Below are 101,650 nucleotides of genomic sequence, written 5' to 3' on the forward strand. Positions count from 1 at the left end.
ATGTCAGGTTTGTGAGTGTTAGTGTTTAGTTAGTTATTTCCTGTTTTATTTTGATAGCAGAGTTTGCCTGCTGCACAAAAAACCCTCTCAGTGATTGCTTTGGTTGTGAGGTGATTGCCACAGTTACCTGTAGTTTTTTATGTTTGTGTGAAAGTACTTGATTGTAGACAAGCATGATCGATCCAAATATCGACAGTATCCATACAAACATTAGTACTGGTGTCAGATCGATACTAGCACAATAAGATTCATGCTTTGTCTCCATCCTCTAAGTTCAGTGTGTAGCTCACTGAATTGTATTATTGTATTATTTTTATGCAAGTGAAAAATGTACATAAAATATAAAAATTTACAAATATACATCAAACATGCACCATAAAAATGTCTGAACCTTAAAATGTGTTTTGAATTTGGAAATTGATGATGATTCATTTCGTGAATCATGGCACTCTGCCCCACCCTACATAAGCTGCCTTTATAGGTTAAAAGTATCAGTATCAGGATTAGTAGATCAGTATGAGCAAACATGCTTGAAAAGCTGATTTTGTTTTAACAGTTTTCAGAGAACAGGGTGGAAGGTTGTGAGAAGTGTCTCTTGCCAACCTTGAGAAGGAAGTGTGGTGAAACTTGAACTGTTGCTGGAGCACTTACAGTGAGTGGCTTTAATTTTGAAATATCCTCAGTCACATCTAAAACAGTATAGCTGCTTAAATATTGTTGGAGCTCATTTTATCATTGATAACAAGATTTTTTTTTGTCATCCACCACATCCTGGTGTAATTCTCATGACTCTGACACTCTGTCCAATATCATGTCCTATCCGAGTACTGATCTGCAGCACATTTATAAAACTCAAGCTCTGATTGGTAAGTGCATTTGTTCACTTGGCAAAATAGCATGGCTATGTAGAACCCAGTGTTTATAGCTAATAATGATGTCATATAATAAATGAATACAAAGCAGAGGACATGTATTGATGCACATTGGTTTACACTCAGGAGCTGTGTGTAGTTGTTGTGTTTACTGGCATTTTAAAGCCTCCACAGTGTTTGTGTTTTTAACTTCTATTTTAAGCATAATCAGTTTACATATAGTGAAGTGTGCGATGTAGATAAAATTGCAGTTGCTTTCCAGCAGCCATGCACTTGATGCAAGTAGAAGTCCAGTCCAGTATGGGAGTAGATGGGGTATCAAAAACTGACTCCCTGCAGTGCTGATATAATGCAAATCAGCTTTGCAAGAGTTCAATATTGAGTAAAAATGTTTACATCTGCTCTAATGTTAACATAATGGCAACTCCACTTAGTGTTTATAAATGCACACTGATAGAGCTGACTTTGGCTTATTATTATAATGATCTAAATGGTAATGTGTGAGTGCATTGTGTAATCATTTAATAATAATTTATTCTCAGTTTAATTTAAATTGAGAGCCCGAACCATGGAGTCTAAACAGCATAACTTTCCGTGTTAATAATAACAAGAGGCAGAAGACATGAAACCATCCAAATCAAGAGTTTGGTTCCATTCATGCACACTGCAGCTTTCCACAGTGGTGCAAAAACAAAGTTACTGAGTGGCGTCTGCCCCAAACCTGTACAGACGCTCTGTTCACCCAGTCCAGTTTGTTGTTCTGGTAGGATCAAAGATAATGGGGTTTTATACTAATAACCTCTTATGTCTCCTCTCTTTATCCCTTGTTGTTGTGTTTGTTTCATTGGCTAATTATTCGACTGTTCTAACATTTGTTTTGTACGTTAGTGCAGCTACAGCACTCAGATGTTCCCTTTGGGGTTCAACTTCTCCTAATCATGTCTTAATCTTCACTTAATCAAATGTTTCTGTGTGGTTATGGACCAATATGAGCAATTCAACACTGACTGTCATTATAATGAGTTTGAAGAGGATTTGTTTTCTCGGATAACAATGACTGTTCTGGAAACACGCACGCACGCACGCACACACGCACGCACGCACACACAGTTAAATCCTTGCTTTCGGTTTACTTTGTATATTTAATTGTTGCTGCTGTGATTTATTGATCATCCTAAAAGTGCAATTTCTCAAAGGGTAGCTGTCAGTTTTTCTCTGACTGGCAAAACACTGAAAAGCACAGGAAATATAACTGAAAAAACACCATTCCTCCATTTTCATACAGCTTACTCAGATTCTTTTCGTGCAGACTTGCAGAGACCTTCCTTACCCCTAATGTTTGAAGTTTTTATTTTTAAGATTTGCATTTGATTTAATCTGTTTCTTAGCTCTCCTTCATACTGCAATTTGCCATCTACAGGATTACACCCAGGAAGTGCTAATTCACTCCAGGATCTTCTAGACCTGCTTTTATGGTCAGGTGAGGTGGAGTATTATAAAAATAATAATGACTTAAATTTGTATAAGGCCTTTCAAGAAACCCAAGAACACTTTACACATGAATAGCAACGGAAAAAAAGGCTGTACGTTAAGGGTTTTGTTGAAGACAGGTTGATTCTCTTGATACAATTAGACATGGTTGTTTACTGTTAAACACTCTAACCATTAAGGAAACTATCCATCCATCCATCCATCTTCTTCCGATTATCCGGGGCCGGGACTTGGGGGGCAGCAGCCCAAGCAGAGAAGCCCAGTTCTCCCTCTCCCCAGTCACCTCCTCCAGCTTGTCCGGGGGAACATCAAGGAGTTCCCAGGCCAGCCGAGAGATGTAATCTCTCCAGCGTGTCCTGGGTCTGCCCTGGGGCCTCCTCCCAGTGGGACACTGGGTCCTTTCAATGTGAAGGAGCAGCGGCTCTAATCTGACCCCCTCCCAAATAGCCAAACTTCTCACCCTATCTCTAAGGGAGAGGCCAGCCACCCTTCAGAGGAAGCTAATTTCCGCCGCTTATATCCACAATCTCGTTCTTTCCGTCACTACCCACAGCTCGTGACCATAGGTGAGGGTAGAGACGTAGATCAACCGGTAAATTGAGAGCTTGAGACAGAATATATACAATTATACTTATGAAAATAGAGTTAACAGTCCAAAATCTATGCCCTACGTTAAATTTTACAAAGCCATTTAGTGGACCAGATTGGAGCCTTTCCTAGGCCAATTATGGCCCCCAGGCCTTATATTTGACACCTTTGCTGTAAACTTATTAAATATAAACAAAGAGGGGTGCTCTTTTCATATGGGATGTTATGCCTTGGTGGCCCATGAAGTAAAAGGCGGTTACTTCCTTTGTTTTAGACTCTCTTAGCAGTACAAGTCATGTGCTCACTCCTGCTGAATCAGCAATCCCTGATGCAGTTTTATTGGATATCTCACATCACTCTGCAAGAAAATAGGACTAGATACATTAAGTACAGTTTATACTCACGATCTGCCTATTTTCTCTTCTGATGGGAGATTAAAGGACATAGATATGTGCTTCTCTGAGTGAATGAAGACCAAAAAAGACTGCAGCAAATCAGGATTCATGCTTACACTTACCTGCTTTCACAGAGAAATTTGATGAAAAACATAGTTATGGATTGAACATATGATGAATGACTTGTGGGGCGAGTGTCCCTTCCCCTGTTGAAATGGGCTGTTGGACTGGAGGACTCTGGTCTTTTCTTATAGTGAAAATAGCTTATTGTAATTATGCACTGTCGAGTGCAGCAGTTAAATACACTGAAGTATGGCAGGCCTCACAGCCTTTTGTTGAAAAGCTTAAACCAGCCCAGAGTCACAGGCCTTCCTATTTAACAAGCTAATTTCTGAGTGTTTCCAAGTCTAACATTAGCATAAAGACAAGCACATAATTGTTTGCCTTAAAAAGAAATCTAAAGCTTGAATATAATCAAGCTTTAGATTCCTCTAAAGGGACTTTTATCAAACCTGTTATTTACTCAGGCTGTATTTTCCTTAGAGTTTTCATATCTTAAAAAGGTTAACCGTTAATTGCAGTGCTTGGTTGTAATGACAAAGTTATCAACTGAAAGAAAAAATATGAATTCCCAGAAAGCTGATTGTGTTCACCCGAACGTTGCATTTTCAGTTATCTTAGAAAATAATAATGAATTCATTTTAAAAATAACCATTTTCATTCTACATTCTAGGGAATTGCGTACATTTACAATCTTTTCCCATAATGGCATGGAGACCATGGTGGTTGATGAGAAGCCTACAGGAAGTTAACGTTTTTAAATTGTACAACTGTTGTATTCATTTAGAGATAAATAGCTTTCTATTATATTGTATATTATGTTATACTTGTCACGGTCTGCGGAGACAGGCCGTGTGGTGGTGTGTGTGATGGACCCAGGTGCGTACACAAGTGAGTAGACGGGAGTGAACTTAACAGAAAGCGAGCCTTTATTATGGCTGAAGACAAAGTGTACAAACACAACAGGGATAGCGTGACTAAACTAGACTATAACTAAACTGGGAAAACTAGTACTGTGACAAACTAAGAAGACTCAGAGACTATGGTGATAACTGCAAAGACCGACCGTGGGAACACAGACGACGCGACACAGACTGTATGAAACACAGAGACTAAACACACATGAGGGATGATCAGGGGAAGAGGCCACACATGGGATCACAGCTGACACACATGAACCTAAAGACAGGACAGGAGAAGTGAAACTAAATACACTGACATTGAATACAGACTTTCAAAGTAAAACAGGAAACATGGAGATTAGACATGACATGAACTAAACATAACCACGCAGACATGACTCATGACAGGTAGATGCACGAACCAGGGAGACTGAGTACAGGGGAAGATGACAGAAATGACAACATGAACTTGGCAACATAAGACACACAGACATGAAGGGCAAGGGAGACTTAACACAAGGGTAATATAATTACAAACGAGCTAGAATAACTTAATGAACCTAAACAAACAATAAACATCAAAATAGACTAAACACAAATCACTGGGTCGCACGACCCAGGACCATGACAATACTGTGTGATAGACATGTAACCTATCCAGTGTACATCACTGGCAGCTGGGATAGCCAGCACCATCCTGAATATCTCACAGGACTGTTTTCATGGTGTGAAACAGGGATCTCAGTATGATTTTCTGTCATTTATTAAAGATTTGCCAAAAAAAAGAGTTTAAACAGCTGAGAAGAATTCTGTGGCTATACTTGTGAAAGTTCCTCTTTATGTGAAGAAAGTAGAAGCTTTGAGAAAAGCTTAACTGGGATTTGACTGTTGGAGGTGAAAGAGCATCCGAAACTTTTGATTTACATGAACAATGGGAACCGGCAGAAAAATCTTCCCAGAAAAGCAGCTGTGGAGGTGGAGGAGTTAAAGCAGACAGGAGACATCTGACATTAAGCTGAGGGTTTGCTTGAGGCAGTGTAAAGTTGTCTGACTTGCCCTAAAGACAATAAAGATGCCGAGGTGTGAACATGAAAGCAATTTGTAAAATCTGAAAAGATATGTTTTGATGTGACACATTGTCAGAATGGAGCTTTAATTGAATATGTTTTTATTTTAAACGTCTCCCTGGTGTGAGAAAAGCAGGCCTCTATTAATTCTCCAGACTACTGTTTAAAAAGTCATTGTGTGGATTTCAGCAGTGGAATGTTTTTATATTTGAGGGAGGTTTCCAGATTATGCTAAAGAGATAACAACAGATCGCTTGTTGACATATTAACAAGCAACCTGTTGTGTGAATAATGCCGTCAGTAATGGGTCATGGTAGTGATCAGACACCAAAATAAAGCTATGGAAGTGTGAAGGAGGCACTTATTTCTCAGACAGGGATGTTCTCTCTGGCTTAAAATGACTTGATCATCATGGATATGTTTGGCAAATATCTTTTTTTTTCTGTGTGATGTTTTGCTTATGTTGGAAAAAGGACTGAAGTCAACTGGATTTATGAAAAACTACATATGAAGAAATTACCAAGTTTGCAAGTATCTTTATGACTCTGTGTTATTGTACCTAAAGTATATTCAACCAGCCTATGAATATCTTGATAGCACTATTATGTTAAATTCATTGTAATTTCTGCTGCCCACTTGGTCACTCTTAAATAATAAACTTTTAATGTCAGTGAGACTTTCCCCTGGTAAATAAAGGATATATAAAAGTCCATTTACCCCAAACTGATAGCGGCTTCTATGTAACAGGAATGTTCTTTCCTGCTCAAAATTTCTTTTTTTTTCAGTGTGGAAAATACCGGAAGTCCTTTTTGGCACAACACCTGACTCTAATTAAAACCCTCCTGACGCAGGTGTGATCCTCCGCCACGCCAGAGGCCTCTCGCTGTTCTCTTTTACATGGCGCCACGATAAAGAATTAAATCGACCAGGTGGTAGCTTATTTTTATCAAACGGTACTCGTTAAAATGAAGGTACCGGAGGAGGAATCCATGAGTGACATTTTGAAGCGGCTGACGGGCGAGTCCGCGCTCCCTGTCTACTGCAACATCGAGAAGTTCAAACGAGGACGGGACAATTTATACTTCGTGGCCGAGGACTTCAGCCAAACTGTGAAAAAACGAGAGTTGGTCAACGCCAAGGAACGAATGAGAGTGAGTGTTTTAAAAAGTAACCCATAACCACAAATGAAGGACTGGTAGCAAACCCTTAGAAAGAGGGTCCTGGAGCCATTTTTCATCCACTGTGTTTTTTAATTTCAAGCCATTTTCACTGTGTTGAATAGAATATAGCCAAATTTGCCAAACATTTTTTTAAAAAAAAAACATTTTTAGAATTGCGGTCTGAGTTCATTAAATTAGCTTAAAATAAGCTACAAATATGCATCCACCTTTGGTCCTAGAGCCAAAAAACGGCCCATTGAAAACCATTATAAACGCTATTTTCATTTCATTTTTCATAACTAAATGTAGTGCCATCGTCAAAGTGAGGGGGGCACTTTAGAGTCCGGGCCTTAAAATTTAATTTTTTTAGTTGTCCACCAGGTGGCGCCCTTCATATTTCAGCATTGAACGAACTCAAGCCAAAGATTCAGATTTTGAGCATGTCTTTCTGCTTTAAAAAGGGGGGGAGTGGTGTTGTGTCACTATCAATGACCTTTATATTTAAAAAAAAAAAAAGGTCTTTATGTCAAAAAAATAAAATAAATAAATAAAATAATAAAAAGACACTTTTTTTTCAAAAGTATTTTGATGGCCAGACAGGCACACTCCAATGCAAACAAATTGAATATAAAAGCAAGAACTAAAAGCAAATTGGATTTTATTTTCCCCTTAAAAATCATTTTTTTTAAATACAGCTGCGGTTGAATGACCTGGAAGTAGTCATTGATGGAAAGCTAAGATACCGCATTTCTAAATAGACGCGCATTGAGCAGAAAACGGAGATGCTTTCAGCTCACACTGTTAATGGATCACGTAGCGACACCAATTATCTGCAAATTGTGAGCGAAGAGGAGATCGATTGGAACAGCCATTGGAGGATTTCGACAAACTGGCAGACAATGACTAGGCTCCGGACGCTCCAGCGTACAGGTCTGACTCGCCGTGTGCCAAAGTGCGCACAGAAACACTTTCGCTGTCCTGAGTACGAAAAGTGCTGACGTTGTCGTTTGAAAAAGTATTGTTACATTACCATTGAGTTTGGGAGTTACAACAAAAAATGATATTTTTAAGTGTGTGTGTGTGTGTGTGAGAAAACTTTATATGAATATTTCAGGGAGAAGTAGTTTTAAAAGTAATTTAAAGTGGGAAAAAATATAATATTATAGCACTTTTTATGGTGTGGTCGATTTTTGGCTCTAGGACCAAATAAGGATGTTTTTAAGGACCTTCCAAGGGTTAACGGCTCACTCAAGGAGGGAAGCTGTTAGCAACCTCACAGCTAACGATGCTAGCTGGAAAAATAGATGTTATTGTTCATTTTGGGAATAATTTGCTGCTAATTTCTCAAAATAGACTGACGACTTTATTGTCCAAGCAGAATTGCAAGTTTAATGTAAACATTTCGACTCTCAATAAAGTAATTCCCCCCCCCCCTCCTTAATCTGTGCCACTCCGCCCTACAAGGAGTCCTCGGCTAATGTTTTACACAGAGCTGCACTTCACCATTAAGGCACATTGTTTGGCGCTGAAGTTCACTCGAAGGCCTGCATCTTGGGTTTTTTAGCAGCTGTGTATTAAGTGCTAAGCATGACCGCTTTATGAATGCATCCTGGCATTAAATGGTCTGAAATGGACTAATTTTCTTGGAAATGCAGTTCTCCTTCGTTGTTATATTAGAGATGTTGTTTTTGGATGTTTGAACAATATTATTAGAATAAATAATGATGATGATAATAATAGCGCTGATATTTGCATAAGTAGTCCTGCTGGGGTGCTGAAAGTTGCCTTTGTGTTTAATTAAAAACTACCTTTTTGTATTTCAAAATTGACAAGTCTGTATACAACTCAGTGCTGCTTACAATCAAATAAGTATGAATACTTTAGTTTAAACCGGGATTTGCTCCCACAGGGCTTAAATTTCTACAAGAGTATCAAATTGTGACAATCGCTCCTGTTTCAAATCCTACAGTTTTCAGTGTTTGCTAAAGCACTTCAGCCTCTCTTCGTTGCAGATCAGGAACTTGAATACCATGTTCTCTCGCTTGAAAAGGATGGTGCCACTGATGCGACCAGACCGAAAGCCCAGCAAAGTGGACACACTCAAAGCTGCCACAGAATACATTCGACTGCTGCTTGCAGTTTTGCAGGAAACTGAAAGTGTAAGTACTGCGCTCGGCAGGACTCTCTGAAATGACAAGTGTATTGTTTTCCAAGAGCAACACTACCACTTATTGTGAAATGTTGATCTGTGTTTTGTTTTCGTTTATTTTAGGATGATGGCAGTGGGACTGATTTCTTAAAGAATGCAATCGCCTACAGTCAGACTGAAGGCCTTGGTAGTGACTTTTGGCGAGTGGATGATGTAAGTGGTGTCTGTTTCTTCAGTAAAGGGACGCTGTTGTATCAACCTACTAATTGTGCTAATCCACATTCAGAATGTGCATACATCATTAAATGGAGCGTCACATACATACTAGTGCTTTGGCCTAAGTTCCTGCAGTTTAGTTTTGCATTTGCATGTCTGTTGGGTTGATTTCAGGTTAGTGCGTTAGCCATTAACGCCTATCCCCATTCTTTGCATTGAGAAACTCTTTGCTGAAAGTAAGCCTAACAGCTTCCAGATCATTTATTCTGGCCATATGGCAAGAAGGTCATCACTGCTTCAAGCACTGTCTATATGATCTGGTCAGAGAGCAAGGACGGAAAGCAGTGCTCTGCCCTTGAAGAAGAGACATCTGCCCAAGATGAAGAAACTTCCTCTCCAGAAGATGAGGGGACAATCTCCAAAGAGGCTGACTGCATCACCACTGAAGATGAGTACTAGCCAGTGTGTGAATCCTCTTCTTTGGGGGAGGATTGGGGTTTGGGGGCATGGAGGTGGAGGCCGAGCAGCTGATGGAAAAGAACATAGGAGCATTTTCTGAGACCGAGGAGCCGGTGACTGAGTGGATCCCTCATGAAAGGAAAACCATGTGGGTCCCACTACTGAAGAGAGACTGCTCTACAATCCAGTACCCACTGGTATCAAACCAGATGTCACCCTGTATGCAGTTCCCTGCACTAGCAGCCTGAGATCTACTTTTGACTTTTTTTATAACAAAGGAGATCTTTTAGCTGCTGTGCACCCTTACAAACCTGCACGGGAGGCAAAGGTGTGAGGATTGGAGGATTATAGATGAAGTGGAGATGTGAGCCTGAACCAGAATGAAGCAATACGTAGCATGTTGGATGACAACACTGGAAGTTCTCAGGAAGTAAAAAAGGGAAAGGGGTTCAGACATTCAATAATTTCCCCCAGGGATCAATAAAGTATTCTGATTCAGACTCCAACTGACGGAGGAGCTCTGAGGACAACGTCTTTCCTTCGGGCACCTTGGCACTGAGGAACTCCTCAGATAAAAACTGGCACAGGGGAAACAACCCAGAGCTTCCTCCCCAGCTCCTCCAGATGCAACAGAGGAAGATTTTGTTGTCTGTCTTTGGCTTCACCAAAACTACCACATGCCAAAGCAACGGAGGAATGTGCTTCTTTTGACAGCAACACACAAGGAACCAGCAGTCAGTGATGGGGAATAGAGGATGCCTAGAAACAAGAAGCAATCCTGGACTACAATAGACACAAATACAGCTTAGATAACTTGGAGAGGATGTTGGCACCTCAAGTTGTTGAAGGAAAACTAGCTGCTGGCTCTTTTCTCCAATCTCCTGGATGTCTTGGGATATGATGCCTTTGTCCTGCCGGAAACAACTTCACTGAAGTGGGGGAGTGCTCTACAAATGAAGAGCGATCCTGGGAGAGCTGGGGCACATGCTGGTGACCTCAACAGCTGCAAGACACCCTTGTCCCTGATTCTCAGCCACTTCTGCCATTGATCCCAAGATACAGTAGTCTGAACAGGTGTGACCCACACCCCACCAATGAAATGAGAAGAAGGTGCAAAAGGCGCACCTCCAGGATTGGAACAGCAGCCCCTTGCACCAGGTGTACAGGGTGGGCCATTTATATGGATACACTGTAATAAAATGGGAATGGTTGGTGATATTAAAGTCCTGTTTGTGGCACATTAGTATTTGTGAAGGGGGGGGCAAACTCCTCAAGACGGGTGGTGGCCATTTAGAAGTTGGCCGTTGAAACCAAGCACACCATTGTTTTTCTTGTGACATTACCAATAAGTTTGTGTCACATGGCCCTCTTCCTATGGGGGGGGAGTTGTATCCAAGATGGCTGACTTCTAAATGGCCACCAATTTTATAGCCTTTTGTAGACTTAAACAAGGGGTGCCCGTTTTTGGCCACGAGCAAGCTGAGAGGGAGTTTTTGTTTTTGCTTTGAGGTTGTCTTCCAGCTAGTGCAGTGGACAAACTGGTGTTTAAAGGGTTAAAAATGTAAAAAGTAATAACTATCTTATATTTATGAAAAGAACTGAAGTTAGTTAAAAGCTTTATGCAGAAAGAAGGGTTTAAAAAAAAAAAAACCCATGAAAATAATAAAAATTACAGACCTTATCTGTTGGCTGGAAGGTTAGTGATTTTGAACAAACCCGGAGGGTTAATACATAATTTTTTTTTTTCATAAAGCCACAAGCAGCAATAAACCATTCATTCCTGAGCAAAACATAAAACTACATCAGCTCACTGTCAAAACTATATAGATATTTATTACAAAATATTAGCATATTAAATGAAATTATATCTGTTAGTGGAGACTTTTCCAGTGTGTTAGGGTGAGCTATCGTATCCGACATGAAGTGCAGCTTTTCCAGGAAAGTGCTAAATGAACAGTCACACTTTTTACCATCTCATTTGATTGTTGTTCTGGTTTAGTTGGTCTTGCTTTACTACAGTTGACCAGTCACTGTTCCCAGAAATGAATGTTTTATCTAACTGTGCTCTTTCTCCCTGCCAGTTGCTGAGCATGTCAGAGGAACAAATTGATGATGGATTCATTTTACCCCCTGAACCGGTGACAGACGATGGAGAGATGACCAGACTGATGTTGCAGCACTGTGTGATGCCAACATACCAGTTCATCATCCAAGTAGCTCCTGATCAGCCTGCGGTAACTCATCAATGTACTTCATGTTTTCAGGGGTCGGTGTTCAGCCTGTCAGTCAAAAAGAGAGGGAACCTCAGTCTGGATTACTCATCTGATTTGAGGCTTACTACTTATGTTTTTTTGTTTTTGTTTGTTTGTTTGTTTTTAAGTGCAACAGTGCACACATCTGCAGGTCTATAGCTAAGATTAGAATTTTCAGTTGAGTCCCACGAGGCAAAACCAAGAACTCTGCTCATGCTAAAATGCAGCAGTGTGCTTGTTGACATGGTGACTCTGGTCACTTTTGACCCCATAGCCTGTACTCCGTCCTCCCTTGGGACACACAGTAGTGGGGTTAAAATAAAGACTAGTAGATAAGTGACATGAAATCTTGTGTGTGTGTGTGTGTGTGTGTGTGTGTGAGAGACCTAATTTAAAAAAAAAAAATAAAAAAAAAAAAATCTAAAAACGGCACATCTCTAAAATTGGCCAAATAAAAGCTCAACACATTACACTGGCATAATTTAACAACTAAGTCAGAATGCACAAGTGGTGTGTGTGTGTGTGTGGGGGGGGGGGGGGGAACCAAGTACACAAAGTAAATCAGGGGTTTATTGTAATTTTTTTTCATTAATCAAGTTGCATACAGAATTGACCCTGATATATCAGTGACAGCTGGAGTAACCTTTCAGAAGGAAGATGGGCAATGTTTATGCAGTTCTTGGAAGACAAACCCTGCAAACAATAGGCAATCACATGTTTAATTCCACGAATGATCTGGCAGAAACATTCTTCAATTACAGCTGACAATCGGCGCACAGCATTTGATTGTCTTCTGAGTAGTGCCAACATCTGAAAGGTTCAAGCAGTCCTGACAAGTGCCTGAGCATCTGATTGGATAATTTAGGTGAAGAGGTTTAGGTAATGCCAGAGCGAGGGTTTTATCCCCGCACTTATGTCATTATGCTGTACACAGAACTATTGTGACAAGCAGACTTCAGTTTTCAGTGTTTGTGCATCAAATTATGAACATGTAATCCTCCTGGACTGTAAGAGTGAAAAATTGACTTTTATCCAGCAGAGGAAATGCTTAACATTGTAAGGACTTGAACATTAACTTTTTTTTTGTCTTCCAACAGATGTCTCAACCTTGCTAAGCAGTGTTTACAGCAGCTGATGTGGCCTGATATTGGACACCTGCCAGGTTTGCGTTTTGAACACTAATATTAAATCAGTTTACAGAAATGCAAGTGATGAAATGTTGGTGGGATCAGAATTTAATGATCAAGAATGTAATTGACTGCAGATCAAATCAAGTTAGTAAAAGCCCTGAATGATTAAATATCATTCTTGCTTTACTATTCTAAAAATATATGTGAAGTACAAAATTACTCAATGTGTACAAATGTTGCCCTCATGTGGTCTGAATGAGCATCTCAGAATGATTAAGGGTGTGAGTACTACTATATTCTAATTGGGCCTGATTTCATAGAATCTTTGTGTGTAATGATGTAATTGCCCTTAATTTCTTTTTTTTCTTCTCTCAAAGCACTGGATGTGCATCACATAAAGTAGCCTATAGTTGAGTCTTTTTAAAAGTGTTGTTGCACTGCCCTCTGGTGGAGCGTTCCACTGTCTAATCTGTAGTTTCTGTTTCACCTCTGACCAGGGTACTAAAAATACCAGATTAGCTGCCGTTTGCATTGCTGATTTTTAGATTCCTGAATGTGAATTAAGGCTTCCTACAGAAACTTTTATTTAAATGGCTCGTAGTTTTAAGCGGACATTCTAGCCAACGCAACAGCTTCCTTTGAACACTCGTGCTTCTACAAGTGGTGTGACGCAGTGCCACACAGGAGTTATTCTCACATCACTGCTGTGAATAGAACTCCAAAAAGGATGTATTAGAACTGTTTAAGAATAGATGGATAATGTTGAATTAATCACTTTAGTCTACTAGAGAACTTTATTTCGTTGTTAAAACATGAAGATGTAAAGCATGTAGTATGTGCTTGTAGTGTCTTATCCTTCATATAACATAAATGATAAACAACGCTGATTAAACACATACATTTAAAGGGAATTTTAAGATTAAATGAACTAAAACAGTTAAGTGTTTGGGCTTCGTACTCTTTACATGTCCAAAGTTGACTATAACTCGAGTGACCTCGACCTGAAGGTCAGATGTCAACTTGAGAACAAGGTGTAGAGGCTGATGTTCACCACTGGCTGCTGCCAGGATTTTTATACATACTCCTCCATTTTCAGGGGATTAAAAGTAATTGGACTCCTGAAGTTCATAGGAAGGATAATGACATAATTATTTCAATGGTCAAGAGAACCAAATTTTCAAAATCATGAACGCACTCGAACAGGTAGACAGATCATTGTCAATCTACAGTCAAGAGACATGTTTGTGAATGTAAAGTCTCTACGTTCACAAACGATCCTGGTTTCACTCAAGAACAGGAAGCACAGGTTTGACTTTGCTAGGATACAACTGAAAGAGCCTGATCGTTGTACACATGAAACGAAAGTTAACTTGTAACAATTTGAGAGAAACGTGTCAGCATAAAGTCTATAAAACGTGTAGGTAATGTTTTTACATGGCTCATGTGTGGATGCCAGTGAAGCAGTCACTGATGACGTGAATGCTGATAGAAGCAGGGTGAAATGTGAAGCGTACAGACAGGACTCTAGTTTAACTCCCCCCCCCGGCTTAACACCACAGCTTTACATGTTCACTCCATACAGACAATATTGATTTGTAAATGATTAACAATCTCGTCAACAAGTTCCTTATTTGGAGCACATTTCTACAAGACAGATAAGTTACCTTTTTTTTTTTTTTTTTTTTTTTTGGGACCATAAGGCACATTAAGCGAAACAAAACAGTCAGATAAGTCAAACTTTAGTCAACTCATTCGTCTTGCTTCCTCCACTTCCGTGCCATTGATTCATTAATGTCTCGCAGCTGCTCTATTCCCATGTTCTACTGCGTGACTGAGTTTACACACATTATGGTAATATTATGTTGAAGCATGCTATGCATTATTCTGAGGCTCCTGACTACTGTGGCCGTAATGCTCTGACAATCTACAAAGCGGTGCGGCTTTGTAACTTAGCAAAGTCATACTAAAACATTTTGACAGATTTTTGAGCACAGTGTCCCACATAAAACCGGTTTGCAGTCAGTAAGCACAACCAGAATTCATAAGGCGCACTTTTGAGAACATCTTACCTTGGGCATGGGCGTCTGAGAGGTTCTGCCCTTGACTATCTCTGGTGTAGACCATGATATGGGCATAATGTGCCTGTTGTTGACCAGAGACTTTCTGAGTTGCGGAAACTTTTTTTTTTTTTTTCTCTCTCTCCTCTTCGGGGTACTCGAAGGGCTGGTTATGTTAAAAACTGGGGGCTGTGTGAGCTTAATGTGGTGAGGCTTGGTATTCACACTCTGCTCCTAAATGTTGGAAAAAAAAAATGTGGGTGAATTGCTCGTTTACAGCGTTGAAAACAAAAACGTGCACAGAGCCGTGCATGAAATGAAGCCCCAAAGAATTTGTGTTGAATTGGTTATTATTGAATTACTCAAATTGTTGCAGCCTGAATAGGCAAACATGTTTCTAGTGATTGATAAATGGTATGAATACTTTAAGGAAACCAAGTTGTTGAGTGTTGTGATTTTTCTTTTTAGGGTCCTGTTGCTTTGAAGAAAAGGATTGTTTTGAAGAAAGCAGACTTTCATTTGTGGTGTTTTAACCTTTTGGGGTTTTTTTTTTTTTTTTTTTTTTTTTTTTGTTTTGTTGAAGTAAATGTTTTGATTCTCATTTTACAGATTGTATCCTTGGCAGCCTTAAAATGTAAAAGGAATTTTGTTTTTGTAATTTCACTTATGAAATTGTTTTCTGTGTAGGCCTATTAGAAGCCTGTTATATACAACACTTGTTGTAAGAGTCATGTAAATGTTAAACTCGTGTTAGTGTTCAAGAAGGTTTTCTTTGGGGGGGAAAGACTTGTGCTGATTAACAGAATGAATTTGTCACACTGCTGTCACTTGTTAATGTTATTAAATACAAGTGGAAATGTGAAAATGCATGAAAAATTAAAGACTGTAGTTCTTTGTTTCCTTTTGTTTTGATTCAGCTTTAAATATTAAAAAAAAAAAAAACCCTTTGTTCGGATATTTATATTTTATAAACTCAGCAGTAAATTTTAAAGCTTCATACACTTCAGTTCACTTATAAGGACAATTAAGGTTCAAAAGACCTGATGAATTCTGACCAGGTCCCTGCAGTTCAAGAGTAAAGAGGCTTTAAAGGTTTGAAAGCCTGTGTGGAAAGGCAACACCCCCCCCCCCCCCCCCCCCCCCCCCATGATTGCTGCAAAAGATCTTTAGAAATATTTAGAGAAACTGATACTGTTCTGCTTTTCAGGTCTACATGAAGAACATCACTTGAACCCTCATCTGCAGTCTGCAACGCAACATCAGCAGTTTTGTCGGCACAACCTAGCAACTAATTGGAAACTAGGGATTACCAATTGACTATTTTTGTGTAGCTCAGTGTACAGAAAGTTGGTGTGTGTGTGTCTAGTTTGTATTAGATTTTGTCATTTGATGTAATTGTTGTAGCTGGGAGTTCTTCAGCAGCCATATCATCACACTTTCCTTGGGCGGGTTTGAGTAGGTGTATACATTTCGGGTAAGTCATTAATGTACAAACGGAACAACAGAGCCCAAAGTTGAACCTAGAGGTACTCCAACGTTTGATTAATCTATTCCCCCCGTGTGATGTAGATCCTTGAGAAGAGTAAAAAGTCCACACAAATAAGAAGTTAATACAGTCTGTACACCTTAAAACAATCAGATCCATGAGCTCAAGCTACAGTCATCTAGGGTGTTGATACAACTCGTAACCAATCTGAACCTCAGCAGTTTTTTTCTGACTCAAGGCAGCAGCAGGAAACAAGCAGAAGTACCAGCCTCTGCCACCCACCACCTATTATTTACATCTGCTTCCAACCTACAGTAGCCATGTGTTGCCTCCAGCTGCTCATAACACCCACCTGCTCCCTCATGCAGTTTACGGAGCTGGGAAGGAAACCACACACACCTCCCCATTCAGCCTCTCGTCCACTGTTCGATCCCCATCCAACAGTCTCTTACAAAGACCATTAAAACATAACATCCCTCTGCTGGTCTAATCTCCACCCCCACAGAGCTGCAGGCACGTCGCCTACGGCCTCATTTAACCGCAGTCCAGTTGCTACACCACATGAATGTTCTAAGGCCAGACTGGTCTTGGCATATAAGCTTCCCACATGGTGCTGCCAGCTCTTCTAATTTTTTTCCATGCAAAAGTCACACTGCTCTTACATTTGCTGATGAGAGGGGCTTGTAGCAGCACCCTGCAGATTTTAATTGATTAATTGTTTGACTCATAGTGCACGATAATTTCCAGAGCATCCTGCTGTAAAGTCTTGCCATCTCCAAAACAACTGCTCCTGCATTACTGCGCATATTTCTAACTATAGTTGCAGTGCAGTTGCATAACAGGCGTGATAACAAGGCTGCTGAAAGTTTCAAAGAAAAAAGGTTGCCTACCACAACACTGGAAATCCTATTTGTAAAAAGGTAAACATAAAATAAAGTTAATTGTGAATGTTTACACAATCAGGAGTTCTCCATATTATTGACTGTTACATAAAGCGTTATTAAACCTTATTGGCAATTTATTACTCAGTACCATCCTCATAGGTCCTTCATAAAAGGTGATAAAGTTTACTGATACAATGTAACTGTCACATCTGGGCTGTGACTAAATGCATAATTCCCCTGTAATTAAACTGAATTGTTTTCAATTATTTTATTTGAAACTACAATAATTATATTTAGCTATGAACACTTAAAGTTCACACTAATAATAAAGGGGGAACAAGTCACTCCTTGAAAAAGTGTATTTATAATGTAAGATTGGAAAATATTGTTTACCCATAAAATTATGAAGAAGTTATGCAGTACTCCTGTAAGTACTTACAGAATAATTCCCTGTAAAATACCTAAGTTATACAATACTTTTTTAATTACTCATGCGTGACATAACATTGCTTACACATGACTTAAAATTACCTACAGTATCATTATTTCTTTGTTTCCTGTAAAAACGTGACTTGTTACTCCCTTAGTGTATCTGCCTTTAAGTATTTGCATCTAAATATAATTCCATGTCACATTATTGAAAATTCCACACAGTTACAGGGGAATTCACATCCTGGCCATATTAAGTGTTATCATACCTCTATATCCATAATCTTCTCTGGTGATCTGATTAACTTTATTTGAATGGGAAGAAATCAGTTATATAAAATTGCAGGTTGAGCAAATATTGTGTTGGCCCGTAGTGACGTCACGGGAGTCTGTTTTAGTACTTTTTCAAGCTGAGCCTCCTAAAAAACACAAAGGATCAACTGCATAACCTCGTGTAGCAGTGCTTGATTGTGCTGGAGTGGATGTGTCTGCGTGGGGTAAAAACACAGAGTCTTTACATGGTTTCCAGCAGAGTCCAATAAAAGTGGAAGTGACCTGCGGCTCCTTTTTTCCCACCACCTTGTCTTTCTAGTTCAATTACAATCTGACAAACTCATTTCCAAACACCTACAATCTGCATATCCCTGCTTCTCGGGCTGTGCTGTGTTAAAAACAGAAGGTGGCGCCTGTTTGATGTATGATATTTTCTTCACTTGAAGTGGGCCTGAACGACTAAACAAAAAGACAGCGATAATAAAATCCTCCAGGACTGTGCGTCAAAAGGCTTTACGAGCACAATAACCGAGCACACTGCCAGGATCCTCACTGTAGCGAACTGACTGGGAGTGTTTGGGGTGCTAGACTGTGCACAGGCGTGGCAGTGGGCTGGTCCTGGCTCACTGAGCGATGAAAAAAAAACAACACAGCAGGGTCGGTTGACTTGGTATCAGCTGAGGCCCTGAAACACTCTGACAAAGGAGCCAGTGCACACAGATTTGTTGCAATTAACTCCTTCACTCTGAGGACGTCTTCAGGCTGTGGGTGTGCCGCACCCACTCAGCAGACACGCTCCCGAGGATGCGCTGAGGTGAGTAGCCTACACTGCTGATATTTACGTGTAGTTATCCACGGAGAAAAGGCTGGGTGTAGTGCGGGGTCCTCCCTGACGCGTGCATGAGCGTTGTGTGCGCATTTCTCTGACGATGCCTGCCTGAACTACTTCATGTTTAAGCTGCTGGTGTTGCGCGTCCAACTCTGTTTTTGCACAATGAAATTAAGAGGCCCACGCCGCATGCAGCTTTCACGCACATTCTCCCCTCCTGTAAATGATCTCCGCAGCCAGGCTCGGTGGGTGTGAGGCTGTCTGTTAACAGAGCCTGTAATGGCAGCGCCTCTCTGCTACTTTAGCCACACCGCGTCTGCTTGTCGTTGCTTTCCCTGCGCTGTATTTCGCTCGCTAGCTGTGCGCGGCCTTTATTTGGACTGTAGTTGGGTTTAAATGTGCCTTTGCTCGTTTGGCTCACTGAGGGGGGTGGTGTAGTGTTGTGCTACCGTCGCTGGTCTCTGCCTTTTTGCAGGAGGCCATTACCGGAACCTCCGCGCTGCTGGTGCTGATGCTGCAGTGCTTGCGAATGTTGCTAGGCAGCCATGCAGAGCGCACGCGGTTTACTGGCGGAAGAAAGGAGGATGCTAAAGAAGGGAAAAACTCGGAAAACAGTTTTGTACGTTAATCCTCGTTTACAATCCTGTGTTCTGCATGCACTGCTCTGGATCAATTGGCCTGTACGCATCTCCCCCCTCCCCGCCATGTGACACATCTGGGTTCCCCCCCCCCCCTTTTTTTAATCTCCCCCAGCACAATGGCAGGCCGTGACTGTGGGGTAACACAGTAGTCAGACTTCAGCGATACTGAAAAAAGAAATAGCTGTAAAAACAATGGTTTGCACACTGTACCCTGTTCAAGAGAAATCATAGCATTTATGGGGGGATTTTGTTTATCATTTATCCATCTATCGAATAAGACACTGTTGTGGTTATAATGAACCAAAGCACCTTAAAATTTAACTGTATTGTAAGCTGTATGTGAAGATTGTTTGAATTTGGAAAGATAAATAGTTTTTCCTTTTCTTTAATAAAGCAGTGGTCAGGACAAATAGAACGAAATAGATGTGAAATAGTTGTGATGAGGAATTATGATGATGTAATTCACTATGTAAGTTAGAAAAATGTTCAAAAGCATGATTATTTTTTATTTAAAAATGTTTGGTTTTTTTGTGTGTTTTGTGTAGTTATTTGTTCTTGAACTCCAGATGCAGAGGGATAGCTACTTAGCATATGCTATGTAAAAAGGGTAGGTGCAATGAACTTCAGACACCTTTTCAGCCTGTAACTTGTGTTCATCCTGTTTAATTCAATAATTTGTTGACAGTATGTATTTAAAAGAGCAGTTTGGTGGTGGTTGTAATTGAAAAAAACAAAAAAAACTGTTAATCACCAAAACTGGAGTTTATTTTATACGATACTGGCAAGTGGGAATTTTGTTGTTTGAATTTAAATTGAAACAACTTAAAGAGCATATTGTGCTCATGTCCAGCTCCATACTTTTTATTCTTAGACTCAATTAGCATATGCTGAATTCTTTAATTCATGCATTATCATCCGTGCATTATCACACAAGGAATATTCAATAACTGCAGGATTCAGTAATACTGTAATTAACGTAGTTCACTCCATTTCTTGCGTGTGTCTTCAGCTGCTGGTCTCATGTGCTGAAATGCTTTCTGTGTTGATGTTTTGTCAAGTTGGAGCCAAATTTCCCATTAGAGGCTGCAGAGACATAACTGTCCTACAGAGAATTTGCAAAACTTATTATACCTCTACATCAATCTTGCATAAATGCACTTTTATTTACTGCACACTGCATTTCTACAAGACACTCTTGTGTCAAATGTTTAATATTAATGTGTCCAATCTAAAGTGTAAAATCTCACTGCTACATGTTAGCAAATTGGAGTCAACTAAACTCTGTTTATTTGTTTTTACCCAGTACAGCTGGTGTCTTTTTACCAATATTTTTTTGTGTGTGTTTGTGTATACAAAAATTATGTGCACAATATATTTTAACATACGTCAATAATATTAACACTTAGCAGCAAATCAGGACTAAAATATGGACAGGTGTCAATTAAACATTTTGTTTTATCTCAGGCTTTTATCCCTGAGTTACCTCAAATTCATCTGAAGTGCATCTGTAGTAGTCCGCTGTTTACCTCAGCTGCCAATATGCCTCCACCTCTATTTGCTACAGAGGAGGCTGTAAAACCTTGTGACAGGAGTACAAATCGATGAGTCGATGAAGCTCAGCTGTGTCTGATGGCAGTGATACTGAGGTGAGTTGTTGAGGACATGCTTTTCTTTTTGTTGAGGACATGCTCAACTTTTCTGTCAGTAAGTGCTGCTGTTTTGCTGCTGTTAGCTTCTGTTAGCCAGCATTAATGAAACCGTCTTTTGAGGTGGCACTAACGTTGATGGATTTAAAAACTTAGTGGCCAGTTGTCCAGAGACAGGAGAGTTGCATGTCCACACGGCTGACAATAACTGCAACAATATTAGGAAAAAATAAACATGTTTATGCATATTTTTATGTGTTGGAGCCCTGACTCCAGGTTAGGAGATGAGGCTTGAGTTGTGGAGGATGAGGTGGTGAAAGAGAAGTCAGTGGTGGAGAGGGAGAGATGATGAAGAGCTAAATGCACAAAAGTTAAATGGTCATATATGGTTTCTTTAAATTAAAATTATTCATAAGGCGTTTTATGCCTACTCAAATCAGATTGCTATGCGTTGGTATGACCTTAAATCAGCCACTCGTGCTTGGAAATCCTCCAATGTGGCTGAATTACAAGAATCCTGCAAAGAAGAGTGGGCAAGACTTCCTCCACAGTGATGTGAAAGACTCATTATTAGTTATCACAAACGCTTGATAACAGTTCCAAGAATGATACAACCAGTTATTAGGGTTAGGGGGCAATTGCTTTTTCACACAGACAGTTAGGTTTGGATAGCTTTTATCCCTAAATAAATGAAATCATTTAAAAAGTGGATTTTGCATTCGCTTGTGTTTATGTAATTACAAAATTGCTTTAATGATTTGAAAGATATAAATGTGATAAATATGCAAAACCTAAGAAATCAGCAACAGGGCAAGTACTTTTTCACAGCACTGTAAATGCAAATTGTGATGGAGGACATTAAAACTCAGTGACTGACCACAATTATTCAGTTTCACCACCAGAATCTGTTATGATTTATTGAAGGAATGCTGGTTTGGATTTGCTGAAAAGGTATGAAATGAACTAAATGGAAGGGAAGCCAAAGAAAATGGATCCAGCAATGCAAAATGTTGAGTCAGTGCTCTCTGCCTCTGCGCTGCTGGATGTGAATGCTCAGACACAATGACTTAAAACCACTCGATGATAGCTTTGTCTGCTGCAAATCTAACCCTCAAATGTGGAAAATCATGCACTACAAGGTCCGTGTCTTTAAAAGAGAAATGCGTGTTTAGTTTCCGGGGTTTGATTTTAAGGATAAACATTGAAGAAAAAAATCCTTAAAAAAGCAGAACGAGATTCACTTAAAAATGATCGTTTCCTGTCTGATTTCACTGTTTGGTTCGAAAGTACTGATTCAGCTGTAGAACTCAGGAAGTCGTCTTGAGCTTTTGTGAAACAAAAGTGAGGTGATGATGCAGCATGTTCAGCCATCACAGGGAGACTAATGATAGGGGGTGTAGGCAGTGATGGAAGGCCAGCAGCCAGAAGTCCATGTCTCCCTTTTAGTCATTAGGATCCTCCCTGGAGAGAGCAGCTTTCTGTCTGGTGCCTGTCAGCAGCTGGGCCCCCTCTGCCCCCTGAGACAGAGAAACACACACACCATGCTCTGGTAGAGAAAAGAGAGAGCTGCTGCTGTTGGTGAAACACGAGCGCCAAAAGCATTAAAACAAACCCATCTATGTGAATAGATGTAGATTTAAAGCAGCAGTGTAGCTTGCATATAATATAACACAGTCTGTGTGTGTGTTTGGGGGAGGGGCTTAATTCTTCAGGGACTGGCTGATGTTTTTGCACAGCTGATGTTGGGATAAGTGCACAGTTTATTCAGAAACTCCATTAAAGGTTTAGTCGTCTACTGCAGCGAGGTGCAGTAATGCACATGTGTCTGCTGCCACTTTCTCTCGTACCTTCAGAGGATGAGAGTGCATCTCAGCTGAGGTTACACAAACAGTGGCATTGCAGTAATGCACCTAATCGAGTAAGTAAGTAATGAAGACAGTTAGTGAGTGGTAGCATTGGAGGGAGGGTGTGGTGTGTGCGCGACCTTATCTGCTCCCTGCAGCAGAGTGTGTTTGAGTGAGGGAGTGGCCAGCTCTTTTCTGAAGATCCTTACGGTAACTCTTTTACTCTTTCTCCAATTACCGAGCCATATCGCATGCTAACTTCCTCTTAGTGGTTCTGCATGTGAGCGCTTACTGCTAATGCTGCATTTTCTATAGCTCTGCATTTCCACCGTCCAGGGCCCCGAGGAATACGGCATCCTTAATGCGAGGGTAGGTTTTTCATCTTAATGCTCCCATTTGAACGTGCAAGGACGCCGAGGCTTAATGCGCAGGCCGGCTCGTTGTTTATTTATCTGCTCTGAAGCAGGATGCTGAAAAACACAGAGGTATTTAGAGCTGAATTGAATTGTACTTAAATGAGCGTGCTGAATGAAGACACAATTGTACTTTAATGTTCGATCGCGTTTGCTTGATCTCTTCAGTGTCTCTCTGGGCTGGTGTGAGCAGAGCTCCTGCGTGCTTAAGCTTTAAAAGTTTTTCCTCTCATTTGCATATTTACTTACACTTCCTTGGCTAAGCTGTGATAGGGGTGTCTTTTTAAGCTGAAAAGGATTATGGCTGCTGCTTTAGAATGATATGGGTAGAATATTAAGAATAGGTTATTAAACTTATTTTCATATACTTCTTGGAGTGTATTGTAACTGTTTATTATTCTCCTACTTTACTTTTTAAATCACATCTGCACATCCTGATTGGACTGTCCGTTCTTCCTGCTGGGTGTGAACAGAAAGTGAAAGGTGGAAACGTGTTTTCCATTTAAAAATTTTTTTAAAAAACACCACAGCAGAGCAGCACTCCTGCTGTAAGGAAAGGCTTGTCCATGATGTGCCTTCTGATTGTTTTTAAACTAAATTCAGGATATTGTGTTGTCAAATGCTCCTTTTCCCTACATATCATTAAAAATTAAATTGAAAATGGTTTACATAGGCTTAAGAGCGCAAACTCTGAATACATCTGGGCTTAGTTTGAATGTCTGGGGACGTGTATGTGACTTTTGCAAGCATACCTACCGGGCCACGCCTGGATGGAACGTCTGGATGCTCAGTGGTCGTTCCCAGACTGCACACTTAATTACACTTAATTTAAAAAAAAAAAAAAAGAGGAAAAGAAAACAAACACTGATTTTAAGTTTAAATATTTTTTGTATGAACTGTTGTGCTACCTTGTGTCATTATTTACAGCAGATTCACAGGGGAGGCGATCCTTTCACAGATTTTAGCCCTAACATCTGTTGATGATATATGGCTGACTCACAGATTTCCCCATACTCTCCACACACGGTCTATTGGTATCAGCATCGATAAAAATATCAACCAGTGTTATTATTATTAAATATTGGTATTGGTCTTAAAAATCCTATATTTGTCGCTCTCTGCTAATAAGCAGAGTCATGCATGCTTTTGGAGTGAGAGAAGAGAGCAAACCAGTTTTTTTGTTTTGTTTTTGTGGCTACAATTTACAAAGGTCTACTATAGTATTTATTTATTTATTGTCATTGTCAAGAACAATGAAATTGCGTTTGGGGCTTCCATACAACCCAAAAAAAAGAAGAAAATAATAAATACCCCTTAAAACCCAAGTGTACATATTTAACCCAGTGTGACTCCAATGCAATAAGACAATCCTTAGCAATAATGTTCGTAGAAATTCAGACAAAGACCTGAGAAACATGACAAAATACAACAATGCAACCCATTCAATATTATTGTACTGTGAGATATGATATCAGATATGATAGTTGTCTATTTAAGAAAGAGGGGGGGGGGGGGCAGGAGGGGGAAGAGAATAAAGATATGATGCACCAATGCAGACCAGTTCATTGCTATTAAGAAGTTGGATATGGTTATTGTCCGTGAGAGGGGGGCAGAGAGTTCAGGAGCCTCACAGCCTGTGGATACAGGCTGTTGGCCAGTCTGGATGTTCTGGCCTGTATAGACCTGTACCTTCTCCCTGAGGGCAGCAGATGGAAAAGGTGGCGCGCAGGGTGATGTTGGTCCCGCAGGATACTGTGCACCCTCCTCAGACAGCGAGTGGGGAAGATATTACTGATCTCTGGCAGACTTGTTCCAATAATTCTGCCAGCTTCTTTCACCACCCGCTGGAGTGCTTGCTGATCGGCCTTGGTGCAGCTGGGGAACCACACTAGAAATCCATACGTCAGAACGCTGCTGATGGCACAGTTGTAGAAGTTCAACATCAGAGATCTGGGAATGTGTGCGCTCCGCAGTCTCCTCAGGTAGTAGAGGCGCTGTTGGGCCTTCCGTACAACTGAGGTGATATGGTTGCCCCAGGACAGGTCCTCGGTCACAGTTACCCCCAAGAATTTAAAACTGCTCACCCTCTCCACCGCCTCACTGCCAATGAAGAGAGGCAGATGGTTGTTATGGCCCCTCTTCCGGAAATCTACAATGATCTCCTTGGTCTTTTTGGTGTTTAAGACCAAGTTATTGTCGTGGCACCATGACTCTAGTTGTTGCACCTCTGTCCTATAGTTTGTCTCATCATTGTTGGATATAAGTCCGAGCACTGTAGTGTCATCTGCAAACTTAACAATGAGATTGGACGCGCAGGAGGAAATACAGTCATGGGTGAAGAGAGTGTATAGCAGAGGGCTCAGAACACACCCCTGAGGGGCACCGGTGTTGACCACAAGGGTGGAAGAGGTGTTCTTACCCACTCTGACACTCTGTCTACGGTTAGTGAGGAAGTCCACAATCCAGTTGCACAGAGAGGAGTTAAGTCCCAGTTGGTGGAGTTTGGGACGGAGTTTGTATGGCCGGATGGTATTAAAAGCCGAGCTGTAGTCTACAAAGAGGAGCCGTGCATAGGTGTTCCTGTGCTTCAGTAATGTGTGCAGCACTGTGGCGATCGCATCCTCGGTTGACCGGTTCTCCCTGTATGCAAACTGGTGCGAGTCCAGGGATGGTGGAAAAGCAGCTCTGATGTGTTTAATGACCAGTCTCTCCAGGCATTTGGCGGGAATGGGGGTGAGTGCCACAGGTCTGAAATCGTTCAGACATGTGACATTTGACTGTTTTGGGATGGGAACGATGGTTGCTGCTTTGAAACAGGATGGTACCAGTGAACAGGACAACGAGGTGTTATATATAGAGGTGAAGACGTCCGCCAGGTCCGCAGCACAGTCTTTTAGCACCCGGCCCAGCACTCCATCCGGCCCGGCCGCCTTCCTATATACACATCATGTGCAGACAATCTGTAACTGCTGAGCCAAACAGTGGACTCAGCTATGTCAGTTTTTAATGTGCAATGCTTGGGTCAAGCACAGGTAGAGAACAACTGACAAAGATGGAGGCAAGAGGGAGGATCCAAAAAAACAACCCAAAATCCCAACATGCCAGAAAGCGTGACAAAATGCTGAAACATTCAGTGAGAGATCGAAGGGAGGATGTATACATCCTGGGTGTGTCATAAGCTAATGGGAGAGAAAAAAGGAAAGGAATCATGTAGACTTAGCTTAGGTGAGTCATTTCAAAATAAAACAGGAAGTTAATGAACTGAGACCACAATCGCTAAGTTATTGTGTTGAAAACAGACACAATTTAGGGCGATGGTTTCACACTAACTTGTGCTGGTAAAACCTGTGTGTGTGCTTGTCTCCTCCACACAGAGTGGACCAGGGAAAACAGTTTTTACCAAAATATGAGAACTAATCAACCGAACCTTTTCAAACTCTAGAGAGCCTACAAAAACACGTTTTCAGTCAGTGCAAACATGCTGCCATGCAGTCATCACAAATCCTGGCTGCATGTTGATGATGCTGTGCATCAATTAAATGTTCCAGTATGTTATAACTTTGCATTTCTCTGCTATTGGAGCAAGACACTGCCCCCCTCTGACAACAGATGCTCTCTGCTGGTAACTGAGAGTCTACCTTCTGTATTGCCACAGACCTGGGTAATATGTTCACAGCAATACAACTGGATAAGCAGGTGCGAAGAGTTGGTAGGTGAGGGAACAGACATACAGAGATTTCTCAAATTAACTGATGTATCACAACAACAACACAGTTTGTGGCTTCAAGATATGCTAGTTTTTTTATTCCCCATAAATGCTTCACATCCGTACACAGTATACAGATGTGAAGCATTACTATACAGTCATCCTGTCGTCACACCCAACTGGTCACAGCAGCTGCCCCTCCCTCAGCCTGCTTCTGCTGGAGGTTCCTTCCCACTGGTGCAAAGTGCTCGCTCATAGGCGGTCGTTTAATTGTTAGGGTCTTTACCTTAGAATATGAAGCAGCTTGATGTGACTGTTGTTGTGATTTGATGCGATACGAGTAAAATTTAATAGGACTATCATTTACATCAGATTATTTTGCAGACCACATGTGGTGCACTAGAGCTGGTGACATTCACAGTTTGTAAATCAGCAGAAACATTTACATCTCAATGATCAGTGTTACCTGACGGTTTGTAAGCACTTGAAAAGGCCACTGCGATTTACAATTTACAGTTTTTGTAATTAACTGCATTTTTTTCTTTGCAGATCCACCCCTGGTTGTAAGACGCCCACTGCAAAATAGTAAAAGATGAGCAAGTCTCCCACCCCAAAGGGCACCCCGGTGCAGCGCAGTCCCAGTGATGGAGTCTCCGAGGGCCTCCAGTCTCCCCAGCACTCCACCCCCAGCATCGGGCCACAGCATAAGAAACGCATCTCCAGCCTCCTTCAGAGTCCAGTAAGACGTCTGCTCACGTCTGATTTATTCTTTTTCTTTCCCCTCAGCCTCTCTTGCCCTCTCTCTCCTCTCTGGATGTGATTATCTCCTCATAGATGAATAAATCTGGTCTCAAATGCCATGTGACAGCTCGGGTTACAGCCAGTGCTGGACCTCCATGCTGAGTGATTGTGTGTGCTTCTGCATATGGAGTGAGAGTGACTATGAATTACAAGGACGGATGCAATGAGGGTGACTCATTAAATATTTTCACTCACCCTCACCCATGTAACGGACAAGTGTTTATAAAGTTGTGATTGTGCTTAAAGCTCCTGTGAAATTGTTGCAGTTAGACGCTTTTTCAAACACTTGCAGTGAGTTTTAGCTTGTGGGGGAAAAGGAGTCAATCCAGTATTCAAATGTTCAAACTCTGTACAAAAGGAAGTTTAAATAAACATTTTTATGAAGCTGAAAAGATTTTTAAGGCATGATCTGTGTATATGTCTTTGATAATATAGTCATTTATTATCTGTGTTTCTGCAGTCATTTAGAGAGGAGCTGGATGTGCTGATCCAGGAACAGATGAAGAAGGGTGGCAGCTCATCCAATCTATGGGCACTGAGGCAGCTGGCTGATTTCATGGCCTCACATGGCTCTCCGGCTTCCCTGCCCGTCTCCCCCTCAAGTATGTGTTCCACATCTTTTAGTAAATATTTATTCATCCTAGCTTTATGTACATAAACAGACAACATTAAAACTTTTCCGTGTGAAGTGTCTGATATGGATTGTCTCGTTACAGTAAGGCCTGAGTGGTTAGGCTGTTCTTGTAGCGTATACAGTGAATAGTACCTACCAAAAGGAGTCCAAGGAAGGGCAAGGAAAGACTCCTGCAGTGGCCAAGGTTCAGTGATGCATGTGGAGAGTGAAAACCTTAATGGTAGCTATGATAGAAAGGTGTCAACAGAGTAATCCCTGCTCATACCTTCCCATGTCCAGGCTTAAAAGCATCTGATGTGGGAAGGTGAACATTAGAAGAGAACAGTGGAAGAAGGTGGCCTGGTCTGCTGAATCACATTTCTTTCACATCATGTTCACTGATCTGGGAACGAGGTGGAAATAGAACGTCTTGTGGGAAGCAGGTCAGGTCACTGATGAACATCCTATAAGGCGGCTACGTTCTTGATGGCGGTTGCCTTTCTCAGGAGGATCTTGAGAGTTACAGTACTGATTTTGCCCGTGAATTGTAAATTTGCTGGTAAAAGAAGGCAGATCCATGATCTGTTTGCTGCTAACATTTTAATGAGACTGCAGGAGTTTCTTTTTACTAGTCATACTTCATGAAGAACTTTTCCAGAGTCAAAGGTGTAAGGTTACTGTTACATTTAGACCAACGGTCCCCAACCTTTTTGGCGCCACGGACCGGCCCTTAAGGTGTCGCGGATAAATACAACAAAATAAAACTAGTACCGGTACCGAAAAAAAGAAGATTTATTCATAACACACGTGAAAAGACCCAGGAAAACCGAGTTAACGATAAAAACGATAACAAAGTAACGCTGAAAACTGATAAAAACCCTGAAAACCATTCATTTCACACCTGAGCCTCAACTCTCACGGCCTGGTACCAAATGACTCACGGACCGGTACCGGTCCGAGGCCCAGGGGTTGGGGACGACTGATTTAGACTATTGTTCTTTTCCATTGAGCTACTTTTATTTGCTAGTAGCAAGTGCTAGCACTATAAGCTAAGTATGCTATTGAATAGTTAAGTGTGCTATTTATTGTTCTAGGCTTGTCTTTTGTAATTCATTACTAATCAGTTTGTCCTACAAGCTCCCTGGAAAGTGTTTAGTTGATCCAAAATGCTGCAGTGCGAGTACTGACAGGAACTAGAAAGAACGAGCGTATTTCTCCCAGGTTGGTTTAATATGAGCATCCACGATAAGTTGACTTTAAGGAAAAGAGCTAAATGAGATGTTATCTACCTATGTGGTGATGATGTTTTATTGAAACGCTTAGTCTTTTGTGTGCAGACCATGAGCTTTACTTCCTCTTTTCTGTCTCTGTCTGCTTTCTCTCTTCCTCCCACTCGCACAGACATGATGATGGTGACACCCATCAATGACCTGCATGGCTGGGAGCCTGGCAGCATGGTGAAGGGGGAGAGGTTGATGCGCTGCAAGCTGGCCAGCACACATCGCCTGTTCGACCTCTTTGGCTGGGCCCAGATCGGCCGCACCTGTCTCACAGTCAGTTCTGCTGCCTTCTCACATTACATTCCTCACTTTAGCCTTATTTCTTTTAAGAAGCATTAATGGAAGCATGTGAAACATACTTATACACTGCCTTCCGGTAAGTTGAACAGGCTGATTAAGAGATTAGGTTGTAGATGTGCTTCTCATAAGTCGCTGAGTGATTTGACAGCAGTATTAATCCATGGTATGACTTAGTTTCAGATATGAATAAAGGAAAAGCAATTATCTGTAGAGGATATTATCTGTGTGATTAAGTGCAAGTAAAATGAAGGAGATGGGCCATATGAACTTGCAGGATAAACACACGGAGTAGAAAGAGGATCAAGGGAACTGGAATTTACCTGCTATATGTGTGAGTGAGATGATATAAATCTGTCTTTCTGTGCTGCATTTTCTTGATTTTTGATGTGTCAATAAAATCATAGACTGTATTCAAAAGATGGCCACCTACTTTTTAATGAATCTTGTTAATGAAACCTACACCTGAGTACTTTTGTTATCGTCATCTTAGTGGACCTGATGAAAGATTGGTGGACCGGGGTGAGAATCTGAGGGACAAATCGTAAAGCTTACCCTTAAGTCACCTTATTGTACTGCAGACAAAATAAAGTTAATTAAAATCATTACAATAAAGTTGTATTCTAAAAGAAGCTAACGGTTCAAACCACAACCTCAGAAGTAAAGTTTTTACTGAGGTCAGAGAACAAAGGAGCTGAGGGCTATTTTCTTTAAAGGGAACCCCGGCTATTAACACATGTTTGCGCTAAAATATGTACTGTGCTTTCAATAACATATATGTGGTATTAAAATACGCCAAATGTTTTCCTTTTAAGCACATTTTATATAAAACCGATTTACCAGTAGGCCGCCATTGTTATTTACTTCTCAATGCACTCTGGGTAGTGATGTCACACAGTTGCACCGCATCAAGTTCACAGTTAGCAGCGCACTGGAAATGGCTTCTGTTCAACCTTTCCAGTTTGAACCAGAGCAAACCGAGAGAAAGAATGAAAATAGTCAACCAGCACTTAGTTTAGATGAAGATGAAAACAATCCGTCACACGAGGACGCGAGAGTGAGGGAAAACTACTGGTGTCTATGCGGCTACTGCTTGCCAATGGCAGCGGCGACTGAGAGCGTTTGTTGTAAAGAGCTCAGTTTTATGGCAGCAGCTATCCATGGTATCGCATAACCGCATGATGAAAACATTAATAGAATTCAAATTTTCATTATAAAGTGAAATTACGATATCATTATTTTTACAGATTCTCCATGCAACACCAGTGCACCAAACCTTTGAAGCCGTCGTGCCAAACTAGGTATCCCCGACAGAATTTGTTTCCCCTGCGTTGGGAGCATACACTGGGCTTTCAAAATCATGGACTAACAGTATCCCACGTTCGTGATTTTTAGTTCATAAACACTTCTTATAATTACTAACTACTCCTGACATTTTGGAGATGTTAGCTCTTTATACAGTAAAGTTACAGTGGGATACAAATAATATCAGGCTGATTCTACCACAGTTTGTTCCCCCTGTCCAAAGACTTATTGCTCCTGAAATTTTGGAGGTTTTAGCTCAGTACAGTTCTGTACAGTTACAGAAGGATACAAATAATGATCAGTCAAAATGTCATTGGTTTATTTAAATAATCCCATCCGTTGTTGTACCAAGGTCCCAAAGCAGGGGAAACAAATTCTGTTGGGGATACATAATTTGGCACATTGGCAAGCAGTAGCCGCATAGACACCAGTAGTTTTCCCTCACTCTCGCGTCCTCGTGCGACGGATTATTTTCATCTTCATCTAAACTAAGTGCTGGTTAACTATTCTCATTCTCTCTCTCGGATTGCTCTGGTTCAACCTGGAAAGGTTGAACAGAAACCATTTCCAGTGCGCTGCTAACTGTGAACTCGATGCGGTGCAACCGTGTCACGTCACTACCCAGAGTGCATTGAGAAGTAAATAACTATGGCAGCCTACTGGTAAATCGGTTTTATATAAAATGTGCTTAAAAGGAAAACATTTGGCGTATTTTAATACCACATATGTTATTGTACATATTTTAGTGCAAACATGTCTTAATAGCCGGGGTTCCCTTTAAAGCCCAAAGTGTTTTTGCAACCAGGTGTCACCCCCTGGTGGCCATTAGAAAGAAAGCAGGTTATGGCCATCTTTTATATGCAGTCTGTGTATAAAAGACAGTAGTGTAAGTTTTTTTTTCGCTCTCTCTCACTGACAGCTGCGTGTGAGTAAAGAACAGGAACACTTCCTTGTGCTTCCAGATGGACTGGCCTATAGTGAGGTGACTGGATCCAGTTTGGTGAGTCAGCAGCAACACATGTGACTGGGTTCTTCTGGCTCCATTGTTACTGATACAATGCTACTTTTGATTGTACTTCATTTGTTATATAATTAATGAGTGCTACAGTGGATGTCCAACTGATTTCCTTGATCATTTAGTCTTTAAAATTACACTGAGATTAATGACTGAAATATTATTAATGAAAAAGCATACATCAAAGTCAAAATGCCTGTCGATTTCCAGTAAATCTCATGTCTCAATGTTTACATGCCATAGAACAATATGGTGATAATAATATGGGCATCCCAGAAATCTAGGAGATGTAAGATGTTGTGCTACAAATGTCATGTTGGCTGCCCTTTACGACAGTCAGAAATCTAACTGAGTAAAATAAGAGCACTGCAATCTCTCATTTAACTTCATTATCATTTTTACCCTCAGAACTAATATAAGAGTCTTCATGTTAAACAAACAGGCACAATTACATTGTATGTGAAGCCAGTGCTTTCAATGAAACTGAACAAACAACAACTTCCTGTTTTGTTTTATCTGCTCTTTCCTGTTGTTCTCATCTGCCACTTAAACCATTCGGTCAGCATTTTTGATCTGACATCTGACCAAATCTCACATTTTTAAAATACAATTATTAGATTATAAACAGATATATAAATAAGTACAGTATAAGTACAAGTTAAAACGATTTATGCATCACTTGCTTGAAGGGGAAAGTGAGTTTTAGGGTCTGGCCACGAAAAGTTGTGCCTTGTGAAAAAAAAGGCTGTTGGCTAACTGTGGAGAGCCCTCTGCCTCAGCAGCCTGAGCCTGCAGACGAAGCTGTGGCTCAGTCATGACTCATTTGCTGCTACAGGCACAAGAAAATAACTCTTCCTCCTCCTCCTCCACTAATCATTGTTATCACCGCAGCCTTGATTTAAGTTCTGACTTATTGAAGTTGCTACCAACACACACTAACTGAAGAACAGAACCATCACTCATGAGCAAAGGTATAAAAGTAAAAAGTGCACATCATTCATTCCCCTACAGCTACATTTGTTACATATGCAACTTGTGTTATATTTTTGCTCTATATGAATTCCACGTTATAGAAATATCTTAACAGGAAGCCTTACTGCTAAATGTGACCCTGTGATGGCGCTGTGCACTTTTACAGGTAAAGGTGAATATCCTGGGCGAAGTGGTGGAGAAGGGGAGCACCAACCTGGGAGTGGACACTGAAAAGTTCAGCCTGCACTCTGCCATCTACTCGGCCAGGCCAGATGTTCGCTGTCTGTTTCATCTCCACACACCGGCTACAGCAGCAGTGAGGCAGCTTTAGAGGACACATGCAGACACAAAACAACTGAATTTTACTCTGTTTATTCCCTAAAATAAGAAGTTTTTTTTAGCACATTGTGACTTGAGTCTATCTCTAGGTTTCAGCTATGAAGTCTGGCCTTTTGCCACTGTCCCATGAGGCACTGCTGGTTGGGGACGTAGCCTACTATGACTACAATGGAGTTATGGAGGAGGAGGAGGACCGAGTGGAGTTACAGAAGAGCTTAGGACCTACCTGTAAGGTGAGCAGACTAAAAGAGTCAACACTGACAGTAAGACCCACATATCTTTGCTCAGTTCAGCAGCTGCTGCCCTTGTGCCTCCCACATGGGTTTCAGAGTGAGTGGAGAGAAGACGTAGGGTGATGTGGTCGTGCGCTGGATTAATTACTGGAGCTGCAGCCTGTCTCCCAGCTGAGATGATTTCATTCTTGTGGTAATATTTCTATTTTATGATACCTTTCAGGTTCTGGTGCTGAGGAATCATGGCATAGTGGCTCTGGGGGAGTCTGTGGAGGAGGCCTTCTACACCATCTACCACATCCAGGCTGCCTGCCAGATCCAGGTAACACACACACAAGCACACAGTACTGACAAACAGCTGACGCACTGGAGATGGAGTGTGTGGCTATGTGAGTGGGAAAATGAAGTATCATGTATTTCAGCCAGTAGCTCTGCACTGCAGTATAAAACACTACAGGTATGTTAGCATGTGCCAAAGCAATTCTGCAGTAATCCTACAGGAGCAGCAGTGAAGCCTGAAGGGAAGCAGATATGTGACTGTAAGGTGTTCAGTCAGGGTTTTTGTAAAACACTGCTGAGCTTGATTAAATCTAAATCATAGATCATATATAAAATTCAGGGTGTAGCCACCCTTAATATATCTGTGGAGTTATTGTGAGGAACACAAAACAAACTTAACTTACATTTACCTACAACAAGCGCTACCTATGGTCCTGATTTTGCCTCTGCTTTTGCCTCCATTGCCTACTGGATGTCTATTTCTGTTGGCTGTGCAGGCAGTTGTCATAGCACCCAGCCGTCAAAGAGCCAACAGGGACTCCTGAAGTGCATGCTTCGATCACCAGCACAGCTACAGAGCATAATGCATGGTTTAAGTCCCTGCAGCATTTCAGCAGTGGCACAAATACCACAGTTTATTTTCCTGGGTGAAAAAAAGCTTTTTAAGACAGTCAATCAAAGCAAGCAGCCGTGCAGTTTGGGAGTTATTGAGATGCTTTTAGCCTCAAGTGGCCGCTGCAGGAACTGCAGTTCCTGGAACTTTGAATTTGCTTCCTTTTCAACCACTGAAGTTGCTGGGATGTGTGTGCATGTGTGCAGAGCAGACCTATGCTAGAAACATAGAAATTGCACTTTTGTCTTCGACTTTTTATTGTCAGGTGTCGGCGTTGTGTTGTGCTGGCGGAGAACAGAACCTGATTATGCTGGATCGTACCATCCACAAACCCACTCCAGCCGGCACGGTCGGCTGGGCTGGCTCCACCTTCGGACCTCTGCATAAGAGCCGCGTTGGGGAGCATGAGTTTGAAGCCCTCATGAGAACTCTGGATAACCTGGTAAACAAGAATCACCCTGAACAAACACGTGTTTCACAATCAGCTCACTGATATTTTTTATTGAACATCAGAATTAGCTGTACATGTAAAATTCTGCACGCATGTTTTGTGGGTTTTACTGTATATTAGACTGTCTGACTTGTACAGAGCAGAAAAAAAATATATGAACGATCTACGTGCGTGTATGCAAGGATATGCCCAAGTTTCTTAAAGTTAGAAGACTAAAATGTGACATTTCCACTATTATTCAGTCCCTTCTGCACCTTTGAACTTCTTCCTCATGTTATTTTTTCAGGGCTACCGCACTGGCTATGCCTACCGCTTCCCTGTACTTCTAGAGCGAACGCGAACACGGAGGGAGGTGGAGGTACCGGCGACCGTCACGGCCTTCCACCAGTTTGATGACGATGGCGTCCACCCAGCGCTGAGGCAGCATCCTTTTGCCCAGCGCCAGCAGCAGGAGAGGACCCGATGGCTCAACACCCCCAACACGTACCAGAAAGTCAGCCAGGAGCAAGCCAGCCCGGGACACCAGCGCACCACTGTGAGGCTCGTTTTAAGTTACTGCGATTGTCTTTAAAACAATCATCTTTCCTACTAACTGTGCAATACGACATGTCCTATAACTTGCAGCCGGTGCAATCGAAATACTGTGGAGGATAGAAACTGATTTCGGAGCCCTGGATGTAGAGAGATGAGAAATAATATTTACTGGATATACAGTGGGGCAAAAAAGTATTTAGTCAGCCACCGATTGTGCAAGTTCCCCCACCTAAAATGATGACAGAGGTCAGTAATTTGCACCAGAGGTACACTTCAACTGTGAGAGACAGAATATGAAAAAAAAATCCATGAATCCACATGGTAGGATTTGTAAAGAATTTATTCGTAAATCAGGGTGGAAAATAAGTATTTGGTCAATAACAAAAATACAACTCAATACTTTGTAACATAACCTTTGTTGGCAATAACAGAGGTCAAACGTTTACTATAGGTCTTTACCAGGTTTGCACACACAGTAGCTGGTATTTTGGCCCATTCCTCCATGCAGATTTTCTCGAGAGCAGTGATGTTTTGGGGCTGTCGCCGAGCAACACGGACTTTCAACTCCCGCCACAGATTTTCTATGGGGTTGAGGTCTGGAGACTGGCTAGGCCACTCCAGGACTTTCAAATGCTTCTTACGGAGCCACTCCTTTGTTGCCCGGGCGGTGTGTTTTGGATCATTGTCATGTTAGAAGACCCAGCCTCGTTTCATCTTCAAAGTTCTCACTGATGGAAGGAGGTTTTGGCTCAAAATCTCACGATACATGGCCCCATTCATTCTGTCCTTAACACGGATCAGTCGTCCTGTCCCCTTGGCAGAAAAACAGCCCCATAGCATGATGTTTCCACCCCCATGCTTCACAGTAGGTATGGTGTTCTTGGGATGCAACTCAGTATTCTTCTTCCTCCAAACACGACGAGTTGAGTTTATACCAAAAAGTTCTACTTTGGTTTCATCTGACCACATGACATTCTCCCAATCCTCTGCTGTATCATCCATGTGCTCTCTGGCAAACTTCAGACGGGCCTGGACATGCACTGGCTTCAGCAGCGGAACACGTCTGGCACTGCGGGATTTGATTCCCTGCCGTTGTAGTGTGTTACTGATGGTGACCTTTGTTACTTTGGTCCCAGCTCTCTGCAGGTCATTCACCAGGTCCCCCCGTGTGGTTCTGGGATCTTTGCTCACCGTTCTCATGATCATTTTGACCCCACGGGATGAGATCTTGCGTGGAGCCCCAGATCGAGGGAGATTATCAGTGGTCTTGTATGTCTTCCATTTTCTGATGATTGCTCCCACAGTTGATTTTTTCACACCAAGCTGCTTGCCTATTGTAGATTCACTCTTCCCAGTCTGGTGCAGGTCTACAATACTTTTCCTGGTGTCCTTCGAAAGCTCTTTGGTCTTGGCCATGGCGGAGTTTGGAGTCTGACTGTTTGAGGCTGTGGACAGGTGTCTTTTATACAGATGATGAGTTCAAACAGGTGCCATTCATACAGGTAACGAGTGGGGGACAGAAAAGCTTCTTACAGAAGACGTTACAGGTCTGTGAGAGCCAGAGATTTTCCTTGTTTGAGGTGACCAAATACTTATTTTCCACCCTAATTTACGAATAAATTCTTTACAAATCCTACCATGTGAATTCATGGATTTTTTTTTCACATTCTGTCTCTCACAGTTGAAGTGTACCTCTGGTGCAAATTACTGACCTCTGTCATCATTTTAGGTGGGGGCACAATCGGTGGCTGACTAAATACTTTTTTGCCCCACAGTAAGTCTTGGGCATCCCTTCGAGGCTTCACCTCAGCACAGTGACACAGATCTATTTACTTATCCAATCAGAGGCTAGCAGCCTTACCCTGCTGTAATGCTCAGTGATTCCCTTTAAGCAACAGTAAAGCCTGTTAGAGGGCAGAGCATGTGAGATGGTTCAAAGCAGAGGTGGACACAGGAACAGAATAACGCAACTCCCCATCTTTTCTGCTATACATCTTATTTGCATTACACTAGGCAAGCTGAGCATTTTCCTGTGATTCATATGGAGGCGGATGTAGACAGTGGAGCCGCTGTTTGTGTTTCCAGATACCTCAAGGGAAGGATTAAGCAGAGCTGCAAATGACGAGTCCCTTAAAGATAAAAACAATAGGAGAGCGGCTGTCTTACATCAGAGGGAGGAGCTTGGCTGTGCATCTGTGTTTTCTCTCCTCCTCAGCACCTCCCGCCATCCTTGCTCTCTGCATTGCAGGGGGAAACCCACCAACTCATTTATGACGGTGACAGTGCAGAGTCTGCCCTCTGGTGGCAAAATACACACTGTGTCACAGATTGGGTATAAATATTTCAAGAATTTCAAAAATGGTTTAAAATGCCTCAGAAAAAAGAAAAAAAAACGAAAAAAAAACCCCACAATAATAACAAGATGTGAACAACAGGTGAATACTGAATTAGATGATGTTGTGTTGTTGGTTTTCTTCGCCTTAGTGGTTGAAGACAGAAGAGGTGACACAAGCTGGCAGCACAGCCATCAAGATAGAGAACCCAAACCAGTTTGTGCCTCTGTTCACCAATCCCCAAGAGGTGATCGAGACCCGAAATAAGGTAACGCTTCTTTGCTTTTGGCTTGTTCTGTTTCCCCAGTGTCCATATTCCCTTCGGTGTACTGTCACGTGAAACAAAAACAGTTTACAGAACGGCTTTTCTGTCCTCAGATACGACAGCAGAATCGTCAGGACATGAAAACAGCCGGACCGCAGTCGCAAGTCCTCGCCAGTGTTATAACAGAAGATAGTCCTCCGGTAGTTTGCAGTCTCTCTCTCTCTCCATTACAACTCACTTTTATTTCTTACAGGTTAATCTTCTGAGGTAAAAGCTGTAATTTTGTGCTTCTGCTTCTCTATTAGTCCCCTGTCAGTCCACCTAAAGTCCCACCAGAGCCAGAACCTCCAAACCCCTTTAATGAGCTGACGGACCAGGAGCTGGAGGAGTACCGCAAGGAGGTGCAGAGGAAGCAGGATGGAGGAACCAATGGTACTCTGCTTAGCTTCTAACACACAGCATGTCTAATAAGCTAACACTGATTGTCAAATAAGTGTATACTTAAGTAATATTACAGTTAAATATCGTGACAGACCAGAGAGCCAAAAGTATGCAGACATACTATAAGTGATAGCTGAATATCTTATTCCATGTTAACCACAAGTGTTAACGATAAGTAACAGTCAAATATCTTTTCTGAACTGAGTGTTTTTGTCATATTTCAGACCTGCTCTAAATGACTTGGTTTCCATCAGAAGTTAATGAGGGTGGTCTCTGCTTATGCAGCTACCCTTGGAAAAACCCAAAAACTATTCTAATGTCCATCAAACCACATCTTTATTGATATCTACCGAGGTATCAAAACAGAAAAATTAAGAGTAGAGGGGTGGTCGTCAAATATTGTCTTCATTGTAGTGCAACAACTATTTGGGGAAGGCTAGCATGTGTCGCAACGTATCTGCATAGAATTGCTGTCGGTCCACCACCAGAGCGTAAGTGAGGTCGGGTGCTCGGTAGCTTGTGACGATCCATTTTTTGAAGAGAGTTAGCTTGAGCTAGTTAACTAACTTAACAGGCTGGTTCTCGGCCTATCAGCTACCTGTTTAGCATGTTAGCTTGGTTTTGAACTAAACTCACATTTATACTTGGAACAACTGCCCAATGGCAGCCCACTGCTTCACTGAGTGAATGGGTTAAATGCAGAGAGGAATTTCCCTACGGGGATCAATAAAGTATACATTATTATTATTATTATTATTATTGTTATCATTATTATTTATTATACATCACTGTTCATATAAAAGTAGAGGCTGGAATTTGGTTAGGAAAATTAAAAATGTTTCCTATGCAAAATATTAGATGAGCTAAAAACCAAAGCTAGCAGAAACAGAGGAGTAAAATACATTTCATGTTATTCTTTTAATAAAGATCATTTTTCTATTATTTTAGTTTCCTAAACTGACCCAGCACCATTTACTGCTATTGCCATAAAAAATGTCTGCATATGTTTGGGAACATGGTGTAACAAAAATGGCTAATTATGCTACTGCTCACTTTCACACGTTATTCTAACCTTCTCATAGATGCTGTGTGTAACATTTAAAAATTCAAATAAATTGTTGCAGGTGCTTTTTAAAAGCATCTGTCGGCTGCTCCCTCATTCACAATGGGCTCGCCACAGCAGGCAGCTCCACATTTGGCTGATTTTTATGCCGGATCCCTGACGCAACTCCCGACATGCTGCACACAGCAGCTTTAAGCAAACTCACTTGTGACTGTGGTCTAAACTGTGTTCACTACTCTTTGCCTTTAAAAAAAAACTAACCTTCTGCACAGCTGTCCCCTCACTGTCCCTCACTGCTTGTGTTATTCTTGTTTATGTGCGTGCTGTGTAAGTAGAGGAGGAGGTGGCAAATGATAAGGAGTCTTCCCCCACTACGTCCCCCACAAAGGGCGCTCCTCCCAGCCACCCTCCTCTCTCAGGTGAGGCTCGGCAGAGTGCTGCCTGCCTGCCTGGCTCGCCTCACATACTCTCTGACTCACAGCTTTGCTCCAGATCTTACATGTGTGACTGATGATGTGCTGCTTCTGTCCTCTCATGCTTCAGATACTCACTGACAGCCGTGCTACTCCTCCTCTCCTCGTATGCAGCAGACACTAACTGTGTGCGCTTTAAGCACACATTTGGTAGATCTGAGTCAGATCTGCATTCACACAAAGTCTGCCTGTTGATTGTTGTCTTTTATTTTTCTATAAAGATGATATTGAGAGTGACAGTCAGTGGGCTAATCCCAAAAAAGAAAGTTCCATAAAGTTCCTGCATGTTCACCAGCAGATGGCACTTTATCAAAAAGTCAACCCATTGCGCTCTGCTCGGTTCCAACTCAGCATTTTTCATTAAGACTTTACTAAGATAGCTTTGTGTATCCATTTGCACGGTTCAAAATAAACTTTTTTATCTTGTAAATGGGCCGTGCACCTCCTCAGTACATTCTCTGTATAAATAACTATTTTAGCTGTTTTAAAATCTTTATACTAATCAAATAGAAAGATTAAACAGCAGGTGGGTGAGGCTGTGTTCCTGAGATGACCATATTAGGAATATTAGCTCTTAGTTACATCATACAGAGTCAAGAGTAGGAAATCTGACACTGAGGGTTTAGAGGATAACTGGCTGAGAACCAGTACAACCTCATTATCTTAACCCTTGGCCATCTTTAATATGAGCGTCATCCAGTGAAATGATATATGTATGACAGAAAAATAGAAATTAGCTAATAAACTTACCTCAGTGACAAAAAAACAGAACAAAACTCACACATGTATTTGTGAACGTGTGCGTGTGACCTTCCCTAATCCCCTTTTTTTAGTAAGTAGTCTGTTACACTTTCATTTAAAGCTAATATGTATGCAGCATTAGTAAGGATGAGAAAAACATCAACATTAACAGGCAGTGAGGTGATTTATGACGTGAAGATACTTTCACTCCCATCAAAGTCACACGAATCACCAGTTTAAAAGTCAGAACACAGAGTGGTGATGAGAACCTAGATGAGCTCTGAAACCCCAAGTGGCCAAATGCAGGAAGGTCTCCACAACTGTAGGGGTTCCTGTTCAGACCCAAAGCCCAGGAAGGACATTTGCTGGCAAAACTTGGGTCACTCAAAGTGGCACAAGATGGCCCAGCCCCACACCACCCCCACAAAACTACAAGAGGTGCCCACTCCTTCCCTGAGGGACAGTAATGTGTTTCATTTGGAAACATTCTTCCAATTGAAATATATTAATTTCAAGGTTTTACTGTGTGTAACAAAAAGAAGCATGTTTGTGATTCTTTTACGTTTTGTCATGTGTTGTCGACTACAAACATTGTTCACAGTGCGTTCTGTGGATTGATCACTGTGTAGGTCTGTAGGAGTAACACAGGCTGTTGTCGCTGTGTGTCACAGTTCTCTGTCATAAAAGACATTTTGACTTCACTTTAGCAAACTGGTTCAGGTATATTTTGCTACAGTAATTAAAACAGTAATAACGGTGCACTCAGCTGTGTTGTTAATTAAGTCAAAATGTCTGACTCACTCCTAGTTTGATCCACATTTGTCACATTTCAGCCCTTTGTAGTGACATCCATTTGTTTGTGTACCTGTTGTGTCTGCTGTGCTGTCTCCTTCTGTGTCTGTCTGTCCTTTTCTGTGTCACTCTACACTCGCTCACCTCTGGTGCTTTGGTCTTGTCTCGCTAGTAAGTACAGAGCACCCACTTCTCATTAAGCAAGCATGTTCATCTGCAGCAGCATGTCGCTTTGCAGCTCCACCCAGCTTTAAGGTTTTTATCTGGCTGCTGAATATATTTACTTTTGTGTTTGTTTGTTTTTCACCGATACTCGGAGCAGAGGAGACAAAGACTGACTCTCCGGCCATTCAGAACGGAGGCGAGGAGGAGAAGCAGACGACAGAGGAATTAGAGAAAGGGATGAAGGCCCTTTCAACCAACGACACCTCCACGCCCGCCGCCCCGCCCGCCAAACCGCAGGGCGGCACCCCGGAGGGCTCACCCTCAAAGTCTCCGTCCAAGAAGAAAAAGAAGTTCAAGCCTCCGTCGTTCCTCAAAAAGAGCAAGAAGCAGAAAGAGAAGGCAGAGACCTGAGACGTTCGGAGTCGTGTGGCAGAACCTCGGTGAAATACTACAGTGAAATATTTCCTAGTGTATGACGGAGTAGCAGGTGGAGTCGACCACATCAGATGTATTTAAAGAGCCATTTAGGATGTCGTTCACAGATATGGTGTACTCAAACGACACATACTTTACTGTACCACTCACATATGATATATGTGGTGACTCATCTTAAGGAAGTTAAAAAACAAAACACTGGTGATTATTTTCACATAATATTTGACCCAGGTGGGATACTTTGACGCACTTCTCGTCACACGCAGTTTCTGTATTACCCACGTCTTATTTTTTAGCCTCGCTGCGCTATTGCTCCATCACTCCACTCCACTGTACAGGCATTCACATTTTCATTTCTAAAACTGAGGTTACTACTGTGATCAGACTTTTTTTTTTTTAATAAATCCACAATTTTGCAAGACACAAACGCCCCAATGAGTTATGCACTCCTCCTCCATGTATAGGCACAATGACACATAGATTGACATCCTAGCACGTTTGCGTTTGTTCATTATCATAGGCATCTTCTAGTCATCATTTGGTTCTAAGTATCAGATAGATGTTGCAGGTATACTATGTGAGCACAGGTGCAGTACAATGTAGAAATATGCTGATAGCTACTGATCGCGCTCTGCTGAACGCTGGTTTGGTGTTAAAACAGCAGGGACAAGAATGGGAAGACGAAGCTGGGCGAGCACGCGAGGTCTCGCGACGAGCTGCTGTGAACGCTTTGATCGAAGCCAAAGGGATGACGCATAAACAATTTGTTGCTTGTCGGTGCAGTCTGTAAGCCAGTAAACAGAAGGTACTAAACATTCCACTTTTTGTCGTTTTCTTTTTAAATGTGCAGAATACCTCTGAACAGTAACGACTTTCTGTTTGAACTAGTAGCTGACGCTGACGTGTGATGTTTGCTCATGGTCTTAATTTATTTTATATTAGAATGTATAAGTGAGTGTTGCAAGGTTACCATGTATCAGTCATTAAAGGTTGAGTTTGACTTAAAATCACATTTTTTTTGTCTCTGTTTCTTTCTCTGCTTAAATTTTCTTCCTCCTTCCCATACAACCTTGAGGTAAGGATACCTCAAAAGTATGATTGCAAAAGCATTTACATGCTGGATGATGGAACTGAATTCAAAGTCAGCCAAATACCTAAGACAGCCACTGCTATTAATTTAAAAGCTAATGCACACGATCTGTTTAAATGCTGCTGCTGCTTCTTTCAGCTGCTACCTTTGGAGGTCGCCACAGCAGATCATCTGGCTCCATCTCACCCTGTCCCTAGCATCTTCTTCTGTCACACCAGTCCTCTGCATGTACTTCTTAACTAAATCCACAAATCTTCTTTGTGGTCTTCCTCTTTTCCTAGATAACCCTATCTCCAAGATCCTTTGCCCAGTATATCTATCGCTATCCATCTTCGGCACATGCCAAAACCGTTTCAGCCTTGAGAGATGGTCCCTACTCTCACTATAGACCACCATGTGAACCATGTCATAGTCCACAGAGGCTCCTGCCTGACCTCCTACCTGTCAATGACCACTGCAAACAAGAAGGGTCTTAGAGTCGATCCCTGTAATCCCACCCCCACCTGTAACCCATCTGTTGCTCCTAGTGCACACATCACCACTCTCTCACTATCTTCGTATCCATCCTGCACCACTCTGGCATTCTTATGTACCACTCCTGACTCCTTCATGCAGTACTACAGTTGCCATCTTACTTATACCCTCATGGTTTGTCTCTTCAGTTTTTTCTCTCTGAGGTTACTACAGCTCTGCACTTCACATGTGTCATTAAATACTATTCATTTTTTTAAAAAGAAGAAGAAGAAGAATGAACAACAGCTTTTATTCATTACTAGCTGGTCTTGGATGTTTTGGTTAACATCATAAAGGCTATGCCACCAAACAAGAAAACTATCCTCCAGGTTGGTAGAGGGCGCGCTTCTTCCTGTACGTGACCGGAAACTTGCATACGAAGCTCAAGAAAAAAAAAGAGACCGGTTTGGAGTAGCATTTAGTAGCATCCACCAGCGACATACAAATAACTTCCAGCTGATTTGTATTACATTTATTTTCCATTTTTTGTGAGTCTAGTATCTTATCTGTTCGGAGAATGGGTAGGAGCAGGAGTCGAACTCCTCCAAGACGAGGTAAGAAACTGAAGTAGCTAGCTGTTTTTCTGTTAACGTCTCTTCGCCAACACGCCGAGAAGTAAATGTGCTTTATGAAATCGCGTTTTTCTGCCTGATAAAGATAATAACCTATACCTCAAAGGGACTAGAAGCAAAACTGATATTTTAATTGTAACTGTGTGCATCGACTGGGTTGTCGTATTAACAAAAGGTTCTAGATGTGTGGAGAACTCGCAGTAGCTTCGATACGATTCCCGAGCTGCGTTCACGTACTGTGCATAAAATGGGGGATAAACAAAAACACTCTCCAGGGGTCCACGGGAGGAGAAGACGCCATCCTAACCAGCAGTGCATTTTTGGGTCTGATGTAGGGTTTTTGTTTTTTGTTTTGTTTTTTTTGTTTGGTTGGGGGTTTTTTGGAATAAAAAAACTGCATGTTAAAAATATATATTTCTGCGTGATTTATCAGGATAATTAACGTGTGTTTTGCAAAGATACAGCTTTGATTCAAAGATACAGAAAATCTGCTGGACAAATTACAGTTTAATTTCCCGAGATTTTTGTATGATCAGTTTGGGAAATCCAATACACGGTCCTCTATTTTTAGAGGTTAAAAATTGATGCATAGTGGACTAACAAGCAGTTTCAGGGTCAGTCGAGGACTGTATGCTTGTTGTACTCTCACGCATGAAGCGGATATAATATCTCATAGCCTCTCACTGTCATTTCAATTTTTGCTAAATAGTTAATGCAACATTTTTTTTATTAAACCCTATAAATTAAAGGTGAAAGTCTATGCTATGGTCACGTCTGGTGGGTTCCTAAATGGTACAGTACTTTTGACTATAAATGGCAAATGAACTGGTACTAATTTAGCACCTTGTACTCGGTTTGCTTTTTACTACAACCAAGGTAAGTAGCAAGAAATTGTGTGCTGATTATGGTTGGCCCAATTTCAGACATGATACCAGTACCTATGAAAATACATAATACTCCATCCTACAGAAGTAATAGCAAAACAGTTATTTCTAAAAAAAAAGTTGTTAAATTTCAACCAGTTTTTCCCAATTATATGTGAGATTTAGACGTTTTATTTTATATGGTATGGCAGAAATCCAACACAGTACAGAAGAAAATAGCCGACGTTTGGATTTTTAAGACTGCTACAGTATATAGATGCCAGTCTGCTGTTCAAGACGCTTCAGTTAATGCCATGATGTCATTTCGTCCTCCAGAAAGAAGACGTTCCCGCTCAACTTCTAGAGAGCGTGAGCGAAGACGAAGGGAGCGGGATCGCTCTCGAGATCGGGAACGGGACCGTCGCAGGAGTCGCTCACGGTCTCCTCACAGGAGACGCTCAAGGTGAATTTTTGTTTGTTGGTGTATTTGTTTTTGTGTTTAGAGAAACTTTGTTTTCAAGACTAATATTTCCACCTCATTTACTATTTTAGAGACCTTACCCATGCAGAGCTGTGATAGATTTTGGTCACAATGAGTATTGTTAGTATATACTGAATAAACGGCAGTTTCCAGTTTACTATCACAGAGAAGTGTTGTTTCAGATGAGTAGTGGTGCACTTGTGATTTTCTTTGCCCTTTGTTAACAAACTTTTTGTCGAGATTCTTTTAAACAATACAAGAGCACCACAAAGTGCCTTATTTGCTCTGATTAGATGTGATAACCCATCCTGCAGCCATCACTGTGCTCCTTTTGCAGGTCTCCCCGACGTCATCGATCCTCCTCCCTCTCTCCTTCGAGACAAAAGGAGAGACGAGATGATGAGCGCAAAGACTCAAAGGAAAAGACGGCAAAGCCCATTCAGATCTCAGGTATCAGACATTATTTATACACTTGCACATTAAGCAGGAATCTTAGTTTTTCAGGCATTTTGTAGTAACAGAGACTAAATTCAATGTTTTTTTTCTATTTTTTAAATAGCGGAGGACATGCAGGGCAAAACGGAGGAGGAGATTGAGATGATGAAGCTTATGGGATTTGGGAACTTTGATACCAGCAAGGTGAGAGTTGTTCTATGTGTTATGCAGCCACAAGGGGGTGCAGTTTATTTCTAATAAAGTTCACTACACACACACACACACAGTATGTTTGCATTTATTTCAGTGGATTGAAATGGAACTTCCAAAAGCACATTGGCACTGATGAAATTGATTAGAGCAGCTGCTGTAAAAAGCAGGTTGTCCTTGTTTAAATAAAGGGGACATTTTTCACATTTTTCCCTTGACTCTTTCTATTTAGGGGAATACTGTTGTTTTTGAGTTATGGTTCTTTTTTCCCCCCTGCTTATCTGTCAAATTGGAGCGTGCACGCTCCAATTTGCATAACTATTTTCAAATCCCTATTATATTTTCGTTTTTGCTGCAGGTTGTAAAAATGAGTGTATCTCAAAAATGAAATTATAAAGACACTCAAAATAAATTTCCTGTGGCTGGGAACTATTTTGTGAAACTTTGCATTTACAGTTTTGGGGGATGTACCTCTGAAGTTTCTGTAACTAGAAAAATTTGTAAAAAAAAAAAACAATTTTCAGTTTCTTTTTTAGTTTATTGCACATTTTTGGTATTTATGTAGTTACTATGGACATATTGCATTCGTATGATTTAAATTTAGGATATAATGATTTTATTGATGTATAGCAACTGGAAATGCTCCAAAAATGGCACTACAGCATGTAATAATGTAAAGATAAGCTCAGGCGGACTTGGTTCTATGGTGGGCTTAAAACGGTTAAAAATTGACATAATTGACACATACTGAAATGTTTGTACATGAATCTACATTCATGTACAAATAGAGCAGCTTTCACATGACAGCAAGCCCCCCATGGCTAATGTAAGTTTGCAGTACTGTGCAAGAGTCTTGAGCCGCTCTCATTTATTTTGCTTCTATAACGAGCAGTGTTATAACCCTAACCCTTTAGGGACTTTTGTTGCTAATAGCCTGTCACAGTATCTAAAAGTAATATTCTTTTGAAGTAGGAACAAATCCAGCAATGACCTGGCACAGGGAAGCATCTGACCCTTCGGGTGGTCATCTGTTCACTGAAGCCTCATCAAAAATAGTGTTAGTGGAAAGGTGAAACCATTCTTAAGGAAGAATAAAAGGAGAAAAGGCTGAAGTGTTCCAAATTACACAAGAACTGAACTGAAAATCGGTGGTAACAAGTCTTAGACATGATAAATCAAAATGTGAGTTTCTTGGTTCAGTTTTTCATAATATGTATGCAGGAGGTTAAGATAGAGGTACAACACTGAGTGTCTGCAGCAATCTAAAACAGAGGGTGGAGGCTTTTTTGTGGTTTGGGGCTGCACTTCAAGCAGTGCTGTTCAGTATGAACACAGAAAAGTACCATCATTTTAATCAACCATGTAATAGCATCTGGGAAGCATGTGACTGGCAAGGGCTTCATTGTTTAGCATGACCCAGTCACACTGCCAAAGCACACCCGGTTAGATAGCTGAGCATCAACATTATTGAAGCAATGTGGGATCATCTTGACAGAAAACAGAATAACAGGCACATTAAAAATAAAGATTCAATCAAATCAAATTGTTAGCTATAAGAATAGATTAACATTCTAAATGGTATGAAACCTGTCTATTATGAAAATGATCAAAAGGGGAAAATAAGTGGATAGACTTAAAGTAATCACTAAATAAAGAGTAGCAGTTACAAGAAGTGGATGAATAGTTGCAATTATAAGCTAATAGTTGTGGTTGGGCAAACTGTTTATCCAATAAGAGTTGGTAAGCTTAATATAATCACAAAGATCAAACAGTGGGTTGAAAAGGGTCACTTCAAAACTCAGTCCATTGAACACTAGCAGTGTTATTGTTGATAAAGAGGTTCCTCTGGCAGGCCACTGGGTTTGTGTCCTATTAACAAAAAATAACAAAAAATAATTTCCCCCAGGGATCAATAAAGTATTCTGATTCTGATTCTGATAACAAAACTGTTTTCCACTGATCAAAATCCTTCAGTTCCGTGAAATGCATATTTAGAGAATTCCAACTGCTATCATGAGCTTGACCCAATTCAGCTTCATCTGTACACTGTCATGTTTAGCTAAGAATGTTTTTTAAAAGTTTGTTTCGTGATATGTCATGCAGTAACATTGTTTTTACACAGGGGAAGAAGACTGATGGCTCAAGTAACGCGTATGCCGTCAATGTGACCATGAAGAGAAAATACAGGTAGGTCATTGAACAGAAACAAGCATTTGTAGTTGTTTGGTTGTGCCGTGTCTGTACAGTGCAGCACGTCTCTTTGGATATTTCATAAGCTTTCCTTTGTTAGTGACAGATCCTTTTTAAAGTTTCTTTTGGAGCCCCAGCTGTTAGTCGTGTTGCTGAGTTACGTCAATTTTTCTGCCCCCCTCTTCACAGTGTGCACTCTCAGCATCTATCACTGTTAAAGTAGCCAATCACCTCCGCAGGTGTTTCTATGCAGAGATGCCAACGCTCCCATTGGTGCTCGATGATGTAATCTGTGTGTGTTGGGAGGGAAACAGTGATATAATGTTTTCTTATATATTTATTTTACAGGCAGTACATGAACAGAAAGGGTGGATTTAACAGGCCGCTGGACTTCATTGCTTGAAAGTATCATCAACTCCAATGTTCCCCAATAAGTTTACCTGTGTGTACCCTCCCTTCCCCCCACCCTTATGAAAATAGATGGCATGTTCAATATCTTACGTGTTTTGTGTGATTTAACAGTCGTGTATATACCTTTTTATAAGCAAATGCATACATGTAAATAGAAGTACCTGCAAGATGTACTCACAGCTGGGTGAGACTGAGCTTAATATTGCTGACATGGATGATTTATTTGAAATAAAAGCATTAAAAAAAAAACATGCTTTCTGTCCTGATTATGAAAATTAATTTATTAAAATGCTTATGCACTGATTAAATATCCATCCGCTAGGTTGTGCAGGAACACAGTTTCTTTTGAAATAATGGCTAAATATGACATTATTCATTGTCCCTTTTAAGGATTGAATAGGATCAGATTGGTTATTCCTGTGAATGCTTGCGTTTCTTTCTAGTTTAAATATAGCATAATCTCATTTGGTGTTCTCTGAGAAATGTATCCTATAGGATTGTTTCAAATCCAGGTTTAAATTCAGTCCTACGTAAAGGCTGCTAAGAAACCTTTCCTGGGGTGGTATTTGTTCAAGTCCAGGGTTTATCGTGCTCTAAAATAATGATCCCTCTCATTTTGAAGCAAGCGTTTAAATGTTTCATACTAGATTGGATCAGCTGTGCTGTCTGACAGAACCGACCCACCAAAATAACCAATCCCTGTACTTGTCCTTACCCCAACTACCAATCATAACCGAGCATCCCTCCGGCAGATCCAATCTAGCGCCGAGCCTTTTAAAGCCATTATGGATCAGAAAGCAACAAGCGGGCGCATGCGTGCAGATAGTTTGTGACGGAGAAGAAAGAGACCAATGATAAGAGGTCATGTGAATTGGACCAATCATGTATCACAAAATTTATTAAATGACACAACGGGAGCCAATCGCTGCCATACACCGAGAAACAGCATGGCAGAGAGGCGTGTTGATTGTCAAAAGCGGGCGTTGTCAGATAGGCTCGTGCCCACTAGGGCCAATAGCTGTCAAGTTCATAGAAAAAAACAACCAATTACTGTGTAGGAGTGTATAGCGCAGAAACTGTCTCCATTGTGGCTGTACACAGTGTGTTTCAGCCGATGTTAATTAGAACCAAAATGGCTGCTTAAGGTCCACAGTTGAAGTAAGCGCTGAACCCTCTCTGCAATTGACGGTTTTAACGCCGAATAGGAGCTTGAGAGGTTATACTCAGTATCCAATCACATTGCAGCACCCAGAATCTTTGTACAGTACAGTAGAGAGCTGGTGTCCAGATCAACAAGCCACTATTTTGGAAGCTGTTTGACAAACAGTCACTCTTCTTCAGTTGATGTCAGTCGCTATCTGCGTTTCCAGCGAGACTTATCGCGCGTTAAACCGGCGCAAAACTAACCAGCCATAGCTCTGAACCGATAAGGTTGGATGACATCGTCGGCTGAACTTTAAAACAGCTAGCTCTTTTATATATATATATATATAATTTTCACAAGGCAAGTGTCTAGCAACTGTACATGCTAACGTTCTTTTTTCACTGGCCGAAGCTTTTCCAAATACAACCGAGATAGCAAGAACTTTCCATATTTAATTTGACAGCTTAACATTGGCGCTAACGTTAGCCAGCCTTTTTTTCACCAAATAGAGCAATTCGGGGATTATTTTTGTATGTCACACAGCCTTTCGTTTTGTTTTTGTCAACAAGCCGTCTTTTCTCGAAGAGCCAACTATAAAGCTGACGATATTTAGCTGGCATTTTGACTTAAAAGGGAACAAAGTAACCTTAGCTCCTGAAGAAGTGTTATTAGTGTCAGCCCTTACTAGCCAGCTAACACCATATCCTTAATTTAACAACCACAGAGGAAGTTTGGCTTTTCGAACTGACTGGTGCTGCATTCAAGGCCTTTAACAGTGAAGGACCAACTCTGTAACGCGCTCTCTCTGGCTCTTTAAAAATAATAACTGACAGAACAGCGAGCTACCCAAGTGTGAAAAAGAAGCAGGACCCTGAAGCAGCCTGTGTACAGCCACGGAATTCCTTTTAGGATTGTTAAATTATCAGTGTTATTGTTTAAAATGGCGGCGATCGGAATGGTGCAGATGTTGATCGAAGCAGCCGAGTACCTTGATCGCAGGGAACGAGGTAAAGTATCATTGTATTCTTTTCTACTCTTTTCTTATTCACTCTGTGCAATGTAACATTAACACCCCTCCCCCTCCGAATCACTCGGATTTAAGCACACGTCGTTTGATGCGTTCCTAAATCCTGTTGCTTCCCATTATTATTCTTATTACATCAAACAATCAGGCCATGAAATAAATTCATAAATGTCGAATTTCACGCATCGATTCAGCAGGCTGCATCACCTGCCCCAAACAGGTGCTAATAAATATGTGATTGCAGGCGCATAATGCATACGTGTAAAGACAAACGGGCATTTGCATTCGCGATAATGAAAGAATGAATGCATATGTGGCAGATGTGCAGGGAGACATTGTTTTCGTGGACGCCCCTCCTTTCCTTCTGTTGTGGTTTGCTAGTGGGGTTTATTCCAGTTCAAGATGACATCATTGTCCATCCCGAGGAAGGGGGAAAGGGCTAAAAGATACTACTTGAGACCCATTCCCCGCATGCCTGCTAAAAAGCATAAGACATTGCTGCGGGATGCCAAAAGCTAAAGCTGAAATGTGACACATTGTGCAGTCTCTCCTTCTGTTCACTGTGGGTATATTTTCCATTGCAGGATTTCAGGACATGTGACCACTATGTTGTTTACTTGCTTGCAGAAGCTGAACATGGCTATGCCTCCATGCCGCCATTCATCAGCAGCCGGGAGAGGGAAAGTTTGAAAAGGAAAAGCAAAAGCAAGAAAAACACAAGTAGCAGGTAAAGGCAAAACTGTACATGCCTGATTGGTTTCCTGCTCTGCAACAAGTCGCCCATCACATCCCCACTTCAGGGGTCCCCCGCACCCCCCCCCCCCCCTTCTCTTCCCCTCCTCACTTCTTGGAGGATTAAGCCATTCTTCATCACACTAGTGTTTGTGTTTCAAGTCAAAATCCTTATTTGGTGCTTGTGATGTGAGGCTTGCTTTTTCATTTTTAAAAATTTTTTTTTTATGCATTTCTGTACTGTGCTTCCAGGTGGACACGCTAACTGCCCAAATTTAAAATGGCAGGAAGTGCAGTGAGTTCAGAGATAGCAGCCTCATTCCTATTTGCATAATTTGTTATATTCACAGCAACGCTGTTGAAACAGCGACTTTGTGCTCTTGGCCAAACATGGTCACAATCAAACATCCAAAGCTTTGAAAAGGGTTATGACTGCGAGACACTACCTTGTTGTTTTGACATCAAATAGTGACCGGGTCAGACACACTGTTACAAACACCAATCTAACTGCAAAGAAAAGACAGACAGGCTAGGCCAATTTTATAATCAAAATAACATGTTAATGCCTTTTACGTAATATATCTGCAAAAAAAATTGTATTTGTATGTATCTGATCATGTATTTTGCTGAGAGCTTATCCGTAGAAGCTTTCGGATTGTTACAGAAAATAAGTCAGCTCTCTGATCTTCCACTGTAAGCTATAGATACGGTTAGTGTCTGATCACCATATCTGCATTTCAGTCATTCCTGCACACTTTATGATGTTGATGAAGAATAGAACATAGGATTATGAATTATCTATTATCTTTTTTATCACTGACTGCCACAGTGAGAGCACAGCTGATGTCAGCTAATGTTTTAACTGTTAGAATTACCGCCTGCCTGTTGCATCTTTGTTTCTTCAACCAACACAAAATACCACAATACTTATAATAGTATTTTTCACGTATGTGTTTTACGTGTTCAGTTTTTAGTATACCTAATATAGTGAAAATATCAGCATTTATTTTCTTATTTTCTCATAGAATAACACTATCTGCAGTCAGTTTACTAATGGACAGTGTTCTTATCATGAATGTTTAGTCATTGGTAACCAGGTGACCCTTACTGCCTCATGTTGGTTTACCAGCTAGCTTTCAAGTTATGTTGCAGTTTTAGTGATCCCCATGCTTCCCCAGAGAGGATCTCTCCCAGGGTTGGACAGGCTCCAACTCCACCGTGTACAGCGAGTGACTACAGTTGTCCCTCTACCCTGAAGTTTCACTTGGAGATGGAAGACCTCTCTAAGCAGAATCTGCAGCACATAGAGAACTGGTTCAGCTCACTGACGCTGCATAGAAGAGCAAGAGCTAGTCTCACTAGCTGCATACTGAGTCGGTGGAGGTTGAGTTGGTACAAAGGATTAAAGACTTACTGGAGTAGCAGCTGATTGCATTGTTTAGTTATTTATTTGATTCGAAATATTTGCAGAGAAGAAAATTCTGATAAACAGTATTATATAATAAATAACCTATTATATGAGGTTGCCATGGGGTGCCTGTGCCATGCACCCCATGGCACAGGGTGCATGCGTACATGTTCAATCCATAGCTTGTATGAAAAAGATTTACTGTACGTAGGCTGAGTTAACATTTACATGATGTGCAGACTATGCCTTATCTGTCAGTGAATTATTGATGGAAAAGCATCTACCAATGGTGGTAAAGGATTGTGTTGACTGACATATGACAGGGTGGCACATGTGCAAGAGGATAACCTATGCAACCAGAACCTGAAATATCTGCTGGTGTCCACCCATCAGCTCACCTTATATGTGGACAGGGCTTTAGAAGCGCTCCATAATCTGTCAACAGCACTGACATGCTGTATGCATAGGCCACTTTAGGTGTTGCTACCAAGTAATATTTTGTAATTCAGAGTCTAATGGCTAATTCATATATAACACTGCAGAAAAGGTCCTCTGATGTCACACGTATGTGTGAGTCTGTTAGGTTAAGATTACGTTTAGTCTTCCCCATGTGTTCTTTAAAGTATATGAGTGACAGATACAAACGTCATCCTGGCTTAAAGTCAATGACCCCACAGTAAGGAAAAGTGGGTCAGTCAAGGTGATGCAGAAGACATTTAAGTGAGTCCGGTGGTGGTGAGTCCGGGCTGCGCTTGTCTTCTAAGTGGACACTAGTCAATTTAGAGTCTCTAACCTGAATTCCGTAAATCAATGGTATGAGGACAGATTTGTGTTGCCTCCGCAATCCGTAGATCAATTTGCACTCTGCGATTGGACTCCAGTTCGCTGTCATGATCCTGTGTAGGAAGTTATCTCCTGTGTGTACAAACTTGACCAAAGAAAAGGCAGGTTTAAACTACTGCAGGTGATTGTTTCAACAGAGAGGATGAAGTAAATTAAAGGCTGTTGGAAACTGATCTTTGAGATAAAACAGTGACATCTAGGCACCTGCTTCTGTCCTTCAGTAAACACAAAACTGACATATTGTTGATCCCAACCTTTATGTGCCTTCTTTTCATTCAAACATTTTAAAAAAGCAGCAGATCAAAGAAGCAACTGATGAGAGCACCACCAGCTGTTTGCACAGATCCAGTAATTAATATAAATATTTTAAAGTGCTTGATGGTTCATATTGCATGAAGCTGCAATAAAAAGTTTCGATGCTACAGTTACAGAAGAGTTTCATAATACCTCTAAAAATATTTCAGAGACATGCTTTGTTGGTGAAACTGGTGTATCAGGTGTATTGCCATGAGGGTACACTGTTCATCCATTGTTCATCCGTCAGTGCAGAAAATATATGCTGGGGTGCATAATCTGCTTTGTGTAGGACTCATCTGATGTAGGATTGTAGGTATATTTTCTGGACTATCAACACTCTTTTCTACTCCTGTATTTGTATGGTTTTTGTAGCAGTTACATCTGCCTCTGATTTGATAGAAATCTAGACATTTTCCTGTTATTCCTGATCACTGGTATACTTTAAAAAAAAACAAAAAACATTGTGTGGTTTTCTGTAAGTGGCTGACGTAACTAAAAGTAAACAATAAAAGAGGGAAAACTAAATGTGCAATGGAGGAAATGAATTTGGAAGAAGTTGAGGTGCATCTTGTGACTCATAAAGCTGACCAGCCTGACTCTGGATGGTTAATCTAATAACTTTGTGGCCAAGAATTCAAGTGTAGTCAAAAGAAAACAGTTTAGCCAACTTATAGAAACCAGCATCATGTCTGAAATATACATTTCCTGTCTTATCTATACAGTTATGATGTTCATACTAAATATGGTCAAAGGTTTAAATAATGACATCTGAGTATGTCCCAGTAATCCCAGAAAGCCAATTACTCAGGCTTCAGACAGTTTTTTTCTACTCTGGGATCTTTATCATGTCAGAGAGTGTATGCAGCTCTGGTTGTGAGCATAGAAGCTTCACCAATCTGCTGATCAGTCAATGTCTTTATGAGGGACAGTTAATCGGAGGAAAGCTTAGTTCAGAAAATTGTGGTGTTAAAGGAGAAGAGCTAAAAACGGCTTGTTTCACAGTTAATGAAGTGATGGAGCTGCACTAAGGCCTGCTATAAGATAAATATGAATTTAGGACATTTTTTTTATATTCACAGCTGTGTATGATGTCAATGAGAGTGTTAATGTTTGTCTCTGACACAATCAAGTTTGATTGTGATCTCAGAAGCCCCACCCATCTCCTCTGCAAACCTTCTCTTCATGTGGGGCAATCACAAGAAAGTTGTGGGGTAGGGGAGCTAAAGCAGCTTCTTTCGCGTGGATTGTGAACTGAACGGCGGCACAAAGGCCCATTAGGAGAGATATGTGACCATTATTTTGAACTGTAAATTATGCAAAGCTCCTCTGGTCTAGAAATAAATATATGAAGCTGAAAATATACAGCATTGGTCCTCTTTATTAAAGGAAACAACTGCTTATTCATTACATCGAGCAGTATATCAGTTGATTTCGACAAAAGTGACTGGGACAAATTTGGAGTGTGCTACCATTTCTGCTGTGATTTCAAAAACACAGGGTGTAGAGTATTGAAAAGACGTGCTTCTAACTCAGATTATGTCCTAGCATGTGTAGACTTACTTGGTTTGTTGCTATTTCTGGTAAAAAAAACCCCAAAACAACCAAAAAACAACTTTTCGTTCACCAGCCTTTCCTTTTTCCATTTCCAGTTCTGAAGCATTTTTTTTCAGCTATTACTCATTGCTATTTAAGGGCAGCAGAATCACACGGCATTAATAAGGGTATCTCTGCAACGATGATTTGATGTAGTCGGATCTGACATTGTCTCTTGGTGATTAACAGTACAGAATAACCTGGGTTGATCTCTGCTGGAAAAGATCAAATCAATTAATTGGTGTTATTTGATCAGTTTTATGTTGTTTCTGCTGCTGATTCTGGTCAAATATAGGGCAGGCATTTATATTTGAATTTATACATATGCCCCTCCGGTTTCTGCCATTTCCCCCGAAGCGTAGATGTGTGAGTAGTAGTAGTGGGGGAGGGGACTCGCCATGTTTCTGGCATGGACGTGTGCATGTGTGTCAGTAGTAAGGAGTCCACCCTCCCCCTCATTTCTCTCTCTGTCTCCCTCTCGCATTTCTCTCTCCTCACCTCCTCCATCCTTCTGTGTCTTTCCTGCTCTGCTCTCACTTTTGGCCGTCAGTGGAGAACAGCAGCGCCTCCATTACAGACAAGGAGAAAGAGTCCTCCCCCTCCTCACTCACAAACACACACATTCATACAATACGCAACTACAGTGCACTGTGGAAATTACACGAGGAGCTTGCCATAATCATTCTGCAGTCAACTGGTGCCTTTCGGTGGTCATCACGCCGTGTTGTTCAGGCTGATGCAGCTGAAAGAAAAGTGCGCTGGTGAATCGTTTGGCAGCAACTCTGTGATCCAGTATTTAACCTTCTGAGGACCTCTGAGGTGACAGTAGCTCATTTAGTGAGACTTGTTTGTTGTGTGTTTTCTCTATTTTTGGTCAGTGATTTCCTCTCCAAAAACAAATGTTGAGGTTGACCCACAAGCCTGTCTGTCACAAGGCTCTGTATAGTTCTGTGACAAAAAAGTACTTTCCCAAGATTCAGAAGCTTGTAGAACCACCTTTAAGCAATACCTCGAAGTAGCTGTCTCCTTATGACTTTATCTGTCTCTCACATCATTGTTGAGGAATTTTGACCTACTCGTCTTGACAGCATTGGTTCAGTTCATTGGGTTTGCAGGTATTTTTGATGCACTTCTCACTTAAGATTGCACCACAGCATTTCAGTAAGGTTGAGATCTGAACTTTGACACTGCAGAATCTTAATTATTTTCTTTTTAGTCGTTCTGTTTGAGCCAAGCTTTATCTGTCAGACAGATGGCCTCACATTATAATTCACAATACTTTATTATACAGAGAAATTCATGGTTGACTGAGTGATTGTAAGGTGTCCAAATCCTGTGCCTGCAACATAAGTCCAAGTCAGCACCCCTCTATAAGTTAATATGTGGTCTTTGGGCTGGCACTGTGTAGTATAGCCAAACATCTCCAATTTGGTCTCATCTGTCTAAAGGACATTGTTTCAAAATTGTTTGGGTTTGTTCAGGTGCAACTTTGGGACCCTAAACTGTGCTCCTATGTTCTTTTAGGGGAGAGAAGAGACTTTCTCCTGTCAGTCTTTCCAAATCAACCATATGTTCATTCTTTTTTGAACTGTACTGTTATGAACTTTAATATTTAACATACTAACTGAGGCCAGTAGTTTCTCTGAGCACTGCACAGAGGGAATTTGCTGGGCCATCTACTCTTCGAAAGATTGTGGCCCTGTGTTAACACACACCTGAGTGCTCCAGCCCAGCAAACTGCAAAAACCTCAGCTTTTATAGAGGTGCTCACACTTGGAGATGATCAGTTAAACAAATGCATTTAATTAGCAGCACCTGGCTGCTGTTTAAGATCTTAGTTCCTATGCAAGCAGAAAATGTGTGTATTTAGTTTTGTCCTGTGGAAACCTTCTTTTTCATATGACTGTACTTTAAGTAACTAGAACAGTGATGGAGTTGGAAATTAGCATAGCATGTCATCTTAAATATTGCTTCTGCATTGTGGTGGCATAGGTGTGTTTGGTAAAGTAGCAGAGAGCTATGAGGTGTCTCAGAGCCTGAAATCTAGCCTCAGTGAGTGGGATCACTTCCCTGCCAGCTCTGTTATGTCACTAGCGGCTGTCTGCCCCATACAGGAATGTACACTGGCTAGAGGGGGCCAAGTGACAGAGAGAACACCCAAAGCAAGTGGCAGAAAGACAGCCACACACATGCTGCAGTGACACGCTGCGACACAGTGAAAATATGGTCAACCCCGAGCTTTAAACCCAGGTTTGGCCCAGCAACTGAGATTACACACGAGGGGGCACCTTTGAGGTTGTGTTTGTGTGTATGTGTGTAGGCAGGACAGTGCATTAGTTTGCAGAGCTGGAAAAATGCAGAGGCTATTTTGGGATTCAGCATGGGGGTGGATGGTGGGGTTCAGGTGGAGGTTGAGTAGCGTTCAAGAATGTAGAGGGGATCTTCTTCTCTGCTCGTGACCTGCTCTCCTGTTTATCCTTTCTCTCACAGGTCAGACACATTTCTACCAAACCCTACACTTGACCCCATTTCTGTGTGTGTGTGTGTGTACGTGTGTGTGTTACAGATAGAGAGATGTTTTAATACTGCAATGACAGAGTCATGCTGGCCGCGAGCACACCTCTATCTCTCATTTTACCTTCACTGTGTTCCCCCCACCCCCACTCTGCTCAGGCTTGCATGTACAATGGATAATCAGGCAATATGAAGGGACAGAGTCCCATCTACTCCTGTTTCTGGTTACTGTTACTATGTTTACCGTCGGGCCTCCTCATCACGTATCTGTGTACGAGTGTGGTCCTTAAAAAAAGCTTCCACCATGAAACAGGCCTCAGGCATAAGAACACCCAGGCTTTTCTTCATTTTTTTTCTGTCTTTTTTTCCCTCTTTGAATCTTATTTTGTAAGCAGCTCCGGCTGTTCACAGACTCCCACACAACCCTTTCTCTCGTGCTCCCTCCTCTGCCTGGATTGCGGTGCATGTGGAGAAGGGGAAGCCTTAGCTTTTTTCATTTTAATCAGTGGCTTTTTTATTATGTCTGATTTTTCATATGTGTTTTGTTTTATCTCTGCAGGTCTACACACAACGAAATGGAAAAGAACAGGTAAAAAAAAAGAAATCAAATCTCTCTGTGTGTTTGTGTTCTTCAATCCATGAAAATATCAATTCACGCCACCCCATGCCCTCCCACACTGAGGAAGTCTTTAAATTAGTTCAGTGCCAGTTCAGGTCCTGTAACCTGTAACATAATCTGAAACCTTTTTGAAAGAAGGTACATTTTTTAAAGTTCCAGATCTAAGGTGAATGCTCTCAGAGTGACTATCAGGATTTTAAAATTGTAGTAGGCGAATCTCTGGTGATGTGGTGTGACGTGTTCGTTGGTCCTCTTTTATGAGCCTGCTTACATGCATGAGTGGGCGATCAAAAGAAAAGCAGCGCGTATGTAGACAGGTGAAGCTGGACCTCAACTTTTTATCAGGTGAATTATTGAGCGCGATTCAGTGGAATCCTCGGGTTTATCGGTGAAGCCGCACAGCAGACCCGTGAGAAGCAGGATCCCTTCTGCATATGGATGGGCCCGACGTAGGTCAGATGCACATTAAACAGGCTCACATCACGCGCCTTTCTGGTGGATTAAGAAACCTACAGTTACGAACTAAGGCTGACGGCTCGCCTGTTGCATGAATGCACAAATTGCAGAGAAACTAGTTGAGCTAGATTACAGTCCTGAATAAACCTTACCTTTTCTCTTTTGGCGCGTTGCCATCGTGAAACAAAAGCACAAGTTTTATTTGTGTACTGCCCTGTTAGCTTATGTAAGAGGTAAGCTGTATAACCCGTGATAAGCAGAAGGGAGACGTGGCATATCTAGACATGGTGGACGTGTTGTTTTTTGTAAACTCGTAACTAATCAAGTTTGAATTTAGGTGATAAGGGGGTAATGAGAATAAAATGAGCTTTATGGTGTAGTTAAGTAATTTCTTTTGAGGGGGGTGGAAGTTATGATGAACAAAAGGAACTAAGGAGAGAATCGTTTCATGCTTGAACAGAGCCACTGTTTTGTCACGGTGCCCTCCTGACGCTGATGAGATGAACGACGGGGTCACGGTTGTATCAGGTGGCTCACTGTGCTCTCTGGCTCCTGAGAGCAGCCGATCTAGTTTCAGTGCTGCACAACTTGGTTGTCTTGACAACATTTTGGAGAGCATTCATTCATGATAATTTGGTTATGTAATGGAAATAAATGTAAAAGTTATCAGAGGAGATGGTTTACTAGCAAAAGGGTGGAGGTGAAAACATTGAACGGTTAGAGTTAGGTACTGTTGAAACTGTCATGACGCTCGTTAATCAATTCTGCTTCCTGAATTTGCTGATTTTCTTTTAGCTTATGTGAACATAAACTGTCCCAACAATTGATAAAAGCCATTTTTGGATGATTGTAAAGTCCTCAGTTTACATATGTAAAGCAATAGGAGTCATATTTTGATACAGTCTCTGTCACTCTCTGAGCTAGATGATCCAAACCAGCCGCTCAGTGGACAGGCTGAGCCCTCTGTATGTGTTTGTGGACACACCTCATACCCTGCAGTAAAACACAATTATGACCACTAGAGAACCTACTTAGTTAGTTTCTCCCACCACTAACGTGATGATGGAAAGCCATCAGTGGCGAGTAGTAAATTAGTCACAGCAGCCCACTGCTAGGAAAGCCTCAGGAGTGCAATGAGACCCAACCTCCCTTCCATCAGTATTGGCTTGGTTAAATTACTCACTGTTAGAGGTCAGAGGGCAAGAGCCCTGAAAGCGAGGTGATTTACTGCTAATCAGGCAAAGTGCACCAGCTGACCTAGTTGGGAGAAACCATTTTGGGTCAAAGGGGTGACGACAGCTGCAACTGCTTTGAGTATAACAAACTGAGGCGGCGCATTCACCTCATTTTGGACCAGACACATGCATTCAGGTCAGTCGTATGCAAGTGTGAAACAAGGCCAGAGAAATGTAGGCTGTGGCCTGAGGCTGCAGCTCCACATTTACTGTATAGTTACCTATTGACACAGTGAACCAGAATAACCTGTCACTGGAATAGCTGTGTGTTAGGACCACGCCGTAGTGTTTCTCTGAATCGCCATGTGACTCGTGCTGTTTGAGTCTGCTCTCTGTCAGTGTTTAACAAACATTAGCCAGCCCTTATTATGTCAGAACAACACAGGCCGGACCATTTCCATGTTATGTAATGACAGTCTGCATGTCCTTTGGACTGAGTCAGCTGAGAAGCAGGCACTTGGCTTCAGCTGTTTTGTATGTGCGTGCAAAAGCTCTGCTCGCCGATTGTGTGTTTATCTTTTTAAAGGGCAAGGGGTTGAGAATATATTTGTGCGCTTCCACTGCCCAGAGTCAAATCAGCCTCGTAGCTCTCCATGCGCACCATTTGAATAAACTCTTTCCGGCAGTGACGCTCACGTTAGGATTATTTGCAGCAGACAATAAGTGAGCGGCTCAGCCGGCCAGCCCTTCAGCTGCACAGTCAAAAAAAAAGAATAAAAAGAAAGAAAGAAAACAATTTTTACACTCATTCTCAGGAAGAGTCTGACGTACACACGCCCACTCGCTCAGGCAAACACAAGCGCACAGACACGTACACACTGTGACGAGGCTGGAGCTGGAGGTGTGTGTTGTGTAACAGCGGGGTCAAGTGGTCACCAACACCCACCAGACCTTAGAAATTGCCAAGGCTGCCAGCATAGAGGGGCTGAGGGGCATACAGGTGGAAACAGAGGCTGTGAACTGTGTATAGGTGTGTGTGACTGGGGTATAAAGGGCAAGTGACATCAATCATCAGTTGCAGTTCTGAATATATGGTGCAGATGGCTTTCTGGTTTTCTTCTTGTTTAAGAGGACCGTTGGCGCACATCCTGTCGAGCTCTATTATGTAATAGTTAACACACTGCTGACTTCCTGAAACATACAGGGCGCCTCTTTCCGTTTGCTCCTACCTTTATACTCTTTGATCCCAAAGGTTGCATTAAAGAGGAGAAAGTGTTTAGTGGCTCCAGTCTGACAAATACTTGCAGTAATGACACCTGGTTGATGAGGCCTGAAGAGTACAAAGGCAGTTCACTGCAGCTTGTTCCTCATATTTGCTTTGATGCTAGGAACTTATCAGCTGGTATTGCTTCAGCACACGCAAATCTCCTCTTTGAACTAACTCAATTTGTGTGAAGTGGACAAAAAATTCCACCCTGACTATGACAGTTACTGTCACAATAAGGAAGTATTCCCACTCTATTTAATGCTTTAACTTCCTGCTGAAACAGAAAGGATCCACTGCTGCTTGTAATCACCTGCAACAAGTAGAGACAAGACATACCACAGATGAGGGAAAAAAAAAAAAAAGAGTCCTGTCCTCACAGCAGTCTGGCGCAGAAATGCTAATTGGTCCTAATTATCTGGCCATGTCACTGTGCAGTAGTCATGGATACATATTACATCACTTTAGGATTTGGTTTGTTGTGTTTTTTAAGACTGCCGTTAAACTTGTCTAAATGTGAGCATTCAGAATATGCGTGCTACCAATGAAGTAAAAGTATACCTGGATAGAAAAACTCAATGGAACTCCATCAGTCATGGATTGGCCAGTACTTCAATAATAAGTCCAACATTGTTAAAGCAGTGTGGGATTGTGTTGGCAGAGAACAAGAGGCAGCCAACATCCAAAGAGCTTTGAATGTCATTCAGGAAGCCTGGAGAACTATTCCTGAAGAGTACTTGAAGAAAGACAGGAAGCCGTGCCTAAGGCAGTTCAGGCTGTGTAGAGGAATAAAGGAAGGTGTATTGGCTTTCAGACTCATTAGAATTGTCCAACACTGATTTTGCCTAATATACTGTATTTCCATGTGTGTTTGCACGTTTGCATAAGTCATTTCACCTATTTCCCATGTTCCTAGAAAAGTATAATGACACAAGACTGATTCGAGGCTTGTCAGAGTAAAAGATGGCAAAAAACGCTGCCGTTATAATTCACCTGTTCATTTGTCAGTATTTGGAGAAATGTAAACACAGTCCTTTCAGGGCTCTTAGTATGAAGACAAAATCTCCCCTGGATGTATTTTAAGAGGTTGCTTGTTTCCCCTCAGTGAAAAATCTGAGGTCCTTGAAGCCCAATCATCCAAGTGAATTTTAAGTAAAAGGTCAATTTCAATACAAGAGTAGAACTTCTTGTAGAGAGAAAAAAACAGGATAGTTTAAGATATTTGCATTCAGCTTTTCAAAGCTCAGGTAAAGACTAGTTTTTATCAGGGATTTTCAGATTTCAGTGGCCTACCTTCTTGTTTTGTTTTTGCTTTTTGTTTTTCTGTACATTTAATAGCATCTTCCACCTTCATTTTTATCTTTCCTCTTCAGACGGGCACATCTACGACTGTGTTTGGAGCGCTTGAAATCCCTCGTTCCCTTGGGACCAGATGCTAACAGGCACACCACCCTCAGCCTGCTGATGAAGGCCAAAGATCACATCAAGGTGCGTGGATGTGCGCATGCACCACTCACCTAATCGGTGTGAAGAGGGCAATTTGTTGACCGCTGCGGTTGCTGAGTGTGTTAGTAATTGCGTGTTTCAGTAGCTGATAAGCTGCTGTGGACACGTACACAGGAGCAGATTAGGAGCTGTTCATGAAGCGCGCCGTTTTCTCTCCTTCTTCCTTGCAGAGGTTGGAGGAGGGCGAGAGGAAAGCTCAGCACACTTTGGAGCAGCTACAACGGGAGCGGAGACACCTGAGGAGGCGTCTAGAGCAGCTGGGAGTGGAGAGGACCCGCATGGACAGCACCGGCTCCACTCAGTCCTCTGATAAGTCCGACTCTGACCAGGGTGAGGCTGCACACAGGCAGAGCTGTGGCCAGCTCAGACGACTTTGTTACCACCACATGCTTTTATTCATGTCACTCTTCACATGTTTCATGTCTGGAACCTCCGGGCAAATATTCAGATGGTTTAACATCTTCTCTCAAAGCACATGAAAAAAATATGGAGGTGAACCGTTGTGCAGGAAGTTCAGAATAGGCATCATTTTATTGTTCTTGTGTCAGGTATTGTCTTCATCATCATCACTAAACACAATCTTCCACAGTGCAAAGTAAAGCGTCTTAGTAAATACACTGCTTATAAAAACACACTCATCAGATCTTAATGTGAAAAAAACATTCTGGATATCTATACTGATGTGGACGAGGTAAAGTGTTAGGAATGAAAGGATGCTACATTTCTTGATACAAACAAAAGTGATCAACCTACAGAGCGCTCAATTTAATAATACCCCAAAAATCCAAGTGAAAAAAAATTATGCATCAAACGCCTCCGTTCTGACAAATGTCATTGCAGCAACTCCAAATGATACTCAGCAGTTTATACTGAGTGCCATTTATGTGGCATTCATTGTTGTTTAGTCATATGGTTAATGTCCTCCCTCCAAAGCAAATGATGTAAAAGAGGAAAGAAGAAACATGGAGAAGTAATAGTTTGTGGATCATATGCATGCTTGATGATATCAGGGCATGCTTCTAATGAGACAACAGATGATGTCCTGTACATTTCCTCCCAGGTCTGGACCAGGACGTCCCTGATCTCCTGCTCTCATCTGTAAAAACACACAGGGCGACAGTGGTGGACATGCCAAATCTGCTACTCTATGGCAAATGCCAATCAGCTCCACAGTGCTGTGTAGTTAGCACCAGGCCCAGTGGGAAACCTCAGTCCGCGCTCAATGAAGTCTGATTGTTTGGTCAGACACATTCACTCCAGCGGCCTGTTTGGAAGTCATTTGTAGCTCTGACAGTGCTCCTAGCACAAATGAGCACTGTCAGTGTTCACTTTTTCTTTTCTTTTTTTGTCTATTTGGACCGGGTTACAGGGACATGACATCAAACAACCTGAATGCATTAAGTCACTCAATAAAAGAGTAAAATCAAAAACCTTTAAATGGTTAAAATGAAAACAGATCTGTGCATGTGTCACCCTTATGCTGTGTAGCTTTGTCCCTGTTGTTTAAAGGGGATTTTAAATACAGGAAAAAAGAGCTTTTGCAGGATGTGCAGAGCAGGGAGTTACCTGCTGCTGCTGCTGCTGCTGCTGGCTGTACAGGTTCCACCATTAACTCGCACTAGTTGTTTAATTAGTGTTACTAGTAATAATAACATCCTCTCTATAAGCGGAGAAACTTGAGTAGATGAATAATATGACATAGTTGTCATTCAGCTCTTTAATGGTGTCGTGTTTGTGTTCTTGTTGTTCAAACAGAGGACCTGGATGTGGACGTGGAGGGGATGGACTACCTGCTGGGTGACTTGGAGTGGAGCACCAGCAGCGTGAGCGACTCAGGGGACGAGCGAGGCAGCCTGCGCAGCAGCTGTAGCGATGAGGGCTACTCCAGCGCCAGCCTGCAGCACGTGCAGGACACTCAGGAGAAGGCTAAGCAGCTGGGCTGCAGCCTATAAACAGCACTCGTCACTGACCCAGCACCCACCTCTTTCCCTCAGCCCCCTCACCACTCCTTGGTCCCGCTCCGACCTCACCTCCCCTTCCTGCCCTTCTTCCTCCCTCTTTACCAGGACTGACCAAGTCTGAGGCCCCTCCTCCAGCTGGGCCTCCGCGGACTTCCTGTCTGCACACCGACTTCCATTCAGACTGCAACACCTCCAAGACATCCAGCCCATCATCAGCGGTCAGTCTTTAGGGTGTCCCCCGCTCTGCTCCGCACCGATAATACGAGCAGGACGTCAAAGACACTCCACCCCCCCCCCAACCACCCCTACCCCCATCCGACACAAAAAAACACAAAAACAGAACACAACTTTCAGCCAGAGAATGTTACCACACAATGTCCCACTGCCTCTTTTTCTATGCCTCAAGAGCCATGGGAAGCACTTATGAGATTTCACCCATACTTCACACACATAACATCAACTCGCACGTACACACACATACACACACAGACCGCTCCATCTCTCCCAAAGGTGTGATGCTGACATGGTGCGGGGCTTTTTTTGTTTATTTTTTTGCTTTTGCGCCCCGCTCACCGGTCGACCGTATGTGCATGGTACTTTGCACTTAAAATAGCTTTTTTGTAAACAAAACTATCACCTTTTTCAAACACTGTCCCTTAGCAAAGCCCCACCCAACCCTCCCGCTGCAGCCATGGCAGCAATGCCACCAGATGAACTGAGTGTTTGAAAAACATGTCAGTCGGCAGACTTTGTGGACACTAAACTAGAGCGCGTGTGTGTGTGTGTGTGTGTGTGTGTGTGTGTGTGTGTGTGTGTGTGTGTGTGTGTGTGTGTGTGTGTGTGTGTGAGTGATGTTAAACTGTCGACAGCAATACGTCCCTCAGTACTCGGGCTTTGGCAGGCAGGCTCGCAACTGCCCTGTAATCTTTTGTCCACGCCTGCCCTTTAGAGCAAAAAGTAACAGAAAAACCGACAAAAAAGAAAAAAACAAACAAAAAAAATTGTGCAGCATGAGATTGTGACTGGGGAGGGTTTTCAGGGGTGGGTTTGATTGTTTTTATGCCGCTCTCTGATGACGGGGCATTTATTTTATTTTTTTCAAACATCATCCCTTTCTTATGTGTGCTTGTCATGGATATTATGAACACCAGCCACTGGGCCCAATACTGGTACGCTCTGGCGGGTGTTGGTACGTTTTTGTACACTACTTCTTCACTGCCCCATTCACCAGGTATTAAACAGGAAGGGAATCTACTGAGAGCACATTCCACTTATGTAAAGAAGACAGGCAGGTGAGGCTGAGAGCATTATTTCATTATTTTTTGTTGCTTTGGTTTGCGAGTGGATGTTCCTACCAGTTATTTATGAAGAGAGTCCAGTTTGAGATGAAGTGAATCACTCGGAAATACAAATGGTCGGCTTTGACTTTTCAACGGGAGCACACACACACACACACACACACACACACACACACACACACACACACACACACACACACACACACAGGATCTCTCTTTCTCTCTGCTCACAGCTAAACTAAATCAGTTTTCTCTCCCTCGCCTTGCCTTCATAGCTATTTATTGTTTTAGCAGAAATATATACCTTTTAATGTAAATAATTTACAGAAAGAAGTGTCTATCAGCAGATGTATTTATTAGATAAATCTATAGATGAATATACAAAAACAATCTATTTAATTAGTTATAGCTTATGTTCTTCTTGTGAGGTTTATTGAGAGTTTCCTATATGTAGTTTGTTTGCACAGCCTAGTCAATCCATAAAATATTGAGAAATGTCTCTTTGTGCCTCGAGGCTTTAGTGTCTGTCTGAATTCAGCACGGTGCTCCTAGGAAGTGATTTCTTTGTGGCTGATTCTGATTTTTCTTTTAGCCATTTTCGAAGCCCATAAGAGAAGGATAATGGGACAAAAAAACTGAAGAACTTAAAAAAGAAAATGATTAGAAAGTAGAAAAAGCGAGAGGAGCCGGTGTCCGGGTCAAGCGCAGTGGCGCTGCCGGTTCACCTCCCAACACCCCTTTCCCTCCCCCACGCCCGTGCCTCAGACAAAATGGCTCTTGAGCCTTGTGAGATTTTTTTTCTTCTTCTTTTTCTTTTTACCCCACCTCTTCCTCCTCCTCTTCGCGTGTGGTTCCCAGTCATCACGGGCAGGGACAGGAGCGCAGATCTGTTGTCGTTTCTTCTGAATGTACGTGTTATCAACCCCTGCAGTCGTAGCAGCACGGTGCCAAAAGAAGCTCCCTGCGTGTTGTGCATGCGCCACTTGCAGATCTCAGTTTAAAGCATGATGATGGTACGCCAAAAAACACAAAAACACAAAAAAAAGGAGGAAAAAAAAGGAAAGCAGAAAAATAGATATGAGATTGTTTAGTCGTTGAGTGTCGAACGCTGCTTATTTTTGTCCAAACGGAGAGGGACTGTGCAGCCACGCTAACCAGGTGGGGGTTGGGGGGGTGGGGGTGTTGAAAAGTAGGTGTGAGTGGGCAGGTGTGTTCACTGTAATGCCATCTGTCGGTGCATACGTGTGTGTACAGTATGTGAGCGTGTGTGTGTGTGTGAGTTTACTGCATTATTGTCTTCAGAGATGTATTTTTTTGGTAGTAGAGGGTGGGTGATTTTAAAAACATTGTAAATCCATGTTTCTGTTTATTTGTTTTATTTGAAGAAGAGCATTAATGTCTTTCTGTGGTAGCCACCAATTTTTTTTTTCTCTCCTCCCCATCCATCGTCTCATTTCTGTCTTCCACTAATCTCTGTGTGTGTGTGCGTGTGTGTGTGTTTGTGCCATGCAACCATGTGTGAGCAATACACCCTCCTCCACATGCTGCGTTGGCATCAGTGGTTCAGGCAAAGTGTGTGTGTGTGTGTGTGTGTGTGTGTGTGTGTGTGTGTGTGTGGCTGGGCAGTGTACTGTATGTGTCAGTGATCACATCGCACCCCTCTCACTTCCAGTACAAAGACCCTGGTGCTCTCAGCATCTGCCTTAAGAAGCAGGTGTGGAATCTCTCAAAGAACAAGACTACAGTCAGACCAGTTGTTTAAGCTACAGCTTTCCACATCAGGGGAAAACTCACGTTCATGTGTATATTTGGCTTTTCTTTTCTTTTTTTGCACACTTTTATCCCTGCATACAAAGCGGCTCAAAACGGACACACCTGTTACGGCCTAACAGACGCATACAGTGTGTTTACGACAACAGCGACGTGCATCACAAAGGTCATTCCCTTCTTTTCTTCTTCGTGACGGGTCTCAGGCGTGGTGCTCTCATCGCATTAGACACAAAACACACAAGACAACACCCCCTCGTCACGGCTCCATCGAACATCGTCGTCACCTCCTGCCTTTCTTCTCAGAAAGGTCAAACGTCTGTTTGCTGAATAATAACATTAAGGTTTGTGCACTTAACTTTTTAAGAAATTGGAGAATTTGGACACTGTCTTCTAAAGAAATCTCTTCAAATGTAAGAGAGGGGAGAAACAGCCCCCCTTTGATAATGAATCGTTGAGCAGCAATTTATATTTGCCAGTGATATTAAAATGAATTAAACATTTGAAACCCTTGTTTACCTACCTATCTCCTTGTCGTGGTCTTTGTTCATGGTTTGTGATTATTAAGCATACGGGACGAGGACAAATGGAGGCTGTCAGGGGAAATCCAGCCCACCGGTTTCTCATACAATGGGTAATTTTCACGTAGAGGTTGAGTAGACGGTAATGAGGAGCATTTTTTTTGTGTGTGTGTGTGAAGATAATATAAAAAGAAAGCCTTAGCAGGGGCTTGATCCTCGCCAGCCATCCATTGTGTTCCAGAGTAATCTGTTGGCCAAATCCCATGTTTGTGTGATCACCGCCATCTGACTGCTGCTCTACAGGCAACACACACGAAGCTAGAATGGAAAAAGAAAGAGGGGGATGGGTTTCCTGAAAAGGCTGCATCCCTTCATGCTGCATCTAATGCAAGTCCTCTCCACCCTTTGTATCCACAAACAATCACAGTTCATGTTGTAACTGACCAACAAGTACCTTGACCTATCATGGCAGGAAAAGCATGGTAAATGTCGAATTGTTCAACAGTAACTCAACCTCTTTGAACACACAACATGTCGACTCTTAAGCCAGCCAGAAGACCACATCAGGGGCCACTCCTGTCAACTAAGAACACAAAACACTGGCTACAGTTCACACGGGCTTACCGAAGTTGGATACTTCTCTGCGCACCAACTGAACATCATGGAAAGGCCTGCCTGAGTGTTGTTAGTGACCACATCCATCCCTATATGGCTGGCTGCTTCCAGCAATATAACCAGCCACAGTGGAAATGCTATCATATCATGTCAACACAGACCAAAACGTCTGAGGAATGTTTCCAGCACCTTGTTGAGTCTATGCCACTATTAATGCAGTTCTGAAGGCAAAGGGGGGTCCAACACATTACTAGCAATGTGTAACTAATTAAGTATGTTATGCTGACACAGATCTTTTAGTGACAAATCCCATCTACACCAGGCATCCCAAACTTTATGTGATGTACTAATATATCAAAATGCTAATGACTGAGCTGAATACCAATGTTAACATTTGAAATCCTTAGGTCATTTTTTTTTTATAAATGAACACAATACTTTTAACAGGAAATTTGGTAAACTCTGGCAATTTCTGTGAATGTACAACAAAAACCAATTCTGAGCAATAAGCTAACATAGGCCAGCAGACTGACTTGGATAATTTACTCACCTTATGTGGATACGGTTTTTCTTGTCAGGCCTATAACTACACTTCAGTAGAGAACTGAAAAAAAACCCCTCTGTGTTTGAGAACTGTGGATTTGTGAATTTCTGTGGTTTTGAAATACATTTTCCATGTACCATTCTTGCTTCTTATAGAATCCCTGCTGTTTTATGCATATGTTTTTCCTATAACAAGTCTGGACTGCAGGTATGCCAGTTTAGCATCCAGGCTCTTTGGAGTCAGGCTGCTGGAATGCATGCAAAATGTGGCTTGACATGGTTTCACTGAAATTAAGCCCTTCCTTAAAAAAATGCAATTTGAATGGTGCTCCAAACCGTGCCATTACCAGTGACTGTGTGTTAATGCATCCTCATTGGTATATATGATTAAGATATAATAACCAACTACTGTATTTGTGCCATTTATTGGGGTCTCTGAACAAAAAAGAAATACATTCATGTTATTTATCTTAATAAATCATTTGGTTGAATCAATGAGGCTTTCATCTTGTTCACCTCTTCCAAGTGATGCAAAATGATTCAGTCCACCTGCACTCTGGCTGCTTTTACAGCACAGCTAATTTATTATAAATAGAGAACTGCTAATGTGAATCCTGAGTCATGTCTTTCCCCAAGAAAGCAAAATCGAGGAATCAAAAAGAAGAAATGAGAGGTGGAGAAGCAGTAACTGAAATTTAAAGAAACGTGACCAGAGTAAAACCTTTACTGCTCTCAGCATTCATTAGGTATGATAAGTAATTTTCTGAGGCTATGTAATATAAATAACAATATTGTAATGATAAATAAATATACATTGATGAGCATGTAATTACTCCAACAAGCTGATATAGCCTCATAAACATATAAATAATCCATTAAAAATACAAAGCAGTGGGCACCAGTTTGTGTAAGCCACCATGTTGAATCACCATCTGGAATACAGTGGTCGAGATGGACATCTCAGGCACTGTAGCTTGCCTCCACCAGTGTATGAATGTGAGAGTGAATGAATAGTGGTATTGTAAAGCGCTTTGGGTGCCTAGAAAAGCGCTATATAAATCCAATCCATTATTATGCAATACGTCACAGATGGAGGAGAAAAGAACTTGCAGACGTTCATGTGCTGTGGAGACAAATGTTAAGTTGTTTCTGCACCTTTAGACTCAAGATATGAAGGATAATACCTTTGTTTTTTTTTTCATCTAAGAAGGGGTCCTCTTCCCCAAAGAAGCATAAATGCGAAGGACGATGCAACAGGGCGATCCTCTTTCTCCTCACTTCAGGCCTCATGTCTTAAACTGAAGTCAGAGCTTCAACACACAAAAACGTGTATAAACACAGTTATTTATTCCTGATATTGTTGCTTATTATCAGTAGATTATATTCACAACAACAACAGCTGATTATAAGCTAACATTAGGCTAGTTAGGCATAATGTTAGGCTTGAGTATCCTTTAAAAAAAAATCGGTTTTCCTTATGATAAAAAGTTTGATTACATTATCACATCCTATGAGATTTTATTATTAAGTATCCTAGTCCAACAATGTAAGACCAACTTCAAAGAAAGTTTAATTAACACTGGCTCACAGCAGCTAACAGAGCCTAACAGCAACTATCGGAGGTTAACAGGAGCTAACAGCAGCAAAAACAGCTGCACTTGTCAAAAGAAAAGTTCAGGGTTTCCCCCTAAGTGTTTATATTAAAAGAATATGTTAAAATACAGTGCATACAAAATGGTTTTCTACACTAACTGATAGAAAAAAGTCATGTTTTTCATCTCTCTCGGCCGACTTAAACATGTTAGTCTTACAGTGGCCGCCGCAGCTAGGACTATGCACTGCAATTGGGAGAGGCAAGAAAACAGAATTTAGCTGAAATAACCTGGAGTCAGTGAGAATGTACACACTATAACTATAAGGATGTGACATTATATGGCAAAAGCAGTACATCCCTCTTTACAAGATGAGCTCATATAGTAATAAGTAAAAGTTATTCCAAGAAATCATTTGTATTGATAACAGCTTCAGCTTCAGCTTACCAACACTGATATCAAGTAACATTAAGCTTTATTGTATGTTAGTCAAGGATTCACTAGCGGCAGGCAGAGGTAGGACCCAAATGAAAAGGTCAACTTAAAGAGGCCGCTTTACTGCCTGTGCAAAAAAAACAATCGCTAAATACATGAACACAAAAATCTAATATGGAAACTGGAAACAGGGAACTAATTAGGAATAACAAGGGAATAGCAGACGACAGAGGATAAAGAGCGGATGGGAAACAGCAGGAAACACAGCTGGAAGTAATCAGACACAATAAGACAGGGAGGAAGCAAAACTAATCACACTAAACAAAGGACAGGAAACTGTCAAAATAAACCTTAGACACAGATTAAGACTTGACACTGGAACTGTGGAAGAAACAGACTTGGGAACAAGACAGACTGAGGAGACAGAGAGGGCGAGAGAGTGGGGGACACAGAAAGGGAGAGAGACATGATGGGTTTGGGAGAACACACCAAGACTACCAGAGCATGACAGGGAACAGACTAAATGAGCAAGAATCAAAGGCCTGGAAATACTAATGACTAAACTAAGAAGAACAAGGAAACGAAACAATACCAAGAGGGAACAAAGAAACGCTGGATTATAGATCGAGAACCATGACAATTCTGGCTGCCAGGCTGTGAGGTATGCAAGGCATTTTAAGGAAGCCAGTGCTTTTCAGGCTGATGAAAGAGCTGTTTAAATACCACAGTGACTTCTTAATTAGAAAATGAAAAAACTTAATTTTGCTAGCTCTAATGAAACACCATCAGGCAGCACACCAACACACCTGCTCTTAAGGGTTTTCATGTTTTACTAAATCACTGAGATATCTGCAAGACCATTAGACCGCTGTGTTTGACATGTCTAACCTTTGTATTGGATGAGATCAAAGAAGCACTTACAGAAAACAGTTAGCATATGTCATGTAACCAACAAACACAACCAAGCTACTTTAGTAAACACAAATAACTTTGCACTTATTCAAACATCACACTTTATGAAGACATTATATCCAATAGATGGAGAACAGTATGAGGCTGAAAGCAGGTTAAGAGGCGAATCGTAGTCCTGTACACTTCATTCTTATAGAGGGTGTGTCTGTGCAGCAGATAGTGAGCATGAAGATATGATCGAGGACGGTGGAACGATAGTGAAGAGAGCATGGGAAACATGATGAGAGGATATAAGTGAACCATTACGCTGAATCAGGACAGCAGTGTCATTTTTCCCATTTCTGCAAATAAAACACATTTCTAGGGTATCGGCATTAAATTAGCATTTTACTGTTTTGTTTTTTTTATACCATAAAGAAAACAGAAGGAAAGTGATTTTTCCACAAAGTAACTGTAGACTACAGTACGTTGTGAAATGTGTGGAAACTGTGCAGACTTATGGACATATCACAGATTTTTAAAAATCAAACTGGTATAGGAACGGTCATAACTGGCTATCCTCATCACCACTGTGGTTTACTGTACTGTTGTCAGTGCAATTATTTGTTGAAAAATTTTGTGAGAGGTATGGATCATGAAAGCAAGAGGGCTCACAGAGACTGCTTATTTAAATGGCCACAGTCTGGTGCTCCAGCCCTGCTTGTTGATAACTGAGCTGTGTGTCCTAGCTGTCAAAGGCTTGACACAGGCTCAGCACAGTTGAATGATCAGGACAGTCCACATCTGCCTGACGGAAACAGTGTGCACACTCTGAAATGGGTTTCTAGCTAGCTAGCTAGCTAGCTATTGCTAGTTCAAGACCTAAGGCTGAGCCAAGTACACTCTCCAGCTAAGTGTACTGACATAACTCAGTTGCTGGTGTGTTTATAGCAATGGTATTGACTTGTGTGTAAATGTTTGTTTGTGGGTGTGTATCAGGGTCAGAGGTTTACTGGCTAACCTGTCCACGTCCTAATTTGCCAAATAAGTCAAATCCAGCATCTTATCCAGGACCTGGATAAGATGGACCTGAACTTAAGTGGACCAATCATACGCAACCTCACACAGACCTGGATGGAGACATCTAATACAGGCACACACCTACATGACACACACACACACCCAAGGATCACAATCAAACAACAAATGACGTGCGCCATGGAAACATAACAACAAAAACCTCACGAACAAAGAGAGAGGCAACTTCAGGGATTTGATCATTTGTGGGCGACAAGTCACTAATGGAGTGTACATAATGAGTCGCTCCACCCCACTCACTCTGCCCACAGACGTGGTGGCTGTCTGATGGTGATCATTAAGCACTTACGTATGATCTGTATGTTTACTGTTATCGGCAATGTCTGACGTTTCCCATTGCCAACATGAAGCTATAAGACACAAATGGCACACGGCTCACACAAGCTATACTGCAAACAAACACACTTCTTTACAATTTTTACTCAACTGATGTCTTTGAATCTAGTTTTTCTGCAGCTGCTTTGCCATATTTCACTTAACAGCTTTCACACAGCATACAAACATATAGTTAACCTTCAGGAGACTGAAGTCAAGTCGCAGGAGACAAGACCTTTGAATTTTGTGTCGAAATCAAGTTTTTGTATCAATGAACAAGTCACTGTCGCCGACACTGTGCGAGCCAGGACGGTTAAATTGCTTAGATACTTTGTCAAAATGAGTGCGCGTTGGAAGTGTGCTCCTCTGATTTCCTGACAGGCTTGTCATACTTGTTTCTCTCCCACTGAATACCTACTGCACCAGTCAATTATTCTTCCACGGATGACTGACTGCTATTGTCTGTCACAGTGAATCCTCATTGGATACTCACTTCATGGGCTCAAGGTTTTACGTTCCACTTGGTAATAAAAAAGTGTAAATGTGCGCTAAAAACAGCACTTTTTCTGCAATGTTCGCACAATTCGGTACGATACGTACTCAAACATGTTCTATAATACTTTTAAAACAGAAAAGTATGGGCAGTGGAAAAAAGTCATCCTCTGTGCAGCGGTAACAAATTACTGCTGGGTATCACCGGACATCCTGACACTGTCTGTTTTCCTGAAAGTCCCGTCATGCTCGTTTTTGTGGTATGACTACTCACTGTAGCAGTCTATTAGTCGTCTAGTCATTTATGTCACACGTCTTATCTCCATTGTAATGTAACAATGCTCTTCCTATGTTCTGCTGTCCTTGCTTATCTTCCTCCTTCAGGAAAATGTTTATCTGTGTCGGTTTCCTACACATTTAACATTTTCTGCAGTTTGACGGAGCATTTCGCAACTTGTGACAACTCCAACCTTTTGGCAATAAGAACTATTACAGAGTGAGGAACCATAATCGGCACTGTTCACAAAGTCACCAAAGGACCAGTACTGGTCTGAATCGCACTGGCTAACCTGCATTATTTGACAGATTCAAATTTATTTGAAGAATTGTTAGTTTTCACAAAGTACTATGCACAGTAAACACTGACCGTCAAGATTTACAGTATCTTTATGAAATATAGCACGACTAATTATAGAAAATATATATAAAGAAAAGAAAACTGAATGAGAGGCATCAGCAGACTGTGGCTGGATTGCACCATTTAATCAGTCTGTCAGGTGGTGTTATCATGGTGCTAGCATTTTTGTTCTTGTGGGGTTTTGAATTCTTCCATCCAACCATTCGCTTCTGCTTATCCTTTTCAGGGTCGCGGGGGGAGCTGGAGCCTATCCCAGCTGTCATAGGGCAAGAGGCGGGGTACACCCTGGACAGGTCGCCAGTCTGTCACTGTTTGCGCTCACATTCACACCTATGGGCAATTTGGATAAATCAATTAACCTGTCCCCACTAACTGCATGTCTTTGGACGGAGTACGCGGAGGGAACCCACGAAAACACGGGGAGAACATGCAAACTCCACACAGAAAGACCCCGGCCTGATGGTGGAATTGAGGACCTTTTTGCTGTGCAGCAACAGTGCTAACCACCGTGCCACCGTGCCGTTCTTTCAGAATATATTTCAATTGTTATTGTTTAAACTGTGGAAGTTTTATTGTTACTCTCAAGTTTTTTGATGTCTTGGTTTCTGTAGTTCTTGGATTTCTGGGTCCCTCAAAAAATCCACGGACTCTTCCGAGGAATCTGCCCTCTTTCCGTTGTTTTTCTTTCTCTTTGTAACAATAAAATGATGTGAAAGGTGAAGAATAGGAAAAATGGGGTTGGCATTAGGGCTTTATTTTCTGTGATATCTTTGAGTTTTTGTTTCCTGTTTTACCTCATATTTTTTTAATAATAAGTTTCACTTTTGTGTTCCGGGTTTTGGTTCATGAATTGGTTTCTATTAGTAGTTTCAATTATTTGGGTGTTTTGGTATCTGTTCCTCCTTCTGTTTCATTATTCTGTGTTCATGTCTTTGTCCTGTGTTGCTCTCTCCATGTTTAGTTTAGTGTTTTGGTTATTTTCACAATTTGTACCTGTTAAGTGCAAGTGGGGGAATCAACACTCATGTCTGTATCAGTCTTCTTTTGTTAGTCCCTCTTTTATTTTGAAGGGTTGCTTCCCCTGTCATGTGTTAGCTTTGCTTCCTGGACTATCACAGTCTCTCCATAATTATATTCACCTGTGTGTGATTGCTTTGTCTGTGTGCACATGTACACATCACATGTACATGTGTAAGTTCTCAGTCAGGTCATGGTAGGGTTAGGTTGGCGAAGACGTTTCACCTCACCAACTTCTTCACTTCTAAAAACAAATGGTGAAGAGTCCCAGGTATTTAACCTATAGTGGGTGTTGTTCCCTTAAGAGGTGGTCGTGAGGGTCGCTGACCCACTGTTGATCATGTGAGTCATCACATTGAACCAAGGTGTGAAAAAAGGCACAAGTCTTTACCGTCACAGTGAGATCTTGTCGTAACCCATCATGTGACCTGTCAAGGTCATCCAAAGCAAGGAGTGAGTGGGGGTGACATTGCTGAAATGTCAACAATCGAACCACCTTTCTGAGCAAGCACTTGGTGACAGGAGAAGGAAAAACTCTTTTTTAATAGGAAAAAGCAGGCATAACCAGTCTCAGGGAGAGGCATCTATCTGCGACTGGTTAGGGGTGAGAAGGGGAAGACAGGACAAAAGACACACTGTGGAAAAGAGGCAGAGTTTAGTTATAACTAATGATTAAATGGTGCATAAAGGCACAGAGAGTGAACGATGAGTGAACGAGAAAACACTCAAGGGAGGATTCAGAGACAGCTGATCCAGCTTATATGTAAGCTTTATCAAAAAGGAAAGTTTTAACCCTAATGTTAAAGAGCACATCAAGTCACATAGGCCCCTCTACAATCACTCGTAGGTAAGAACAATTCTGTGCAAACTGCACAAATGTACTGAAGCGTCAGAGTATTTCATGCCCTGAATAGAAATTCTGCAGCAGCCAGATACAGCATGGCTCTGTGGCAGAGTGACAAGAACTCTGCGTGATCATCTTCCATAATACCTGACAGCGTAGGTTGAGGTAAAGGGGTTTCAATGAGTGTATATGTGCGGTTTGTGTCCCTGTGTGTGTGTGTGTGTGTGTGCAAACAGATGGAGGAGATCGTCTGCATGCGGGAAACAGGGATCTCAGTGGACCAGAGCGAAGAGTGCACATCAGACAAGATCAGTGCATCCAAGATAGAACAAAGGCGAGGGAGCTGAGTGGCCTGTACGTGACATGTAGTGAAGCGCTTCACAGAGAGCCTTGCTCAGTGCTTCTGAGAAACACCTGGCATATCAAAGCGCCAAAGGGAAACGAGTTTCAAAGGAGCAGGGCTGCCAGAGACTGTTTTGTGCCCAGGTCTCCACGGAGATGTGTGTTTTCTGAGTTATTAGATGCCATTATATACACGCATGTGGAGAATAACACCACTGAATGAGTAAGTGTTGAACTAACCCGCAATGTAAATGGCAACTGTTTTGTTTCCTGTGTTCCAAAGCTGCAGCAAATCATAATGAAGGAGCTACATCTATTCAATTATATATGTGCCTAAGCCTTGTGTATAAGTGTTAACATTGTTCACACTTTTTATGAGTCAATTACGAGACCACAGCGAAGATGGAGGGACTTTGCTGGCAGCGACTGTAGCTGGACTGCAGAGAGAGGAAGACCGAGTAGCTGGCTGCTGAAAGGTAAGTCATAACGTTGGTGTCCTGCCAGGGTAGGAGTGGGCACTGGACAAAGAACGAATCTTTTCTTTTCTTCTCTAAAAATACAAATACATTTAAACACAGTTCACTTGTGTACATTTATAACCACCGTCACCAAGACTGGAATGGCTCTACCTCCATAACCCTCCAGTCTGCTTTTGGGCTGAAGCTTTTATCCATGACGGTGTCATGATTTATTTCAGATCATTTGAAAATCCTCCTCTTGCCAGATTCAGAAGCATCCACAGTCTTTTCATTTAGGCCTGAGGAAGCTACATTACATGTTATAACTGAGGTGTCAAACATGTACAGCCCACAGGCCAAAAGCAGCAAGCTCAAGACTCAAATCCAGCCCACTGAAGTGGAAGGTGTAAAAACTGAAGAGAAGGACTGGCAAGTGAATCGTGTCAAGAAACATGGTTTTCCCACATGCTAATTTAATCCTAGCCTGAGGTCTAAATCATTGTGATTTTTACATCGCTCTGGCAACTAACACATACTCTCTGTTTCTAAATTTAGAGATGTAAATCTGTGTGTGTACTTACATTTCCACTGTGACTTTTATGTTGCTTTTAATATATTTAAATTATGAAAAGAAATGTCATTTGTACTTGAAGTATGTTCTTTAAGTATGTCATATTAAAAACAGGTAGTACTTCAAAGAGAAGCAAATATTTTCTTCTTCTTCAAATAGGTGAAAATCACCATCTATTACAGTTTACAAACAGTTTCTGAGTGACACTTATTTTTACTTGTCCTGTTAAAAGCAAATAGAAATAGTCAAAAAGTCACCATCCCAATATTGTCAAAGCTAGCAGAGCTACATTGGAAAAAGTTAATATTAGTTAAAGTTAATATTTGGATATTTATGTGGCACTTTGAAAGACATTTGTTGGATTCAGCTAGCTAGCCTTACACACTGAGTTTCATTGATAAATAACAACAGGTAGCTGCGATAATGCTAACCAGGTATCAAAGAAGAAGAAGAAAGAACTACAAAAGATTTACAGTACTGTGCAAAAGTCTTGAACCTGTATCAGGTCTTTGCTGGATTTTTTCCTGTTTCTTAAGGAAATGATTCAATTCAATTCATTTTTATTTATATAGCGCCAAATCACAACAACAGTCGCCTCAAGGCACTTTATATTGCAAGGTAGACCCTACAATAATACATACAGAGGAAAACCCAACAATCATATGACTCCCTATGAGCAAGCACTTTGGCGACAGTGGGAAGGAAAAACTTTTGTCCTCCACACATGCAGTTTCTTCATTTGTTTTTTAAAGACACGCAGCACACCATACTAAGACATGCCAAGTTTTCAGCAAACAGATCTTCTGGAATCTCCTTGTTGGTGCAAAAATGCTGTTTTTATGCCTGTCGAACTGTGTGCACTTTTCATAGAGAAAACTAACAAAGGCGAACAAAGTGTGTGTTTTTGCATCAGACTGTGACAAAGTGCTTAAAAATAGAGTTTCAATTCTTTGCTACATTGTCTGTTACCATGTCTAGACACGACACTGGTTCCTCGAGTTGAGTTAAATGCCTTTTTATGCATAAAAGCTTCATAGGTTGAGTGGCTTAACAGACAAAAGTATTCCTTTAACCTTTATTTAACAGGGGGCCCTTGGGATTAACATCTCATTTTAAAAGGAGAGTTAGCCAAGAATGCACACCATTACCATGCTACGAGGTAAACATCACATGTAACATCAAAACACATAAAACAGAATAAAACAAGTCAGAATCAAAATAACACAAATACAAAGTCCAGCTCATGATTCGCAGTTATTCTCTTCAGTTACAGAAGTCTTTATGAGAGCACTGGTACAGGGATTGGCTCAAAACTTTTGCACAGTCCTGAGCCACCTCTCAAACTGTCACGTCACATGTGTTTTCATAGTGCAAAGCTGTATGTAATATTGTGTGGTCTATAGCCTACAGGTGAACTTCTAAGCCTGAACAACTGTTTCACTGTATGCTACACTCTTGTACTTGAGCATTTGATAAGATTAGATATGTGTATTTTTTTACCAGCTATAAAAACACAGCAACAGTAGCTCTTCAATCTTTAATCAGACATTTATTCCTCACCAGCGTCTGCGCTAACCTATCCATCACATCATTAAAATGCTAATAGCTAGTAATCACTCTGGGCTGCGAGACATAAAGGTTTCCCAGTTGGCATGCAGAACATTTTCCCCACATTACAGCTGCCCAGATATTGCCTGTTTGTGATTTTTATAATAAGCTATTAGACACAGCGGCTTATTTTCAAACAGCCAACTGCAGTGTACCAGCAATGTTGCTAAGAAACCTAAGAGGGGGCCTTCATAATGGCAGATATTGTGACTGGTCAAAGCGTGGCCAGCACAAGTGTAACTAATAAAATGAATGATGGCTTGGTTCCATTAACTGCCCCAGTAAGCAATGCCAGTGAACCAGCATGCATAATAAATCAGGGTAAGTAAAATGGAACGCAGTCATTATTAACACGAGCTGTTTCCTCAAGTAACGTGTCGGAGAGATTTATTACCTGGCATCTCCTGCTTGTTTGCCTTTTCATACCTAACATGTTATTTTTTTTATTATCCCTCCAACCTCTCACTTGTTCCACCATTTGCTACAAACCCTGGAAGCTTCATTCCTGCTTTTGCTGGAAGAACAGCGCCCTCTTTCTGTTATTTTGCCATAAAACACCCCAGTGCATCTCCAGCATAGAAGAAAATCCACCTGGCGGCACTGACTGCAGGCAAAGAACATCCTCCCCACTGGTCTTGCTTGCACTTCATTGCACTGACGCCTCAGAATGAATGCGTCCCTGTTTTTATATTAAAAAAGCACTGCACATTTCACCTGCACGTTGAACTGAAGGTTTTTGAAGCTGCAGTAAATGCAGACAGAAAATCAGGAATTGATATCAAAGATTATGATGCTTTTAACAAAGCTTATTTAAATACAGCTGGTGTACGTGCTGTTACTGTGCTGAATGGCAACTACAAAAGTGGGCAGGGAGGAGACACAAGCACAGAATTCAGATATTCGTGGGTACCTGATATTTCCTGCTGAGTCACCAGTCCCCTGCATCAATAGGCCCTTTTGTTGCCACTGATGGTCACAATGATGGAAGAGCCAAGGTCCCTCACTGTCACACACACACACACACACACACACACACACACACACACACACACACACACACACACACACACACACACACACACACACACACACACACACACACAGATGCCCACTATGTTGAAGTTTTACATCCCAGCTCAGTGACTTTGAACCTTCACCAGATCATCACTGCCTTCTATCAAAGGCCCGGGCATCTTCCCAGGAGAGCTCAAAAGCACGATCCACATTAGAGCTGCAGTCATGAACATGAGGGAATTAAAGGATACTATAATAAGGAAGTTTTTGTTTACACGTGCTCAGCATCAGTTCAGACTGTGAGCTCAGGAGTGTAACGTTGGTGCTTTGTTGCCCCCTAGTGATTAAAATGTCTCTCTCTGTCTGTGTTCATGCATTCATCAAATAAAATACGAAAGTTAAAGTGAAAAACATCATCTTTATTCTGATTTTTGATAATATTATTATTATTTATTTAAACTACATGATTTGTGGAAAGGCCTGGATCAAAATCAACATCAAAATGATCTGAAAAGTGGCTCGGCCGGTCTCTCAGTTCAGCTGTATCTTTGCTCCACTTCTTTAAAATATAACATTTTGTTATATTTAGACTATAAACTTTATTTTCTCAATTTTCTTTAAGACCTGTTTGTCTCATTAGAAACTACAGGGGCAAATGGACACAGATTTTCAAGATTTTTGTTCTTTTTTCAGCTATGAGCTTATTTCAAAATTAGTTGTTTTCAAAAATCTTCATCTCCTTATTAAAACTGTGACACATCTGCTTCAGCCCTGAGACATTTTCCCACAGTGTTCAGGTGTGTTTAGCTACACATTCAAGCATATTCAAGCAAAAGGTTTAGATTTTATAGTGAACGTGGTCACATAAAATTCAATTTTGAGCACAGTCTGTATATAAAAGATAGAGGTATGTGTCATGGAATTCCTTTTTTGATTGTTGGCTGGTATTTTGAAGAGTTGAGGTGAGCTCTTTGAACCATCATTCTCACAACTATACAACTTAAAAGTAAGGCAAGATAAAGCATCCCTGCTTTAATGTTTATTCCACTACGAAGCTTCTTTGGGCTGCTGCTTTACTCACATCACTCAATCAACATGTTTGGTTTGGCCCAGTGTTTACATGGGAAGCTATAGGTGGGCTATAATTTACAAAATAAGTATCATGTTATATTTAATAAGACCGAAAACTAGCATTTGTGGACATCAATCGAGGTAATAGAGTGTACTTCAGGGTCATTTTCTCATATACATCTATACAATCTGCCTAGCCTTTACAGCCAGAGTGGGCGCCCCCTGCTGCCCCCAGGAAAAAACTGCATTCGAGAAGTTTCGTCACTCATGACGTGTGATTAATTCAGTGCATCAACTCTGGAAATGTTTGACTGAAATCAGTGTGACTTATTAAAAAGGAATTTTGCATTCCAAACAACAAGTCCGATGATATGTGACAATAATTTGCTACAGTGCAAATAGTTCTATTTAAAAGTCACTGTTTTCCAAATTTGCAGATAAATAAATAAATCCAATCAAATTCATAAAGCTAAATAAAATATCAATTTCTGCTCACAGTTACCATTGTTCGGTAACTTTAGACAATGGCAACTCTTCACTGACCCCTGTTTGATAATAATTTGTGGGGGAAACGAGACCAATGGAAAGTAGTTTAAGGTGATTTAAGATGACCCGGCGATGTCTGCACTTGGGATCTGTTCCAGACAGGCAGCTTGAGCAGCAGCACTGGAGGCGCCTCCTGTGGTGTTCGGAGCTGTTGAGGCTGCGGTCCCGCGGGTGGGTGTCCTGTACTTTGCAGGGGCGTGGTCCTTCGCCTCTGTCTCCAGCCTAGATCAGGACCAAGGCTAGAGACCGCTCTGCACAGCACTGAAACATAGGAGCCCCCCCCCCCCGTAAAGTGCGTAAAAAATACACACTTTACGCATATTTTTGCCACTAATATGATATTATCCCGTCTTCCCACACTGCGGTGGCCGGGGGGGGGGGGGGGGGGGGTGACTGCAGACTGCAGCACCACCAAAACACACTCTGGGAAAAGCTCTATACATCGATCCCATTTCCCATTCTGCTGCGACAGCGCAGGAAAAAAAAATACTGCAGTGAACGCCACAGATAAGTGCATAATGAATGTGCTGTAATTCAGATTACACCTGTGTCTGTGTTTGTGTTACGATGTGTTTATCCGGGTGGCACTAAGTGCGATCAGTAGTTGGTAACTTGAAAAGAAAAAGTTAGATTTTAATGATCTCAGTTCGGGCACGGACAGCAAAGACCGTGCAGAAACCTGCTCGTCGTTGAGTGTGATTTTGTTGAGCTGGAGCTGCAGGGCGGAAAGGAGGAGATGCATGAGTGACTTCGTGTCTCCCCAGAGGGTGGAGGCTTTCTGCAAAAGCTTGCAGGTTTCCCCTTGTCTTCTGTTGTTGCTGCGTCAAATGATGCGCCGGCGCCTTCCCTATAAAAGCACCTGTCCCGGGCAGACATCACTCGCATCTCACTTTCTCTCTCTCACACACACACTCATCCTGTCACACTCGTGAACTCCACACACACACACACTTCCCTGTGCAAAGCAAAGGCATCGGCCCAATTCAACCGAGGTGAAGGAACCATGAGTTACTCCAGCGAGATTTACAGCAGCTCCTATCGGAAGATCTTTGGAGATGCCCCCCGCTCCGGTCGCGTCAGCCTGGGTAGCAGCAGCCCGTCCCGCCTGCACTCCGCGGGATACCGCAGCAGCCACCGCACCTATGGTTCCCCCTCAGCGATCTCCTCCACCACCACCTACCGCCGGACAGCGGCCCCCGGCCGGGTCTTCTCCTCCATGCCGGACCACGCGGTGGACCTGACCCAGTCCACCGCGGTCACCAACGAGCTCAAGATCATCCGCACCAACGAGAAGGAGCAGCTGCAGGGCCTCAACGACCGCTTCGTGTCCTTCATCGAGAAGGTGCACAACCTGGAGCAGCAAAACAAAATCCTGGAGGCCGAGGTCACACTGCTGCGCCAGCGCAACAGTGAGCCTTCTCGCCTGCACGAGCTCTACGAGCAGGAGATCCGCGAGCTGCGAGCGCGCGTGGAGGAGCTGACTCACGAGAAGAGCCAGATGCACCTGGACTGCGTGCAGATGAACGACACCCTGGAGCGCATGAAGGAGAAGTTCGAGGAAGAAAGCAGGCTGCGAGAGGAGGCGGAGAACACCCTGAAGGGCTACCGGAAGGACGTCGACGACGCCACCCTGGCGCGCCTGGAGTTGGAGAAGAAAGTGGAGTCGCTCCTGGATGAGATCGCCTTCCTGAGGAAAGTCCACGAGGAGGAGCTGCAGGAGCTCCAGGCTTCACTGCAGGCCACACAGGTACACGTCCCACGGGGGTCTGACGGCCTGCCCATAGACACGCAAGGATTACACCCGCCGACGGTCAACTGGTCAGAAATGCGATTAACCACTAGTTTTAAAGCCACAGAATATCACCAGAAACACAGTGTTACCCACGAACACAGGTGGTCTCCAGGCTTGAGTGTTTTTACACTTCATAATCACCTTAGTGGCCACAAACAAACTACAACAGAGGAAGTTGTTGATTTGTTGCACTCAACACAACAACAACCCCTTTTTTCTTTCTTATTTTTGTGAGTAGTTCGGGAAAGCAGTGACCTACAGATGTGTTAGGATGTAAAAGTCTGTCGGCAGCCGTCTTTTCTACGTCGCTTCGACGTGCTGAACGGCGCGCACATGAAAATTAATGGCACTGCAGTTCCGTTTCAGCACCACGCGCTGTCCTCCCTCCCGCTCTGAAAGCAGGAGAGTCGCGAGCGTCCCTGCGATGTCCCGCGCGCTCCTGTGCTCACGCCCCCTCGTGCCAACTTAAAGCTGTTTTTGAAGTGTCTGTTTTTCGGTCGTTTCGTGTAGAGAATTGCCCAGAAAACTGACTGACAATATGAAAGTGCGACAGCGGAGAGATAAGCTACCTGCTTTGCACCAAGGTCAACTATAAAGTTCATGTAAACTACTGTAAGGCCCGCCGTTAGCTTGCTACCATTTCCTAAAAGAGAGGGGGGGAGAGGGGGCAGAGGGGGGAGAAAATGCGGAGAAATAGCGCAGGGGTGTGGTCGTCCCAGGCAGGACAAACTCTAGCGCTTGTTTCGTGTAGGTTACATATTAACGTGATAAACTGCCTTCATGGGGCAGTATGGCGGTTCAAACCATTTCCCACTTTGTTCTAACCACGTGTGACGCGCATAGCTCGAGTTTATGCGCAAGAGTGAGTTATTTTCATGTTTATTGGGATGTTATTTATGTCCCGCTGTCGACAGAGCAAGATAAAAAGAAGAAAATTTGCGTGAAACTTGTCTTTATGTGAAGCGACGTCCTTTGCGAGCTTGTGCTTATTAAGTTAGTCACGAACTGGTGGTTGCTAGGTAGATTTCTCCAGGGGTTCTCATTTCCCCCCCTATGGGGAATTTGAGTACCATAAAAGCCATTGACAGCACAGCTTTCTGCAGCAGAGATGTCTGAGTCAGCAGTCCATTCATCAGCGCCGCAGTCCACCACCTCAGCTCATCAGCACACCGCTCACCTTAAACATTTATGTTGCGGCGCTAGAGAAGAGGGTAGTTTAGCTGCAGCACAAGCGCATTAACATGCATTAACAGTATTCAGTATTTAAAAGAAATTCACAATGACACGCTGATATTTTCATCAGGTTAATAGCTACAGATAAGCCAGAGTTAGAATGGCTTTGTTTGTCATCCATGGTGACAGTGATTTCAGCAGTTTGTTGTTACAGTCACCACTTTTCAAAGAACAGACATCCAATCAGAGAAACACTAAGATTTACCCACTGAGAATTAAAAGCATAGACTTTTCCAGCAAACAAACAAGCTGTGTTTGTGGAAAATGATGGTTCCACATTATATAATAATATGGTTGATCGGGATCAAAATGAACTTATAATTCTTAATCAGTGAGCTAAAATAGTTCTTGAAATGTACACAGCTTATAATTGTGCATCTCTTAAATATAAGGATGAGTGATTTAAAAAAAAAATGCTACATTTTATTTACAGTTGTAAACTCAACATATACAGTAAACACAAACAATTTTTACTTTCTACTTTTTTCAATCAAGGTGTCAGTGGAGATGGATGTCAGCAAACCTGACCTGGCTGCAGCCCTGAAGGACATCAGAGCCCAGTATGAGAGCCTGTCAGCTAGGAACCAATCCCAGGCAGAGGAATGGTACCGCTCCAAGTTTGCCAGTGTGACTGAGGCGGCTGCCCGCAACCAAGATGCCATCAAGCACTCCAAGGAGGAGCTGAGCGAATACCGCAGACAGGTGCAGGCCCGGACCCTGGAGATTGAGGCCCTCAGGGGCCACAATGAAGCTCTGGAGAGGCAGATTGCAGAGATGGAAGATCGCCATAACAATGAAATTGGTGAGATGCAGGTATGTAAATAATTGTATTTTTTATACCTTTATTAAGCTAATTGTTAGAAACCTTAAAAAAGACTTTACCGTATTATTTACAGACAAAAACAACCAAAAAGTAGCTAACAAAATTGAGGAGTTAATAATAAAAGCCATAGGTCACATAAGGCTAATGCTGGCTAATATGTGCATGTGTCTGTTTGTGCATACAGGATACCATTCAGCAGCTGGAAGGTGCCCTGCGTAGTACGAAAGGAGAAATGTCTCGTCATCTACGTGAATACCAGGACCTACTGAATGTTAAGATGGCACTGGATATTGAGATTGCTGCGTACAGGTCTGTAATATTACAAACAGAACAGCAGTCATCATTTTGGCAGGTGGAACTAAGCTGAAAACATACATACAATAATAATAGCACAGTATGTTATAAACCTAGGTGTGACAAAGGACCCGATGCACACAACGTTGCCGAAGGTTCAATGTTTATTTACAGTGGGGGGTTTTCATATCGCCACACCTTTGGTTGTGCAGCTTTTCAGCTGATGTCTCAAGCACAGCATAGATAGCACACACAGCACACCAGTAGGTCCCGGTGTCCTACTCAAAAGAGAGGGCATGATTATATGATGGGGGTCAGCCGTGTGGGTCAGGCTCCCCTGACACCACACCACAAACTCGCTGCTCCATCCCTCCAACCATCTGTGCCCCTGGCCTTTGGACTACCTTGAACTTATAAGGCTGGAGAGCCAGTTACAACCGTGGGGGGTGATCTGGACATTGGCATCCTTCATGCGATGGAGCCACAGCAGCAGGGTGTGATCTGGAGAGAAGGTGAATGGATGGCCCTAGAAGTAATAAGGAAGAGAATCGACCGCCCACCGGATGGCCAGGAACTCCTTCTCCATGTACCACTGCCCACTGTGCTGGCCTCCCGTTCTGACAGTTTCCTGCTGATGTACACGACGGGGTGATCAACCTCCCCCACCCTTACCTGCTGGGATAACATGGCACCCAGCCCTCTGTTTGAAGCATCAGTGTGTAGAATAAAAGGGAGGGAAAAGTTAGACGTGTAGAGCAGGGGCTCAGGGACGCCAAGACTGCAGCCACCTGCTGCACATGCTCTGCCCAGGTGTCACTGTGGATGATGATGTCATCCAAATAGGTGGCAGGATATGCAGCGTGCAGACGCAGTACACCGAGGCACTGGAAGGTGGCGGGGCGTCCGAACACGCTGAAGGGCAAATTGGTACAAAGCATACGGAAGGGGAAGGGGAGTTTTTTTCTCCTTTGACTCTGCAGACAAAGGAATCTGCCAGTAGCCTTCCCTGACACCAGACCCTGAACCCGCTGCTCCACCCATCCCCTGCAGCTGAGTGACAAACCACACCCTGCCACACTAGGAAAAACAGTGTTTGCAGATCACAGCAGAAACAAAATTACTGTTCCAAGTGAACTTGTGATCTTCGCCTATGAAACCATTGCTTCAAAGGCTGAGACCCGGTCTGCAACCACTCGCACTCAGTTGCTGTCTTCAAGTGACTTTGGTGTGTCAAGATAAAGTCTGCTATGAGTTTGCATCTGTATCTTAGTCATTGCTAACCAGTTGCACTCAATCTGTCTGGGTTTATAAATTAGACAACACTTATTTGCAAACCTTTGCCAATCTGTCTGAGGGTGATTGCACTTAGGCTGTATCAGACTGTAATTGTTTGCAGACAAGTCACCTACCACCAAGTGACCTGTACAATCACTTCACGGTCGTAGGTGGACACCCAGAGACTGATTGGATGAGTTTGTTCTACACGCAACCTCTGAGGAGCAAACACAACTACTTCCAATCAGTCACGAAATGTAGAAAAATGTACAAGGCAATAAGTGATGTTTCCTAGTCACAAAGAGGTTGTCATCCTACTTTTACTCTGGCATGAAAGGCAATTATTGTAGGATTGGATGTGGCAGTTTCAAAATGGGACACAGCAGCCACTCTGGAGCTTTAGCTACGTGTCTCTCTTAGCTGATTTTTCTTTCAGTTTTACAGCACATGACCATTGTAGCAACTGGTGTTATTTTCCACCATTTCCAGATACCTATAGGATGGAAATCATAAAAAAGTTATACAATACTTGTCGGCAAAAAAAGCTTCAATGCAGCTAGCTGGTGGTCACTTATCAAGAGCTTCATTCAACAATATATTTACTCTTTCGTTCATTGACTGGTTCTCAAAGTGACTGATAAGAGGTCAGCATCATAGTCTGTTTAAAAGAAAAATCTAAGCATGATCTCAGTGTGGTGCTTTGTCTTTCTCCCCTCCTGTTGGATTGATTGCACCATCTCGAAGTACAAAGGTATTGCATAAGGCAGCTGGTTCGCAAACAAACTTCAGCAAATATCTCTGCAACACAATACATAAATCTGTTTGAAATCATATCATAGATGTTAATTGTTCGCCATTTGTGTGCTTATTACTCCTTTATTATAAGAGTTTTGGAGTGAAACCACACTGTATCTTGTTTATTGAAGTGATTAATATAATGACAAGTGTTTATTATTGACATTTAGATTTTGCTCTTAAGGACACACTGCGTGCAAAATTCCACTTTATTTATATAAACCTTTTAAAAATGAGTAGGTGTAGGTCCCTCTTCTGTGGAACAAGTTCCCAGTTTGGAGTCAGGAGACAGATGCCTCGTCTACTTTTAAGATCAGACACAAGACTTTGTGTGACACAAAGGACCCGACACGTATACGCTGTTGCAGAGTTGGCGATGTTTTATTACAGTGCTTTATCTTTTCAGACTGCTTTGTGCAGCTTTGCAGCGGTCTTGTTCCCCTCACAGCTCTCCCCTCTGTTTCCTGCGGCCTCGTTAGGGAGAGTCTGATTACTTGAACAGCCCTAGCTGCCCTGACAGCCTCCCTGGCACTGCCCGCTGAACCACCCCTCCTCCTCAGCAGAGCCACAGACCACACAGAGACACACTTTCCTTTTTGATAAAGCATATAATTAAGGCTGGATCAGGTGACCCTGAATCTTCTGTTACTTGTGATGCTGAGGTCTTCCGATGGTGCACTGAGTGTTTCCCCTTCACTGACTTTTCACTAACTATGTGTTTATACACCACTTTGTATTTACTCATTAGTTATTATTAACCCTAGCTCTCTTACACAGTGTGTCTTTTGTCCCCTCACCCCCAGTTGGTGGTGGCAAATCGCTGCCCCCCTGAGTCTGGTTCTACTGAAGGTTTCTTCTTGTAAAAAGGGACGTTTTCCTTCCCACTATCTCCATAGAGGTGGTTGGGTTTTTCTTCTGTATTATTATAGGGTCTTTACCTTAAAATATACAAGCTACTGTTGTGATTTGGAGCTATATAAATAGTTGAATTGAAATTGTAGCTTAAACACATCCCAACATGATCCTGGGACATTTGCTTCATGTCACACGAGAGGAGTGCTCCCTCACCTACTTTCCTAAAATGTGATTTTAATGCTTTCACTAAGAGAAGTCAGACACTTCCAACTGAAATAAGATGATGTAAAACTGCAAAAGCACCAAAACAGACAGCAGAGGTGCTTCATCTGATATCACGGTGACATTAGATCCCTTCAGAGTGTCTATCACTGCACTGAGCATCTAAAAGTAGCACGTCCAGTGTAGGCGGTGACGTCACCTTTTGTCCTCTGTTTCTCCATCTGCACAGGAAGCTGCTGGAAGGCGAGGAGTGTCGCCTCAGCTCTGTCGGCGGTGCAATGGTCCAGTCTGGCTATCCCGGCTTTTCCTACATGTCCGCCCGCACCTACACTCTCGGCGCTTACAGGAAGCCCGGAGCTAAGCCTGAAGAGGAGGAGCAAGAGGAAGCGGAAGAAGAGGAGAAGGAAGAGGACGAGGAGGGAGAAGAGGAGGGTGAGGAGGGAGAAGATGGTGAGGAGGGAGAGGAGGACGGTGAGGAGGGAGAAGAGGGCGAAGAGGGTGAGGAGGAGGAGGAAGAGGAAGAGGAGAAGCCAAAAGAGAAAGAGGAGAAGAAGAAGGAGAGCCCCACCGGGAAGAACAGCAAGAGCTAAACTGCTTTTGTCATCACTGTCATCAATAACGCATTCCACGTTCCACGATCAGTCACCTATGGATCTGTTCATGTTCACATCATCTCACACAGACACACACAGACACACACACATCTGCACAATCCAGATGCCTCACACCTGTGTTTTTCAGTCTCTGTTTGCTCTGTAAGTGATTAGTTCAATCTTTATTAGATGGAAAAGGAGATTTAGACTAGCTAGTACTACAGTAGCAAAAGAGTTCAAATCACTTCCATAAATCTGCTGTAGCTGTCACTACTCTACGTCACAGGAGTACAGAGAAAAGCGCAGGAAGCTAGCACGATGCCACCGAGTTTCACAAGTCTGAAAAGGGGAATGATCCGTCTTTTGACCAAGCAACAGCAAACGTGCCATTGGTAATTAATATTCACAGTAAGAGCAATCAAAACCTGTCAGCACACAGACTTTTAAAGAGAAACGCACAGATCCTGGAGCATGTGAAACAGCCAGTCCAACTTTACGGTGCTATTTGATTTTTACATTTAAAAGTTGGCGATTCCTGTAAGTTAAAGATTTTGTCATTGAATGAAGCGTCACCAGCTCATTCCTGAATGTCGCCCTGTTAGGCAGGAAATTTTCTGTTCTGACTGGAAGTCCCAACTCCTCATTTCACACGGCAGGTGAATGCTTCCTCTCCTTTCCATTAGCCGCTGCTTAGTTCTTCATTTCACCCCCTTTAATTTTCTCCCTCCTTCTTAACTGCAGCATAGCACAGTAATACTGGCAAACCTGGAACCTGGAAAAACATAAATGTACATGGGTGGAAAGGTAGATTGCTTCAGAGTCGCTGGGTGTGAAAATGTAGAGTTTCAATTGCTGCTGTATATATTTTGGGAATATAAGTCCTCCCTTTGATTGAATCATTTGTCATACACTTTATCTGATCATCTCACACACCAGCTTGTTTTCTTTCCCCTCACATAAACATGGTGGTGCTTTGGTTTCATGTAGCTGAAACAGGAAACAAGGTGAAGGTGAGTGTAGGTGTTAGGAGCAGGCAGGTGGTGCTGACGCTGACAGTCCTCAGCCAAGACTGCAAGTGTCTGTTAGAGTAGATTCTCCTGGGTTTATGGTTTATGTATACAGAGTCGCATAAAAGGGCTATTTTCCCCATAACTTCTTCTATCACCTTCTGTCATTGTCCTTCATCATTTCTCTCCCTTGCTTGTATTATTTCTTTATTGACAAATGAATCAACCAACGGATATGAATGCATGGCCTGATTCTCGGAGCTTGAGTATCTGCTGGATGAGTAGATTTTTGCTTGTTGTGTGTTCAATTAAAAAAGAATTGCCTTAATCATAAATGAAAGTTAAAAGAAACATGTTTTCACCTGCAGCTCACTTGTTTCTGGGGAAGTAGAGGAGTGCTGACACTTTCCAAACCGTTCTGCTTTACAACTGTGACTGTACGTGCTGCTCTCTCATGCAGTGATGTTCCTCTCAAAGCCAAATAAAGACATTTATTAACCAAAAAGCATTTAACCACGTCTGTGTCTTCTTTATTCACTAAAAGCTAAGCACACAAACATTCATGCCTGTAATTCTGAAGTTAACATTTTGTTTTATTTAATTTGGGTAACTTGCTAACATTTTTCTGTTGAAGATAAGGAAGTTATAACATGTTATACATATTACAGAAAATTTGTTACAGTCTTGTTTACGTTTTAAAAATTACATAAAAGCAACATATGAGTTTAACCCTTTAAAGCCATGAGATTTCAGGTGGGTGGGTTCATTTCTCTCTCCCTTCCTAAGTCTGGTTCTGACCGAGGTTTCTTCCTGTTTAAAGGGAGCTTTCCCTTCCTGCTGTTGCAAAGTGTTTGCTCATGAGGGACTGTTTGATTGTTGGGGTTTTCCAGAATACTGGATGGTCTTCATAAATAAAGTGCATTAAGACAACTGTTGTAATTTGATTATATAAAAATTCACCTGAATCAAATTGAAGAAAAAATCAGCAAGATAACTTGATAGCCACCTCAAAGGTTTTCTTGCTGCATACTAGCTAAACTACTATGGTGACAGTTAACAAATCAGGTACTCACTGCACTCTTGGTGTCACAGCTTTGCTCTGTTGCTCCTTAAAGGATAAAGACAGCTTGAGTAATATACTGATAAATGGAACAAAAATAAAGCAATTAAGAGCTCCAAAGTGTTTTAGCATCAAAACTTTTTCCAACACATCCACATGTACCAAAATATTATTGGACAAGTGCTAGATACACATAAGACATACTTATAGGTGCAGATAACTTAATCAACGAAACAGTTAATCAACATTAATCAGAATTTTTTTTAAAAATGGTTTCTTTAACTCAAAAAGGAAAAACTAAATAAACAAAATAGCTCTTGTTAAAATAGTTAAACAAAAGCAAATTAATTAAACTACTTAAATCTTATTCATTCAGTGGCAACCATGGATTCAAACTTATTTGAAGAAGTTTGTATTTAAAATGTATATAAGGAGTAAAATTAATGTCTGGAGTCTATATATATGTACAGTGCTTACTGCTAAAGCTGACAGTGACAAATTATGCTGCTGAAAAGGTTATTTGAAGTAATGAAATATGATAATTCCACTCACTGGAAAAGATGCTACCGATATGATGATCAACGACCCCCCTGCCACTGGGTAAGAGTCTCCTTTAAACGAACTTGCTCATACCTAAAACAGCCTATTAGGGGGAAAAAATGTTGTGATTTGGCGCTATATAAATAAAATTGAATTGAACTGAATTGTATTGAATTACTGTTAGTCTCCCTATCAGAATCACAAGCAACAGAGATCAGTTTTAGGATTAAAGTTACTTGCTTCCTTTCCTCTTGTGACAACAGAGGAGCCAAGTATTGTTGCTTGTTTGCTAACAAAGATCTTGTTTATGGAAATGAGCCTTAAAATTTAGCCCCAAACCAGGGGTGATTCTAGGCTTAAAATGTAGGTGGACTCAGCTCCCAATCATAATATCATACATGCAGTGTCTATCAATTAATATCAATGGAATATGCTGTTTGCAAATGTAATCAACCCTTTTTACATTTTCAAATCTCAATTTGATTAGATGAACATTTCAATATTGCCTTCAAAAGCAACCTAATTAGTTAGATGACCTGTTGTCATGGGTGAATAATTTCAGAGATTTCAATCTAATCCACCCGTTGTAAGGTGGAGCCTTTAGTTATCAAACCCAAGGCAAAGGCTCTGTTATTGAAGAGGTTAAAGAAAAATTTATGGTAAAGCAGATAAAATGAGAAACATGCACAGCATTATTTCAGTCTCTTAATCACACAGAGGCAGTCCACCAAATAATCAAGTGGTATTGTTCAGTGCAGAAACTAAAAAATCATGCTGCCACTCCACAGACCTGTACATGGAGGAAACTAGCAGAGTGTTTTTTATATTAAAGTTTCTGGAATCATACAAACCCGGCCTTTATTATGCAGACTCAGCATGGAGCATCACGAGAATAAATTTGTAGTCCGTCACATCAGTGTAGTGGCATCCATCCTGTTCAGCCACATTTAGAGTGATATGAATCCTGTAAAATGCTGCCATTCATATCAATATGCTGTGTGGAGAATGTCCACTGGTATTTTTAAGTAAGTGTACTACTGAAAAGCACGCAAAGCATCCATGAAATTCAGGAAAAACTACTTGTCTATTACAATGTTAGTTTTCCTATATTTCAGTTAAAATGTGTCTTTCTGCCAGCTAGTGTCAGAAAATAATACTAAAATACAATATTATTAATACTATTACTATAGTAATTTTTAGGAGTGTTCTGGTGAAATCTGGGGATCAAGCAACCACAAAAAGGGTCTGAACTCACCTATGCCCCAAACATTATGTGGCATGTTTTAACTTTGCAGAAAGGTTTGAAGCCGTGCTGAAAGAGATGTGAGCTATTAATGTCCCAAGGTTTATAAATTAAAGTATCACTCATGGAAACAGGTGGCACATAAAATGAAAGCAAATTAATTTCTGCAACAACCTCAAAAGCAATGCAGAAAGCCACAGAGTCCCACTGGAGTATATTCCTATTCCACTTTATGCTGAACAGTCACATCAGCTACATTTCCATCACAAATATGTGCAAATGTATAAAAATAGTGTATATGATGGATGCTAAAACGATGTGCTTAATGCCCCCCACCCCTCCGCGACTGACATTTGCTCCTTCTATGCCTGACACTGAAGCTGACACGTCATCGACACATCCCAGCTGACAAGGTGATGCTTTTATTGTTTACACATTAGCTGACACGTATGTACACATTATTTCTGTAACTCCATGAAAAGCCTTCCATTAAACCAAAATGCTGCAGCAAGAGTACCAACAGGGACTAGAAAGAGAGAGCATATTTCTCCCATACTGGCTTCCCTTCATTGGCTCCCTGTTAAATACAAAATTGAATTCAGAATCTGGCTTCCACTTACAAGATCTTAAATAATCTTATCTTAATGACCTTGTAGTACCATATCACTCTATTAGAGCGCTTCGCTCTCGCTCTGCAGGCCTACTTCTTGTTCCCAGAGTATTTAAAAGTAGAATGGGAGGCAGAGCCTTCAGTTTTCAGGCCCCTCTTCTGTGGAACCAGCTTCCAGTTTGGATAAAGGAGACAGACACTATCTCTACTTTCAGATAAGGCTTAAAATTTCCTTTTTGCTAAAGCATATAGTTAGAGCTGGACCAGGTGACCCTGAATCCTCCCTTAGTTATGCTTCAATAGGTGTAGGCTGCTGGGGGATTCCCATGATGCATTGAGTGTTTGTTCTTCAGTCACCTTTCTCACTCACTATGTATTAACAGACCTCTCTGCATTGAATCATATCTGTTATTAACCTCTGTCTCTCTTCCACAGCATGTCTTTTATCCTGTCTTCCTTCTCTCACCCCAACCGGTTGCAGCAGATGGCCCCGCCCCTCCCTGAGCCTGGTTCTGCCGGAGGTTTCTTCCTGTTCAAAGGGAGTTTTTCCTTCCCACTGTCGCCAAAGTGCTTGCTCATAGGGGGTCATATGATTGTTGGGTTTTTCTCTGTATGTATTATTGTGGGGTCTACCTTACAATATAAAGCACCTTGAGGCGACTGTTGTGATTTGGCGCTGTATAAATAAAATAAAATCGAATTGAATTATTGTAAGGTAACACCTGAACTGCCACATTAAATACATTTTTTTTTGTGGTTTCAGTCCGTCATCCTCAAATAAGAGACCCATCAGAGAGGATCTAGTTAAAAGAGGATCAGCTGTTAGAAGGAAAAACACTTGTTGTTGAATTTACTTTTCTTCAGTTTACTGTCTACGTCCAATGATACGACTGCCTGGCTCCTGATTACCCTGATATTTATCTCTTGGCTCATCTCAACTTCTGCCTGGCCCAGAGGTAAAAGATGGATGGCACCTGCTAACACCGGCCCACCGGCACAGCTGTCAACAGCAAGAACTTCATCACAGCCCAGGACTGTTTTCCCCCCAGCTCCTGGGCTGTAGTCTTCTGTGTGAGTACGAGTGTGTCTGAGAAAAAAAGAGACAATCAATAAAAGTGTCAGAAAGCAGGGGAAAGAGCAAAGACGAATGATTTTTCTCCCAAGTTGAGGATTAGATGAAAAAGGAGCATGTATTAGTTTCAGGAAAGCAATGTGATACATCTTGTATGGGGCAATCAATAGTTTTACATCACCATCTTACTGCATCAATACAGTCAGTGCGCTGAGGTTAACTTAGCCTCTGCTGGAGGATTTCTTATCACACATCTACCCGCAAGTGCATCTGGATCTGCAGAAAGAGTTGACCTCCTCAGCCGATCATATTTACTACAACAACTTCAGCATATTTTCATGACATATTCAAATATTTGTACCTTCATACTGTAAAAAGTTTCATGTCCAGGTGTGAAAAATGGACTATATTAGAAAAGTATTATGACACAGGAAAGCCTGTTCTCAAGGTTCTTCTGCAGGTAAAAAGACCTTTCAATTTTTGTTTTCCTGTTATACTGCATCACAGACATCACACTGGTGCAGTTTTGCCATGGAAACTATGACACATCCCATAATACGGATGCTCACATAAAAAAGTAAAAAGAAAAAGAACATTTTATTATTGAATGACCCAACAAGATTACATGTGACTCGATCTATGGTGCTTTATTATCAGTATATAACATTTGACACTTGAGATTTTAGAAAAATATGATTAGTTACTTTTTTACATGTACTCGCAGCTGCCTGGTTAAATAGGAACTGTTAGCATAAAGCTCGTAAAGTGAATAAGAATATTCAGATAGCAAACATGCAGATTACATGTTTCCCAAACTGGAGAACTTTGTCTTTAACAGATACATCATTCAAATGAATAAATAACGTGATGTACAGGGGCACATGGGCAAAATGCAGATTTTAGCTCATATAAATAGAAGTTCTTGTAATCTTGCTATATAAATACAATGCAAAAATTTCAATTTAATGGAATCTGGTCAAATAAAATTGACCTGATTTGTATACTTTCAGATTAAACCAAGCACATTTTCCTTAATGACTAATTATTTAAATGAATAAGTCTTTGATTTGATATATTTCAATTGGATTTTACTCAAAATTATCGCTTCACATTTAATTAGGGTGAAAAATTGCTTTTTTGAGTGTAGGCAGAGGTGCACATCTGCATCAGGTGAGGAATGACCTTTAAAAAGCTATTGTGCAAAGCCCGTGCTGCAGCTCAAGCTTTCCTCTCTGCATTCTGAACTCATCTCAGCAGTGACAAGAGGAGCATCGTGACTCAGCACAGACCTCTGTGGTGAGGAGTAATGCAGAGAGCGTGTCAGAGGGCTGACTTATTGAAAATTCAAGAGTTTTTGATCAATGTCCCCGGCAGCTCTGCAGGCCTGTGGTCCACGGGTCCGCCTGTCCAGCCGTCCTTTATTTGGCTGCGATGCTGCTCTGTGCGTGCTGAGCTCTGTTGTCAGCAGATTCTGTTGTTTGTGGAGGTGCATACATAATTGACCCGCTCGCCTGCTCCTCCTCCGCTGCCCTCCCGAGCCCCCATCCTCTGAGATAAAGCTGTAAATGCTCAGCAGTATACAGCCCACCTTCCCTGCTCTGTTTGCTGGGACTCGGCAAGAACGTGATTACATTTCCTCTTTTAAGTGAGTTAAATAGTGAGATACCACACTCCTCAGTGTCCTTGTCACCGTGTGTGCTGACATCCTGAGTGGACACTCAGTTGGTGCGTGGGTTTCACAGACACACAAGTTTTTTTTAAATGTGCATCCCAGTTTTCAATTTCACAAGATATGGAGGTAAAACATGAAACTGCTTTCTGCAAGCTCAAGATGGACACTTTTTATTCCTTGTTTCCCTCTCTCCTATCCCCCCCCCCCCACCACCACCACCACCATGTCTTGCCCCCCCCTCTCTCTTTCTCTCTCTCTCACACCATTGCTATATATAGACTTCTGCATTGCAGATGTCCCAGAGCCCTGCAGTTCTGGAGGAGCTGCTGAAGAGTCCCAGCCAAAATTTGGGCTGCCTGACACAGAGAGGCCAGGCGAGCGGAAACAGCAGACTGGCTGTGCACCACAGGAAGGGCGACAGTCGTAGCATGACAGGAACAAACACAGTAACACGGCACATGTGCAGCGAATGTCCACGGCAACACTCTGCACCAAGGATAATGCCCTTCACTCGCCCACCCACCCTTCAAATCACCGCAGTCCTAATCTTTGGGTGGGCGGGTGTGTGAGTGTGTGGTGTGGTGATTTTCTGAACCATTTTCCTTCTTTTAGTGATTTGAGAGAATTTCTAGGTCACAGCTTAATTTAAAAAGAAAAAGGATACACAGTGAATCATTAAACTTTTTTTTTAAACAACATGCTCTCCTTTCCACAAGTCATGGTAAATGACTGCAATAAATTTAGATCAGTTTAGATACACACATCAATGGTGCATCTGGTAAAACAATATATCCGTATAACCATACAAACAACAACAGATAGAGCATGAAGTGAAGCAAGGCAGGCGCTGAAGAACCAAATGCCACAAAATCAATGCAGAATTTAATGACTGAGCATCGATCATCAACACACATCATTAGTATTGATTAACAAACAGAATGTCAGTAAAATGAAATGTGTTGTATTTCTGTTATATTCTGGGATACTTCAAAATATTAGACATAAAAGATACTTCATCTAGTCATGGCTAAATGTTATTATCAACTTTCTTCCACAATTGTGTGCAATTCTATTCTATTCTATTCTATTCAAATGGAAAAACAAAACTTTTAAAATTGATTGTCTCTTTCTGGTTTTAAAGGAAATTGCAGCACAGAGCCTGTCAAAAACAAGGCAATTCAAGTCATAAAACACTGGGGCGAGATATAAAAGAGACACAAGCTAATAAAGAAAGACACGTATAAAGACGAGTTATGAGAATTCAACTAAATTAGGAGATAAAAATAAGCCAGACGTGCCTCCAGGCGAGACATGGCTGAAGCAAATGAGAAGAAGCTTCAGTTCCTCCGTTTAGTCGCTAATCTGTCGTTTAGAATTCTTTGAACATCTCCTGTACAGGTGTACATTTAATCTCGTATAGCTCACTCCTGTGGTTTCTACAATACAAAGGCATGCAAAAAATCTGTGATGGTTATGCAAATCAGTGCAGCAGTGGCACCTACTGATATATTCCAGTATTAAGCAACAAGGTTTAGAGTCAGGTAGGCTGTTGCTAAATGCAAACTGCCTCTGCATGATCATCCTAAATAATGCTGGTCTGCATCGCAGCTCTGCTCATGTGCAGACAGTGAACACTCAACAGTATAATACCACATCCTATTGAACTGTTATATTTGGGCTGCACCGCTTGTTCCACGTCTGCTGCAACAGCAGCGAGCCATTAAGTATTTATAAGAGCTGGATGTCGTCAGCTCCACAGAGCTGAAACGCAGGCACACATGCTTCCAGCGAGCGTTTGCTGCCACTTGGTGTTAAAGGTGCAAATTACAGATAATTGTAAAGAGGTGGAAACTGCCTTACATGTTCTGTCTAATAGTCCTCTAGACATGAGTCTGTCTCTGTTTTTGTTTGTCTAAAATGGACACACAGTGTATGTTCAAATTCTGTTTTTCTTTCAGATTTTTTGTTGTTGAAAAAAAGTTTGGAAAATGCTAATATTTGCGTAAGATTGTAAAGCATGGTCATTTCTTTTATTGTTAAACATTTTTTCCTTTTATTTTTAAGTACCACCCTTTTCTGCAAAAAAACAAAAAACAAACAAGAGCTGCATTTTTCACTCTACAAGCCTTAGATAGCATGTTAAATGTTAACACTCATAGCAGTATCAATGGAATAAGAATGACCAAGTACGTCTTGTTTGGAAGTGTTGGCAGGAGAAAGTGTCTACTCTCTAAAAACAGCATGGCAGCATTGCTTAGGTTCGGAAAGATGCCCTTAAACCCTATTTGAAATTATTACTACCAAAGATGGTTGTACAAGCTACTGAGCAATGGTAATGTACTTAGTTTTTTACACATTGCCACACTGGGTTTTGGCTTAGTGTTTGTCAAATAAATAATGACAAGATGTAATATGTCATACACTGTTATTCATCTCAGTTTGGATTTAGATCATTTTAATTAAGGCTCAAATATTGTTCCTCTTGAGCTTTTCGTCATCATCATTATTAATTATTGTTAATTACATCTGTGGCACTCTAAATGCCATTCACAGTATTTTTCTTGAACATAACCCACACCTTAAAATGACATCAGGGAGTTCTGCTGGAAAGGTCAAGCTAGCCCATATTCAAGTAAACATTAGCTATAATTTCACAATAAAAGCACACACACGCACACAGTTTTCACTTGGCATAGCTGCATAGGGGCAATGTTTTCAAATATCCCACGAATGATCCTTTTAAAAAGAACCAAAATAAACAGGAAAAAATTAAGATGCCAAGTTGATGTATTCTACAAATCAAATTGTGAAAAGTGCCTCAGTCAAAAAATAAAAAATGACTGACCAAACCAGTCCAGAGGACCCAACAGACCGACGTTACTGTTGTTAACTACAACTGGATTGAAAAAAACAAAAAAACAAAAACAAATCTATGATGTGACTTTTTTTTACAAACTGGGGTGAAAAGGGAAATTGGAATTTAGAAGAAACAAATAGCCACATTTAGTATCAGCTTATCATGGATTCATATTGCAGTCGTACAATATGCAATACCGGTATATACACTACATATTTGGGCAACATGAAACAACATGAAACTTCCGGATAAATCAAGTTAATAAAGCCTGGAGGTTTACCAGTTCATGTTGAGAGACGTTTCAAGTATTTCCTATAATCTTATTGTTAATATTTTTTAAAG

At 41.7% G+C, this 101,650-nt stretch overlaps 5 protein-coding genes across 9 annotated transcripts; all 5 read left to right on the forward strand.

Annotated features, from left to right (window-relative positions):
- The first annotated feature begins 6,245 nt into the window (after window positions 1-6,245).
- figla (folliculogenesis specific bHLH transcription factor) lies at window positions 6,246-15,660 on the forward strand. Its single transcript, XM_080894764.1, has 6 exons — window positions 6,246-6,526; window positions 8,548-8,694; window positions 8,808-8,897; window positions 11,441-11,593; window positions 12,709-12,773; window positions 15,267-15,660. The coding sequence occupies exons 1-5, from the start codon at window positions 6,341-6,343 to the stop codon at window positions 12,724-12,726; spliced, it is 594 nt and encodes a 197-aa protein (XP_080750890.1). The 5' UTR covers window positions 6,246-6,340; the 3' UTR covers window positions 12,727-12,773; window positions 15,267-15,660.
- Window positions 15,661-18,424: 2,764 nt separating this feature from the next.
- add2 (adducin 2 (beta)) lies at window positions 18,425-42,784 on the forward strand. Of its 5 annotated transcripts, XM_080893853.1 has the most exons (16): window positions 18,425-18,684; window positions 20,905-20,986; window positions 27,499-27,688; window positions 28,211-28,352; window positions 29,765-29,916; window positions 32,165-32,245; window positions 33,399-33,548; window positions 33,661-33,804; window positions 34,028-34,126; window positions 34,962-35,138; window positions 35,434-35,682; window positions 38,166-38,282; window positions 38,393-38,479; window positions 38,585-38,711; window positions 40,119-40,202; window positions 42,112-42,784. In XM_080893853.1, the coding sequence occupies exons 3-16, from the start codon at window positions 27,542-27,544 to the stop codon at window positions 42,363-42,365; spliced, it is 2,010 nt and encodes a 669-aa protein (XP_080749979.1). In that variant the 5' UTR covers window positions 18,425-18,684; window positions 20,905-20,986; window positions 27,499-27,541; the 3' UTR covers window positions 42,366-42,784. The 5 variants fall into 5 exon arrangements, with proteins under 5 accessions (XP_080749979.1, XP_080749977.1, XP_080749981.1 ...); XM_080893851.1 differs by lacking the exon at window positions 20,905-20,986; XM_080893852.1 differs by lacking the exons at window positions 18,425-18,684; window positions 20,905-20,986 and adding an exon at window positions 23,069-23,199.
- Window positions 42,785-44,362: 1,578 nt separating this feature from the next.
- Window positions 44,363-49,211, forward strand: snrnp27 (small nuclear ribonucleoprotein 27 (U4/U6.U5)). The gene is made up of 6 exons (XM_080894270.1): window positions 44,363-44,546; window positions 45,764-45,890; window positions 46,246-46,358; window positions 46,468-46,547; window positions 48,676-48,740; window positions 49,092-49,211. Exons 1-6 carry the CDS (start codon window positions 44,510-44,512, stop codon window positions 49,144-49,146), a joined length of 477 nt encoding a protein of 158 aa, XP_080750396.1. The 5' UTR covers window positions 44,363-44,509; the 3' UTR covers window positions 49,147-49,211.
- A 1,198-nt stretch (window positions 49,212-50,409) lies between these two features.
- On the forward strand, window positions 50,410-69,275 carry mxd1 (MAX dimerization protein 1). Its single transcript, XM_080893003.1, has 6 exons — window positions 50,410-51,305; window positions 51,950-52,049; window positions 59,269-59,298; window positions 63,597-63,711; window positions 63,900-64,059; window positions 65,485-69,275. Exons 1-6 carry the CDS (start codon window positions 51,239-51,241, stop codon window positions 65,679-65,681), a joined length of 669 nt encoding a protein of 222 aa, XP_080749129.1. The 5' UTR covers window positions 50,410-51,238; the 3' UTR covers window positions 65,682-69,275.
- A 14,983-nt stretch (window positions 69,276-84,258) lies between these two features.
- neff1 (neuronal intermediate filament family member 1) lies at window positions 84,259-92,750 on the forward strand. Its single transcript, XM_080894780.1, has 4 exons — window positions 84,259-85,112; window positions 86,886-87,203; window positions 87,398-87,522; window positions 90,884-92,750. Exons 1-4 carry the CDS (start codon window positions 84,369-84,371, stop codon window positions 91,242-91,244), a joined length of 1,548 nt encoding a protein of 515 aa, XP_080750906.1. The 5' UTR covers window positions 84,259-84,368; the 3' UTR covers window positions 91,245-92,750.
- Window positions 92,751-101,650: the final 8,900 nt, after the last annotated feature.

Source organism: Rhamphochromis sp. 'chilingali' (assembly GCF_963969265.1).
Source record: "Rhamphochromis sp. 'chilingali' genome assembly, chromosome: 10".
NCBI classification, from domain to species: Eukaryota; Metazoa; Chordata; class Actinopteri; order Cichliformes; family Cichlidae; genus Rhamphochromis; species Rhamphochromis sp. 'chilingali'.

Bases quoted from the DNA above. Each gene is read 5' to 3' on its own strand.
- figla (XM_080894764.1), top strand. From the start codon at position 6,341: ATGAAGGTACCGGAGGAGGAATCCATGAGTGACATTTTGAAGCGGCTG. The intron at 6,527-8,547 runs GTGAGTGTTTTA...TCTTCGTTGCAG, and splicing joins ACGCCAAGGAACGAATGAGA to ATCAGGAACTTGAATACCAT. The intron at 8,695-8,807 runs GTAAGTACTGCG...CGTTTATTTTAG, and splicing joins TTTTGCAGGAAACTGAAAGT to GATGATGGCAGTGGGACTGA.
- neff1 (XM_080894780.1), top strand. From the start codon at position 84,369: ATGAGTTACTCCAGCGAGATTTACAGCAGCTCCTATCGGAAGATCTTT. The intron at 85,113-86,885 runs GTACACGTCCCA...TTTTCAATCAAG, and splicing joins CTTCACTGCAGGCCACACAG to GTGTCAGTGGAGATGGATGT. The intron at 87,523-90,883 runs GTCTGTAATATT...CCATCTGCACAG, and splicing joins ATTGAGATTGCTGCGTACAG to GAAGCTGCTGGAAGGCGAGG.
- add2 (XM_080893853.1), top strand. From the start codon at position 27,542: ATGAGCAAGTCTCCCACCCCAAAGGGCACCCCGGTGCAGCGCAGTCCC. The intron at 27,689-28,210 runs GTAAGACGTCTG...GTGTTTCTGCAG, and splicing joins CCAGCCTCCTTCAGAGTCCA to TCATTTAGAGAGGAGCTGGA. The intron at 38,283-38,392 runs GTAACGCTTCTT...TTCTGTCCTCAG, and splicing joins TGATCGAGACCCGAAATAAG to ATACGACAGCAGAATCGTCA.
- snrnp27 (XM_080894270.1), top strand. From the start codon at position 44,510: ATGGGTAGGAGCAGGAGTCGAACTCCTCCAAGACGAG. The intron at 44,547-45,763 runs GTAAGAAACTGA...TTCGTCCTCCAG, and splicing joins TCGAACTCCTCCAAGACGAG to AAAGAAGACGTTCCCGCTCA. The intron at 45,891-46,245 runs GTGAATTTTTGT...CTCCTTTTGCAG, and splicing joins CCTCACAGGAGACGCTCAAG to GTCTCCCCGACGTCATCGAT.
- mxd1 (XM_080893003.1), top strand. From the start codon at position 51,239: ATGGCGGCGATCGGAATGGTGCAGATGTTGATCGAAGCAGCCGAGTAC. The intron at 52,050-59,268 runs GTAAAGGCAAAA...TTATCTCTGCAG, and splicing joins AAGAAAAACACAAGTAGCAG to GTCTACACACAACGAAATGG. The intron at 63,712-63,899 runs GTGCGTGGATGT...TCTTCCTTGCAG, and splicing joins AGGCCAAAGATCACATCAAG to AGGTTGGAGGAGGGCGAGAG.